Source organism: Platalea leucorodia (genome assembly GCF_965183815.1).
Source record: "Platalea leucorodia genome assembly, chromosome: 3".
Classification (NCBI taxonomy): Eukaryota; Metazoa; Chordata; class Aves; order Pelecaniformes; family Threskiornithidae; genus Platalea; species Platalea leucorodia.
In genome coordinates this window covers 73,893,285-74,037,463 of record NC_138825.1, presented here as the reverse complement: position 1 = coordinate 74,037,463, position 144,179 = coordinate 73,893,285, and the positions used below count along the sequence as shown (strand labels likewise).

Below are 144,179 nucleotides of genomic sequence, written 5' to 3'. Positions count from 1 at the left end.
AGGTTTGTGTCATTGTACATTTTTGTGTATCATTTCCCCCTTTACTTATTACCCCTTTTACATTTAATTGGCTTTCCTTGACTGGATAACCTTAATGAATCAGATGCTCTAACCTTCCATGTACCCTTACAGTACCCCTCAGCTCCTCATCCCCAGAGTGACTTGTGAGTTCTGGGACAGGAAAGACTGCAGCAGAGAGGAGCAGAGCCACCCACCCCAGGTCTCCTCTTTTTCTTAGGTTGGACACAGCTCTGATCAGGATACAGCCTCCTCTCACAGCTTTGGTATTTCACCCTTGAGATCGGTAATGACCACTGCACCAAAAGACATGGGGCATGTTCCCTTAGGCATGCTCACCAACTTTCCTGCTCCCTCTTCCCTTGTGATCATTCTGCATGCAATTAGAAACCTGGATGCTTGAAACCACATGGCAAGGCTAAGCATACACCACTGAAATCTGGCAAGAAGTTCTCTGTCCTGGTTTCAGCCGGGATAGAGCTGATTTTTTCTTCCTAGTAGCTGGTATAGTGCTGTGTTTTGGATTTAGGATGAGAATAATGTTGATAACACACTGATGTTTTAGTTGTTGCTGAGCAGAGCTTACACCAGTCAAGGACATTTCAGCTTCTCATGCTCTGCCAGGTGCACAATAATCTGTGAGGGAGCACAGCCAGGGGGGCTGACCCAGACTGGCCAAAGGGCTATTCCATACCATATGACATCATGCTCAGTGTATAAGCTGGGGGAAGAAGAAGGAAGGGAGGGATGTTTGGAGTGATGGCGTTTGTCTTCCCAAGTAACCGTTACACGTGATGGAGCCCTGCTTTCCTGAGGATGGCTGGACACCTGCCTGCCCATGGGAAGTAGTGAATGAATTCCTTGCTTTGCTTTGCTTGTGCGCACGGCTTTTTCTTTATGTATTAAACTGTCTTTATCTCAACCCATGAGTTTTCTCACTTTTACTCTTCCGATTCTCTCCCCCATCCCACCAGAGGGGGAGTGAGCAAGCGGCTGTGTGGTTGCATAGTTGCTGGCTGGGGTTAAACCACGACATTCTCACAGTGGGGTCTGGCCAGCAAAAGGATTTTGAGTTCATCAGCGAAGAAGCCATTAGGGTCACTAGTTAACAACATCATTATTGTTATAAGTAAAATAAAACTATCACCATTTTTTATTTTTCATTTACATTTTTGAATAATGATACTAGATTTAAAAATTGGCTGTCATGCAACAGAGCCTAAGAAGATTAGCATAGTTATCTAGAGAGGCTTACAGATGCTGTTTTGTTTCAGCTCTTCAGCAATGATAAATGTTAACTATTTACAAGTGGTAGCACTCACTCTTCTTGTGTAGTACAGTTTCATTAATAAAGGCTAGTATTTCAGATTCAGACTTGTCAGAAATTCTGAAGACAAAGCTCAGCTCTGTCACAGACATTAATGTTGCATTGGGCAACCCTTTGAGATGGCTTTTAATAAAATCTTTAGGTGACACTACAGACTTTTAGGATTCCTCCCAATTGCCAATTTTCAAGGTTAAAGGAACTTCATTTTAATGTTAAAGGGCTTTGACAAAGGCTTAATTTTTACTCACTGCTTCAATTTAAATCAACAGCATTCATTCATCTCTCTTTACAGATGTTTCTGTTAATATTTTATGACACTTAGCAGAAGAAGGATGTAGATTCTGGTTTTTATTTTTTGTAAGCTTAGTTATATTCCTCTGTCACTTACTACATTTCAATACTGACTTTGTAAGCACTTTAAAAAAAAGTCTGACTTGGCCATCATCTTTCTTTTCTGTCTTCTTTTGCTGAACTGCTGTGTTTGTTTGCTTTTTCTGAAACAAAACACATGCTTCAAGCTGTTGCCACAAAAGACAGAGGAAGTACAAAACCTATTCCACTTTGTTAGCACTGTAAGTCAAAACCATTTTAACCTGCTGTTCAGCTTCCAAGCTATGTTATTAAGTCTAAAATGTTATATGATGTATTGTATATTATCGTATGCTGTTTTGATTTTTTTTTATAATTTCTTGCTTCTCTAACTAAATAACAGCTGAGAAAGATCAGGAAGCTTCCAGATTGACTTGAGTTCTCAGGTCATTGTCACAAAGGCTTCAAAGTTTGTCCTGGTTTCAGCTGGGATAGAGTTGATTTTTTCTTCCTAGTAGCTGGTATAGTGTTGTGTTTTAGATTTAGGATGAGAATAATGTTGATAACACACTGATGTTTTAGTTGTTGCTAAGTAGTGCTTACACTAGTCAAGGACTTTTCAGCTTCCCATGTTCTGCCTGGTGCACAAGAATCTGGGAGGGGGCACAGCCAGGACAGCTGACCCAGACTGACCAAAGGGCTATTGCATACCATATGACGTCACGCTGAGTACATAAACTGGGCGGAGTTGGCCGGGGGGCAGCAATTGCTGCTCAGGGATGGGCTGGGCATCAGTCGGCAGGTGTTGAGCAATTATATCATGTATCACTTGCTTTGTATATTATTATTGTATATTACTATTATTGCTATTATTACTATTATTACTATTGTTACTATTATTACTATTATTATTATTAGTACTACTACTACTATTCTATTTCATTTTACTTCAATTATTAAACTGTTCTTATCTCAACCCATGAGTTTTTCTGACTTTCACCCTTCCAATTCTCTCCCCCATCCCACTGGGGTGAGGGGAGTGAGCGAGCGGCTGTGTGGTGCTTAGTTGCCGGCTGGGGTTAAACCACAACAAAGTTACTGTGGATAACTGGAACTGTAAATCTTGGCTGTTCTTGCAGAATGTTTGTAATCTTTCAATTTAACCTTTCAAAGTCATGGTAGGATTATGTTTTAAGCATCCTTCTAAACTCTCGTCAAGATGTTTTATAGTTTCATTGGGGAACCCAGTGTTATGTCAACAAGCACCACCTATTCGTTATCATGGTGTTAGCATTGCTAAGTCTAAAAATCACAAAAACTTTAAAAAGTTCAACATTCTCTAGATTTGTTAGGTTAAGTTAGAATAGAGGAGAAAAACTGTTCTGTTTCTTTTTGTTAGGGATTGCCAAATCCAGTAGCCTGACAGAGGTGAGGTTGCCACAGCTCCATGTCCCCAGGCCCAGCCACTGGTGAGGCTAAGTATGTATTCCCAAGAGGCACTGATACACACATGCACACAATACATAAATACACACAGAAACGGACAGCCTCACACAAAAACAGGACCATTCAGTGCTCACACAAACACAAACATCACTAATGGCTTCATCCTGTTCCTCTCTCTGGTCAAAACCAGTAAAAACCCATTAGTGGAAAGTATATACATTGCCTCATGCACCGACATATATATGCAAACAGGTTTCTCCAGTAGCTAGCCCACACTCGCAACTTTACCAGTAGCTGACCACCAGGCCTCATGGTCTCTCTGGTATCCAGCTTGGGCCTCCTGGTCCCTCCAGTAGCCGTTGCACAGTCACTCTGTTTTCTACAGTATCTGGCCCAGACGTATGGCTGCTCCAATATTTGGCTCCCAAATGTCTTACCCTACTCCCCGGCTAGCCCTGTGTGATGTTTGTCAGAAATTACACACTTGCCCAGGCATCCCCATAATGTTCACACACCCCAGTCTCACCGGGTGCTGCACCCTGGGTGTCCAGGTCCCTGTGACCTGAGTCCACCCAGCACTCACAGGTCCCTGTGACCTGATCCCACTACAGTGACTGCACTCAGACCCGCCCCCCCACACACACATGCACACACATGCACGCAGAGTCCCTCATCCAGGAAAACAGGTAGAAATGGAGTTTAATGAGAAGTCAGGACCAACTGCAGGCACCAGGTGCAGGTCATGGCCAGTCAAGTGTACTGATCTGTCGACTGTTTACATCCAACCAACCCGTGTTATGTCCTGTTGCCTCTGTTTTCCCACATTTCTTCCTCTTCAGTCAACCCTGATCCCTCCCTTTCCTTGCCTTTTGTTCCTGCTTAAACATACTATAAGTTTTGTGCAATCCCCAAATGCTCTTTCCCCCTTAATGAGCCCATACCCCTGCAGCAGTGACCCCCCAATCCATAGGTAATCTCAGGACAGCCTCTCCCAGGGACTCACAGTGGTGAGTGTCACTCCAGACCCATGGGGCTGATGTCCTCCTGGGATGCCCTGGGGGGCCAGGGCAGGGGCTTGTGTCTCTGACTGGGTTATTGGGGTTCCCCTGTTTGGCACTGTGCTGCTCTGCTTCTTCATGTCTGGAGAGACTGGAAGAAGGCAAGCGTCACTCCTGTCTTCAAGAAGAGCAAGAAGGAAAATCTAGGAAACTATAGGCTGCTCAGCCTCACCTCAGTCCCTGGGAACATGATGGAGCAAATAATTCTGGAAACTAGGACACATGAAGGATAAGAAGGTGATCAGGAGTAGTCAACATGGATTTATGAATGGGAAAGCTTGCGTAACCTGCTTGATGGCCTTCTACAATGAGTTGAAGAGCTTGGTGGATTAAGGGAGAGCAGTGGATGTTGTTTACCTCTATTTTAGTAAGGCTTTCAACACTATATCCCATGACATCCTCATAGACAAACTAATGAAATACATCTAGATAGTAGGCAGTGTGGTGGATTGAAAACTGGCTGAACAGCTGGGCCCAGAAGGCGGTGATCAGAGGCAAAAAGTCCAGTCTCTAGTGGTGTACAAGGATCAGTACTGGGTGTAGTATTATTTAAACTCTTCATTAATGATTTGGATTATGGGACAGAGCACACTCACAGAAAGTTTGCAGGTGATACAAAACTGGGAGGAGTGGCTGATATGCCAGAGGGTTGTGCTGGCATTCAGAGGGACCTCCGCAGGCTGGAAAAATGGGCAGACAGGAACCTCATGAAGTTCAACAAAGGGAAATGCAAAGTGCTCACCTGAGAAGCAATAATCCCAGGCACCAGTACATATTTAGGGATGACCAGATGGAAAGCAAGTCTACAGAGAAGGACCTTGGCATCCTGGTGGACACCAAGTCTACCATGAGCCAGCAATGCAGCCTCATATGAAAGAAGGCCAAAATCATCCTGAGCTGTGTTAGGAAGAGTTTTGCCAGCAGGTCAAGGGGAGGTGAAACTTCACTTCTGCTGAGCATTGGTGAGGCCACACCTGGAGTGCTGGGTCCGGTTCTGGACTTGCCCATGCAAGAGAGACATGGACATACTAGAGTGAGTGTAGCAAAAGGCCACAAAGATGGTTAAGTGGCTGGAACATCTCTTGTAGAAGGAGAGGCTGAAAGAGCTGGGACTGTTCAACCTGGAGACATGGAGATTCACAGGGGATCTTATCAATCTGTATTGATTGATGGGAGGGAATGAAGAAGAGTAGCCAGACACTCAGTAGTGTCTGCTGACAGCACAAGAGGCAATGGGCACAAATTAAAAAAACAAATACTTCACCTACACACAATAAAACTTTACTGTGAGGACAGGCAAACACTGGAATCAGTTGCTTAGAGAGGTTATGGAGTCTCTCTCCATGGAGATATTCAAAACCCACCTGGACATGGCCACAGACAACCCTTTCTAGCTGACCCATCTTGAGCAGGTGTCGCAGATGGAGTGAGATCGCACTTGTAAGAGCAATATGTTTATTGATAACAAAGTTTGATAGTAAATGTGGCAGCGGTTTAACGAGATTCAATGGCAAGATACACTTGATTATTTACTGCATAGGGGACAGAGTCAGACAAGACTGTCAGGGAGACCCTCCCGTTGAGTCACGAGGTTCAGAAAGGACCCCCTTACTTTCTAAACTCCTTCTCAAAGAGGAGTCTAGGTGTGGCTGGATCCAATCCTAGTCCCAGACTTGGTCAACGGTTTATATATGCACAATCAATCCTTTATATCACTTAGCTAAGATTTCAGTTTAGCATGCTGTTAGTCACTTACCGAGGATCTGTTGCGGCAAGGAATCTCTCAACCTCGAGCAGTAACCTTGAGAGGCATCCCTACTCAGGGGGAGATCCTCGTGTGAAGCCTACTGCTGTGCAGGAGAGCTCAAAGGGCTCTTGGGCTGCTCACTATTTATAGGGGTAAGATGATTAACTCATAGTCATATTTACATACTGACGGCGTATGTTAGTTTCTTCCAAATTTAGCTTGAGTTGGACACTGACCAGCACTGTGGTTAGATAGACACATTGCCATAAATTAGCCCTTGGCTATTGTGTTGTTGTCTGTCTCCCCAGAATCCACTTTGAGCTGGATGCATCCATCACAACTGCCATTGGTGATTATCGCTTGAGCAGGGTTATGGGAAAAGGTCAAGTGTAGGGAGGGCAGGGGGCAGGAGGGTACAGGGGTAATACACCGCCACAGCAGAGGGTTGAACTAGATCTCAAGAAGTACCTTTCAACCTAAATAATTATGTGGTTCTGTGAGCTGAGTCTTTATTCACAAAATCTAACACTTTTAAATAAAAATGTCCAGCTTCTTAATGCAAAAAATTGCTACAGACTTCAGAATTCCATTTTCATAATCCAGGGAACATATTAGTAATTTTAAATATTGTGGTACTTACACAATGCACACTCATTCCTTTCACAGTACTGCTGAGATGTACAAATCAGCGTGTTTTAGACTTTCAGTCAGTACATATTTCTCTTGGTGCCTACATTCTCTGTGTGGATTTGGATTTGTATGTATGTACAACTTTTAGGAAAACAATACATGGTTGAAGTGGAGCAAAAAATAAGAAAAGGTGACAGATTACTTTTGAGAATTGTAACTTTATTTGACATCCATCCAGAACCACCAAAGCAGGAAAGAAAAAGCAAGCAGGGACACAAAGGACTGAAGACGGGGAAATGCTTACTTAACTGCATCATCCCAGCAACATCCCAAGAATACTCCAAGCTGCCACTATTGAGGCCCCTCTGCTTCTTACTTTCCTCACAAAGGTAATCATTTCCTGTGGCCCATACTAGTAATAGTTTAATATTAATTTTCAATGCATTTACTCATCTTCTCTGAACACTCTGTCCTCTTTTTCCCACATATTATTCACCCACTTCTTTTGCAGGAATCACACTCCTTGCTACCAGAGCAGAGTTATGCAGAGGAAGCATCCTCCTCTTCTACTCCTCTTCATGGGATGGCTGTCTCAGTCAAAGTCTAGCTTTCAGTAATCTGAAAATCCTACCAGGTTTGTTCTTAAATTGTGTTGGAACAATTGCAAGCTATCAAGATAGACCAATCTTAAAAGATATTATTCCGTCACTTGGCTATTATCACACCCTTTACTGAAATGCAAGAACTGGCCTTACACTTAGTGTAAACTTAGCATATATACTGCTGAGTGCATTGCAATACGAAGTAAACAAGTTAACCTAAAGCTGCCCCTGATAGTGAAGTAGTTCATGCAAAATATTGATAAAAAATCTGGAACTATTGCAACTTTCATTATATCATTAACTAATTTCAACTGATTTGTAAGGAAACTTTTTTCTTTTGTAATCAGTCTGATTCAGTACAAGGTCTGCACCATATTCTGCTTGGTGGAATCATGATAAATGCATGACCACAATACATTAGTAGAAATGATTCAGCCTAATGGATGTATAATCCATGAACCAAATATCTTTGAGTTATCATGATCTTGGAAAAGTTAGATATTAATGGTACCAAGGGAGCTATTATGATCTAGTTTGCTAAAAAGAGCATTCAGATTAATCAGATTCAGGGCCATTCTACTGGAAAGAGTGACTTATACTTGAGCTAATATGATACTCAAACTCCCTTCACATAAAGTTAATTTGGAATATTGTGGAGGTGTATTAAAGGAGACTTTAGGTATATAAGCATGGTGAGGACGTTTACATACTTTGTATTTTTTAGTTAAAATGACTTGTGACAGGAGGATGAAATCTGAGTATGAGCCATTTATAATTTAATTCAATTACTATTTTGACTTTTATTTTATTCTTTTTCTTACTGCTTTAAACCATGGTTTGGGAAGTACTTAACATTTTGTCAGTGAGGCAACATTTTACAAATACCACTATAGATTAAAAATTCATATAATGCATTTAATAACTGATTTGCAAACAGTCTAAGACATGCTTTGTATAAAACCCCTTGCATTACATCAACTGTGCAAGAGGCTGATTTCTGGAAAAGGGCAATAAAACCCTGCAATTATAATCAGGTTATGAATGATGTTCTCACTTAATTACAAATCCTGATTAGAGTCTTCTATGCTCTTTAATATTAAGATTAAATAACGAGCTCCATAAAAGCTATCCAGTTTGCCTGACCTTTATATAACACTGGGTCAGATATCTCTGTATTGTAAGTGTGCCTTTTATGAGTCTGTTAGCTCAATCTATGTGTCAACTGTATTTGAATTCCATTAATATATCTGCTGCCAGAGCACAGTCTAATAAAACAAGAGATGGGCAGAGACTGGCAAAAAAGGCTATTTTCTCAGTCTTATGACCTAGAAAAGTATCCTAAGGGAAGGCCACTAAGTAAATTAGGGAATTTTCAGACATATGCTTAGGACATCTAGTAAGAGTCAGAGATGCTTGAACTTAACACCAAGTAAGGAGGTAATGCAGAGAAGTATAATTATTCATCTATAACAATCCTCTTTATAACTAAAGCCTATTTTTAATCTTCTTAAACTCATTGGTTTAATTTTAAGATTCATAAATTTATACATTTTATGAAACCAAAAAAGTTAATACTATAATCTGTCTACAGGAAAAAAAAAAATCATTGAGCATTTTATGAGCATTCATAGAATAATATAAGAAAAAAAAAAAAGCATTGGAACAAGGCATATACTCTAGTTGTGTTGTTTTTCATGACCATTTAAATGATAAATCTTAGCTTGCAAAAATAAATTGCCAGGTCACAGGCAGCTAAGTACTGGCAACAAAGTTTAAAACAAGCTCACATGACATCTGCCTGAGAAGTGGTAGTATTTCATAACACAGAAATATTAATAACACTGAATATCAGGCATAATTCTGCAGGAAATGTAGTGCTTTTAGGTCCAAAATAAACTGCAATATTCCAACCTAAATCTCAAATTGTTCTTTTCAAATGCTGCTACCGGATTTTCTGGTGATTGGCATTAAGATTGTTCTTGTTCATTTTCTTAACGTTCTCTGGTCTTGACTTCTCTCTTCATTGGAAAGAAGCAGTGATTAAGAAGTCTATTTGGGAAGCCTGGCCAGCAAAGAGGAAGGGCAACACAAGTCACTGAGATGCATTTTCCATTAAGTATCATTCAAATATGTTCAAAACTGCAACAGTTCTTTTTTGCATGTTTGTTTTCAGCAGAAATTAAAACATTCGGTTTAAATGTGTTCAGTGTTTTCAACAAAAAATTAGAACTATGCTTTATTCCCGAGAGCTAGAATTTAAACAAAAAAAAAAAAAAAAGGAAATAAGCTCATTTGGTGAAGAGCAATAAGCCAGCCATAGCATTAAAAACTTGATGTTAAAAGAATAGGATTCTCAAGGTCCTATTGCAGAAAGTGAGATAAACCAAGTAATTCTCTTATGGTACCAAGCAGTAGACAGAAAACAGCCCAAAACACAAACTACCAAATAAGGACTTGTAAAAAACAACATTTATGATAGCAAGACTGGTAGTAGAAAACATAAAACTGTTTTTCCCATTGATTTAATATTCATTCAAAACCACTAAAATATGAAAAATTTAAGTGTTTTCACCATGACAACCTGTGCCAGACCTTTACTTAGGCATAGAATATTCACTGTAACTAAATGTTTTATTTCAAAACATATTTGTGATTGTAAAAGTTTGCAGTGGCTATTGCAATTTTAGCCTGTAGTTCTCAAGATTTATTGTCAGATTTTATATCTTAACAGAGATGTGTGCTGGAAATCTGATCCTGCTATAAAATTCAGAAAAAAAATTATTGTATAAACAGACCTCATCCCTGTCTGAACAGTAATGCTATTAATGAGGTAATTTCTGACATCTTTACTCACATTTGAGTCAGTCCTATTTCAAATTAATCTCTGCCATATTCCCTCAGTAATAATTTTGATTCATTAAAGAATTGTGATTTTGTCCTGCATAATATTATACCTGGGCATATATAATCTGACTTCTTCTGTTGACCCTAGTGAGGTTCCTTTCAGGTCTTTAAATATGTTTATCCCACTGAAACCTACAGAAATAATCACATCGATAAAGTATCTCACTCTGGACATCCATGTCAAGCTTCAGAATCAATTCAGAGGGGATTCTGGGACTGGGTGCCATTTTGAAGAATCACCTGTTCTAAACATTAAATTTGAGCTGGGACAAACCTGTGTCCTGGTTTCAGCTGGGATAGAGTTAATTTTCTTCTTAGTAGCTGGTAGAGTGCTGTGTTTTGCATTTAGTATAAGAATAATATTCATAACGCACTGATGTTTTAGTTGTTGCTAAGTAGGGCTTACACCAGTCAAGGACTTTTCAGCTTCCCATGCTCTGCCATGCGCACAAGAAGCTGGGAGGGAGCAGAGCCAGGATAGCTGACCCAGACTGGCCAAAGGGCTATTCCATACCATATGACATCATGCTCAGCATATAAAGCTGGGGGAAGAAGAGGGAAGAGGGGGATGTTGGGTGTGATGTCATTTGTCTTCCCAAGTAACCGTTACGCGTGATGCAGCCCTGCTTTCCTAGGGATGGCTGGACATCTGCCTGCCGAGGGGAAGTAGTGAATGAATTCCTTGCTTTGCTTTGCTTGCATGTGTGGCTTTTTCTTTATGTATTAAACTGTTTTTATCTCAACCCATGAGTTTTCTCACTTTTACTCTTCCAATTCTCTCCTCCATCCCACCAGAGAGGGAGTGAGCGAGCATCTGTGTGGTACTTAGTTGATGACTGGGGTTAAACCATGACAATCTGCCTCTGGAGCTTGTTTTCTTCCTCCACAAACTGTAGTCCGAAAAAACAGACTAGTTAGTTACCTATTTTCTAAACACCTACCATTAGGTGAGATGACTCCTACTTCTGAATGATGAACTGCTTCTCTCCAACCCCTTTTCTCTTAGGCCAGGTAATGTCTCCTCCATTGAAACTGCTGACTGAAGTGACTCTCATTTAACACTCTCCCAATACCCTTCCCACCTTATTCTCCCTAGGAAACTGTGTGCTAACTCCAGACCCATATTCAAGGGCTCCAACTTCTAAGTCCTTCTGTGAGACTAGGTTGTAAGCTAGTTCTCTTACGATCATTTTTTGAAAACCTGCAATATAATCACTTTTGAAAACTTGCAAAATCCTGTTTTGTAATTGTGTTCTTAAACTTTATAGCAAGTTTTAAGACTTTTTTTGACACTCTACCTGCCTCAGAATAGCTTAGCCAGGCTTGGAGATATTCAGCAGTTTAAGAAAATCTGCAGGTGAATTTAGTGCTATCATGATCCTATTTACAATTTCCAGCTGCAGGGCTGCTAGTGTCACCTGTGCAACTTATAGGATAGAGCGGTGACAAAGATGCCACTATACACAAGAGGTCTACTAATATCACAAAGACCCTTTCTGGCTCTCAGCACTGCTCTAATTCTATATAGAATTAGTCTTGCATCCATGCAGCCTGTGATCAAGACAGCAGAAAAGGAAAGTAAAGCCACATTGTAACTTACCTGGCTCTAGTGTATCTGTGCAGATGAAACCCATTTACCAGATATAAACCTGAAGGAAAAAGGTACTGCAAAGAAATAATTTATTTGGGATATTACTTCCTCATTTTTGGCACCCATTGCTTATGGAGTTTTCTCCTCTGTTCTATACAATTTACCTGTCACAGAGTCAGCATGCATACAATGTTGAATTACTTTGCATGTATACATTAGTTCCCATCCTCCTCTTACTGCTCACGTGTAGACTACATGGCACATCCTAAGTAGGTCAGTCCAGTAACTCAGAGGTAAGAACCTCTTCTCAAAAAGGAGGGGAAGTAGGGAGAGAGACCCCTGTATTCAGGTGGCACAGTCTTCAAGCCATCTCTGTTCTTCTGACAAGATGATGATGAATAGGACGTCCTGTGGATCACAGTATTATCATAACATCTTACTAGATGACTGAAAGTACAAAGAGATCCTTGAAACTCCAAAGGGGTCAATATTGTTTATGAGTGAATTGATGAAGTAGGTGCCTTACTGTGACAAAAACATGGGGTGAGCTTTGAGCACAAACTGAATAAGATATCTAGATAATCTGGGAAAAGATAAATGCTATGATGTTGAAACTCTTATATGTTTTCAAGATTGCAAATAAGATGCAACAGTCTTTATAATTAGCAATCACAGTGGCACCAGAATCAAGTACAAAAACAGAAGAATGACTATTTGTTTTAAAACAACCTTGCTTAATCATCCTGTGATCGCTCAAAGAATGATGAGACCTTTTAGAAAATCATTAGCAGTGCTGTCTTGGCCAGCACCTTAATTAGACTTTCTATGAACTTGGGAATTTTGGTAAAGGTGACATTTGCATCAAAGGATTTTCCCTTTTGTTTTTCAATGTATGATCATTTAAGAGAATACAGATCATTTATGCTGGCATTAAGAGCTTTTCATTCTTCTCGAGGTTCCAGGTATCATTCATGCAAATTAATTCATACAGCCATTAAAAAGCCTATTAATCTCTTTAATATCCGAGAGCCTAGTAACTTAATCATTTTTACCTTTTGCTGTGTTATAAGAACTTGCCAGTTTTCTTGCTACTAACCTACCAATTTTATGATTGCATTGAGGTAAAGCCAGTTCTTCCAGTGAGAAAGGCAACAGTGACACAGATAAATTAAATAATTTCCTTCTTAAGTTACTGATCTTTCATTTGAGGTCTACTTAAGTCACAACACTCTTTTTTCCTTCTTGCTGTAAATGATATATCTGTCATTGCACTTCTGATGTAGGATCTTCATATAAAATAGCAGCCTTATATGAAAGTTTACTTTTAAAACGAAATTCCAGGCATTAGAATAGAATGGAAACATATTTCCTTTTCCATATGTTTTGATAGAAATACAATGTTATTTTGATGAGAATTACCAGGATGAAAAGGAAAAAAATATCTTTTAGACATAGATCACATTCGGAAAGAAAAGCCAGTCACAGAAAGCATCAAAAAGAAAATTTTCAAAGAAAGATGTTTGTCATTGTAGATTTCTTCTCTGCCTTGTCTTTGTCTAACATTTTAATAATGCACCACTCCATGTATGTGAAAAGCACAGCTCTGTTGCATAGAAGAGGTTATTAGTGTCTCTCTAAACAAGGCCTCGCTTATTTAAGTGCTTAAATACAGATTTAGGAACTTTTCTTTGGGCATAGTGTTTTAAAAATGTTGGTTCAAATAAAATATTGTTCTGTCATGGTACGTGACTGGTTACATTCTCTGTGATATTATGAAGGCATTCTGATCATGAGTTCATAACACTGTTGAAGTTTTGTTTAGTACAGAGGAAAGCATTACCTGAAATAAATAAAGAAAGATATAATGGGTTATACATATATTAACTAGTGATATACTGCTTCAATACAGCGTAATATGAGCTTGAAGTAACTGCCTTTATTGTCACAGGAAGACTCATTTAAAACACCATACCCTGCCCCTTTCTTAGTAGGTTTTGATAGATGAAGATTGCTTCTCAACAATGTCTATATAAAAGGTATAGAAAATAAATTTAATACGATAAACCTCCTGCCAGTGACCTATATGCAGCATGCATTTTCTGTCCTTAGGGCTGCTTAACAAGGCTATCGAACCCCTACGATTTCCAGGAGGAGGTTGGTTCAATATATCCAGACATACCAGTTTAACACAGAAATGATGAGTGATTCATAGCACTGCAGGACATCCCACTCAAATCAAATATCAGGAAGGCAACTGAATGTATCATTGGCGTAGGAAGGATAAAGCCACAATTGTTAACAAGGTTCACCCTGAAGTCATGAAGTTATAGTATCTAAAACAGACTAAGAATGAATATTTGCTTTTTTATACTCCCTTTGCCAATATGGTATTCCCGCATGAATGGAGTGATGGCATTTTATGCACAGTTACACTAGCATCATTAATAGTACAAGGCAGACAACAGTGGAGCATCAGCCTGCAAAAATAGCGGCCCAGATAATTTCACATAGATTTTTTTTTTTCTTTTATTTTTGCGGGGGGGGGGGGAGGAGGGATAGGGGTGTCTTGCATAGTCCCATTATTGTCATGTTTTAATGTTTATCCTCAAAACCTTCCTCTTTGCTCCTATTCTCTACCTACCCTGCCCCCTCTCAAGACAGATAAACACATATCCTCAATCATTTGGCAGCTTGAAGAATGGAGATACAGAGGCATAGCAATTTGCCAAGGGTCAAACAGGATACCTGTGGTGGAGCAAAGAATCATATCCAGGTCTCCTTGGAGCCAGATTAATGAGATAAACATTGGACTAGACACCCTCTCTACACATTAACCATTTTCTATAGAGAAGTTTCGAGCAACTTATTTTCAGTGCCAGAATCATTCTAGCATAAAAATACAAAATCATTCAGTACCATCAGTGTCCTAGGATGCCTAGTAATAATACAAATAAGTATAAGACTAAATGGGTACATATACATATTTATATAGCTATACATATATATACACACACATGTATGCACAGAGAAGAAAATAAAGAAGTGTTTTTCCAAAGAAAGCACTGATAAATAGAGAACTAATGCTTTTAAGACATTAAGCCAAAAAAGGTACATGCAAAATAAGATTTAGCCCCATAACATCAGGCCAGGAAATATTAACAAATTTCATGTATGTTGATTTAAATCTATATGTAACTTGAATTAAAAAGAATGCTTGGGTTTTGGTTTGTTTTTTTAATAACCAGTGAATTCATTTATTCATGTGAGCAAAATCTCTCTCAATCCAGTAGCACAAAAAAAAATAAAAATAAAATTTTGGATTCTGAGCTCCAGAGTATATCAAGCTTTTTAATGGCCAATTGCTTTCTCACCTTCCAACAACTATAAAAAGTTTTATGGCATATTTGATGTAACTGAATGTGGCAGAGACAAACATTTTGATTTAGAGCAATTCCAGTGCTGTTAGCCTGTTCAGCATAACAAAAGAGATTGTACAAAGACAAAAAAAAAGCATTAAAAAAAGCAATAAATCAGAAAAGAAAATAAAGGTAAAATCCTATATGTAGTAAAGGTCTCCCATGAAATGTTGCCTAAGCCACAAAGCAAGTGTCATGTCTGATTAAATAAATGGGCAATGGTTTTTAAGGTTTCTTTTCCAAATGATCCTAAGATTGCAGTGAGACCATTCCCTAACTAAGTCCTCTAGGTTTCTTTAATCATAGCCTAAAAATCTGACTCAGAGTCCCTTGAAACTGATAAAAAGAAGATAACTGATTTCTTTGGGCTATAAATCTAGGTCAGGATCTTAATACTGACAGTGATTCCATTCCACTGTTGGTCACTGTTTATTATTGGTAATTTCCACATATGTTTACACCCTGGTCGAATTTTTCATAACTCATTGAAATATCTGTGCCATGACAGATATAATTCTGAAGAAATTAGAGGTGAATGTTAACTTTTTCGTTGTCGCCATGGTGTTAACATTAAGCCCTTAAGATACACAGGAAACAAAAGGAAAGCCAAACTTTCTCATCAGCTTTTTTTCCCTGGAACAATTCAAGAGAGAAAAATGTCACTGCAGTTAATAGTGTAAAGTCTCTGAGTGGCCTGAAGCAAAAGCACCTGTCAAAATTGCAATCAGAAAAAGAAAGGGTCACCAGAAGGACAAATGCTGTATATAGTTGTATATCAGTTCTGTGAAAATCAAGTTGAAATATACTGTATTTTCACTATTATACAAATAAATCCAGGGATTATTTTTTTAAATATGGAAATAAAGAGTATCACTATGGATATGAAGTCAGTGGGACTTGAATTGAAAATCATTGCACAGTAGGCAAGCTACATTACTGAATGCCCAGTTACAGTATTGAATTTGTGATTAAACATAAGTTAAACTGAAGAAAAAATGCTTGTGGAATTTTAAGCTCCCATGGCAAGGAATTGCATTGTTTTCCTACATTTTAATGCCAGCCTACCTAATGGATTTACTCTCCCCTATTGTGAAATTAGAAAGACCAAGAAGGGAAGGTGCTTTCAGCAATAAGAGAAAAATGCAGAACAAAAAGCTTCTTCTTCTCCACAAAAAATTCAAAATTCCACCTTGATTGCTTGTGAATAAAGGATTTTACTCAATGGAAAATGTTGGTTTATCATAGCACTGGAAGGAAACTATGTCTTTTTATTTTACTTCCCTCAGTCAGGCCTCATCACATACAAACACAAACAGCACCAACAGCCTCATCCTATTCCACTCTCTGACTGATCATGATCAGTGGGAGATACATATATTTTGAGAGAGAGATGTACAATGTGGATTCTTGCTGTAGCTGGGCTCGAACACTCAGCCTGCCCAGTAGCTGCCGCTGGATCCCAGTCATCCTGGTGTATATCATACCTGGACATCAGGGCCCAGGCTCTCCTGGGACAGCCCTGGGAGAAGACCCAACAGGGCATCCTTCTGAGTCCTTAATTTCTCCAAGGTGAAGGGACCAGGAGACAAGGAGACCTGCTCTGTGACAAACAGGCTCACCTGAGGCACAGATCCCAGCTCTTCCTCAGACTCTCTACCTCTGTCAGCTGACGAAGAACTGAAAAATGGAAACAATTGTGTCACATAAGTACTTCTACTACTTTCTTTTTCTCTTCCGGGAAATTTTTGAGACATATTAGGTTGAAGTAGTTGGTCAATCAGAAGCCAACTGCTGTGACAATATGTTTGAAAGACTCTCAAGATCTGACTGGGTAAGGACTAATGTGAAGTTTCTTCTTTGCTTCTGTTGTTCATAGACAGAGCCATTGGGAAACTGAGAAAGTTTTCACAAGTATTTAATCCAAACATTAATCTACCTTCGAAGTATTTGAATACTGACTTCAGTTATTGATCTAAAATAAATTTCTTTTATGGGAAACACTATTTCATGTAAAATAAATTTGTAACTGAATCAATTCAATTCAAGATAAACAAAATAATAACCATAAAATAAAAAGTTAGAAAATTGTGTGGCAGCAAGGATTTACACATAAAAGAAAACTCTGCAGAGAATTTTTTCAGTAAAGACTAAATCTGCTTTGCTATGGGAGGCCATTTAACCCAGGGCCCCAAGCACGCTGAGAGGCTGCTCTGTGGCTGTGAGGTCTGGCTGCTGGGAAGGAAACAGAGGGGAGAGATCCACCAGCAGCCCTCCTGGGTTCCCCATCTCTCAGGTGCTGCATTTCAGCGCCAGCCCTGGCCCTTGGTCCTTGCCTGAGGTGCACTGCAGACATCCTGGTGCCTGACATCGGACCCTTGATCTGGACCCTGACCTACTAACGCAACTTTCCAGCTTGATGTGAGACCATCCTTGGCACCATGGGCTTGTCTGGTGATCTGGACCATTGGGTGGCCCCAGTCAGCGTCTGCGGACCTGCACTGCTCCCCCAGCTCAGGTACTTACCTCCCTTGACTGTTCCTGCATCAGTGAGGCCACTCTCCTGCTGGCCTTGCTATCCCACCCTTGCTATAGCACTGAGCCTCGTGCTCATGATACAAAACCAAATTAGTTGTCATGAAAATTAAAACGATGGTCTCAGAATTTTCTCTTTCTTAGAGTTTATGTGCAACCTTAATGATAACAGCATTTTTATGTAATAATATCTGATTACATTATATTCACAACCTGCAATTGCTCCTTTTCATGACATTCTTTCTTTGCCTAGCTACTGTATTATTTTTCTCCCCTATAAAAAGAGATAAAATAATTTCATTGTTGCATCATGCAAAGTCTCTGCATAGCATACTTTGTCTGAGACACTCTCGTTACTAGAAAGTCTTAGAAGCTTTCTTTTCCTAATTAATCTTTATTTCTTGTCAAACTTCCTTCTTGCATAGACGGTGCATAGAATAAATTTATATGCACAAAAGTTGCCAAGCTGAAATAGCTGACTGTTGTCATAGTTCAGTGCTTTAATCTGAAATTCCATCTGAGAACCTATTACTAGATTATTCAACAGAAGTTATAAGGAGGTGCAAGGATTGAAGCATATGCTCAATTTTGGCCTCTAGGAATACCTAGTTGGAAGTCAATGGGACTGTTCTCAGTCTGCATATTTAAAAATATGTTGAAATTTTGTATCAGAATCTAATTCATAATACGTATATTTAAATTTAAGCACACAGATAGATCTTGTCATGATTATTTGGGTGGTAGTACATAGCTGGCTATCAAAATGGATGGAGTAGATCAAGCTGTATAAAATAAAAATTGTTTCCACTGAAATTTTTTCCATCTGTATATTTCAATCATAATATGACAGGTTATTTGTATTGCAAGCACTTTATGATATTAAAATTAATATATTTAGTTTCACAATTCATTTATCCTCAGTTACACAATGATAAACTTCACCGCTATCCAGATTAACAAATCAGCACTAATAAAAACAGAGATCCTAATCCAGTTCATTTTCCTCAAACACAACATGCCCAGAAAGTTAACACATACGATTTAAGAAGAAAGTACTTTCTAAAAGGGTAACAGGCATAGGTTACATGACATCACTACTAAATACTCTGTAAATGATAGATGTGCTAATACTATAAAACAGTAGTTGCAAAGATTAGGTTTCCATAGAAATACTCTGAATATGCAGCCCCTAGAGAAGAAATTAGAATAACTTAATGATGAAATTCACACATAGCAGTGGTGGGGTCCAAGTGTAAGAGGGAACATCAACCTCTTCTAACCAAATGTACCAGACACTTTTGGCCATAGTTGTTACCTCCAGCGCCAGGAAGCCTGTGATCTAATAATGCCCAACTGTTGCATTGTGTCACATTTGGCAAACACATCGTCTAGTTACAGGTGCCAATTTTGATTGTTTTGTCCAGTCTCTGGAATCAGAGCAAGATTAACTCTAGTTTCTCTGTATTTCAGAGAAATTAAATACTTCAGTGTAAAATAATATTCTCACACTCTCCCAAGAAGACAAAGAGATTGGCACGCTCAGTGACAACCCCAAATCTCCTTGTTAAAGAACTATATATGTATTTAAAGTTCTATATGCAGCTGGCAGAATCCACAATTAACAATAGACTGAAATAAATGAATGCAAGCAGTTTATCAACACCCCAAAGAGAAGGCCAATGATTGCTATGGGAACAATGGGTTTTCTGTTCCATAAGTAGATCTAAAACCTAAGAGGACAGAGTCCAAACACGATAAAGATTGCACAAACCATCACAGTCTGGCAGTCCTCTATCGATATCTGAGATCAGACTACATGTCATATTTGAATCTGATACCAGAGGGGGAGTTCAGAAGGGAGGCTCCTACCTCCCTGTAGCGAGGCAATGACAAACATACCCAGGGCTATTGCCAGTGCATTCCCACTTCTCTCCTGCCAATAGGGGCAGAGAAAATCTTTATCAGTTACAGCACACAGGCAGTTCTTGTGCTATTGCCAGACACCTTCTCTCAGAGTTATGGGTCAAGAAGGCAGTTCAATCCCTTTCAGTCCAGTGAGGTGAGAGCCCTGGTCCTCAGCACTTCTTTTAAAGTTGAATGTCCCAGGCCAGGTGCACAAGGACCAGATCCCCAGGTGGCAGGTCCCCTGATGCCCATGAATCTAACTGCACTTCTTAATCTAACTGACCCCTTTTCTCCCTTGCCACTGTGAACAGTGGCTGATTGAAATTGACCACAAGCAATCACTTCAGAGCAAAGTAACAATCTACCCAAAAGTGTGTAGCATCCACAGAGAATCAAGTAAAATATAGGCTATTCATATATTTTCCTTCTCCGAAAGCCCACTGTTTCCTTGCATGTTCCATAATTCCCATCCAGCCCACTTACATCCAACTTTTGGCTGAGAGAAGCAGAGTGCATTGCTGTTTTTTCCGAACACTCATCTCCAGGTGTTCCTGTTAGTTATTCCATTGCTGTCTTCCCTTCTATTGGGAACTTTCTGAAGCAACGTTTAGTCTTTTCACATCTGTATTTTCAGCCTTGGCTAAGTAGATATGTAACTCTGTCCTGCACCTGGAAAACAGCATTTTCCAGGTTAACTGTCAAGCTGCTATAATCTGTCTCCAAATTGTGTACCTCGGTTTCCTATCTCACTATAATTTCATTTTGTGTTTGCTCTCCTTTTGATAGTGTCCTCTGAATTCAATGCCAGCAGGAAGGATGGTATTAAATATGCAAATTAAATTGCTCTTAATAATAATTTTTTTAAAAATCCTGATTTTACGATTATCGTCTACGTGTTTATATCTAGAGTGTTTCCCTCTTTGTGTAAGGCTGTGTTTTAATTATGTAAGTCTTCCTTAAGCAGGCATCTATTATGGAAGACAATGGTGCGTTAAAACTAAAACAAATTGGATTGCCCCTTCTCTGTTCTCAGGGACTGCTTTATGTCTAGCAGCTCACGTTAACAAATATGATCCCAATTAGGACCACGATATTCTTCAGTGGCTGAATCAGTCTTATCTTACAGATTTTTCTTGAATTAATCCTTGTTTTATGGTTTTCAGTTTCTGCTTCAGAACTCAAGGGAATCTTTTTCCTTTGGCATTTTTTTTCCCACCAGAGCCCAGTAAGTTATCATCAATGCACTTGCCTCTTGATTCGAACTTCTCCATTCAACTGTTGTCATTACTGAATTTCATGTAGCCTCTAGTCCATGTTGGGCTACCACATTTCTAATGGCAAAGAGGACACAAGTAGGGGCAAGAACTGCCTGTTCTCGATGTCCCTAATCTGAAACGGAGAGCTCCAGATTCCCATTTCTGCTTCCTCAGATCTCCTGTTTTGCCCAGTCAGAGCAGTCGCTCCTGGCCTACCATAAAACTCCCACTCAGCTCACCCAGTGAACTATAACTCTTTTCACAAGCTCCCCAGATTCATCACATCTCCAGTGTATTAGTAAGCCCCTTATTCATACCTTTACTTTAAAACCTTCTAAGCACCCTAAAGCTTAGGACTCCTAACAATATTAAAATGGGGGGTGGGGGCGCTAATTTTATATTTTATTAAAAAATTATATACAAAACCCCATATACATATGTTGAACTTCCTCCTTCTTCCTATTGTGACTTAGTTCAGGTTTGGCTCCCCAGCAATTCACTTCTAACCTCCTGCTCACCACATTCCCCAGGATCCTGGCATTTGATGCCAAGATCCTAGTGACAGCTGAAGCCGAGCCCACACTCTTCCATGGCCCTTGTTGCAGAAAATGAATGTTTCTGGCAGGAATATCAAGTAGACTCTTCTTACGAGGAACCCACACAGCAAGGACTACAGGAGTTGAAAGAGATGGTATGTCAAAAAAAACCCCACAAACTGATATGTAATAATTTTAAACTCATGCAAATTTGGAAAATCTTAAAGGTCTCCAGATGCAACTGTACCTCATCTTACATTAAAAACTCAGATAATTATGCACTTTAAAACATATTTCTTTGAAAATGGTCTGTATTTTTTTAACAAAACCTTAGGTTTAGGTGCTGGGTTTTTTGAGGTATTTTGTGCCAGTACTACAAGACACATGTATGAGCAATACTACTGGATACATCTATGCAGCTATAAATTCCTCTGAGATCTTTGTCAATAACAACTAACCCAGTTAGCTCTCTAAATTTTTTCCACACCATAAAATAAACCTCTTCCCTTCCTCCTCTGGCATTTTGATTATAAAACTCAATTTCTGTTTAACAGACTCTATTAAGTCAGGAAGATTAGTTCAAAAAGCTACCCTTAAAAAGAAAAATACAAACACAACTATTTTGTCCAAACCCATAGGGTTTTTAAGCAATTATACCCAGAGTGGATTAGTGACTTGTAAATATAGTGACTCAGCTGCCTTTCCTATTTCTCCACCACTCTGCATTATTGTCACACTCCACTGTGACAGGGTCTCATCACGCACATTGGGTTTAGTAAGTGAATCTTGTCAAGTGAGTTTCAGTCATGCCTAAGGCTCAGAGGCTTGTTGCAGTCAGCATTCCTTTCAACTGCTCGGTCAGCAGAAACTGGAAGAAAAGCTCTCAATTCATGTTTTGAATCTGGGGCACTGATTACCTTGAAACACCAACTTGATGCTCAAATGTTGCACACTCAAAAAAGGAAATGTTAGTTTTGCTAGTTTGGCTTTTACCTTACACATATCACTTTTGCCTCTTCTCAGAGGCACTTGAAAGGAAGAGAACTATGAACAATGAATATGTCACTCCTTGAATGGTTGCAGTAAGAAAACAAAAACAGTAGTACCTCTTTCACTGTGCTAAATTTACTTGCACTTCAACTTCAAAATAGAACTGTTTAATGAAGTGTTTGACTAAACATTTCAATAGAGGGATTATGCATTTGTTTTAAAGTGAATGTACAGCTAGTAGTGATTTTCGCAAATAAATACATGCAGGAACTGATTGAAGAGTTTGAAAAATATTTTAAAAATAGTTAAATGTATATTATACGTCATGGACCAGATTCTCTAATTGGAGTTGTATCCTTTATACCATTTGGTAGCCAGAAGTCCCTTTCGGACCAGGTCCTTCATTTCTGGAACAACAGCAGCTGCATTGCACATGCTGAGGCAAGGGAGGAGTCTCAGAACATGGAGAATTTATTCCTTTCCTTTCTGCCTGCTCCTCAGTGGTTTACGTGCCTCAAAGCAAGCAGCAGCAGAACCTGATCCTAAATAAAAATAGTTTCCTCAAACCTTCATTTCCATTTCTGTGTGTAGACCTAGACACTGAACAGGGTCTGTCTCCAGGTATTTACTCTTTTGTTTCTTGTGCTTTTACGTAAACAAATTCATTTGCATAAAAATTGGAACTTTTCCTTCTTTATAATTCGATATCTTCCTACTACATGTTTCTTGCTGAAATGTTCCTCTTCAAATATGGCAAGTGTATGATGACACAAACAGAAGACTGCCTTATTGAGAGGTAAACAAGGATCATTGATAGAAAAAATATTTGGCAATAAAGATTGTGTTGCATTTTCTACTGCTCTAACCAATGTTTGCACTCCTCTTTACTGAATTAGGACCAAACTTCAAGAGGCAACACTAACACAGGGAGAAATGTAGGAGGCAGTTAAATTCAGAAATTCTTTTTAAAGCTTCCAAGTAAGATCTTTGTAAGACAATTTTAATTCTAACTGAATAATGCAGAGCAGTTGCAGAAAGTAAATTATAAATTAATAATCACAAGTCTTCACAGAGAAAACCTGATTCTCTCTGAGTTTCATGCAGAAAGTAAATTATAAATTAGTAATCACAAGTCTTCACAGAGAAAACCTGATTCTCTCTGAGTTTCGTGTGAACAGAAATAGCAACATGACCTACTTTGCTAGTCAAAACAGTCTGAATAACAAATACTCCCAGTGAACTCTTCCCTGATGACATAAACTCAATGTATGATTTTATTGCCAGTCAGGATCCGAAAAATTAATAATGATTTGCCTTTCTTTAAAGCACACAAACACAACACATGCACACTCTTACATACACACACATATATGGACTTGGCAGTGATAGGTTAACGGTTGGACTCGATGATCTTAAGGGTCTTTTTTCCAACCTTGACGATTCTATGATTCTATGATATATACAGTTTTTATATATATACATGAATGTGTGCATACGAATAAATATGAATATCTTACTGAATTAGAATTTAGTAATGGAAAAGCCTAGACTTCTTCACCGTAGCTACTGCTTCTCTGTTTTATGAAAACCGATGTGAGACGGACCGACAGAGAGTGGGAGAAGGCATTCAAGTACAAGATCATTTAATTCACTCCGTACAGACAGTTCCAGCGTGTTAGGGCAGTTTGGGCTGATTCAGCTGAAACTATGGCCAGTGTCCAAATGATCTGGCATCAACTTGATTCCATCACATATACCTACACATGCTGTCTCTTCTCCTTGGAAATCAAACTATTCACGGGTGCCTTTTTCCTTTGCTGTCTCCTCTGTTGACCCCAGAGTCACATAGCCCTTCAAGGACTTAACAGGCAGCTTTCCCCGCTTCATTCTCTACTTCTGTTAGGTTTGGCCCAGGAAATCCCTGCCCACTCCCTTTCAGTGACCAAGCCATGTTTTCCTGGCCCTTCGTTGCACCTTCAAACTGAAGGCTATAAAGGGGTAGAATTCCCTGAAGCGGTAGAAATTAATTCAGGTAGCATTTTTGAAAGAGCAACACTAAAAGTCTGGCAAATATTTTCCTGGAAAACATTCTTAGGCATGCAGGAAAATAAACCTCTGGCAAATAGTTAAAACTATTTCACTGACACATAAAATTATATTAAGCTCTGGTAGTTACACTTATGATTACGTAAGGAAATAAAATACTTTTTTCAATAAGCAGTCAAGGTTTGCTCTTTTCCAGGAGGTGCATACATTTGAATTTGAACACACTGAGAAATCAATTAGTGACTACAAGACTTTTTATTCTAGGAAATGCATATTATTATATTAATGACTTGAAATTAATATTCAGATATTTAGGATTGCTTCCTCTCATTTCTCAATACATGGATTGAATAAAATGTGGGAAAACTAGGATACAGGTGCTAACATATTTGCCTATTACAGTCACTGTCGTATCTATATCACAGTCTTTTCAATGTGAGCCCAGACTCAACTCCACACAAGATTATTTATAGCTGTAATGAAAGTGTAACTGGTCTTTCATAACACTGTGCACAGAATCATTTGTAGACATTGTGGTATAGCTGAAATGAGAAACATACAATACTTTCTGTCTGTTGGAAATAGCACCAACATATGAATATATTGTCATTCACTGACATTTAAGCCTCATGCCTTAGTGACCAAGATAAATAGCCAGCACCATGTTAATCTTCAAAAAGAACTTGTTCTCCATGTCATGAAAATTTTTTTCTTTCAAGTGATGGAGTTTACCCTGTAAATTAAATCTCTAAAGTAATGGAAGAAATAACCCATGATACTGGTGGGGGAAATTAAATTAGAGTCACTAATAGCAGGTCAGCACAGTCTGAGCAGAGGTAATAGAAGTGACCACATGAATGATAAGCAGGCCTTCACTAGGCTGTGACATCTACCTCCCAGAGATGGTGACAAACATTCATCTGTGTGGCAAGCAATTCACAATTCAGGCACTAGCATGTTTATAGCGCAGCCTGACACTGGTGGACCCAAAGCATGCCAGTCTTTCTCAGCAGGATGGTCTAATTCCCTAATGAAGACCATTAAGACAAGTAAAAATCTTTGACCCCTGTCTCCCTGCTAAATCACTCTGCCTCTGTTCCAGATAACCTTATTTATTTATTTATTTATTTATTTATTTATAAGCATGGAAGATATTTTCTGAACTAGTACAATCTCCATTCCTCCCAACATTCCTAAGCTACTGTAATTCTACCCTAGAGCAGTAAAATACAAGGGAAAAAAAGGTAGGAAAATATAAAGAACAGGTTCTGTTTTGGAATTGTAAAAGATCCAGTGTATGCTTTGTCTAAAAACTTTAACATCACTCAATAGCCGTTGGCAAAATACAAGGGTAAGATGTTATGGTAAAATGGACTCTTGCATGTCATACAAAGCACCTCTGAAATTCAGGGCCTGATTTATTTCCTAATACCGGAGCACGATCTCTGATCTTTTGATGAAAACCTAATAATGTAATAAATAACATATGTCCAAAGAAAATACAGGTTTCCATAAAACACAGGGCTAAAGGGTAAGGTCATATTCTACCACCTCTTTTCTCCGCATTACAACAACTTATTAACACACACCACCATCATTACTAAATATTTTCAGCAGGAATTAAAAATACAGACAGTAGAAGTAAGGGCAGTAGGATGACAAATATGAAAGTGCTTGACAAAGTAAGTGTATAAATAAATAAATAAATAAACCTTACAGCATATAAGCCTCTTTTCAGATAATAAAAGAGGCTGAAAGAAACGCTTGTTTACATTATCCACAGGATATATGTGATCTTAACCTTTTAGTCATTACGTTAAAACAAACAGCATATTAAAATGGAAATTTCCCCAGAGTTACTGATTTGCAGAGTGAAATAATGAACTTCATATCCCTCGTTTACTCACACTACTTGTTTCCATTTAAATGGTGATTAGGCTTACTCAGTACTAATGATCATTTGGCAGTATTATTACATGGCTTAAAAATCCAGAGGTACAACTACAAGGATAAAATGCTACTAAAAATGCCAGTCAACATTTTCTGGTGTTGCAGTAGACACTAGCACTCTGAGTTTGACATTTCCAAATAGCATCCTGGCACAAAAGCACCCCTTGTGCCAAGGCTCAGACAGTCTTCAGAGGCAGAGCGTCGGTCTCTCCGTCCCTGCAACACCTTTTCTCGCTGCTGAAAACTTCCTCCTGTGGACACACCGCATCTCCCTGCATGCACTGAGGGCTGTCCAAAATCAATTATAACCTGGCATCAGGGCCAGACTCCACTGATGACAACAGGCATCCTGAAGAAATGGCTAGCTGAAGATACACAAACAAAATGAAAATAAGGCATACCATGGAGTACAGGTGATACACAAAGAAAATGCATTAATTCGTTAATTAATTAAAGCCTTCTCAAAGCCTAAATTTTACATTTTCTATAGGCTGGATTTCAGAGCTTGCTAACATACAGATTCTCTTAATTTAATTTTTAAAAGTTTTAAGTCAGTTCTAGAAGCCATAAACATCATAGTAGTATATATCCTTTTCTCAAATAAATATTCTGACAAAAGTATTGGACTTGTCTTCCAAGAAGGCTAAAGAAAAGATGTATCACGGATCTTCACAGTTCCTCAGAACTAGCTCATCTGAACTACAAAACTCGTTGAAATGAAGGCCCATTGTGCTTCCAGAGCAAAAATAAAGACTATCTTAATATCTGTTTGAAAAAGAAAGTCAAGTGGGGCAACTTTCCAAACTTCTACTCACCTACTGCTACAACTAAGAAGAATTTCAGGGATGACCAATGGCAGACTGAGGAGCCACAGAGCCAGTTTCTTCTGGAAAATTCTGGATGTCAGAACTGAAGCAGCGTCAGTATAAGGGGAAAAAATGAGGACCACAAACCTTCTCAAAACTTTTAGGATTGAATTTTCCAAAGGCAATTTTAACCTAACTCCATTCTGATGGAAATCAAGTCATCTGAAAAAAAACAAACAAACAAACAAAAAAAAAAACAAAATTGAGGCATCACTAAACACTTTGCAAAACATATCCTTATTGTGGAATTTGCACTGCTTCCTGAGCCTTTTAATGAATTTTAAGGCACTTTTAGATGGTCACTACTGCCAATAAACTTACTACTTACTCATCCTTTACACAGGGGCAGGTAAAGAGCCCAGAGGTCAATACACAGTACTGCCAGACTCCATTCATAGTCACAACAAAAAAGAGCCCAACATGTTTGGGCCCTGAGGGCAGCCCCAGGCCTGCCCATGGCCCAGGACCCCATGTCAGCCCCAGGGCCGTCAGCCCCTGCCCCAGCAACACCATGGCAGGGCCGGTCTTCAGCTCCCCACAGCCCTGCCTGGCCCAGCCATGAACCTGGGAAATGACTCCTTAAAGTTGCATCCATTTTACAGTACTCCAGCTCATGGTCCTTGCCTGACAAGAGCCTGCGTGACAGCAGCCCATCAGCAGAACTGACACATGTCAGAAGACTTTGGGTAATGCACCATGGGAGTCCATCAGAAACAGACATGTTGGCAGTCACAGACCAGAAAAAGGGATGAGTACTAGCTTGATTACACCTACTACCTGTCTCAACATGAATTATACTTACCTAGAAGGACAGGCTATGTACTCAGACTCCCACACACTTAGCTGGGCTTTTTACTAAACAGAAATAATCTCAGGAGACAAATATTTAGTCTCATTTATATTTACTTTCCAGTGGTAGTTTAATACAAAGTAAAGGCAAGGAGATAAATAAAAGAAGTGCTCTTCTGAGCTCCTGATTCACTTGGGGTATGGAGCCAAAGCAGACTTGGTTCTAGTCCATAGTCAAGTGGAGATTTGCATGAAAGCCCTGTGGCTGAGCAGAGAAAAGTGTGCCATAAGGATCATGTCCCTCTTTCTTGGGTGAGAAGTGTTTGGTGTACAAATGCCAAAATACCCCAAAATCCCATGTCCTGTTCATTTTTGGAAAATAAAAATTTTCATCACAAATTGACCTTCTGGGAGATGGAAAGAAAAAATATAATATATAAATTAAAACCAGTTGAAAATATCTTTCTCATGCCTCCTTTTTCACCTATATCCAAACTTAAAGCTAAAAACTGAGTAACAAGGGAAAAGAGTCTTACATCCCTTATGTCATGTCTAGTTACTTGAGTGTATTTACACTTATACTGGCTTGAGATCAGACTAATTTTCAGTGAGACTTAGCTAATGATTTCATTTAAAAGTCAACAACATTCAGTTCCCTATTCTTACAATTTTGAGCCAGCAGCATGCAAAATGTGAGTTTTAAGGAATTATTAAGGATTTATTTCATTAAGGTGTAAATGATGCAATAAGGGACAGGGGAAAAAAGCAAAATGAGTTGGCGATGGGAGTACAAAGTCCTAAAAGAGAACCCCCATACTTAAGTGGTGTGGTATATACAAAGATGGTACCCATGCTTTAGGCCTTAAGATTTTACAGACAGCTTTAGCTGATCTAACTGTGAGTTGTGGAGCAAAGAAATGGTGTGGCTCATTTGTCCATCTTCAGGCGCGGGTTCCCACTCCTCCTTTTGGGCTGCCTCTGGACAGTGTACCTTTGGGATACATTCAGCAAATTCTCTGGTCTAATTTAAAAGGATTTTTTGGTGGTTGTTTTCAGACCAGCAAGGAATCTGACTCACACCATGACAAGCACCATGAAAATAAAACTGAAACATGAAAACATGTGGCCAGGATCACGAGGCAGGATTCTCCTTTTCATATGGACATAGACTTAGATCAGTATGTGTCAGATCATGAGAGTGCACCCTGAGTGGTGTGCCCTTCATACAGCTCTGATGGATTTCTAAAATTTCCTCAAGACAGAGGAGAAGTTAATAATGTTGTTAATGGCTTACACTAGCCTACAGTCAGGCCTATAGCCATATGCATGATTGTGTTTAGGTATATATGTATATATTTCTGTAGGTCTTCATGATATGGCACACGTTTGTCTTTGTAGGTTTATAAATATGTGCCTATACATATATAGAGAGATCAGGTACAAGATAGACATAGACATTACACACTCTTGAAATCCTTCTCTCCTGCACTAACAGCAGACTATTTCCAATATTACTTTGATTTGCAACACTTTTCTCACCTCTGAAGACAATTAAGGAGGAAAAAGTTGCACATTAAGTGAACCCATTATGGATTCATTTGCTAGTTTTTATTAGCACAGAGGATGATGAATTAATTTGGTATTCAAGTAACGCTCATTTCTGCCTCCAATAAGAGTTCCCTCATAACGCACCATTAGTTAAATGTACCATCACAATAAAAATCTAACAAAAAAAAAAAGCCTTTATGTTACTTTAGATAATGAGCCCTCAGAGAAGCTGAATTAGCACTATAAATTAAGAAATGTTGCATTATGGTACGAATATATTCTTTAGGTAGTGTCGGTTCACAAGAGCAACAGCCAAGCTCAATCGTTCTGTCTCCCAATTTAACTGTATAAAAAAGAGGAAATAAAAAAAGAAAAAAGAAAACCCTTTTCTAGGGCCCACATATACTCCCCCACGTACCCCAGAGGGATAAAATGAAAATCATAGATTCTAGCTTCAGTACTAAAAGAATAAATGCCAGCCACCTACCCATGTGTCATTATCAAATTTCATTAGTACACACCTACTTGTGTGCCAAAGCCTTTTATAGAAATATTATGTAAGATAACATTAAAGAACACTTGTAATCTAGCCAGAAGTGAGTTCTCTTTTCAGTATAACCAACTGGACATCTCTCCTTCAGCTTTCTTCCTAACTATCTGACAATCTGTATACAAATCACCCTCTTACCCTTTTAACTGGCATCTTCCTGTGAAGCAGCTTTAATTCAGAGAGATTAGTTTTACTACATAAACCTCCTCTAGTATATTGGAAACGTGAACTACAGTTTTTACTGTTTGTGCCAGTGGCTTACACAAAATGCTGTAGAAATTCAGATATGTTTATCTTACTCATTAGTCAAACTCTACAATATTGTGAAGCATTTTTTTCTTGTTCTTCTTGGGACTTCACTGCTTTTCCTAAAATTTAAGCCACCAGCACTGAAATTTTTGCCCAAATTTCAGACAGCATCAGTCTACAGGTTAGGCAAATAGGAGCAGTGAATACTTGTCCTGACCCACAGTGACTTTGATAGATTTTTTTCAACAACAAAAAAAATCAAGTTTAGCAAAGAGATTCAATGAGCCTATGAATTTTTAATTTGATGCACACCTGCTCTCCCACAGGATTGTAAAAATACAATCCAGTAACTAACACTGCCAGCACTAAGCACAGAACAAGACCCAGTCTGTATACACAGGCTACGTCTATGCTCGTGAATTGAAAACACAAGTATGAGTTCCATCCTGTAGTTTTCCATACTGTTAAATGATTAGTGCAGTTTTGGCCTGAGTCAATCAGTACTTTCCTTAGCAATGCCCAGGGTATTTCTAGAGTTGATCAGACTGGGAACCATTGCCAATAAATGTGTCCACTGTGGAAAGGGATAGGAGAGTTTAGCTGTGTGAATGCAAACTCTGCCATGGCAGGCAGCCTCAAGGCCAGACACCAATCTCTGGCTCATTTGATTTGTTTTCTGACTGTAAATGTAACTACAGAATTGCACCAGTAGTATACACCTCCTAGTATATAGAATTGTTCAGGAATTTTCAGTGAAATAATTTATCTTTTCTTTAGAAAGCACTGGTTCATTAAAACTGAGACCTTTTGCAAGAATGATCACATCAGTTTCAGCAAAGATAGAATACCTAATCAAAATTAGAGACAAGAATGACATTAGCAACCAAAAAGGTCAACAGCTGATAGAATATTTACTTAGCATGTGAGATAATGAAGTTTAAGTCCCTGTTTTGAATCAGCTAGAACAAAGACTTGCGTTCTCCTCATTCAGCCTGCACAACTGTTTTGAACTAATAGCTACTCTGAGATGAAGCACAGTTATTTTTTCATTCTCTGTTTTTTACCTGGTAAAGTTTAAGTTTCAATACATGGGGAAGGGACTATTTAATGATTTCCCAAAAAGTTCTAACCATAAATTATATCTCCATCTTTACCCATTCTCTTCTTTGACATCCACCAAACACCAACTCAACCATCGGTATGTTCTTTTATAAATACTTAGGGGTTAAGCACATAATTTTGATCTTTTATTTGATCCTGCAGTAGGATCTAGCTGTAGTTCATAATCAGAGGCAATTGACAAGAATGGCATATTAAAAAAGGAAATGTAAGCTATATCCAGTTTCTTAAGGACATCAGTCAATGCATTTTAACTGAGAAAAGATGCACAAAAAAAGAGTATGACTCTGATCATAGGAGTTACACAAGGACTGTACAGGATGTTATTGGTAAAAATCTGTGAGGTATGAACATGGATACTCTGCTCAAAAAAGACACAGTTTCAGTTGTCTTGGGAGCTAGGGAACAGGATGACTTCAGCAGTTCAGGCATAGCCAATATTATGTCACTGAGCAAATACAAAAACAGATAGCACAATTGAAATGATGCACATGATTCAGTGATGTTTTACAATGATTTGTACTACAATGTAGCTAACTTTCTCAAATTTATGATATAGCCAACAGTGCTGAAAAAGGTAAAATGCACAAGACAGGTTGTATTGCAAAGTGTTATTATTAAAGTGTTAGCTTGCTTATTGTGTTCTGTTAGACTCTCTGCTTATTACCAGAATTTATAGTCACCTAATTTTCCCTTGGTTAGATATAGGCTTTTATATTTATGCTGGCTCAGTTGAATTACATTGGCAGCAGAGATCCATGCTATAGCCTTACCCCAACAAACAAATGTCTTCAAACTCATTCTGAACTGATGACATCTGCCGATAATCACAATATCTCTTAGTCATACGGGTGCAATTGCCTCATCCTTCTGGTGTACAGCAGATTTAAGCAGTTTCTTCAAAGCAGATCATAGTTTCACAACACCTCAACCCCCTCCAGTTTTCCTTGACAAAGTGTCAGAAGGTTCCTGCTCCACTTGCTAGTATATGAGACCATGAGATACGAATGAAGGCCGTCCTCTTTACTACTTTGCATGTGCATGTGTCTTTCTTCTCTGTGCAGTTTTTTCCTTTCTTATTTTTTTTCTTCTTTTTACTTTTTTCTTTTTCTGGCACAAAAGAAGAAGCTTACATCTGTTCTTTTCGTTCTCGTGGCTTCATGCGCTCAACAAAAAAAAGAAAAAGATTGAATTTAATGCTTCTTCACTAGAAGATTTAGTGTGCTTTTCAGCCTGTCACTGAACTGATGAAAGGTAGCACAACTACACACTTTTCCCAACACAGCTCAGATATAGGTTTGTTCACTGGAGTTCAAGTCTCCTGCCAACAACTCACTGCAGTTTCAAATTATTCTCCTTCCATATTCAATCTCTGTGAGTGGATCAGCCCGTGGCCCTTCTTCCAGACTGTAAATTTGCCAGTTTTAAAGATTTAATAGCGGGGTTGAGGCAGTGACAGCTCTATTTGTGGTATACTTCCCTTCCCACAGTTGATAGAGGTCTGGTGCTCAGCCGTAAAGTTCAGCTCTCCAACACCTTATCAATCAGCTTCTCCGTGTGATCCACTTCAGGAAAGATTTAAATGAGGTAGTGCGGATTCTTCATAGTGAATATAATAATTGGAGTGAAGGACAAGCTTCACATTGTTCCTCTAATACATCAGTTCTTTCAATGGATTGTTTGGCTTTGATATTAATTCACAAATGGTACAAAAGGTGGAATATGTGGAAAGGGAAAGAAAATTTCTTAAAGAAAATAGAACAAGTTCTTTCTTTGAGACTCCTAATGGCTTCTCCCAGACTTAAAAATGTCCCGTTCATGCCATGAGGCAAACACCATTCGCTGTCAGTTTCCCTTCAAACCAGCTCATCACGGTCCCCACTGTGAAATTCAAAAACATCGGGCTTCTCTCCCAGTCTTGGATTATGACTGCTATTCCAAAGAATACAGGTGGGAAGGGACAGGGCAAGACTACAGACTTGCTGAGAAGTGGATTTCTTTCTCAAGAGCAAAAGAAGTTATCTGGCTTAACCATTTATCGTATAGATTTCCTTTCTGTCTGTATTGGTGCATGTTTAATGTAACTTACTACGCAGGGCTGCCTGGCATCTGTTCTGAAACAACTTGTTGAATAAATTAATCTAGAGTCAGAGTGGTAAAAAAGAGGACATTCAGTCTCCAAAAACGGAGGCAAGGGACAGGGCAAGCACAAGCAGCAAATCTCTCCTCTCCCTTCATGATAAAAGAGAAGACTGTACTGAACTGTTTGGAAAAGGGAGCAAGATCGCCTTCCATAGTAGCTACTTTCAGCCCTATCAACTACTGAGCAGTTACTACTGCAAAAGAATACATGACCATCTATCGTAATAAAGGGTATGACAAACCTGTCAGTGTTAGGAAACAACACTCATAAACCAAGCTGTAGCCAGAAGAAACACACAGAATTTCAGTCAAAATCTATTGCTTTACTGACTGTTGTGTCTTTCACAATCCTTATTAATCAAAAGTCACTCCAGTTTTAAGGGTAGTAAAACAATCCATTTTGCAGATAAAATTACTGAGAGGAAGCAAAAAGTCAGAGAAGAAAACTAGAAAATAAAGCAAACCAGAGAATAAACCAAAAGATTCTTACATAACACACTAAACTCAGAGCTATTTTACCTTCGCCTCTTACCCATTTCACATTCTTGCTTAACCTACTCTGTTACAGTTACAACCTTTGGTCAAGTCCCTGTACACTGTCATGTACTTTTCTCCAAATCAGTCAAGAGGTAAAAACTTTTTTTTTTTTCTTTATTAGATACAGTTGCTTTAATACCATTAATCAAACAACACCTTTTGGAAAAGTCTAAATTTCTGTTCTTGTGAATAAGTGTCCACTTTGGAAACAGAAAGGGCCACAAAGTCAGGTCCCAACTACTTTGAAAGTGTAAAAGTTAAAATAATAGAAAAGCCATAAAAGTTAAAGCCAGGTACAGGTACAAGAGTAAGGGTGTAAGTTCAAATGACTAATCTAGAGGATCTAGATGGAGAAATGAAACAGAGAGTTTGAGGGCAGCTAAGTTATGTATTGGTCGTTTGTCTGAATAGCCACAATAATTTAAGACTTCACAGATTCAGCCTCTGTTTCAAAACAGGTCACTCATTTCCTAGGCATTTAAACCAAATACTGCACTCCAGCATTAGGGTTTCTCCAGTTTCCAGGGAGAAACATAGAACTGATCTTGAACAATTAACTTCAGAATATGAAAGACTAAAGATCCCAGACACAGTGAGACCCCAAGAGAAATCCTTGGTACATCTTGTTCAGTAGATTGGGCATGTCGATGAATCCTTTTTGCTGGAAATATCAGCCCAACAAATCTCGTAAGTTTGAGCTCATCAGTGGTTATTTTATGTGTATGTATGTTTTCAGTTTTTCTTATACAAAAAAAAGACAGGTATCTTGTGTCTTGTGCACATGTCTGTGTAGACATTCCCAGCACTGTGGGGCTGTGGTGCAGAAAGACCCATTAGTAATGTTAGTTGCATCTTTCTTGTTGCCCTGCTCCTCAAGAAGAATTAATACTTCTCCATTCCATTCTCGTTGTTCTCTCAGTCACAAGTCTAACCCACGCATCTGAAACTTCAAGTCTGGAACTTTTTTATATATGTGAGAGAAAAATGTGTAAGTTATTGTGAGAATGATAGAACAGTAAAGTTTTTTGTATATAGTTGTATTGGGTTTGTGGGGCAAGGTTTTGGTAGCCAGGGGGGCTGCAGGGGTGGCTTCTGTGGGAAGCTGCTAGAAACTTCCCCTATGTCCGATAAAGCCAATGCCAGCCAGCTCCAAGACGGACCCGCTGCTGGCCAAGAATAGAGCAGCCAGAATAGAGGAGTGAGAATATGTGAGAGAAACAACTCTGCAGACACCAAGGTCAGTGAAGAAGGAGGGGAGGAAGTGCTCCAAGAGTTGGAGCAGAGATTGCCCTGCAGCCTGTGATGAAGACCACGGTGAGGCAAGCTCTCCCCCTGCAGCCCATGGAGGTCCACAGTGGAGCAGATATCCACCTGCAGCCCATGGAGGACCCCATGCTGGAGCAGGTGAATGCACCCAAAGGAGGCTGTGACCCCATAGAGAGAAGCCCAGGCTGGAGCAGGTTTTTCTGGCAGGACCTGTGACCCCGTGGAGGGCTCACACTGAAGCAGTCAATTCCTGAAGGACTAGACCCTGTGGAAAGGACCCACACTGGAGCAGTTAGTGAAGAACTGCAGCCCGTGGGAGGGACCAACATTGAAGAAGTTCATGGAGAACTGTCTCCCATGGATGCGATCCCACGCTGGAGCAGGGGAAGAGTGTGAGGAGGAAGGAGAGGCAGAGACAACGTGTGATGAACTGACTGCAAACCCCATTCCCCGTCCCCCTGCACCACTTGTGGGGAGGAAATAGTGAATTCAGGAGTGAAGTTGAGCCAGGAAAGAAGGAAGAAGTAGGAGGGAGGTGTTTTAAGATTTGTTTTTATTTCTCATTATCCTACTCTGACTTTTGATTGGCAATAAATTAAATTAAGTTCCTCAAGTTGAATCTGGTTTTGCCTGTGACAGTAATTGGTGAGTGACCTCCCTGTCCTGATCTTGGCCCACAAGCCTTTTGTTGTATTTTCTCCCCCACTGTCCCATTGAGGAGGAGGAGTGATAGAACAGTTTGGTGGGCACCTGGCATCCAGCCAAGGTCAACCCACCACAACAGTAAGAAACATACAGTGAAGTTTTATATAATACTTAGTGCCAATTCACTAATTTCAACAGTAAAATTGGTTATGCTTGTATCTGCTTTTTTTTCTGTGGGGTTTAGTATTCTTCCTGCTTCCTATCACCACCATTCCCTACCTGCTCCTGGCAGAAGAGAGATTTCTAAACAGAAAGCACAGCTTATTTGCAAATTCATGCTTGGAGCTGAGAGAAACACTGCCCAAACCACAACAGATGTTTTGCTTTTCCTTTTAACACCACCCCAAGTGAGATCTCACATCAACAATTCAGGCAAAAGGAAAGCAAACTGTGAGCTCTGCCTGGTGCTGATGCTGAGAAGCAGCCCTTTTGAATAGAGGGTCACTAAAAATGAGCAATGAACCAGTTTTCTCCTCATTGTCATGCACTTTGTGTTAATGATCTGTTAAGTCCTACATCAACTCAGAGAAACTAGTTGTATTAATAATCAATCATTGGAAGTCCCTCATCTCTGTTTGTAGTTCTCCTTGAATGCACCCTGACACCATCACCTTGTTTTCCTGCCTCCATGAATCAATTCTGGCAACAGTCCTCAGATCTCACCCAAGTGACACAGCTGCTTGAGGTGCTGAACAGAATGGAAAAGAAATGTTTAGAAGAAAGAGGCAAATTGAGAATGACCAAGCTGAAAGATCTGGGTTTTATTAAAAGGAATGAAAAGTCAAAATAAAACAGAGTTGTTCTAGCTGCTTTCCAAACAGAAGAATTCTGCACAAGAGACTTCCTGGTAAGACCACAGAGGAGAAACAAGTTTCTGGAAGAAAAATGCATTCCATGAAGCTCAAAGCATCTTTTCATCTTTTCTTTACTTGAACTCAGCAGCAATAGTTCTTCCTAGCTACTTATTTATATTTCTCTTTCACAGTGACCCTCATTTCTTCTCTTTTATTGTCATACTTTGCTCTGTTTTGAATCAATCACGTTTTGGATGTGTTGATGTTGGAAAATCTTTTTTCAGGTATTTCTCTTCCCTTCAATTTCTCTAGCTAGCTTTGTTATAGAATAGAAACACACAATAAAAAGCTCCCTTGAGCACAGGTCTTTGACTTGGTTTTCAGAGATACTAAAAACTCACACTTTACCATCTCTGAATATCATGCCATTTATTACATTTCAGGTCCTGGCACAGTTCCACAAGATGCTCATTCTCCCTGTTTCTCTCCATCGCAACACATCTATTCCTCTGGGTTTGTTTTTTGGGTTTTTTGTTTATTTGTTTTGGGTTTCTTTCCCTCATTCCTTGCTATTTACTCTGTTTACGTATACCCTATCAATTTAACTTAGCCTTTTATTTTTATGTTTTAACTGAAGAAATATTCATATGTTTTTATCATTCTTTCAACTTCTTTCACCATAGTCCTTTCTATTCCCTTTAGGCTGAACACAGCCACTTTTGATCTGCTATCATTCATCCACATTAGGATGAAGTCACCTGTTGCAAGTATGATGCACTCTGGAGCATGTGCTACAGCTCCAAATCTGCACTGCACTGTGGAGGGTATGACTTTGCTGCTCATGCTACGAAGTCTTAGTGGTTAGTTAAAAGCTTGTACTTTTAGTTCAGGAGGCCATTCTGTAGACCCAAGTGAAAAACAGCACCATACTCCAGAGCAGCCAATGGTCTCTTGCCCAAGGCGTGAATTCAACAATGTTATCGACCTGAGTTGCAAAGCAAGAGTCTCACTATAGCATGCATTGCTCAGTACTCTTCCAAAGAGGTTTATATCTTCTTATTGTATCTCTTACTTTTTCCAGAAAATTCCTGTAACTTTTTGAATTCATGTTCCGTTCTGAACCTGAGGAACTTTTCCAGGAAAATACCTACAAATGGATAAGTCTAATGCAAAAGTATATAAATCACCATAACTGGCATATTCTTAGAGCTCTGGTTCAGTCCCATGCCATCAGCCAAGAAGGCATCTATCACACACACACCTTCACAAGTCCTATAAACAGTAGCAGGCAAAACAATCTCAACTCAGAGAATTTTTACTTAATTTAATTTTATTCCCAATAAATACAAACTTGTAATCACTGATTCCAGTATTAAGAAAAAGAATACATTAAAAAAAAAAAAAAAAAACACTTAGGGAAACACCTTCTCAAGGCTTAATTTAAGCCAATCACCTTCCTAGTCTCAATGGCCATTGTTTTTGCCACACTTTACAGTCATTTCCTCCCAATTGCTTCAATGAGGTGACAGGCAGCACATGAGGTTGGGGCGGAGTGTAATGGTTTCTTTCTGCTGCTCTTCGTTTCCTAGTAGCTTTCCTCTGCTCCTCCATGCTCCTTAGTGGGTTTCCTCCACTCCTCTGACCTTCTTAGTATCACTCCATGAACAGTCCCTTGGGGGTGTACCTGCCCCGGTTTAGGTCCAGCAGCAGTCCACCAGCAGGCCCTAGCCCTTTCAGGCTGGAGTGCCTCCTTCCAAGAGCGCACCCCTGGCCACACGTGTCCTCAGTGGTACCCCCTCTCTATGTGTGTCCAAATGTGTCTCTTCACATTTCTCCCACTACATCTCTTCACATATCTCCTCATATGCCTCTTCCCCTTGTGGCTCCTGCCCCTTCTTAAGTATGCTTGAGCAGATGCCCCATGTGCTCTCCTGGTTGGCTGAGCTTCTGGCACATGGTGGTTTGGGAATGTGATTGTTTTATTTCTAAAATAGATAATATCATAGACATGTTTCACATCCCTTTTCTAGAATTTGCTAAGGTAAAAAATGCAGAAAGTTTCCAGTGATATTAAGATTATCCTATGGGTTAGCCATCAGAGTTTGCTCAAAGAACAATGCAGAACATATCCTTTTGTTTCCAAATTACAGGCCATAACATTAATTTCAGGGATGCCTTAGATCCCTGCCTACCTATGAAGTCTACAGTTAGATCCCTCTTATGAATCAGCCTTTTCTGTGAGGATAACATATTTTGGTGTAAATAAATGTTTCCTTAGTTTTGTGCACACTTAAGTTTTCCTTATTTAAACTTATCACATGCAAAAAAATTATAGCAAAAAAACCCCTGAAATAAATGTCCTAATTAAAATCAAATAAAATATGCAAGGAAACAAATTAGGCAAAGATGAACTTTCTGTTCCAAACTCTGTCTCTAATAATTACTGTCAGCTGTTTCCATAAGGACTTCTCAGAATGAAGCCCAAATCACATCGCGTGGCATTGGCTCTTACAGCGGCAAGTCTGCTATCCATCACTATAGCACCCAGAGTTGTAAACTCAGGAATGGGCATCAGCTTGTCAAATTCTCACAAAATATGTCCAGCATCTCACATCAATCACAGACTTTGAAGGACAAATGCAACAACAACTGCCTGGTCCAAGTAGTTGAGATGCAGGGGCAATAAAATTAGTTCAAAGTTTCCTATTTTTTACCTTCTCAACTAGGAGAGATTTGCATGTTTGCAAGATACGCTCTCTGTATCTTGTATTGACTTTCAGAAGTAAAGATCAAAGGGGTTTCCATATTCAAATATCCTTTGCTCTTTTGCTAATAATGTCTTAAAGGGAAAGGAGAGAGGAGGCAAATCAGCTCTTTCTCCTAATCTCTCTGAGTAACTAGATGGAAATCCATACTGAGAAAACCAGTGTACAATTGCTGTTTTACATGAGTAAAAACACTATCAATCTGTCATCCTTTATCGTACTTGGATGATCATCAAGCCAAGCAGGCAAACTGTTAATGTTTACAATATCTGATATTCCCCAACAATATACACAGACTAATAGGAGGAAAACAAGTCTAATCCTGCCCTACTGCCAATGGGGATTAATTTCATTCAAATAAACATGTTTATGAAAATAAAGAAAAATTCCTTCTGCAAACATCTGGTTAAATTTGACTTTTTTTTTAATTCATCCAAAAAGACCAATTAGACTGGGTGCAGTAATTGTTCTTCTCCTGCTGATGCTTTACTAATTGCTAATGTTGGTGTATGTAAATAGCAATTAAATCTGTTCCGATTTACTCTTTTTCACTGGTGTTTAGATTTTAAGCGGAAAAATGGCTTTTTAAATTTATATAGACAGTGTGTGTCCTTTGTGATTTTCACAGCCTGTTCCAGTTAACAACAAATGAAGATAAATACTGAGCAAAATCTGTTTGGTGCTTCTATAGAACAAACAGCGCTATTTATGAGTGTAACCAAATACCTGGTATTTTATTCTCATTTATTTATTTATTTATTTATTGGCCATTAAATTCTAATCTTCTAGCCCATTTGGTCACTTGCTTGTGATTTCCTATGTGTCAACCGCAGAATAATGACAATGACATGGTAAGTGTTATCTCACCATTTTACCTCGGTGTTAATTGCCAGTGATTTGTTGGTGAAGGGTGACAGTAATGACAAAGGGGGTGACAAACAAGAATGTAATTCAAGTGGAGCTAAAAAAAGTATGAAAATACTTCCTTGGGTTTTATGTGTTTTACTTGACCCAAGTAAGCATCATTCCTTTAAATCATTATTTCAGATTGTTTTCTTCTGACATTCAAAGGAAAATTTAGCAAGCTGGTTTGGTACTACAGATGTAACAGTGGGTAGACTAAACCAGAGGTGAAATGAAAGGAATAAAGAGTAGGAAAAAAAAACGTGATTACATTAAGTACACAGAGATTAGATACAAGATTACAAATAAAAACTGTATATGTGACACGTTTAGACTTAACCATGACTAAATAGTGAAAGCTGGAAGGAAGCTGAAAATGAAGTTTCCTCTGTGGTGATTGTTTTATTAGGTTTAAAGCAGTGAAGCTCCATCACAGAGTCTTTTGTTCAGCAGTCCCATGAGTGCACCTCATTCCTGACCTGTGGGGTTCAGCCTACAGCAGAGTGTGCTGGGAGCCACGCAGACATCGCAGATTCAGCCAGCTCTGAGATAACCTGCTGCTGAGGGCAAAGCTGGGAATTGGTGGGCAGCAGCAGAGTGCAGCGATGAAATCAAAGGAGCTTGTTTCATTCTGGATCCCTCACAGCTATCTGACTGAAGTCTTTTCTTTTTTTTGGTGTCTTAGGTCAGGGTCTTTTTCAACCTCTGGTCATTCATCGGGGTTGCAACTGTGCAAGCTGGGTCTGTGCATTAGAGCTGTGTTCACTGCACCTGTTTAAACGAGAACTGAAGATGGAGACAGCAAAAAGATGCATTAACTTTTGCTCACAGAAAGAAGAGCAGAACTCTCTGGTTTCTGTCAGGGACTAAGATGAAAAAGTCTCAAACATTTAACAACTACACAGCTGATTATATGGTTGTGACTGGTTCCTGGTAAGCAGAGCATTTGCTCCAACTCTTAGTTTCAGTGCACTTCTAAGGCAGCCCTCTTGATTTGTCTTTTCCTAACATAATAATAAATCCAGAATAACCCCACTGAAGTCCTCATTTTCAGATTGGTTACCCCTGTAAAATATGCCTAGTGGAAGTGGAGGTCTTCCATAGGTCCTTACAGCTACTGGTACTAGGCTTGCTTTTTTTTGTTATCTTCAATGAATCATTTAGAAGGATTTAGAGGATACCTTTCAGAGCAGAACCTGAGATCCCTTCTTCATGGGTTGGATGCCAAAATAAAAAAGCTGTTAACATCCAAACCAGGATCCCCAGATATAATAATACTTCTATAGTACCACTAGTTATGTAGCAATTCCGAGCCTAGGTCAAAATGAATGCTGGCTTCTGTGGTGGGAGTCTGTAAGGCTCTCCCTCAGAGGCTGGGCTATGTTATACTGCAGCTTTTCCCGGTATTTGCTCAAACGCTAGATTAGCAGCACAAAAGATTCAGCGTCTTGAGACTGTTCCCATTTACAGTCGGGTCCAAACTACATAGTACTCAGTACTTGAATAAGGAAACCCTAGTTAAAATAAACATCCCACACCACTTTTCATGTCATATAAGCAGAGACAAAGTTGTAGCAATAGTAAAGCACATGGGATGTCCGAACTGGACAAAGGGGGAGCCTTCAGAAGACTTCTGTCTTTACTGTCCTAAAACTGGCTTCAGCTTGGAGTGAGACTGCTCACCAGTGGAAATGAGGGGTAAGAGCATGGTCCAAACTGATATACTGCTCCAGGATGTGAAAATACCTTACAGAAAAGCCTAGACAAATCTCCAAATCAACATCTGTATTTTCTTCTTGTCAGGCTTTTCATGTCTCTTCAAGCTAGCAACGTGTCTCTTTATTAGATTTCTTCTGGTTTTTAAATAAGTAAAGAAAAATCATTTAGCCAGTCCTAAAACAAGGACTTCAATGCTTCCTCAAAATCATATTCATAAAGGTATAAATACTGTTATGTATATTTATTATATTGCAGTCTTCTTTCTGCCTATATTTGCATGTCTTGCTCTCTCCAACTGGGCTTCTGTTTGCAGGACATGAGGGATATAATACAAATCCTCAGGATTATTTTTCCTTATTCTTTGTGCCTTGCACCATCACAAACATTTCTGTGCTGACTAAAGCTATATATTTTCTGCCACTGTGTAACTGCTTCTTCTCCTCACATAATTTCATATCTTTCTTAGTATAATGCTTTATTGAGCTGTACAGTGTATTTTCAGGATAACCCTGTGTCTTAATAGACTTGATTCTCTTTGCTAGAACCTTATTTTATATTTCACCTTGACAAATGCAACAGAGGGCATTCTGCAGACATCACAGCCCAGAATTGTCTTGGTTCAAATGTGATGCGTAGTACATAGTAAAACATGCAATAACAAATAAATGCATTGGTAATTTAGACGACCAGCATCGGTGACAATGGAGACTATATGTCACTTGTTAACCTTGATCCTTTGTTTATGAATTTAATCCCAATCAGTACAAAAGGTTCCATTTATTTCTCAGTCATCCCTCCAGCAAGCCATGCTGCCCATGTCTACTAGGTAATAACTTGCAGAAGCTGTGTTTGAAATAAAACTTTAAATAAGGGAAATCAACATCACATCTCTGTTTTCTTCCTTCCATTTTCACCATCTTCTTTACTCACTGATGAGGAAGGTTAATATTAAACATGTTAATGGTTGTCAAATCAGTCATGGTTTTCACTGAGTTATGCTAGAAAGAAGCAACACACTTTGTAAGAAATCAGAGAAGGGCTGAATGAGATAATGTAAAATCACTTATACAGGCACTCTGGAGATGGAACCCCGTTTAATATTTAATGTAGTCATTAACTTGAGAGTGGAAGGAAGGGGGTAATGGATGGCCTATTGCTTTTACCTACAGGACAAGTTTCTGAAGCGAACTGTCTCCCCTGGGGCAAGTATCACACATGCTAAAAATCTATAAAGAGGGTCACAGATGAAAAGAGTTTGAGCAGCTTCAAAATTCCCATGAGAGCATCGTGAAAACTGCAGGCAGACCAGGTGGTGAAACTTGCCATACTACGCACAGCCGTGGGCCATTGCCATCCAAATGCTCAATTAGTTTATTATGGCAACAGACACATCATGCTGGTCAAATAACCAACACATCTGCAGAAACTACAGAAAATAATCAATTATTGAAGAAAACTATCTACAAGTAACATTACTCTCATCCTTTCTTGTTCTTCTCTTTCTTTTTTTTTTTTTTCATTCTGCCTAGATGCCCAGCTGTTAGAGATTACCCCTGAGAGCCAGAAATCCATGAACTAAATTTAACTATGAGAATCATAAGGATGAGCGGGGGGAGGGTGTTTGTTTTGGTTGGTTCATTGTTTTGGGGCTTTTTATTAGGTTCTTTTTAAGAAAAAGACTCAAAAACACATTCAACATTTAGAGGTGACCTTCTAAATACTGTAAATATTTTCCGTGTGCCAACAGCACAGCATACAGTATGTTTTTATGCAGTGTAGCCAAGTTACATGGTAACTATTGCAATAACAGTCAGGGCACATGCCCCACTGTCACAAGGACATTGTGCACAGGTATGAATTTCCCCCAATGGGTTATAGTGCAATGGTTTCCTCACCAGCACCAGTTAGCATGGCACCCATCCTCCCAGTCATATGGACCGCCCAACCCTTTTGCCCAATAAGGACTGGTCAGCATCCAGCCTTGAATTGCATTTCCCTGCCTCCATGATGATTAGAGAAGCTATCAGGTCCTCCCACCTCCCTTGAAGTGCCTCTTTCTAAGCACACTGATGAAACAAGGAACTGCTGTCATGCTGGACCATGTGTTTTCGCAGGTACAAAAAGCCACCATTGTTCTCTTACAAAGAGAGTGTGGAGCCTGACACTCTCCCATACATGAAAGATCTTCCTCAGCAAAGGGGATATGGTGAATGTTGTTCTTCACTGCTGCCCTGACTGATAGTCATGCAGTCGTATATCTGTAGGTCAGTATAGACAAAGCATACATCTAACCTAGAGGAGAGTGGAAAGATAGAAATTTCTCAGCAACAGGGATAACAAATCTTTAAAAAATACAGAAATACAGGTCTTTTTTTTTTTTTTTTTTTCCTGATTCCTACCTTATAATATAGAACTGTACAGGACATACATTGAGCTACAAGGTAAATATCATGTGATTATCAAAACCAGAGAAATTACGAAGTGCTAGCATTTTATTAACTTTTGCTACAGTAACTTATATTACACTAAACTCTATGTAATAGAGCCAGTTCCTTCCCTGAGGAACTTACTGCTATAGGGAACAAACACACAAAAGTCAAGATCATCCTTGGTCACATCTTATTCACTATTTTTCGATGACTGGATTAGTTTACTAAATACGTAAAAAACCAACAGTAATTAATACTACAAGAGAAAGAGTATTTTTATTAATAATGGTCTCTTCCTAAAGGAATTTCTCTTCCACAGAATCAAAGACCAAGGTCCTGTGTTTTGAAATTTCATTTTTTAAAAAGTCTAGTTTATTTTTTTATTATTATTTTATTTCCAGAAATGAGCAGAATGTTACTGCATCATTAAGCTTTCAGGATAAGCAGTAAATCAATTTCTGATATGCCTGAGAATCTATACAAAGGAAAATGCTAAGGTTGGATCTCCCCATGCTGTCACATCTGAAATCTAGCCTGTAGGCCACTCTGAGATGTTCCTATGACTTTGCTTCACAAAGACTCTGGTACAGTTGGTCATCCACAATTCACATTGGATTCTATGTGAAGAAAGAAGAAAAATCGCAGCAGTAGGAGCACAGTGATGTAGGATCATAAAAAAAGCACCTTTGTCTTGTTATGAAAAGGGTTGCATCATCTTATCCTTAGTGTTGCACCATTATTTATCACGTGTAGCATCATTGCTGCAACACTTTCCGGGTAAATAAAAAGGCAAGATACTTACTACAGGGAAATTACAATCTAAATTAGACCCTTCACAATCAGCTGTGAAGTTCAGAGACAGAAAGAAGCACAAGACAAGCAATATTGCTCTCCAGGGACAGTACATTATTAATTATGAGTAAATCAGTACTGCATGCTTACTTTTAGCTCAATTAATTTATGATTATTAATATAACAACAATATCATGGATACTGTAGCAAGTTAGGTGACAGAGCACAAATACATATAGTCAAGGCAAAACAGCTGAAAGTAAGCACCTGCTTTTAGTTCTTGATTTTGTTTAGCAAATATCCTAGTACCGATGAAATTCTGTTTTTGCTGGTATGGTGACTCAGATGAGTTGTTATCCTGTGCCTGTGACTGTGAGTATTGTTTTCATGGCTGAGCCTTTGTGAAGGCACTGACTGTATACTGAAGTGCCCACCCATTCAAGGGTACAATGCTCAGAGACAATTTAAGGCAGGGGTCCACAGGGCCTACCCTGCTTGAGCTGGCAGATTGGACAAAACAGTCTCCAGAGGCCCCTTCCAACCTCAACCATTCTGTGATTCTGTCTAGAGCTCTAGCTTTAACACAGGGTGCCTCAGACAGTTTGGTCATGCGCTTGTGCATGAGTGGAGAGTCTTTTGGAAGACAGGGCTACTGGATTGATTAGCATAGAGAGTATGCTTCTGGTGGCTCTGTCTCCATTGGACCCAAATCTCTGCTGCAGGGAGAGCTGATGAGTTCACAGCCAATTCTCATCCATCTCACTCTTTGAGGACAGAGATCTAAGTGAGTTCATCACACAGCTGCTTTGCTCTCCTGATGTTATGCTGGGAAGTCACCTATTAGAGCTGAAGATTGTGTCTTTCTAATAATTGACATTTTTCTCTCTGATCTTTCAGCTTTTGTGGTTGCCAGACTACACTGTTTACTGTATTGGGTAATAAGAACAGCATGTTGAGCCACAGCAATAGAAAAACTATAAGTCATTTGATAACGCTAAGAGATTATGGTTGAACTCAGACATTTTTATAATGGTTTAGTGAATCTAAGGTGGAAAATAGTTATATTTCTGTACCTGTAATTTTTGGCCGCATATGAAAAATGCTAAAAGAGGCAGAGTTCAGAGCCAGAGGGAAAGTGGCCTTTACCATGAAAGATTTTTGTAAAGTGATAATTAAAAATATATTTAATCACTAAAACAGGCTGATGAATCACAACATTAACAAAATCTTCTAGTAAGGTCAACTGCGTTAGCCGTACTTACAGTAAGCAATGGGAACATTAAGATGAAATACTAAACTCTTAGTAGCTGGGGGAGGGGTAAGGAGGATATTTTAAAGCACAACGACCAAAACAGACTGCTTTATATGTCTTTTTTTTGAAGTTGCACTTCAAATTGATAGTGGCTTCTAATGCTGATAAAGCAGCAGAACTTTATAGTTTACACTGCTCTCACTGCATTTCTCAATTCATGGTGAGCTTTGGTGTGTGTGAACATACAGTATAGTGCCAGGAAGCTTTTATGGTTTTGGGATAGAGACAATAACATAGGTGTTTAAAACAAAACAGTGATACAGGACAGTTAATTTTACATTTCATTTTAAAACTAAAAGGAGATGATAGACAGACAGATAGGTAGATATTTGTAGTTTCTTCTAAGAACCCTGGATGCTCTGCAATGCCGTGGGCCCTGATAAGACGCACCCACAAGTGCTGAGGCAGCTGTCTGATGTCACTGCAACACCACTCTTGAAAATCTTTGATCAATCATGGCAATTGGGAGAGGTGCCTGAGGACTGGAAGAAAGCAAATGTCACTCCTATATTCAAGAAGGGCAAGAATGAGGACCCAGGGAAGTACAGGCTGGTCAGCCTCTCCTCTAGTTGGAGGCCAATAACAAGCCATGCACTCCAGGTGTCAATACTGGGTTCAGTACCATTCAACATCTTTATTCATGATCTGGATGATGGTCCAGAGTGTACCTTCAACAAGTTTGATGATGATACAAAACTGGGAGGAGTGGCTGATATGCCAGAGTGTAGTGCTGCCACCCAGAAGGACCTCAACAGTCTGAAGAAATGGGCTGACAGGAACTTCTTGCAGTTCAACAAGGAGAAGTGCAAAGTCCTGCACCTGGGGACAAATAGCCCCAGGCACCAGTATATGCTGGGCATTACCCTGCTGGAAAGCAGTTTGGCAGTAAAGGACCTGGGGATCCCAGCAGACACCAAGCTGACCATGAGCCAGCAAAGCGTCCTTTCTGCAAAAAGAGATAAGGGTGTCCTGGTTTGCATTACATAAAGTATTACCAGCAGGTCGAGGGAGGTGATCCTTCCCCTCTATTCAGTGCTGGTGAGGCCACACCTGGAGTGCTGGGTGCAGTTCTGGGCTCCCCAGTACAAGAGAGATATGGAGATACTGGAAAGAGTCCAGCAAAGGGCCACAAAGGTGATGAAAGGACTGGAGCATCTCACATATGAGGAAAGGCTGAAAGCGGTAGGACTGTTCAGCCTGGAGAAGAGGAGGCTCAGAGAGAACCTTATCAATGTGTATAAATACCTGAAAAGAGGGTGCAAAGAGGATGGAACCAGGCTTTTTTCAGTGGTGCCCAGTGACAGGACCAGAGGCAATGGGCCCAAACTGAAACAAAGGAGGTTCCGTCTGAACATCAGGATACACTTTTTTTATTATGAGGGTGACTGAGCATTGGCACAGGTTGCCCATAGAGGTTGCGGCCCTGCTTGGAGATATTCAAAAACTGTCTGGACATAGCCCTGGGCAACCAGCTCTAAGTGACCATACTTGAGCAGGGGGATTGGACCAGACAACCTCCAGCAATGCTATATAGTGTTGTCTTGCAGGTTGAGAGGTGGAAAATATTCCTCCGGTTCAACTCTTTTAGGAGACAGGCCTGTAAGTCAATGCAGGCTACTTCAGAAAGTATCTCCATAGAAGCTTGCTGGCTCATGAGAGGGACTGGCAGCCTGTAAGGGGCCACCATGAGGGAAGGAAGCCTGGCTGCTATATGACATGTGGATGGGGATGGCGGCTTACCTGTAGATGATGGCTGACTCTAATGTAGGTGGACTTAGGGATTGGTGGTCTGGGGTGTCCTTTCTGATCATCCTGGACAGACTAGCAAACTGTTTATAACTGATAGAGAGTCCAGGGAACTGTAGATCTCCAGTAAGTGAAAGGCCTACTGATACACAGAGGTTTCACTTTGCTATTTACTTGCTTCCCAAGTGGAAGTTTCTGCCGTTGAGTAGCCTTCTTTCAGCTTTGCTCCCAGATCCAAAGGTAATCCTGCTGATCTTCCAGTGCAGCCCTATACATGCAAGGTGTGCCTATGTTAAGAAAAGAAAAAAAAAAAAACAACCAAAAAGCAAAACATATAAAAACCCCAAAACTGCATCCATAGCAATAATTACATGGAAGAAAAGCTTTGTGTTCTCCAGTACCAGATTCTTTTGCACAGTTGAGGCACGGCTACAAGTTCCCTCTTAATCATTGTACTGTGGGAGGTGGGGACAGTGACATCAGGCTAAGGTTATCTATTAGTATCCTGACCCCTAGATTTATCTCATTCAACTTTAGATAACTTTACATTACAAGCCAAACCTAAGTTAGGTGTCCAGGCTGCCTCAGTAATCAGTGTTCAGGGAAATAACCCCTTCCTCTGGGTTATTAATCTCTGGCAGCTAACTTTGAATAGTCACTTAAGTTTTAGGTGCTAAAAGCTAAAGATGATGAAAGCCCTCAATGCTCTGTTCAAAATTTTCTGACAAAAGCCTTATTAGCTGAAACATAGGTCTGGAGAATTGTACTACTCTAATATTATACAGAGTACTCTGGAGCATTGGATTGGTGTACCAAAACTAGAATAAAAGCTGCAGACAAATAAAAGGACAAGGGATCCTTCAAACCCACCTCAATTTGAACTGAACTATTAAGTTTCATTCCTTCTGGGGCCCGATCTGAATTGTCCCAGTTCTTCCATTTACACCAGCCTCTGCTGGGATTTTATCACTCATTGACAGTGCTGTATCTGCTGAGACATATAGTTTAAGGATACCACAAATTATGTAGTAATCTTCCTTACATCCTTGCAGAACAGTGATGTTGTAGCAGCCTCAAAGAACCAATTCTAATGTAAATCTCCAGATAAATGTTCCTCAACAGTGTAAAATATGGAATGCAGCCCACATGCAAAAGTATTACGGAAAACGACAGAGCTATAGTGTGTGTCAAAAAAGCACACTTTGGACATTAGAAATTCTGCTATTTCAGCAATGTTTTTGTCATTACACAAAAAGGGGTTAATCTGGTTATTAAGAGCTTGAAAAAAAATCCATTCTTCTTAATATAATCTTTTGTTAGAGAAGTTAATTAAGGTAAAGAAATGCAAACCAGCAATTATATTCTTCCCTTCTTAAATAGTATAACAAAATAACTGCTGAACTTATATAAATCAAATTATTTTCAGCAGACACACATGCACACAAAGACTAAAGTTAAGCCCAGTCTGACAAATTCTACATCATGTTGAAGTATAATGAAAATAAGTAGGAAGGAGGTTGCAAGCACACCACTAATGCTTTTCAGAATGGATATGCAGACCATGCTATATAGCAAATCAGTCTAACATGTTAGAACGGTAGGATAATTAACTACAAATTAATGGCCAGTAAAGATTTAGGCACACAATAAGCCAACTTCTCAGCTATGCAAACTGGCACAAATGTAGGACCTGGTCTGCTCTATGCCTCATAAATCATTGCAATTATAGACAGCAACACTAGAAAGCAACATCCAAAGGTTGTTTCATTTACCCCCTGCCCAAAGGTGGGATCAGCTGTACCGATGTCATTCCTCACAAAAGCTTGTCCAGTCTGTTTTCAAAAACATCCAGGAATGTGAACTCCTGAACCTCTCAGCAGCCTGCTTCTATTCTTAACATGAGATTTTTTTTTTTCTCAATGTGTAATCTAAGTCTTCCCTGCTGTAATGAAACCCTCCTTTTCCTGCAAATATGAGTCAAGGAAGAGATTATTGGCTTCCATGTCATGGCCATCATTTACATATCCTTCTGTCTTTTCCTCTCTTGACTAAACCATCCCAGATATTCCTGTCTTTCTGAATCAGCCATCTATTCTTTTTGATCTGTCCTTCAATCTCTCTCACTAAATTCTTAATCACAGAGAAGAATTACTACAATTACAGAATACACAGAAACTTCTGCATAGCTAAGTCTGAGCTCTATGAAGGTATAGGCCTTTGATTTGCTAGATCAAGCTCTTTGACTCCACAGGTTCTCATACATTTTGATCAGAAATAAGTGGATAAATAAAATTGAGCATCTGGACTTTGGCATCTTCTGATAGCAAATATCATTGTATATGATCCTGCTGTGTTTGAAGATTGAAATTCATCCAAGAATGCCAACTCGATCTCACTGTGAGTGGGAGTTAAAACACAGGAATGTTCATAAAAGGACATCATTCTATTTTTGCCTCAAATAGGACAGAAGTGCTATTATGTTCATACTATATTCTGATCTGCTTTGATACTCTGGTTCTTGTGAAGGGGTTAGTTTCCTTATTATAGACTTTGAAATTCTTTTAGATAACACGTCATTGCCTGCTGACCCTGATGATGAATTTCACCAGGTGAATTTCATCTTGGAAAAACAGACATTTGCATTCTGACCCTTGCTATGCAATAGGAATGTATAATTTCTCATAGTCTCAGTCTGTCATAGTGTAAGAGCAAGGAAATTAACAGAACTTGTTAATTACACCTGTTCAATAGTACAGTGCTAAACCATTGCCTTTGCAGTATCATTGTAGTATCACCTCAATCGCTCCTTTCCTTCAAAAACTGAATGTATTAATTGATCAGCTGAATTCTCAGGTTACTCGACAACTAATTTTTCTCTATGTTTGTTTTTGGTTTTGATTTTGCTGCACTTCCAGCTGATGAAGTAATTCCTTCCTGCTTTAAACAAAGTGATCAAGAGGACTACTCTGTACACATCATTCATTAATCTCAGAAATATACCTTGATAGTGAATTCCTGCTTTGATAACCAGGACACTGGGGAGTTTTTTGGGGGGAAGAGATTGAATGGTGTAGCAATGGCTCCCCTGAAATCTCTTCTTCACAAATGCCATTTCTTGGCAAAGTTTGTTAGGCCTGATCCTTTTGTTATAACTTCTTGCTCACCTCAGTTATCACACAGCTGTGCGTGTCTCAAGATAGCTTTAATAACTCCCATCAATCTCCCTGTATTGACTCAAGAAACTTACAATATCATCCTAACCTCCAGCAATTAAAGCTGGGGTGAATACTTCAAAAGCAACATCTTTCTCCTGGTCGTTCATCTAGCTCTGACTGTGTTGATATTTCAAGAGAGCACAGCAGAGTGCCATGCTCACGGCAATATTAGCTCAGACCCTGAAAATAGTGAACATGTACTCAGGGTCAGTGCTGTGCTTATTCAATTCACTGTTCAGAGTGAGCCTGTGCAGTACCAGCGCTGTATGGAGAATCATTAAGAGACGTAGATATGTTCTGGTTTATTTCTCTTTAGCCAGAGGAGTATCCCCCAGCTCCAGATTCTGTTCATGTACCACTATGCATCTAAACTGTCTTTTTGCAATTCCCAGGTTCTGATAGAACAGGGTCCCAACACAATCCTTCCTATGTTCATGCCCTGATTCGCTTGGGAAAGAAAACTGGGAGGGGTTCCAACTGGGAAAGAAAGTGCCCAGGTTAGAAATCAACCACTACATGCTTATAGGTTTTCCAGGCTGAACAGCGAAGTACTAGGACTGAGGGAGAAATTCTCTAACAAGCATAATTTATTCCTGTGTTCTTTTGGATATTTGCACTTTCCATGAGATTCTTAATTAAGAATGTCCCTCTCTGCAAACACGTCAGCACTATCTGTATATGCCAGTGCATTCTTTTGCTATCTGTGCTTGAAACACTCTTTGTATATTCATTTTATCAAAAATAGCTTTTGCAGCCACACACACACACACACACACACAAAACAAAAAGGAAAGGAAAGGAAAGGAAAGGAAAGGAAAGGAAAGGAAAGGAAAGGAAAGGAAAGGAAAGGAAAGGAAAGGAAAGGAAAGGAAAGGAAAGGAAAGGAAAGGAAAGGAAAGGAAAGGAAAGGAAAGGAAAGGAAAGGAAAGGAAAGGAAAGGAAAGGAAAGGAAAGGAAAGGAAAGGAAAGGAAAGGAAAGGAAAGGAAAGGGAAAAGAAAAGAAAAGGAAAAGAAAAGAAAAGAAAAGGAAAAGAAAAGGAAAAGAAAAGAAAAGGAAAAGAAAAGAAAAGAAAAGAAAAGAAAAGAAAAGAAAAGAAAAGAAAAGAAAAGAAAAGAAAAGAAAAGAAAAGAAAAGAAAAGAAAAGAAAAGAAAAGAAAAGAAAAGAAAAGAAAAGAAAAGAAAAGAAAAGAAAAGAAAAGAGAAAAGAAAAGAAAAGAAAAAAGAAAAGAAAAGAAAGAAAAAGAAGATTCCTATTGATTAGGCTCATAGGCTTCTGCATTTCTCACCTTTTTTTTCTGCTTTTTCCCTTCTTTTCGCAGCTTTTGAGACAGAAGGAACTGCAGCAATAGGGTCATAGGCCCATAGCTTTATTTAAGCTTTAATGTTTTGTTGCAAATATATGTTCTTTACTTAAAGATTACAAATGAGAGAGAGCCATTATCTTCCTAATTCATTCAAAAGGGCTTTGAACCTTCCATTGCTGAATGTTTTAGATTATCCACTGTAGGTGAGGGCAGCAGGACTGGAATGAATTTATCTTACTGGTTAGAGTAGAATCTGACCCTATGATAAAATTTGGCTAATGGGGCAATAGAAATAAAAAGAACCAGTTCACTTTCTCTGAAGCATCTTACACCTGCAAAGACGTTGCAGGTATTTCAGAAGTCATTTTTAAGATGCAGTGATATTTAACTTGTCAGATCAAGATTCAAGTTAAAAACTGAAACCTCCTCAGAAGGATCACACAATTCCAAAAATTATAAGTAAAAAAAAGTATGTTAAGACAACTTGTTACTATTTCTACCAGCTCCGAAATATTCTCTGCAAAGCATTGCTGGCTGCAGAGAATCTACTGTCTAAACCAGTTGCTTGAATTTCCACCAGTTTGGGGATTGGAGGGGAAGGAGAAAGGGAGAGTAGAAGTTTTATTCTACAGCTCAACAAGGGGCATTTTTGTGTAATTATATTCCAAAGTTTTTTTGGTCATTTCATGGCAAATACAGAATGCTATTATGGATTCACTACAGTATAAACTTGAAAGGGAAAGTTACACCCAACTTTGTGAAAAAGTGAGAACTGACCCAGGCAAACGCAGCAGTGCTTAACCACTTGTACTGATTGTGTAAGCCAACAGCTTATCAATAAGCACAAGGGGAGTAGAGGTAAGGGTTAAAGATCTGTTTCAGTCCCAGCTGGTTTGCTTCTGCATTTGCCATTCAGGTTGCTGCAAGCATCTGAAGAAGCCCAAGGGCCAGAGAAGGAGTGGAGAAAAGTTTCTTAACTTCTCCAGGACATTCTTAGTATTACAGACTCATAGAGGAACAATCCCAGTTTTTGTCTCCTCCCTTGACAACCCTGAGTTTACCCAGCATCATTACATCTTCTTTAAATTCTCCCCATGAAGACCTCATGAAGAAGGCATTTCAAAGCTTCAAAATGTATACCTAAGAGAAGCCTATACTTTGACGACATAGGCTCAGATCCACCTTCCTTGAAACTGCGTCTCAACAAGGTGAGAGTAATGGAGGAACCAGGGAAGGGCTGGGATCTTGCAAGGCAAGATCTTCTGGCCCAATAGCTTAAGAATTCAGTCACCTTCCCCAGTGTACGTATCTCTGCCAAAGAAACGTACCGAAACATTAGACTCCGTCTGATACTCCTCAGGTTTGAGAGGCTTGTGTTTGCTGTGTGAGTGTGTGGAGATTCATTGATGGCCACTGGTGACGAAGCACTTTGACACCTCTGTCCCTGGACACATTTCAGAGAAGCCAGCATGTGTTATCTGTTTTTCACTGCAGATCTTCCGCAGGAAGAAACTAATATTTGTGAACTTGCTGGCTCCATCGTGTGTCCTCCAGACAACACTGCAAGGGGGAAAACACTCCTCGGATTTTTCATGTTTCTAAGCTTCGAAATGAAAACACGTCTGTTTTAAAACAAACATTTTGAGCTACAAAAGACTGTGCAATGCCTCTGATGACTACACCTGCACTGCCTGGCTGTGAATGAAAAGGCACACCTGTTCTTTATGATAAGAAAATCAACCAGAATAAACAGACTATCTTTTGGTTTATGTTGTCGAAGCTGAACTAGAATTTTTTTAACTCGCCAGTATGTTAGAATACTGATGATTGTAGTTAACAGATTGAAAAGTGGCTGCTAGATTCAGCGTCGAGCCTGACTCCAGTTCTTTTTCAGTAGCTTGCTATGGTTTTGTGCAAGTCACGTAATTTTCTGCCTCGATTTACATGCGGTTAGCACTTTGTTACAGGAGAATAGAGTTTGAAGGTATATTTGTGCAGGTTGTGATAGAGATTTGGAAGCTTTGGAAGAAAATCACTATGTATGTGCCTTGTCACCATGCTCCCCAATAAAACACCTGAATAATGTCGATAATAAATAGACCGTATTATTAAAATATCAGGTACTTAATTAAACATTAATTAATTAATATTTCTTGCAGATTCTTATGCAAGAGAAGTAGAATCACTGATTCTTTTTGTGAGACATCCTTCAACACCATGTACTTTGATGAAAGTACAGGAGGCAATTATGGTACTTGGGAAATATTGTTCAGAAGGTATATTAGCTGCCATTTCTGCTTGGCGTAACATGGTTAACATAGCATCCTACAGGCAGCACATTTCATAGTTAATATGCAGATGCAATTAATTAAGCGTGGGATTCATCTGAAGAAATGCAGACGTCAACAAATGTAGATGTATACATCCAGGTTAGTCCCCCCAGGCTCCTTTGTAGTCATAGGAAAGAAAGCATCTTTAGGGAGCGATCCATCCTATTCTGAGACAACCAACCAAACTATATCACACAAAGTACAGTCTAAAACTTCCTTTCCATTTCTCTCCAATAACTACAAAAGGAGTTGCAATGACTAGTCAAAGTGCAGACATTGCTACATCAAAATTTGGAGTATATTCACATAGGAACTTGATTCACAGTCCTACCAGAAAAGTATTAGGTGATCTTTAATAGTTCACTCACTCTGTTGTGCTCCCTTTTCTTCATTTGTGCTAAGAAGATTATGAGATTTATTCATTATGAAGACCTTTGCAGTACTCAAGTGAGGGGAAATATTTCATCTCAAGTAATAATGTTATTAGTATTATTGCAGATGACTTACCAAGGGGAGTACCATTTTCATTTCTTGTCTGAAAATGTCTGGTTTGGTTTCAGCCAGGGAGATACCAAAGACAAAATGCTCACTGCATTCACTTCTAATCAGATTAACTTTCCTCACTGAACATTTCCAGTCCAATTGTACCAAATAAACTTCCTCTGGAAATATTAAAAATCATTACCTGCATAATGCGGTATTAATCATCAAAATTACTTAATTTGTTTGTGCATCATTCTGTTTCTGCATCAGGTAAGTATTGTTTTTTTCATAGTATGTCTCCTTTCAGCATAACACAGGCATAACAAGTAAAAGGCTGGATCTGAAGGCAATCTATAAATGCTAATGGTGATGTTCCATCATTTTTATCCCCTTCCAACAAAAACTCTTAATTATATATTCACTGAGTAACACAATGAAGTACAGCAAGAATGGGAGAAGGGGGAGGTAGAGCCTCTTACCTGGCCCTGAGCCAGGCCTACAGGTATCCTGTGATCTGAGTGTGGAAATCAAAGCATGAACTTTAGAATATGTAGTAACTGGAGCCCTAACTTGAATGTCAGTAATTAGTTTGTCATTGCTTGACATAAGTACAAGAGAATACTTAAATAGGTATAATAGAATTTTACTTTATAGAGATTTTATATAACTGTTAGAATCCATTACAATCCCAGTAACCTATATTCCTGCTTCTGACAATACAGTTTCTATGCCTGGGTCACAGTAAAGAGCAGTACTCATTTCAGATGGTATAAGCTACACCCAAAATCTAGAAGTGGCTGTATCTGAGAGGTGGGAGACTCCAGAATGTTCTCTGTTTTGGCAACAGGACTGTCTCAGAAGACAAAGTATCCAAACATTGCACTAAAGAGCAACAGTGTCATTCTTAAGTCAACACAAAGGTTTGGTTGCTAATAAATTGCACATCACAGTCAGTTATCACTCCCAGAATTAAAGAGAAGATTGGATGGTTTTCATCAAATCAACATGTCTGTGGGAGGAGCATCGGGGGGGAAAAAAACATTGCAATGGCTTGAGGAGATGGATTAGTGTGCAAGGAATCACACTGAGCTGAGCACTGATCCAGATGGAAGCTACATTAAATGGAAACGTCCAGACTGCAGTGGATAGGAAATTTCCAATTTTGTTTTTTTAATTGGAAAATATCTACTTCGGAAAACAAAACTCCTGACAGAAATAAACCACTTTTAATTTAGTTCTTGATAGGACAGGTTTTTTTCATGATGTCACTCTGGTCAAAACCAGAGGGAGGGAAGGAGGAGGAGAACACAAATTAGCAGATAGTCACCAGTGAACTAAGGCACTCCTCTTAAATATGGAAGACTCAAGTCTCCCATTCTGCCCTTTTTGAAGAAAACTGAATCTTCTTCAACTCAGTTAGATGACCTGATCACCTGAGTTTTAGTTACTTCTTGGACTGAAGGGAGGGTTGCTGTGAAAAACAGGGAAAGTCTCAACAATCTGTAGGAAAAGCATTTCTGACTCGGGTTTCACCAAGCAACAAAAATCCTACCATGATAAGACAGCAGGATCAAGTCTTCACTGAGTCCACTGTGCACAGACACTTTCATGAATAAGACAAAACCTCTGATCTTTCACACGTCAGAACTGACACACTCACTTATTTGGGCTAAAAAATATTAATCCTGATAGATCCTGGGACATGAAGACATTGCATTGCAGTGGGGAACGTGTATGGGTGTCCCTTTCAGAATCAGATCATCCCATCAGTATTATTTTCTGTCATAGATTGTTTAGTCCTAGGGTAATTTCCAACCTTTCTCCAGAGGTAAGGAACAGTTAAAGAACTGCAGTCTTTTTGCATCATACAGGATCCCCAGCCTCACAAGTTCTCAACTTTTACATGGACGCTTTCACCTTCTCACCTTGTAATTAAAATAATTTGGATGGATATTAAATAATTAAATTGTATTGCATCTTGACAAAAAATTGTGTTTAAGCCTCTTAATGCAGTTTGATTGTTAACAGACCTCACTGTGATTTATTTCTCGCCTTTGGTAACTGAGTGGAATTCTTCCTTTTTGCACAGAATTAAAAATATATATTGAGCAATTAGTGAAACTTTTTAAGAAAACAACCTGTCTGAGAAGGTAACAGATGAAAACCATCCTTCCTTCTTTGTGTGTCATAATGGGCAAATCTTTTTTGGGGTATATCAGGCTGACTTCATTAGAGTAAACAGTGAGTCTGTCCCACGTTTCTTTGTTTCCACAGTTACCTTTTTAAATGTGTTTCGAAGAGTGGCTAAATAATAGGGACACTTATGCAAATCTGTGGTTTATTATTATTATTATTATTGCTGAATAGATTTTATCTGCGCTCACACTAGAAATAAAATTAGAACTCCCCCATCAAGGGAAAAGTACAGAAGAATGAAGCAGGAAAACAACCACATTTTATCTAGGCATGCAAACACTAAACTGCACTCGATTTTCACAATATGCTCCTCTGAGAGCCCTTCATCATGTCTGTGCTTACATACACTGGTTTCCATTAGATGTTTCTGGAGATCCCTGACACTTAACATCCATACATAAAAGGCCATTAAAGCATTAAGAGCAATAAGGGGCTAACCAGGCAGCTGCAGAACACAAATATCACAGCTTGTGTATCGCAGAAATGAAATGGGGAGCATGGTCTAAGTATATGCATTGGGAGCTCAGGATCTGTTTTTCTGCCTCTTAAGAATTTTGTGACTTTTAAATAGTAAGTCCAGCTCAAATTAGTTCACCTGGTAATGAGAGCTGTGCAGCGACTATAGAACAATCTGCAGGAGTTCAAGTTTCTTCCATAAAAAGCAGCTCTGTGCCTCATTGTCAAAGATGTATTAAGGGATCAGCCAGTCCCCAAAGAAGGCAATAACATTTTTCCTACAGCTTTTAAGGTAATTTGGACAGTTTTCAATATATAGACCATAGAAAGATTGCCGCTGACTTCAGCCTGGACAGGCTGGTCCTTTGGAAAGGGAATGGGGGAGACAAGTCTTTTCATCTCTGGCCTCTTTACCACCTTGTTTTGCATACCTTGTCCTTGGTAAGAAAACTTGAACTGGCAAAACTATGCACATACTGTGTGTTCAGCCAGAATCTGAACTCCATGCTTTGGCCTGCCGGATTGCAACCATAGTTAGGCATGCAGCCCAGCTGGGAAAGGGTGGCTCAACTGCCCAGCTGTGGTTTGGAGCTGACAGGAGAGTTCATCTCCACTCTGGGCTCTGAGGTCAACTGATTAGCAATAGCTGGCCAGATCTGAGCTCCTTTATACTGATCCAAAAGGGACCAAGAGAGGAGAAAGCCTAGGATAGGTTTGAAACAAGTAAGTGAGAAGTTATCTAACATTTAAACCCAGGGTTTAAGTCTGGAGGTGACATGCAATGCAAATGCAGCTATAATGTTGTGTGTCATAAGATTTTGGGTTGTTTAGTGCTAGTCCAGCTGTAGTGGGTTTTGATGACTTTGGAACAAATAGTGTTTAGATATAGGCAAATAAAGGTTTATTGATGGAGTAATTAGAATTACTACAGCTGTAGAAAAATAAACAAAGCACAGAAGCCCTTTCTCAAGCCATTACAAGGTCTCTAAATCCAAATTCTATCCTTTCCCAGTATATTAGCTGGTATAATAAAAAGCATTGTCTACATCCACAGATTTTATACCACTTTGCATATGCACTTTGATCTATATCTGATAACAAAACCCTAAAACAAACTGTAAGTGCATCTTTATATCTTTGTATAACTACTTGAAAAAGTTCCCACAGTACGTCAAAGCCAAACAGTTAAAGAGGTACCAAATTCACTACTTTGGGTGCATTGTTGCCAAAATACTCACAGAGGCTGGAAAAAATAATTTTAGTTTCCAACATGATACATTGATAGTATGACTACAAACAACTTATAAACAGTGAATTCTCCTTCCAAACTAGATGACTAACTAAAGATGTGATTAAGTCCAAGAGATATCTTAGCTCGTTCATAAGTATTCCTGGCTGAAAAGTAAGGAGCAAAATATAAATACATGTTCAGCAACATATTTTCTAAATGCGTGCCCATTCTAGTTAATTGCTTGATTTTGTTTTGTTTGTTTATTTTTTTAAATAGAAAACAAATTATGGTAAAAAGTCAATACATTTCACACTTTCTGTCAAAAATCATATCTTTCCTTTTTTATGTTGCACAATACTTCATTTCAACATTGATTTCAATATTTTTCTTTTACAGTCTTTAAAAGTTGACAAATAAGATATATCTTGTTTTGCAATAAGTGAAATACTACACTCAGTTTCTTTTTTGTTTTACTTAAATGAAAGTTTCAACAGGTTTTCACTGCAAGTTCATGTGGAACTTATCTGTTATTGTTGCTGCATTTTCATGTTAACTATCCAGTTTTGCTGAGCAATTTCTAAATCTTTAATTGTAGTTCTAATGGCACTACTTTTAAAAAATAGAATTAAATAGAATGCCACCTTAAGTTCCATAAACCCAGAGATCATTCATGCATCTGAAGTAATACATTTGGTGGTTCAGGGGTTGTATAAGTTAGAGAAAATTCATTTGACCACAATATCAAACAGTGTCGGGATTCCAGTAATATAAAAATGTGATTTTTAGGTGTCTAAACATTCTCTCCACTGTTCTAGTTTCTTTAGGGGAGTCGGAAAATCTCTTAGAGACTAGCTGTGTGAATCAAGTTGTTTAATGGAAAATGGCATTCTCTTTCTATAGAGATTTCAAGATTTTCCAGTTGGCCTATAATTAAAATGAAAAGCAGAAGTTCTCTCTTTGTTCAGAGCGGATTCCAATATTGTTAGCATAAAAATAAGTGAAAGGTGTTTCTATTTCTAGTGAAAGAAAGCATTTTAACATCTGAAGAGAATTTAGACTCAATATTTCACTGTATCATTAACAAATCATATTGACATTTTAAGACAAAATATTTTTATTTGGATGCACATTTTTAAAATTCTTCTGATTAGATTAATAAAAAATTGGAAAAATATAAGAACTGACATTTTCTGGTGTCTTTTTTCATAGTAACATATATTTCAAATTTTTGTTTGTGTGTGTGTGTGTGTCAAGAAATTTTGAATATCTCTGTTACCTAACTAATAGGTACAAACAACATCTTACATCATCTTTTTACACTGAACAAGGACAAATATTGCTTTGCATAGATAGTCTTTTCAGTGGCCATAGCTTTTCTACCTTAACCATTTGGAGCAGAAGGATGTTTAGAATTCCTCTTTACCCTAATATATCTGTTAAAAATTGCACAGATCACTTCTTCAGATTATACAGAAAATGTCTTCAAAGCTTAACACAGGGTAATTAAAATATTTAAAATCCTATAGGTGTTACAGGCTTGCCAGCCCAATAGCTGCAACTGAAGGAAGGAAGAAGTTAGTTGAGAGATTCTCAACTTGAGAAGCTTAATAAACTCTTCAGGTTTATCTATCTACAACCTTCTCAGCAAACTTCTGCCTACCAGAGAGGAGAAAATGTCTTTTATGCTTATTCAAGGGCACCATGAAGGACAGAATACTGCACAGCCAGCTGAGGAATTCCAACAACCTTAAAGATACACGAAATGAGCAGCAATCATTTTCCTCAGCATGTTTCTTCTCTGTATGCTAGGCACTTCGCTTTGAATGCAAAAGAGCTTAGAGGTGCGACTTCTGGATAGAAACCGTGCGATTAGAAGAGCTTTCAATTAAGCACTTCTTCTGCCTCCAATATGTGGCCTTTCCTTTATTTTTATTTTTAAGGGCCACTCTATTCTATGAAATGAAAATTAGTTACAGTGCAAGTGATTTTTCAGGAAGATACCTTTTTTCACAAAAAGGTAACTCATACATAATCTTACAAAAAAATTAGATACAAAAGGAGTTAACTTGCATGTGTTTGTCTGGTCTAAATGACTACATAAAATTACATATTTAAACCATATTCTAAATTATCGGTGAAAAAAGAAAAATAATAGGCAGTAAAATGAGAGTTTGAAATTAAAGATTGAGTTAAAAAGAAGAAATAATTAAAGGTTTATAGAAAATTTAAAAAGAAAAATTGCTTTTCCAGTGCTATGTATGTATCTATTGAACCTATTGAACAGTAAAAGCAATCATTACAGAACATGAAATTTCTTTAACACATAGAAAACATTATGAAAATTGTTATTCTTTCAGCCATTTGTTTGTAGGTTACAGAGTAAAAAAAAAAACAACTAAACACCCCCCCCAAAAAAAAACACAAAAAATCAAAACAAAACCCTGCAAACAAACCAAGAAACTCCACCTTTGGCTAAAATAACCAAAACCAGGAATTAAATTGTTTTTTTTCTTTTAATACTATATGGATGGATAATTTGCTCAGAACCGAAGTAACTGCATAGCTATCGTAGTCTGACCTCTCATCCCCAGTGGTCTGCATGTAGAGATTTGTCTCTGTGAACAGAGTTAAAAGATTTTTTTCTCCGTTTTTCTACCCAGAACTGCAGTAGAAGTTCTGTACATAGACCAGTTTCAGTATATTTTAAGCACAAAGGTACCATGCTCTGGGCAACTCTCCCAGTATTTTCTTCAATGTTAGGGGTTTTTTTCTCAGTGTAGTTAGAAAGCCATAGAAACTGAATGGTGTTTTCCAAATACTTTGCAACATGCATGTTTGCCCCAGATATCACCCCTCAGTTGTGATTCTTGGCACATGATATCCCTTTTCATTGTACCATATAACACGATTTATGTCTATACTTTCTTTTCTCCTGAATTCTCTTGAGAGCTTTATGTTTTTCCTGGGCTACAAAAAATGAAGAAAGTTATTAATATTAAACCTGCTGCAGATGAAGAAACACTACTTTATAGCCATTAATGAATGTTGTTTAAAGAATTTCACGTTTAGGTAGCAGCACATCTCCATTCATCTTACACATTGTGTTGCAATGACCCGTTTCGTTCAGAACCTTACAGTAAGTCTCAGGCACAGAAGGACATTGGGCTCAAGGAAAGACAAGATAGTCTCTGGCTGTAATTTAAACTGTGGCAGCTGGAACCCCCTTACATGCTAAATTAAAGCACTTTACAGTGATGCATCAAGCAGATCCAAGGGCAGAATATGGCCCTGAGGAAGCAACAGTTTTGAGAGATGGATGATGCCATCTGCAATTGTTTCCTTGTCTTAAAGACAGAGAGACACTGTTTTCCCTTTACTCTCCACAATTTGCCAGCACTTTGTGTTTTTATGAAAGCTATCATCATTAGATACATCAAACTCCATTCATTCCAAGCACCCCTGGATAACTTCCTTATTTCCCCAGCCTCCAGTCTGACTTGCCGGAGAAGGTCTGCCAGCCCAGCCTGTTCAATAGCCATCTCCGGGAGTCATAACGCAGCAGCTCCAGATGGAAGACAGGGCAAACATCTCCCTCCAGAGTTATCACCAATTCAGTGCCCATCAATCAACCAGCAGCTGGGAGTGAAGAATCATTTGCTGCTTTGCCTGCCTTGCTCACGTCAAAGGCTCAGCACATTAGAGCTGCGCTTTCTTTCGCATCCAGTCCTTGGGGAAGGAAAAGCCTGAAGCCTCTCACAGATTTCCCACACGGCTACTCAGCCCGCCACCTCCAAGCATCACGCCAGACTTAGTGCACGAAGGGGATTTTGTCTTAGCATTTTGACTTGGCATTTTTAATTCAGAGAACGAAGGTTTCTGGCTTGTCAAGCCAAGCATGTGGTTTACAGGTGAGGTCTAGTCAATCTCGCCTCCATCCAAAAGACAGAGGAGTGTTACATGTATTATTCTAATGGCACAGGAGCAAGTGATTGGCAAGCCAAAGGCACGTCTGGGTTAACATGCGGGAAGCAAGCACACTGAATAAATGTGATTGCTCAAGCCCGTTCTGCAGTTGGTAGAAGTAGTAGGAGTTGGCTGGTGAACTGTGATAATGGTAAGAATCTAGTTTCTGCTCTGTAGTAGCAGACGTGGCAGGAGGTGGCTGTTCCTTGAGCCAAGACAAAAATGGAGAGTGAACAGTTGGAGCACTCTGGCAGCAGAGTTTTGGCACGAAGCTGCACAGCAAATGCTACTTCGTGCCAGCGTGACCTGCTGAGTGGTGCTCTCAGCCGTCACCTGCATGTGTGGATGGCTGCAGAAGCCGATACCTTGGAGGACATGAGAGAAACAAAACTGAGTGGAAAACAAATACACAGCCTGAATAGTATCTTCTAATCTGTTACAAATACAAGCAGTAAACACCAGAGAATACTCCTCTGTTCAGAATTACGTGGGTTGGCAGATATAGCCCTTGGTTTCCTTTGAATTAATAACCCTCTGCCCCCGATCAAGGATGTTTGCTTTTACGGGAGATCATGGGCCTGCCTAAGTGGGAATGGGGACCTGGTCTGCAGGGGAATGCCTGACTGCTGTTCTCAGGAAGGACATTCAGTGCCCCAGATTTGGCCCTCCATACTGTGAGCAGGCCTGGGAGTCGGAAGTCTCCTTTTTGGGGACTTTTTTAAAGCATTAACCCAGGCATTTCTGCCATGCATTCTATAACAACAGAGAGCTGAAACAGATCTACATCACACAAGGTATTTCCATTTTAGGGCCCTCTATTTGATGAAAACTCAATCAAAGACATAGTTCTGATTCTTACCTTTGGCTAACTATGCAATGGTGTTATTTTCCTGTGCTGCCTGGGCAAAGTAGGCAGGATCACTTTGCATCATTTCAAATGTATTTATCTGTTAAAGATTTGGCTCAAATATTATTGACATTGTATATCTGGGGAAAAATGAACAGTTAGCAGATAAAAAGCAAATCATACACTGAAGGACAGAGAGGAGCGAAAAAAATCAACCCAAGAGGGAAAAGCCAGTAAAGAAAGAAATTCAGCTGGGAAATAAAATAGTACTATACACAAATTATATATAGAAAGAAAAAGAGAAGAAGGAAATCTACTTCTGTAGGCTAGCCTTTTGTGAGCATCACTTTTATCTCTAGCTTCTATATAGGTAGCAGACCTTGCTTTTGCAGAAAACTGTGCATTAGGAAAAGAAAATTTGAATCACCTATGGGGAAAAAGAGAAAGGCCATAGGGCTAAATCACAGGAGTCAAAGATTTGAAACATTGAACTAAAGGTAAAAAGCCAAAAAAATACAGTGACAAATTCATAAATTCTACATAGCTGTTTCATTCAACATAAGACATTGTTCACTGTCTCTAGTCCTGGGAGATGTTTTATTCACCTAGAAACCTATCTTCAGTCTGTCCGAAATAGTATTTTAGTTCTAAGATACAGGGATGTCGTTAAATAGAGGGCATCTGACATTGCCGTAGGGCTTCCCAATTGAAAAAATGCTCTATCAGATGAGGGAATTTGGCATCATTGTATTGTTACTATCTACTGAAGTTAAATAAAAAATTATACCTTCTTTGCACCTTTTGTACTTTGGAGTCTCCAGGGAAATCAGGCAAATCACAACGGAGTTAAGATTCCAAACTGTCAATCGGAAGCAAAAGGGGTTTTCAACATTTTAAGTAGGGCAAATGGATCACTCCCCAATTTTAACTGAAGGAGTGGAATAGCAAAGAAACCCAGCTGGACTCTGACTCTGACCCGTTTTCTGATTTCCCACAGCAGCACTGAACAAATCTTTTGTAACCTATTCACAAGACTCTTGTGACTCAAGGGATTTTGATATCCCTTCCTCCAGCCCCATCTCCCTTTTTCCCAAACTCATAATCACTGGAAGCCCGCATGCAACTCAGTGATAAAGCAGGCTTGTTTGTAGTTTAAAAAAATGTGTCTGTTTCCTTAGAACAGTGTTCTGCTCATTCTTAAGCTTTCTTCTCCCAACCCACCCGTCACAATTCAAAAATGTCATGTTAATGTTTTATAGGCAGACTCCTCCTGGCTTCTTCTTAGAAACAGCAGCATCCTTGAATAATTTATACCAGTGTGTTTCTGCTCTACTTTTTTCCTGGGCTTCAGTAAGCTTCCATGAAGGAGAGGGAGGATGAATCAAATAAGCAAATGCTAACAAATATCTGCCTCTGCATCCAGCATTTGTCCTCACCTGTCCCCCCCGTCTGGAAAGATGGGAAAGGAAATTCTTCTCTCAGAAATGTTAAAGGTTGAATTCAAGTTCAAGATTAACAGGGCTTTCCAATAACAGCTACAAGGATCACAGCAGGTAAAATCAGGTTGAGCAAACACCTGCTTGTCAATATTGTGCTTAGCATTGTAACTGAAAGACGTTTTAGTGAAATATGGAGTAAAGAGGGAGTTTGACCATTCAGGGGTCTCCACCCAGTGTTTTATGTTGCTTCCCAAGCTGTTCTGTAACTTAAACCCCTTACGCCTTTGCAGAAGAAAATTTAAAAACAAAACAAAGAAAAACAAAAACACACACATACAAAAACCACTACCACCCCCCCCACAAAAAAAAAAAAAAAAAAAAAAAAAAAAAGACCTGCAAAGGCTGCAGGACTGCTGGAGTGTCCCTTCTTTAAGCTGACACAGAGTAATAGAAACAGGCAGGGGAGGCCCAGGGGTGGGGGGTCAGGCTGGAAACCCCCTGGCAGCAGCCACTGACGGGGCAACTGCACCCTCCTCCAGCTACCAGCCCTCCCTAGAAAGCAAATGCCTCCCTCAGCCGAGAGGGAGAGATGGCTGACTTTTGAGGGCATCCCAGGCCTATCACCCAGCGGTGTATCGCCGCTGGCCTGCCGCCTGATGCAAAGCTGGCGTTAAGGGCGTCCTCCCGGCCAGGGCTGGTGCTTGCCCCTGCCTGTTCCCTTAACCCCCGGTGTGCGACCCTCGGTGTAAAGGCTTCAGTTCGCAGTAACTGTCCTGCTTCTGCCGGGCGTTTCTGCAAGGCTGCCGTCTGCCTGTGCAAAGGGCAAGCCATCTGATCTTGGCATTTTGGGTTTATGACCAGCTACTTTGAAGGAATGAGCTTCTCAGTCACATCTTCTAAATATAGGTATGAAACCTTGCCCTGTATTAATTTGTAGCTTCCTATTTGTTACAGTAGAAACCAAGTGGTTAATGTAAGCCATTAGGTGCCTAGAGATGTGGGTCTGCCCCCCAGCTCTGCCCTGTGCCAAAGAGCCTGGTGGTTCAAAACGGGGAGACAGAGGTGGCTGTTTCTAATGCCACAGAGGGCACACCACTGTGCTCGCTACAGAGACTGGTGTACCTAAGCCTTGCTGACCTCATTCACCATGTAAGCTTTGAAAAAAGCCTTTTGTAAAGTTTATACCAGTACTGCTACCTCCTATGCCACCCAGGGAAAGGTAGTCAAACAGACAAAGGAATGTGTGTCTGTCTTTGAAAATGAGCTTGGTGGGTTTCTTTGAATTATTTTTTTCTAGCTGAGATCAACAAATGACATCTAAATCCTACTGGACTCGCATGGTGTCACAAAGAGACCCAACCTTTTGGCCTCATTGTCTTGGAAACATCTGGAGGAGGAGTCCAAGTATTTAGCTGTCATACATTCTTGACTGCAGTGCTGGTTTTTAACCAGAACACATTACCCCCATAGGCACTCTCCTTCTTTGCCTGTCTTTTTATCTCACCTTCATCCACTTAAGGCAGACAAATAATTTTCAGTGTTTTACACTGCAAGTCAAAAGTAAATCTGCAGTTTGTACAGGCCATTCCTAATCTATTAGCTGAAGTCATTTACAGCGCATCCACAGGAACACAGGGTAAAAGCATTCAGCTGAACATCTGTAATGTACTGAGCTCTGAGTTACCTATGATGGGTAAGAAACAATGGCATTTTAAAAGCTAGTCCAAAGTGCTGCTCAGGAGACTATTTATTAAACTTTCATCTCTCTCTTTTGAAACTAAAGTACTGAACTTGGATGACTAGGTGATTTAGCCTTCTCCTTATCAATTTCTCAAAAGTACAGAGAATATATCTTCATTGCAGTTGTTGAAACTAATGTTAGCCTACCTGATATATTTTTACCAGCTAGTGCAGGGTTTCTAACAGTCAGGCCAAAACATCACAAAACTGCAGAGACTAACTCCATGATACATTTCTCTGGCTTTCTCTATGAGGCTGGTAATAGATTCTAGTTTCCTACAACAATTTGGTAGTGGCACCTGAGTTTTCTTGTAATGTAAAGCTTGCTCTGTTATATGGACGCAGATTGAAGTCACACCTTTGCCTGAAGCATGGAAATACCATAAAGAAAATTGCAGTTTCCTAATTTCAAAAAGCCTGATTGAAGTACCGGAAGGTTTCTTAACGGCCTTCATAGCCACAGAAATGGATTCATTTTGAGAGTGTGCAACTGTAAATTTTAACTTTAGAAGGACAGAAGTTTAATTTTACTCATAAAATACAGAAGATAATAAAGTAAGGGGTCAGATGTTTTTAGCCCTAAGAAACAGCACCATTATGATTTAGATATCAGTCATAAGTTAACTCCAAATCAATATTTGACACTTGCACTATATTTAAATTATATTGCTGTAAAGTACATTAAGAATTCACTGTTGAGAATACAGTTATTCCACAGATCAGGCTAAAGAAGGGCCAATGTAATAAAGAATTTATAACTTTAAGTATGTTTCCTGCAATAAAGTTCCAAAATCCACCCTAAATAAATCTTGTGTAATATCTCATTATAACTCATAATTTAGTTATATGAAGAATTAAATAAATAAATTATGGTTATTCTCTAGTACTCTGGAAGTTTTATTTCTGCCCTTAAGAATCATTTCACATGATAATTGATTGCTGTGGCCACATCTCTTATCTCAAGGGTGAATAAGGAAAACTTCACAAAATTGTTTTAGAGCTTTAGGACCTGTAGGAGGATGCGATATGCACTTAGACCTCCAGAAACCACAAGTGTAGTGAAATCTCTTATCACTGTATGAGGCAGAGATTAGCAAATACACTTCCTTTATTAGCGTGACAATTGATTAGAGGAAAATTATAGCTACATTTCATGCTCCTGAAGTGGAGCGGGTAAGTGTTTTCAGGAGTCAGATGTGCAGTAATACAACCATGTACCACTGTGGTGCCAGGATGGCGAGAGCTGTCACCCTGAAGCTGTTTCATCCTACCACTGACTCTACATAGCAATCATCTGTGGCGTTACAGGGCTATACAGGGCTAACGCTACAAGCATGATGGGAAATTAGTTTGGCATAGGAGTTCTTCCAACTTTTGGCTAATTCAGTCAATTTGACACTAAAAGTTACCCTTGCCAAGCTAAATTAAAATTGGCTAGAATGTTCTAAACATTAGTAATGGCTTTAGTTAGGACTAGTTTTTCCTATGAGGCCAAAAAAACCTTAATAAACCTCAAAGTGGAAAGCATAAAATGAAATGTCCATACAGACCTAAGGATGTAAATGGATAACTGATCCAAAAAACAATTAATTTTTTTCTCTGAATTCTCTGCTTCCTTCCTTATCTCTTTGATTTATACTCTCCTAAGAAATTCTGTTAACTTACCCAAGTCCTTCATCTACCTCTGCTAATACAGGGAGTCAATGGCACTGGTAATGGGCCTTCTGCTGCCGCAACCCAAAGTCTTGTAAAATCTCTCAAAGATCATGGGAAAGGAGCTAAGCAGGGTATAAATGCTTGCTGAAACAGAGGCTTTCCCTGCAGGATTTCCACAGCAGGAATATTGTCTTGGTTGTGTGTGAGTTCCCATGCGCACCAGTGGCATTTCAGAAACCAGAAGTCTCATCCACATCAAAAGTCAGAACGATCCAATGAGGAACTGCTGATTTCACATGGCCATAGGCAGACGACAGCAGCTACCCCAGGTGGACAGCCTGAAGCTGGCTGGGGTATTCGTATACATATCCACAGCATACAACCAAATACTTAAAGGTTGTCACCAGTGTTTGCTTTACAGGATTGTAAGCAAAGGCAGAGGTTTTCTTAAAGGCAACCGACAGTCATGAAATTTCATCTCAGTTTTGGTCTCTAATGTGTGTTTGCTTTTTGAGGCAGCCAGACCTTCATGTAGTCACAGCACAGGTAGGAAAAGCGTGTCCCAGCCTGCCCTCCGACCCACCCACTGTTCTAGATTTATACTTTCCTAACTCCTTAGACTATTTTAGTGCCCTGCATCACTGATTTTTCCTCCACTAAAAGTCAGGTCCATTTTCTATTTCTAGTCTCACAGGAAAATGCCAGGTCGATATTAAGACCCTGATGTCAGGTATTTAGGGAACCATCACAATCTCTTGCACCCTACCATCAATGAATTTCTCTTCCCACTACCCCTTCCTACAGAAACAGGCTTAAGTTTCTCTTTCAGGGAAGGCTGTTGTGAAGTTTGTGATGTAGCAGCTCTCATACCTCATTTCTTCCAAATTCCAGTCCCTTATTAACCTCACTATAGTAATATTATTCATTCATCGTTAAGGGGTCCCAAAGATTTGTATTGAGTCATTTCTCATTAACTCTGAAGGCAGTCTGTCAGCTGCGATAGGAGTCTATCTTATTATCCTAATTCAATGCATGTGTGTGCAGCAGGGCAACAGTTAAATGAATCAAAGAAGACCCATGGGTTTCTAAGTTGTTACTGCATGTCTCTCTTTCCATAACCAATTTGGTATCTGGCAGGGATGAGAGTATGGATGAAAGCCAGCTTGCTAAGGGGACAGGCAATGCTGACGGTGGAACAACTGGAAGAGGAGAGACAGTTATCATCAAAGTGTTGTGACAAGAGTGCGGCTCCAGGTGACATTGCTGACTTTGGAGAACTGGTGCCTATATTTAGAAGATGAGGTAAAAGGAAGAGTGAAATAAACATTTTATTATTTATACCTATCCAGATACAAAAAAAATTTTTTTTTCTTTATCATAAGAAAATTTTATCATCGTTCTTAAGTTTTTCACTAAGATGAAACCAAGTGCAAGACATGGACCTACATCTCACATCAGTTCAAAAGCCAGAACTACTGAACCAGTCAGGTTTTTGTAAGAAAAATGTATAAAGGAAATGTGCCTACACTACAGAACCTATAATCATGTAAGCCGACATGACGTTGTTCGGATAATTACAGTCCAAAGCTAGTGTAGCTAAGAGCCCATGGTACATTGCTGCAGTGTATCATGGTGGTGTTGGCTCCTTAACAGATGCTGTATTTGGTCCATAGCTAATAGCACCTGTGAAATTCTTGAAACTTTTGATTTTGGTGCAAGGTAATCCAGAGCTGAAGAGTTCTAGAAGAACATGCAAGTTCAGTTTTTATTCTTCTGGCTTCTGAGAGAGATGTGGAACTGAGATGCCGGGGGCAGCATAAAGTCGACAGGTATTTATTTGAAAGAAGCTTCCTCATAGGAAAAAAAAAAAAGCTGAATGTATTGTGTTCTACTTTTGGTCATTTTAAATATTTGGCAGAGTAATGGAGCACTTTGGAATATGAACAGGTTTTGCTGTTTGCAAATGTAAATAAACTAATAATAGTATAAAAATATCTCAGTAAATTTTAAAAAATGTTAGGAATAGGGGGAAAAAAAGTGAGAGAAAAAACAATGCTGAAAACCACACTTGACCAACAACAAAAACTTTAACCTGTTTAGATGTTATTCTAAGCAGAGAGATACAACTATACAGCTAGCTCCACAGAGAGATGGGGGAAAAAAAAATGTTTTGATATTGCTGTATATATGTATATATATTTGAATTCTATAGTATATTAAAAAACAGAAGTCCAATCAGTATACTCAGATATTTATATTAAAGTAATTAGAGAAAAGAATGCAGTGCAATATGTTTTTCTTTTCTTTAATAATGTAAATAGCACAACCAACTTATCCAAAGAGTGATTTTTACAAATTCAGCAGCAACTTTCCATTTGCTCTGAAGTGTTTTTTCATTGTATTTTCTGAAGACATGAACATTTGTAAAAGTACGATAAACACTTCCTACATTTTTTTCTTCTTTTTTTTTAAGGGTAGGTTTGGGAATAATCTTCAAGGCTTAACTATTTTTTTACGTTAGAAAAAGAACAGAAAACCTCTTATCTTAGAGTGTAACTAAAAAGTGTTTCTACTCTGTGGGAGTTCTGATCCTTCTATAATAATATTGGTAAAGACATGGGGAGAGGGAGAAGAAATATAGAAGTTGTTGTATACCTGTCTTCTCATTTATCTGCTGAATTTATTTTGTTGAAAATATGGGATGGGAACCAAGGTACAATTTCTACCATGTTTTTCAATTCTAGTGATATTTAGATCCAGGAATTGGCTAAAATTCATTTCTAGGATACTGAATTCTTCAAGTGTTCATTTTAATTTTTTCTATACTGAAATAAGGAAGGACTGAATTCTTCAGCACAATGTAGCTGTGAAGATTAAAATGCCAAAGTACTTTTCAGTGACTTCCCCCAGCTTGCTTATACATGTCATTTCTCATATTGATTTTTTTCTTTTGTATTAGTCCTGAGAAGCCTGAGACTGAAAAAATAAATTCCATGGACCTCTTCATAGTAAGTGTGGATAGAATGAAGTCTTTTTCATAGACCTCAGTTCAGTATTTTGTTCGAGCATATGCAGAGTTCTTCTGGGCAAACTTTTCCAGCAGGTGACTGAGGCAGGGGTCTGTCACACACTGGAGAACACATCTGGCCCAGATGTTGATGGAACAGAATGGAAGCCACACAGCTTTCCATAAAAATATACCACACGTCTGTATCTGAGCACAGTGGTACAACTATTATGTGCAGCATTTTTACCCACTCCAAGATCCATACACTACAAATAGCTGACCAGTGAGCCCGTGGGAGCACTGAGTGGACAGGATACTACAGCACTTTTTAAAGGAGTGAAACAGAAGCATGTAGGAAAGCATAAGGAGCAGTCTCTTGAAGGAGTTGCGTGCTCCATTTCTGTGCACTGGCAGTTTGTTGAGTCTGAACTACGATAAAATAATGGACTTTGCTGGTTCAGTTCCTTGCATGCTGTAAGTTACAAATCCACGCAAAGAAAATTACTGCTTCTAGTCAAGTCATTCAGAGAGCAAGTATGAGATAAAATGGACAAAAAAAAAGAAAGCAGGAGAAGTGATAGAAGGTTCCCTATTGTCCTATCACATATTTAGTATCCCTACGTATGTTCTTGAATGCAGATCAGGTGAGCAAAGGTTCCCCAATAGGAGTCAAAAATAAGCACTAGGGACTCCCTAATACTTACAGTTTAAAATAATCGCATTGCTCCATAACTTCCTGAAGAATGAAGAGTTGAAGAAAAATGGAGGTTCTTTCTTTGTGGTTGGACATTTTTAAGTTATCTTTTGTAAGACCACATAAAATGATTTCGTTCTCAAAGAATAACTGAATTACATAAATAAAACATTACATAAAAGACGTCTCAGTACAATTTATCTGAAGTGAATTTCACAAGGACCTGGCTATTGTAGAAAATTCAACTTATCTCTTCCTGATCCTTTTATTCTATCTAAACATAGAAATTTATGTCAGTTCAAAAAAATCTATTACTGTTTCTCATAACTGAATCCATTATTTTCCCTCCATGATCCATCAGGCAAAAACAAGTGCAATAGATAGCTCTAGCAGAACCTTGAACATAAAAGGCCTCAAGAATAGAGTGAGATAAGTTAAACTCATCTTGCTGTGCACTATAACTGGAAATGATAACCTTGATGTTTAATTTAAATCAAGTCATAGCAAAGACTTCTGACTATAATTGTTATCTGTCATATAAATAAAATTATTATAAAATGGAATTGGACTTGGAAAGGTACAGCTTTGCCTGTTGCATTGCCTGTAAGCAAATTGAACTCTGTGAAGGTTTATCACCCTTTGCTGCCTTCTTCCTCCAGTCTTTCTTGGTAATGGATCCATTTCACCGCAAAAATATGGAGAGAAAGAACTGAGAACAAATGATTAATTTTCCACATTACTCTATTTCCAGAGCTTTGCTGATTCCATTGCATTGCTGATTTTTCTCTCCTTTGTTCCCCTGCCAGCCCAGGGAAAAAGAGACCCAAATTTACTGGCAGCATTTCACAGTATAACTCCAGTTTAGGAACAGGCAAAATAAGGAAGTGCAAGTGCATGGATTTAAGCCAGAAAGAGGAACCATTGGATCTCATGGCAGCATCTGTGGCTTCCAAGCTTGGCCTCAGCTGGATTGTTGATAGTGGCAAAGGGGCTCTACCAGGCACCAGACTGCAACTCAGTGCAAGAGAAAGATTAATGTCCTGGCCCCATTGCCTACCTGCCTTCCTGACTTTCCTTGCTTTCCACTTCTGCTAAGAAAAGAGGGTGCACTGGTCGCAGGACACACACCAGTGGGGTGGAGATGGTGTTCAGGCGTGGAAGACAAAGGCTGACTGCACCTCTTCACCTACAATACATCGCCTTGGGGAGGCCAAATATGCACATGCTGCCTCAAAGATGAAGACAAATAAACTAACTTATTTGATGCAGTGCCTAAAATGAGACACACAAAAATGAATCTACCTCCTGCTTTCAGCCAGTGCTGCTGCTTGTCTCCCACCCTGGGCCAGCACATACTAGAGGCAGCTGGCAGATCCAGACTCCATTAACTAGCTGCGGCTCTGCAAGCATGCAAAGAGAAAGCACAAGAGATAAAACGGCAGGATGCAGCAGCAGCAGGGGACCATGCCTGTCGGCAGCAGCCCGGCATCCCAGGCCACATCACCGGGAGGCCATCACATGCAGGTGCCCACTCCTCACGCAGCTCAGCAGGGTGCAGCTCACTTGCAGCTGCTGCTCCTTTCAGCTCAAGGTGGTTCATGAGGCCACACTTGGTAGAGGGAGTTTGAAACAGCTAATTTCGGTTTACAACATGTGGGTTATTACACACCCCCTCAGCACAGAGTCTCGTCTCTCCCAGATACCTTTACAGCAGCAAGCAGAAAGAAGCCCATCAGGGTTGCTTCAGAGGAGAAATGCAGTTTTGGTGCACTGATTCACCCTCTCAAGGAGCCTCTCTCTCTCCTTTGACTATAGGAGAAATTAAGGAGACAAGGCATCCAAGTCAGCTGGACAAACAGACCTTCTATTCCCTTGTCATGGATGAGTGGTTAAGCCGCTCAAAAAAAAAATCACCTTCAAAGATATTTGCAAATAGTGATTTTAATAGAAATCTATAAAGGTGTGATTTTACAGAGTTCGATGGCAAGGTTCACTCTATTACTTATTAAATGAATGGAATGTGTATATATATAAAGACAAAGAAAGAGGAAATCGAGCCTGAAGAAAATATACGGAGGAAAAGGGGAGCCCTCCCGTTGAGTCACAAGGTTCAGAAAGGACCTCCTTGCTTTCCAAACTCCTTCTCAGAGAGGAGCCTAGGTGCGGCTGGATCCAATCCTAGTCCCAGACTTGGTCAACAGTTTATGTCTAAGGATTATATGTTTAGCAGCAGTTTAAGGTTTGATTGCAGCAAGGAGAGAATCACAAAAATTTAGCAATAACTGATCATTATTTAATCTAGCATCTACAAAGTGATTAAATGAGGTTTACTACAATATTTATATCACACACACACAATAGGCCTAAGTACTCATTATATACACAGTTAAAGGTACCAATAAACATTCCCCCAGGTTTAGCAAAATACTCACTTCAAATGACTGTCTCAACGGGTGAGGGTCGAACCTCAAGGAGCAAGGATCACCGAAGATCAGGCGAGGGTCGAACCTTGAGGAGCAAGGAGCGCCAGAGATCAGCTTGAGTTCACAGCTCTGAGAGGCATCCCACTCAGAGGGAGATTCTGGTGCAGCTCGTTGCAAGCCAGGAGAACTCAAAGGGTCTCAACTTGGCATCGCTGTTTATAGGGTCATGAGATGATTGACTTTAGGCATCAGTAAATTTCCCTTCTACTTTCACAGCCCGCATAGAAGATTACTAAAGTTACAGATCCTCCTGAGTTACAGCCTAGATAAGGTGGGCCCCAAGGCTGTCAGGAGGCAACGAGTACAGACAAAAAATATAATTCCAAGGTTGTCAGAACTGCCTCCCTTGTACAGACAGTGCTGTTCCCACCTCAGCCATGTAAGAGTTTTGATACAGTCAAGGGATGCTTAACCGCCAAACTCATTAGACAAAGGCCAAGTTTTGGTGGGAGTTACTGAGATTGTAAAGCAGCTTTGCTTCCCATGCTCTGCCAGGTCCACCAGAAGAAAAGGCGGCATGAGGAATGCACCACCACATCCCTATACGCTGGTTTAGGATGATATTTATTGTACAGGTGTGCTTTCTTCAGAATTACTGGTGCCACTTCAATGGAGTCCTACAAGATCCTGCTGACTTCCACTCGAGGGCAGAGGCCAGCACAGAGCAGCTTGGAACAGTTGGTACAGTTTGGAATTCTGAAAACTTTGCTATTTCCCTGCTGTCAATGTTTTTTTCCCGTCAACTCATCTTTGGAAAAAAAAAAAAAAAGACATAGACGCCCATGAGCTGCACACGTCTGTGCTTTTTAAGATTGTATTATTTCTTTTATCAACACTTTTTTTGAGTTGGGCAAACTCAGCTTTTATTTGCAACATTCTTAATGTTTTCAGTCTGAAAAATTCCCTTAGAAATAGTGCTTGAACATGAAGGTTGCAAGTTTGACACAGAGATCTTTCCAAATAACAGCATTCTTATTGTATAGACCTACTCTGTGGGATTTGCTAACTGCATACTTTTAACAGCGTAAAACACAGCTCCTAGCCAGATGAGAGACACGTGGATTGATGGAGGTTTTATGATAACCATAAATAACATCTTGTTGGGGCCATGAGCCAGTAGCTAGCATGAGTCTCAAAACAAACAGGGATGGTATTACAGCACGAGACTTTGCTTGGGAGTCTCCCAGTTCCTTCCACGCCAATTCTTATCAGGATGAGTTTGGCAAAGCCATTTAACCTCTTCTTCTTTCAGAGTGGATGATTACTTTCCAAAATTGCATGGATGCTCTGACAGCTAATTAATTATCACTGTATTGTGCTTTACAAATGTAATTAGTATAAAGAGGGTTAGTAGTGAGAAACACTGAACAGAAAATGAAGGTGAACAGAGACAGAATCCCAGAAAGACTCTAAGTGTAGTAAGACAGAAAGAGAAAAACACTAAATAAGGAAAGGAGTTTTGAAGAGCGAGTACATAAGAGACGTGTATGAAAGAAAAATAAAGTGTGCTGCCTTCCAAAACTAGAGGAGGGGAAAAGGAAATTAAAAATTAGAAGCAAGGCACTGAGATGAATGGGTTTGAAGTATAAAGAGAAGAAAATGAGAAAGATGTAATAAAAGCCACCCCGTCTTTAAAGTAATGAATCTTTTCATTTATTTATACCCTTTTTTGATATTAGAGGAAAATGGTAGCACACTTATACTGAGCTCACGCTATGTTAACACGGTACAGCTCTTAATTCCTGGATTATGTTGTTAAATAATTAACTGATGAATCATAAGTAAATAATTGAAACTTGGTTCTCTAAGCCTCACAACTGAGAACATAAAACTGTCATAGTGATATCAGATTTTAGCAGAACCGATATTGTAGTTAATTAGAAAAACTGGAAAAAAATTCTAAAATCTGTAGCTGTAAAGACTGCTAGCAGAAGCACCTGGGCTCCATTTCCCCATGGAACAAACCAAAATGAATCATCTATTATTTAAATCTCCTATATTAAAGATACATCTGGAGAAGGTAGAAGCATGGATTGCTAGTTCCTCTGCAAAATACCTAAACCTGCCCCAGGCCTTGTCCTGTTGGAGAGGGTCTGTGATTTGGGCAGCAGGATAGAAGAAGAGTCACCCTAAAAGGCTAATGCAGTCGATTTCATGTTAAAATATGTTTTCCTCCAATATTCCTAAAATGAAGAACTATAAAACAAATCCTTACACTTCAATGGACAATAACTCATTGGTTCTGTGGCACTATTTAACAAAATTAAGAACAAACAGCTTCAAAAATCTAATAATAATTGTGTTTATTCTTGTAGAAGAGGAACAGTAGACAAACTAAAAAAGATCTCTCCTTGCATCCGCAAAACAAAATAATTCTTTTTCTCCCATGAACATCTGTTTTATTTTCCAATATAGCAAAAGCACATGTACTTCAAGTCTAAGCAAGACAATTAATCTGGATTCTGCCATCATCACAGTCATGAGATTTTTTTTTTTTTTTTTTTTTTTTTTTTACAGTGAGAAGACTCTGGAAGCACAGATCCTGCTGTGCAGAGCCATCGCATTCCTTCATGAGAACAACCTGGTAGGAATCAAAAATCTAAGGAGCAGCAAATCATTATTCCAATAAAGAAATTACAAAATGCTACAATGGTTATTGAACAACACTCATTTCATTTGTTCATTCTTGCAATCTGCTATTTAAAAAATAAATAGAAGACTTTTTATTTTTTAGAAGCCCCCACTCTTCCAGCGTCCTGATGCTTAGTCTTGCAAAACACTTGCCAGCAGCAAAACTTTTAGGTGTCTTTGAGTATCAGCGCGGGCATGAAAACGTACCGCAAGGCCTCAGCATCCCCTAACAGCCTCGACGTCTGAGGTTAGGCTGATTTCACAGCCCCTGTTGGCTGGCGTCTGTCCCTCAGCCCCCGCCTGGGGGGTCATTTCACCACCGCCTAGCTGTAGGAAGAGGAGTCGGTCTTGAAGTAGCACTCTAGCTCCTCGCAGAGGGCCTCGAAGGTGGGCCGCCCGCCCGCCTCCGCGTTCCAGCACCGCAGCATCAGCTGGTAGAGCGGCGCCGGGCAGTTCTGCGGCTGAGGAAGTCTGTACCCCTTGTCCAGCATCTGGATCACCTGGTGGCCCGGCATACCTGCAAGCCGAGAGGAGCTCGTCAGACTACTTGGGGTCTGCTCAGTGACACCGCAGGTCCCCGTCTCTTACTGAGACGAGGCAAGGGGATGCTCCCCTGTGAGGTACACTGTGAGGGCAGAGCTGGCCTCAGCAGGCCCCCGTCGATGGCAACAGGCCACAGGAGTCACTGCAGGACCCCAAACCAGCAGTTAAAAACCACCTCCAGCTTCTCCCAGCCCCCTCACCCTGACTGCGCCACCTGCGAGGCATAGCGAATGGGTTCGTCTGGGTGTGAGGCTTTACCACGGCCACCCAGGTTTGCCAAAATTTTTCTGACATCTATTTCACTTAAATTGTTCCTAAATCCCTCCAGTCTCAGTGACTCCAAAATCTCCCAAGAAAATCTGTCCTGCTGCTCAATTTTCCTCACATTTAGGAAGCTTTTCCTAATGTCAACCCTAAGTTTCCTCTGGCGCAGCTATGCGATGGCAGCCGGCCTGCTCTGTCACTGTGAGTCATGAAGAAGAAACCACTCCCCCACCTTTGCTATACATTTACATATTAAGACTATTGTCCCATTCCATTTCAATTTTCTACTCTTTAAATTAAATCTTTAATTGCGTAATCTTTACTTCTTTTCCCTAGATCTCTGAATGGTGTTTCCTCTGTACATTGCCCACTGCCACCATGGATCGATACCTCTTCTCCTAACTGATTACTGAGGACAAACTCTTGAAAGTAATACCAAGTAAGCAAATGGCCATGGCAAAAGGACATTTTCTACTGTAAAGTTACAGGTAAACTATGCCTTTGCAAAGGGATAATGCTGAACATATTTCCAGACAATACCAAGAATCACAGTGTTACACATCATTTATACTTCAACAGTTTGTTTATGTGTGTGTGTGCATATGCAGACACCTGTAGTTTATATGAGAAAGAGTTGAGGATTTCTGGCTTTGGTTTTCTTTTTTTTTTTTTTTTTTCTTAGAATGGTTTCACAGGAGGTGAGGGTGGGAATCAAAAAGCAAAATTGATTTTTCCTTTTCACAGGAAATACCAGTTTGGGACCCTGTGAAATGTAGTTTATGGCGAATGCGCCACCCCTCAGGCCTGTACAGATGCAGCATAACTTTTTTTTTGCTTTAGTCCTTCCCTTGTGTTCTCCTCACCAGCACAAAATGAGTCACAGTCAATCATCTCACTGATATCTTGTGTTATTGGAGCCACAGTTCCTTGAGCATTTCTCACAGTGCTAGGAGTAATAGCTGCTCTCATACCATTAAATCTACTTTTGAGGTTGGTGACGTTCTATTCCTAATTCTTGTGATCCTTCTCTTTATGAAGACTTTCCACTGTAATAGTCAAATATGAGGGAAGGGAGTAAAAACACCGATTCATTTTTCAGACACCTTCTTCCTGAAGTGCCTGTGCAGCACTTCACACATAATAATCTGTTCTTCCATGAGATATCCTCAAAAAAAATAAATTTAATAAAAAAAAAACAAAAACCAAGGGCGGGATGGGGGACAGAAAAACCTTCCCTTTTTCCACATTCCAAGAACTGGCATCTTTGATCTGATGCTGGAGGGAAATAGCCAGTTGGCTTAGGTGCCTGTGCAATGCAGGTTGACTTCAGTGAGAGGAAGCTTGAATGGCTGCTAAACACAGCCTTTGGAAACCTTTCAGGGAGCCTGGGGAAGCCAGAAAGTCTGACCCAATAAATGGACCTCATCTGAACAGCCTTCTTTCTGTATTTACAGTTTTAACCTTTTAACATGCCCGTAGTACAGGCATTCAACTTTTTTTGTGCGTCATTCTTAAAGCAAGGAAACGTTAGACATCATTCTTTAGGTAAAAGCACTTACCAGCATAAGGCATCTTCCCGTAGGTCATTATTTCAAACAGAAGTATTCCAAATGACCAGACATCTGACTTAACGCTGAATTTGTTGTAGCGGATTGCCTCCGGGGCTGTCCATTTCACTGGGAGTTTTGTTTCAGGCCTAGCTTCATATACGTTTTCATTTTCTACCTGTCATGGGTAAAACGAAGCAAGCCTGATTTCAGATCTGCTTCAGCAAAGCACTTAAGCACTTGGCTAAGCTAAGCATGTGCTCAATCTTGTCTTCTTTTAGCCAAGCACTTGCCTTTCATGGTGTTAAAGCATGCACTTTCTGAAGTCTATTGTTGAATTGGGCCTCACATTTGAGAAATGCTACCGTTCATCGGAGGCTTTTCTAAAGCATTTATCATTTCAAGCAAGCACGCAGCGTTGGAGTGGCTCATGATTAATTATGACCTGCTACTGTGAATTCTGGACCTGGCACGCAAGATTTCAAAAGTCTGTCAGGAGTGGCAGTGTAAGCATCCTGCTGACACTAGAGACTAAATTGCTCCACGTCTGGTCTTCAATAAACAGAGAAGGGAAGAGCAAGAGCTAATGAATTTCGGAATCTTTCTTCTATGATTTATTGTGGTGTTGAAGGGCCATTGACTTTGATAACAATCACTTAAGCAGGTTTCGGGGACCAAAGAACAAACTCCAAGTGATTCAAATTAACATATGAGCTTACAGTGGGTCCAATTAATTCATGTAAAGTGAAGATGAAAAATAGAAAAATTATTTACTTGCAAATTTGTAGAATCATGTCCTTGAAGGTCTGTAGCACGGACACCTAAACTTTGTGAACATTTATTGTCTCTTTAATTCCTAAACTTAATTTAGTGTACATCAGTCACATCCAAGCCTTAGTCAGGTTTTTCACATGCAAATCCAGGCAAATGTGTACAAAATTTTGTTTGCTTGATTGTTTTTAATACAGAACGTACATTTCTCAGCTGTAATGCCCTATGGTTTTGAAAAGACTGGTTGTTAGTGTTTTGTATCTACATACTGATACAGTTGGCATCTTGCCCATAATACTCATCTCTAGAAACAAGAAATTATTTCATTATGCTAATTAACATATACAGGAATATAGATTTCATTTCTCACACCTACTCCTTTGGGATCTTTGCATGTGACCATGTTAGTGCTTTGGCTTAGGAGACAGAATATTCCTAAGAAAGTCTGCCAAGATGACTCTATGACAGAGTATTTTAGTAAAGTTCAGCTTCAACAAGAAATGTCAACAGCTATAAATTATTACCCTCTCTAGTGAGGACAGAGGAGAAATATCCATTGTAAGCATTGTTCATTTAAAAATATATATTTTTCATGTTAAAAAATGTGCAGTCTGAACTTATGCATAAGTAGAAGCACCAAAATTAAGCAGAAAAGCACTTTCAAAGTCCCTTGATGCCACTGTCAAGCCATTATTCTATACTTCAGTCTGTAATAAATCCAACTCTGTTATGAACTTCAATTTCTGCTGCTTGAATGGAAAAAAAAACAAACGAGAAGCAGAGGGCTTTTTTCTCTGTTTTTCCTTCTCAGTGCAAGAACATAAATCAATAAAAACAATAATAAGACCTCAGAAATTATGGATTACATATTGAAATCCATAAAATATGGCAAATCAAATCTTTCTAACTCTGACCAAATCATTTTCAGAGGTAGGAAATCTCATTTCTAAACCACAGCTCTTTCCTAGGGTGGTCTTGGTCAGCATTACTTGGCATTCCATGTCCTTAAGGGCTAGAGAAAAAAAACAGTGCAATGGCAAAGAACTTGAAACTGCATCAGATTTAAAGCTCTGACAGCTCTCTTTACGAACTCCGCTGTTAGTTGTGGAGAGGAATAAGGTCCTTTTATGATTACTACCTGCACTCGCAAGCATCATGGAGGCAGTGGGGAAGTGAACAAGGAGAGAACAGCTGTCAACGCATTTTTATATGCGTTCCCTTACAGGCTCAGGAGTATAATTTTGCCATCATTCCTGTGATCTCTCTCCATGTGACAGACACTAGTGTTGTGGATAAAGGTTGTGCAGCAAAGGGTATTGCTTGCCAGGCTCCTTCCTTGGTGGCTGAGTGGGAAGCAGACACCAGGATGCCATCTTCAGACTGACACAAAGGCACAGGACAGCTTCTAACCTTGCATGGGATAATGTAGGTAGAGGATACACCATAGGGGTCCTTTTCTCCCTTGTGCCTGAACCCAGCAATTCAGAGGCTACAGTTCGTCCTTTAGTTGACCTCTTCTGCCTTGTTCCCCAGAGTTAAAGTAGAGCCAACTCACCCTCTCACAACCCACCTTAAAAACTCTTGCAAGTCCAAAGTCTGCCACTTTGTAAACACTGTGTTCACCAACAAGAACATTCCTGGCTGCCAGATCCCGATGGATATAGTTCTGAGATTCAAGGTAAGCCATCCCGGAAGCCACCTGAGCAGCCATGTCTACTTGCTGTGTCAGGAAGATCTGGGAGCCTGCATCTTCTGTTTAAAAAGAAGATGACAAGGATAACATAATATATACAGTATTCAGATATAAATAACATAACAGCTGACTGGTTCAAACAGCCAACACAAATCAACAAAACCATGCAATATAATAAAGTAACAGCCTGACCAAATGACAGAGGTTAGTGAATGACACTACTTAAAGTCATGCAGCTAGTTTCACAATAACTGAGTAACAATGCCTGTCCCATCTTCTCTGAAAGAGTAGATACTAAATGCAGCAGTTGATCTAGGCCTGGAAGGAGCTTCTGACACAGTTCAAAGAAAAAGGCATTTATCTACGGATAGTAATGCAGATGTTTGCCTTTATGACAAGTGCATAACCCGTTCCAAACTGTGAGCAAGAGTTAATGTCAGTACTCACTGGGTGTAGCCAAAGCTGGCTAAAGATGGAAAAGCACAAAATTATGCTGGTTCCCTGTTCTCCAATGATTCTTGCTAGGAAATATACCATCTGCTGTCAAGCGTAACTCTCATTTTCACTTTCCAGTCCACTTGACTGCTTCATGCTGTTATCTCTGTTGCTGCTACTCAACAGTAGGACTCCTTGAGCTGCTTTCAAGCTGCCTGCTTTTCTTGTAGAACTTTCTGAAGCAATGTGCATGCCATTCCCACCACTGTAAGATTAGCAAGTCCCAGAAACAGAGATTTGGCAATCAAAGATCTGCTGTTCAAACAAAGTGGTAGAACTTTGAGCAGAACAACTTCCCTCCACAAATGAAGGAAAGAAGGAAAGAGTCTTAGGCCATGAAAAAATGCAGCCAAAAATAGTAAGACAGGTACTCAAAAAAAAAGTCATCGGGGTATAACACATTGGAATTCAAATTCAGGACCTTTGTGGCATTTTGGGGACAGCTGACCTTCCTCATAGCAAAGAATTTATACCCCAAGTTAATCTAGGTAAGCCAAATCAGTGTTATAGTCAAGCATCACTGTCACCCAAACCCAAGCGCTGCAGCACTGAAGCGTGACTGCCTACCTCTGTAGCCTCTAATACTCAAAACAGGTTCAACTTTCTGTGTCAGAATATTAACAATATCAAAAAGCTGAGTGTTTGCTGCTATGTTTATTAGTAGTTCTCCTTTCTCATGGAGGATCGTGACTTTTCCTTACTGTGTTAAAGAAAAAAAACATTTGTAGCTGGCAGTTTTCTGTTGCTTATTTTGAATTGATTCGTAGTGAAAGTGTGTCTTAGAATTGTTTTGCATAGCCTGCTCAGTTCTGGCATTTTATCTGACCTAACCTGGCAATCACTCCTTATGAAGAGTGTGAAATTCCATTGTTTACTAATCTATTCTGCAATCTCCAGACCTTGAATTTCCTGCTCATCTGGATGTTCTGAGATGAATAGGTAAAAGAAATGAATTTTAAATTATTAAATTTGCCCTGTGTGTGTATTGTCCTACTTCCTTTTTGAGGCTAAACTCATTGTCATTATAATCCAGCACTAAGATTATTTACTTCTATTTTTGACTCAGAAGGTCTTTTCCTCTTTTACACATATGTTTAATAGCTGCCTTGACCTTTAAAAGAGAGGGGGAGAAAAATCAGGCTATGTGAAAATCTATGGCTTAACCATTAAGAAAATCCATCATCAGGCCATAGGATAATATAACACACTGAAGTTTTGCAGTTCTGATAACTGGAAGACATCAACATTTATTATTCAGCTTGCTGGACAAAGACATAAGTCTGCAAATGTTGTATTTAATCAGAAAAAAACTTGTACAAGCACCTTGCATGACTACCTGGGTTTTGGAAACTTGCTTATGTGACTCAGTTTGAAATCCCTCTCTCCATGTTCCTTTTCACACTACTCCTTCATCTGCACAGGCTGTGAACTACCTCCTGGTGAAAGCAGTCAAGGATGCAGACAGACTCGAGCACAGGTTTGTCATTGCTCTGCCGATGCTCCAGGCTGGCCTGACACAAGCTTGCTCCAAGAGGCAGAACACAGCAATGTCACAGCAAAAAAGGATGACTCATAAGCCTCGTGTTTAATGAGCTGCTTCAGTGCAAAACAGGAGTTAGAGCTGCTAAACCCTCCCTGTCTCATTCCCTGCAGGACACACAGGTGCACTGTGTTAAAGGAGAAGGAAGAGATCCACCTCTGATGGTGGAGTTGCAGCTGGAAGACTATTTCTTCCATTGGGGCCTGTTTGGGATCCCAGACCAGGCTGACCTACTGCCTTTAGCATGTGGGCTGAGGGAGGGGAAGAGGCCACCATTGCCCTAGCTGCTGCAAGATTTCTTGGAGGGTTTCTCTGTGTGAGCTAGTTCTACACTGCTGCTGTTCTGGAGCTAAAGACAAGAAAGCTGTAAGGAGGAGCCTCAGCTGATCAGGAGCTGCAAACTGTGCACAAAGATGAAGCACAAGTCTCTTTGGGATCTGAAGTGCAAATCGTGTATGGTTGTCTCATAAAGGTTTCTGACTGTACCTCCAAAATCCCAGGTTGGGCCAGTCAAAGCATGCAAGTTCAAGCACAGCACTGTATTAGTACAACTACAGAGGTTTCCAGACCAGAGCCAGCTCCTATCTGGCTGGTTGACAGCAGGTCAGAAGAGTTTCCAGCTGTATTCATATGGGTATACATGTGCTCTAGTTTGTTTTAAAGTGTTTTAAAGAAGGAAAAACCACAACAAAAAAACAAAGTGAATATAACTTCCACACTCAAACCCAGGCACTACTGGTGAATTTATAAAACCTTCCCATGGCTCATTCTTTATCCTATAAGGAAAATGCAGCACCTCCATGTCCTTTTTTACTAGTATTTTCTGACAAAACTAGTGCCCTTATATGAAAAATTTATTAGAGAAAATATTAAAGAAGGCTTAGGGTCTGCACCCTGTTCTAAGCAATCTATCACAATATCTCATATAGGAAAAACAGCAAAATATTCTCATTGACAGACGCATGACAATAAATAAATAAATAAGCAAGCAGCACTTTCCCCAGTTGAGAGCATTGCCTCCGTAATAATTCACCGAACCTCAAGACTGCGTACCTGCCAGAACAAGCCCCAGGTCTATCAGAATTGATAAAAACACTCATACATTTATGACAATTTCATTCACATCCAATGACAAAGAAAAGTTTTCAGTTGCATTTTTCTCATACTGGTGGCAGCTCAATAACTCTGCACAGCAGTGTTCATCAAGAAGTATCCCAAAGTACATTCACAGGGTGCACAGGGAATTCACGTGTCCATCATTATTAAGTAGCCGTCATTATGGTGGAATGTGATAGTCACTATGCATAAAATATTAGGGATTTTTCAAGCTGGAAAAACATACCATGCATTTCTAGGAGGGGAAATTTAACCAAAGAATGATCTCTGGACTTTCCCTCTGTTCCAGTTTGCCACATTTACCCACAGTGCACACAGACAGAAGCAGCCTTTTGGAAATGTTTTCCTGGTTCCTGCAGTGCCTGAGTCTCAGGAATGCTTATCAGGAGCTGTGCACTGACCGCCAGCCGATACAGATCACTTCCAGTCACAAAGCTCTACACAAGCTTCAAATCTCTTTCCTTATTACACTGACGGCAATGACTTTGCTATGACCAATACCTATCAAAGCACCTGGATCTCTGCTTCCACCTCTTAGTTCTGTTTATCCCCCGGTGTATAGGCCATCAGACAAGGAGAGATACCACTAGGCAGGGTTTTGACTGGCCATTTTCACGGTTATCTTGACAGCTGCCTGGAAACCAACTGACTTTCCACAGTCTCTCTGATGCAGGGCTACAGGAATGAGCGCTTAGGCAAAGATCAGGCTTCATACATGCGCTGCCTACAGCAAGGGCAGCTGCTGTGCATATGCTAGCAACTGATCCATACATGGGCTGCAGCACTGATGTGCCCTGGACATGTTGTTCTCCATGCACAAACAGGCCAATTTTCACCTCTGCAATAGCTGTGACTCATCCTGGCTTTCTCAGAGCTATTTCTCCAGTGAAATAAATGTTTTCATGCACAGCAATCATTTCCTGATGTGCCAGGCTCTTTCAATCAGATAAGCAACAATCTGCACACAAGGGCACCAAAGATGATAATTTAAAGGAAATTTGTGCCTTGCTGCCTCTGGCCACTAAATGCCTACAAAACTTTAGATGATCTGGCCCAAGCTTCTTGCAGTCCCTCTCTGCGCAATTCCTGGTGGGGCTGTCCCTCTACCAGTGATTTCTTTAGCTGTAATTGTCCCTGGACTGAGCCTCACTTGAAAAATGGCTCCACAGAGAAGATGGGGGAAGGCACGTGTCGTGGTAAATACTGTCTGTGGTATTTCACAGGGCTTTCCCTTAAGGGCTGGAGACAGAGAAGAAATTCAGCAAATCACAGTGAACATTTTGTCTTCAAGAGATCATTACAGCTTTAGAGACATCTGCTAAACTGAAAATGGGTAACAACACTAGAATCAAGCATTTCTCAATAGCAGGGTTGAACTTAAAGTGCAATCATTATGCTAGTCTGTTCCAGGCTGTACAACTTTATTTTTAATTATTATTTGCCTTCAAAAGAGCACTTTGAAGTGCTGCTGAGATAAAAGCCCTGATGCGATAGGCAAGGGACAAATTCACAGTGAAAGGCGATCCCTGCCTAGTAATAGATTTCAAAGCTGTTAAGTACATTTTGCGGAAGTGCCTCTATTTCATGTCAAATATGATGACCTATCCTTCCGTATGCTTATATTTTTATTCTGTCGGTGTATGTTCCCATCTACTCATAGAACTGGGTGGAAAAATGTGGGTCATTATAAGGCAAGAATCAAAGTGTGAATGTGATTCTCTCCTACTTCTCAAATACTTTGACATGTCAAAAATTCATAAACCTCTTTCTTTCCTCTTTTCTCATCCTCACGCACGACAAATAATGTAGCTTTTATATTAAACCAGTGTTGTACTTCTATCTTTTATGTTAGTGTATGTATGTACTAAACTGACAGCTGTGGCACCCCTTGAAATGAGTTTATAGTCATTTGCTTACTTTGCAGGTATTCTAGAAGACTTCCATATCTCATCAGCTCAGTAATAATATAAACTGGGTCCTCCATAGTACAGACAGCATAAAGCTGTATAAGCTTTGGATGTCTCAAGTTCTTCATTATTTGTGCTTCCCTCAGAAAGTCCTTTGGATCCATTGAACCTGAAACAACAGCATATAACAAAACATAAGCTGAGGTTATTAAAGGCCTTCCTGCCAGCCTGGCAGTCTTAAGGGAATAACTGAAATTGTTTTCTGTCTTTCAAAATACATTAGCATCCCAAATCTTCACAGTTCCCACAGAAAACAGACAGTGCAGCTGAAATAAACAGTTAATGAGTGAAACATGCCAGTTGCGCAGGGACAGAGAACATATGTGTTCCAGCCACCAGAAATATACAGGCTAAAATTAACCTCCCCCAGGCCTCCCCCAGGCAGAAAAAAGTGAGGCTAGAATGTTAACTGATACAATTTAAGCAAACAATTATGTTACAACTTGTTAACGAAATGGCCAGAAACTGAGGTAAGAGTGCCTAGGTAATGAACATCATAAAATTTCTGACAGAAAAGTAGTGCTGCAGTAAGAATTCGTTGCACTATTTTTTCTGCTTCAGCAATCAAAGCCTGAAAGCCCTGAAATCACTTTAGCATACAAGGAGCAGATGTGTGCATTTTATATACATAAATACAAATAACTATTTATAATATTCACTTAATATACAAATATATATATATATACACAAATATTCTCATAGTGATCTGGAACAACCTTATTAGAAATACTAGTGTATGCACAGATGTAACTAATTTTACACTCCCTTAGATGCAGAAGGATCTTAACAGCTAACGATTCCAACTTGTTAAGTGTTACATAAGGTCATAATGTCTCTAGTTCTATTCATATACACAGTGAGTCAACGCATAAACTATGCCAAAGAAACAATACAGAAATTGCACAGGCCACTAAAGTGAGTGGCAAATTTAGGATTAGAGCTCATACACCCTAAATAGGGGACTGATTAGAAAAAAAAATGCACAAATAAGGAAGGAAAGCTTTCTCTATGGATGATCCAGTAGTGATCAAATATTCTCAGATGTTTGACGAAGATGGTAAATAACATCTATTTCATAATACTTGTACAAACACATGTGAAATTATCCAATTCCTCAAATGTTTCCTTCCTCACAAATCAAAATAGTTTCATTAAGAAAAGATTACAGTGAAGGCTTGGGGAAAAAAAAATCTACCCAGGTCTAGTCTGCTCCAAGCCATGTTTAAAAACAGACTCTTTTCTTAGTGTAAGCAGACTGAGTCATTTGAGAAGCCAAGGCTGCAAGAGTCAGAGTCTTTATTTTATGTTTTTTAACACTAGGTAACCAACAAGGTTCATTTGAGAGTTTGGCTTTGTTCCAAACATGGATATTTAAATGAAGTGAAATGCTGGGAGGATGCTAAATGGATCAGACATAAAACTCCACTAGAAAGTCTGTTCTACAGAACGAACCAGCAAATCAGCCTTCACCCAACACCTGCCTTGAATGCTGCCTCCTGAAAAATGCTCCAACCTGTCTCCCAAAACACAGCAATTATGTACGTCAGTGCAAGGGAATGACTCAGAAATTCTTCTGACATAGACTTTATAAAAAAAACAGCCACTTGATGTTGCAACTTGTGAGAGCAAAGATTATTGCAAGGGACAGGTGCTCCTTTCCCCAGTGTCCTCATACTTTCCTTGGCAATCCCACAGAATCCAATTTGACAATTTTTTATAGGATGCCTTTAGGAGTGATGGTGAAAGGCAATGGATGTCCATGCCATCAATAAATGGATAGCAGCCAATAATACATCTCCTCAACAGGTACAGGCTATACCCATTTCCTTTTGTCACTGTCAGAGGAAAGTGGGGCCCTGCATGAAAAGTAAATGACTCATACTTGGTCTGGATAAAGCAGAAATTATGACAGTCAGGTGGAAAAAACCAAATATCTGTAATGCTAACGCTATATTCTTTTCCTGTTTAGAGCAGGACAATCTTTACAGCTTTATTTGAACTTTCCACCAATCCTAGATTTAAAAAAAAAAAAAAAAGCCTAGGGTTGTCTTCAAAGGGTTTGGATTCACTTTGGTACTGATTTAATACTGTGGTCCATTTGCTTATTCTTTTCAAGATATATGCATTTGTCATGGAAATCATCCTGAAGTCTACAGAAAAGCTGCATGGTATGAGGTATTCTGCCTCCAAAGGTAAACGCATAAGCATGACTAGTGATTTAGCATCGGTGCCAAAGTTTGACATGTTGATCCTAAAAAGGATAAAGTATTTGCTGAGTTGGGGTCTACCAAATCACCTGCCCTCTATGGATCATTATACAGGATTTCTTCACACCATGGAAAATGACAGTCTGATTTGTTCCCATCATCAAAGTTTGCCTACAAGGAATCTCTCAGTTTAATCATGCTATAAACTTCTTCCAACAAACTGAAACCAAGCAACATGTTTTTCACATATGACGACTTCCAATAAATTGATCCAGAGGGAAGTATTCTACTAGCTGAATAGCAGCAAATCCTTCTTTAGGCTCTAAAAGTACTTAATAATAATAACTGTAACAGACCAGTAACACAGATCAATAAGTATTTCCTGCATATTTTAAAGAGCATATGTAACCTTCAGTTTTACTTAGTTTCTATCTTTAAATAGCACAAGTAGCAGATAATGACCAAAACCCCCCAGAGCCCTGTAGCTCTTATACTGTTGTTAATAAGTGGATTGGATGCTAACTAAAGAGATTAAAAAGTGCCTTCATGTTTTGTTTAAGATTAGGTTTTAGCAACTAGATAAGCAAAGTAAAAACTGCCTCTAAAAACAAGCTAAGATGCTTTTTACAAATTAGTTAGATAAAGCCTGTCACAATAGCGGCAAAGAAGTTACAATACATTTCTTTGAGGAAGTTTATATAAATGAAATACATAAAATATATGCCACATGGAGTTTCAAATAACTGGGCTTTTTAGTTTGTAGTTGAATTACATGAGTTTTAATGAAATATACATTTTCAGCTGTAAGTGGTAAACATAGTGAGAAGAGCAGATTACTGTAAGTAGAAACCACTTGATCAAAAACCAACTAGTTAACAGAAGCCTTTACTGAAACACCAAGTATCCCTTGTGTAAGACACCATTTGTGAGTAGCTTGATCAGCACCTGAAGAAAATACAGTTTTGATCATTTGTTTTTTGAATGAAAAATGTTTTTGTAAATGTCAAAGGCCTTCTTAAGAACAAAATGTTGGATATGTTTCTTTGATGTGTTCTGTGATGTGCTGCTTTGTCAGAAATCACATCTAATTTAAGCCTACTTAAAGCAGGTGTATCAGTTCTGATTACTTTTTTTCTGAAAATATTTTGTTCTAGAATTAAGGAAGCTTCACATCATAAGATAAACACTGATAATTTGGAAATGAGTTAGAAAGAAAGGTCAGTTATTTTTACATAGTTTCTACTGGCCTCAATGTAAGTGGCCCTTAAATATTTGATAAGCCCCTCCAGAGACTCTTTGTTTGCAACTTTCAATAAACCTTCCCAAATGACTTCAAAGTAACCTTGTACTTTAGAGCAATCTTATCTTCTGAATAAGTTTATACAAAATGAACTAATGTAAAGAGTACATTGAGCATATACCGTGATCTTCTGAAAAAGTTCATGCGTAATAAAGAAATAACATTAAAAAGTACAAGTCCTTGGTAACACAAGAGACTGAGTGTAAACTATTCACATTCACAGGAGAATGAGATAGGTAACTGATTATCCTTAAGCAGCTTTCTCATCATACAGAAGTGAACTTAAAAGTTAGTGTAAGGCTATGTACTGAACTAAATGGAATAAAAGAATAACTTTGTTCAGGAAAATTGGGAGACTTTCCTGACTGCAAAGCTTTTTACACTGCATATGCACTAAAGAGATGACATATTGGAGAACTGAAAATATTATTAAAACCTTCACTGACAGCACCAACCCAGAGAGTATTTTGAGAAAGCCTCCTAAAAAAAAAAAAAATCATGCTTGGGCAGCTTCCATGCAAAGAGAGAAGCTCGGGAGATGCTTTACAATATGATAATGACAAATGCATCTGTCAACTTGAACAGGCATAAGGAACTTTCTCAGATACGATTAATTGGTGATGATAGATGTCTGCTTTGCGTGCTGACAGTTGGAGAAGCAAGCTAGCCCAGACAATAGGTTCTAGAGAATCCATCACACTCAGCATAGGACAAAGTGCAAATCCCTGCTGCAATGATTTCCACTTAAATAGAAAAAATAACGTCTCAGAGAGGAAATAAAAACAGAAATGTGAAATTACATGTTCAGGGACCTACAGCAAGACAGTGCTGTGCAGAGCCAAGAACAGAAATAGCAACTGCTGGCTTCTAGACCATTTTCCTATCTGCTGATCCCTACACCTCTTTGATGACTGTGGGCCAACAACTCAAAAGTCAGAGATGTTCCTCAAGGCAAAGATGTTCCTGTGTTTTGTTTTCTCATTCACACATCCATCACTATGTTTTGGCTGGTAAAATGTCACAGATGTCTCCAAAGTAGAGTGAAACACCAGGGCACAAATAAGAGAATTATCTGAATGAAGGCATCACATTACCACTGCTTTTTGTTTATAGTCACAGTGATCAACAGATTGTTTCAACAAAATCTATAGTTTTGCAACTTCTAGCCTAGGAGCCATACATTTTAATCACTGTGGCCTAGAAATACTAATGTGCATCCAACTTTTAAACCCAGCTGGAGTGTCTTCAATGCACTGCTGAAACATTAAGCAACTCGCTGCCAGAAGCTTGAAGAAGCCTGCCATTGGTTCACATAACACAGTTCTTTGGCACAGGATGGATGGTTCATGTTTATGCACCTGCATATTCCCTGTGGCAAATTTGGTCTTCATAATGCAGTGGACACAGTAACAAACCCACACTGCTCAATTTTTTCACCTGATGCCTAAAGTAATTGTGTACTCAGCCATGCCCCTATAAAGTTAGGAACTTATTTTTCCTTTGATATTAGGGTTACTGCATAAGATAAAGGGTTTTATACATATCTGAAAATGCATGCATGGGATTCTCCTCTGAAGAAGTATTATTTTTAATGTAAACACTAACTTGGGACAGCATATAGGAGAGTATTAAAACAAGACTGCATAATCAGAGGGCAAATAGAGAAGGAAATCCATCATGGACATCCTGGGGAGCACCAAACAGACAAAGTAGGGAAGTGGGAACTCTTCAGCTTCTCTGCAGCACAAAAGAAAAAAGAACCTCCTGCTCCACTGACATTTTTCATCTGGACCAGGTCCTGCTTTGGAGGTGGAAGGGAACACAGTATGAACAATTGGATAGAAGATCAAGGAAGAGGGAAACTCAAATATTTGGACATTTATGATTACTACAGAGGGGATGTAGCAGCAACCGTGGCTGATAGGCTGCCTTACCAGGGCTGGGGTCTCCTCTTCCTGTGCCATTCTCCCCTGGATGTTTGCAGGAGAAACAATAAGAGGGGGAACTAAAATTGCCAGAAATAATGAGGGGAGAAGGGGAAGAGGGGAAGGGGAGACAAGGGAAAAGGGAAACAAAGAAGAGTAGGAGATGGAAGAACATGACCACCATCTGTATCCACCACAACTGAGAGTAATGTCCCAGGGAGACAAAATGCTACAGTGCAACCTCTGAATATAACACCAGGAAGTGGTGAGATGACACAGAAAGCTGGTACTAATTAAAAGATCAAGATTTATGATTTTTAGCGTAATGACATCCTGTCTCACTCACAAATGAGGTTTAAGATAACAAAAAGTTCTAAATATTGTTGTATTAATGAAAGATATTAAAGATAATACTTGGTATTACTTTAACCAAAAGACTCTAGTTTAATTATGAGTCTTGTGACTCTTCCTGCAAGGTTTATAGAAATTTTATATAAATATAAAGATCACAGACTAATCATTCTGACATTTTGAAGGTCTCCATAATCTACCACCGACTCTGAAAAAAAGTCTCTGAAGAGTCAGGGGAAAAAAGGGTTCTGGATCAACAGATTTCATCTTCTGATGTTTTCGATAGTGAAGTGTTGAATATTGTGTTTAGAGATGGACAACAAACTGCTAGCAGAAACAAGAATTCATTGAAAAAGTGGTTCATTGAATCTGAAAACATCTCTGGTTGAGTTCTTTTTCCTGCAAAATCTCACAGTCTATAAGGGCTGTGTGTGTGGAGCCCTGTTGTCCATAGCCAGTGAACTGCAAACCCCAAACTCTGAAGCTGGTTAAACTAGATACTCCATAATCATAAAGGCAGGGGGTGAAATGACACCCCATCAGGTTCATCAGCAGATGAACATTTCCCGTAGTCTCCTTAGGAACCCCAATCCCTCTGCAGTTCTTGGTCGGCGGCCTCCCAGGCTGACCAGTTTAAGGTCTCAGAGGCTCCACCAACTCAACGTTTTCCTCAGTTTTGTTACTGTTGTAAATTCTGTGGAATTACAGAACACTGCTGGTAGCTGGATTCATCTCCTCCAACTGTAGGCAATTATTCAGGCACCTAGATCTGAGTTAGTTGTCCAGGCTTTACCATCAAGGGAAAGAAACATGCTTTAATAGTATGTTATTCTCTCATCGTAATGTACCTTTCTAATCTATAGTATGATTTATCTGACATGTAAGTGCTTATTTCTTCCCACTAATTATTGAAAAAGACTGATACATCTAAGATGTTAGATGCCTAAAAATAGGAAAAATGTAGCTAGTATGCTACGCATCAATGTTTCTGAAAGAAACATTTGTGAAATTTCAACTTTCATGTGCAATATCTGGAAAAATTGGCTCTTGCTCCAACTTGGAATGGAAACAGATTTCTGAATACCCTAATTACTCACAAGTCAGGAATCACACATTTGCATTAAGTGAGAACTGGCACTGGGAAAAGTCCATCACTGCCATCTCACTAGAATTCTGAGAGTTTAATTTTTCCTACAGGTTGGAAGGTCATCTAACCTAAACACAATCATTTTAAGACTTCTAGCAGCAATAGCTAGAAGTTGGTGTAAGTCCAGAAAAACTATTTAAGAAATGAGGAGAGTACCATATAACAAGAAACTATATTTAGCCTTTCTAAAGACAATTGAAAATTGGTTTAACTCGCTCTGTATGTACCTCCAGAAAGGAAAGAAAAAATAATGCATACAAGCAGGATTTTATTTTATTAAAAGAAGACATAACAAGAGTTAAAGAGAAGACATCAGGTAAATCCAGATGAGAAATTAGGCCCACATTCTTACAGGCATAGTGATATACCATTGATACAAACTGTCAAAGATGATAGCTTCTCTTTGTGCCTCCAGCTCAGGACTAGAAGACTTCTAGTTATTATCTGGTCAAGAACAACCTGTGTTTTGATTAAATATAAATACTCTATCTCAGCAGAGAGGTGAAATGTAATGGCATATAACAGCAAAGTATTCAGACTATGCATGATCTAGGACAGATGTACACTGCAAAATAATGCTTAACAGAAAAACTCAAACTACCAGAAATCCCTTCTGGACTTCAGGCATATAAATCTACGTACTGATTGCATTATGCTCCTCTGCATCGTTTACTGGGTGATTACCTTGCTTGATTAACCGGCTCCTGCTTGGGGCATGGTTCCATGTCACAATTTCTCTGTTTAACAGAATTTTAAGTTTTAACAGAACCCTCTCTATCTCTATTCCCTACATTGGCCAGATCACTTACACTTTAGCAGACCCCTCTGCTCTTCTGATGACTTTCTTTTCCAGTGGGTCTACACTGTAAAGTAGCTTAGCAAAAAGGCTTTTCTTTAAAATAAGCCCCAGCCTCCTGCAGTGTAAACACAACTGATTTAGTTTTTTGAGCCCAGCAACAGGAGAGGATCATTTTGCAGCGTGTCACATTTGAAGCCTGAAATATTGCCTATGTGAATACTGGAAGCTTCAATCATCAACATATAACATGATGTATTTCTTGATTATTCATGAACTACTATGTTTTCCATTCACTTATCATCTTTATATTATGATGAATGAAATTACTAGACCTAGCCTTTGCTATAATTTTATTAGTACCAAGCTAAGCATTTATTACTCAGATTAGCGTGAGGGTATTGGGGTTTTTCTTTAATTATTGAAATGTTATTCCTCATGAGTAATGATGAGAACAAGATATGGAAAACCAGTGTGCTAACTGATTACAGTAAGGCATTCCAAGTGGTGAAAAACATTGTGCAGAAGAGGATAATTCCCTAGAGAAGTATTCTACAAGGTTAAATGCTTCCATTTGAGACTGTTTGAACTGTTTTTGTAGAACGAGATAGTTCACAAAGTACAGTGGTAAGAAAGAGATTCAGTATTACCTATATAATTTATCAAGATGTCTTTGAGAATCAAAGTCTTCATTCTGAGCATCACTAAGTGCAATGCACGACTTCTCTATCACAGTATTAGATCACAAACTCTCCACTATCCAAGCATCGCATCCAGGTGGGGCTTGTGTCTGCCTTAACTCAATATAACCCACTGTGAAATCAATGAGACTACTACTGTTGACCTTAACAGGAGACAGACTACAGTGAAAAAAACAGAGAAGGAAAAAGTATTGATTAATCAAGCCCTTTTTCCCAGCCAAACTATGATACTACAAAAAGTATCACAGTTGAAGGGGCTTCTTCCTCTGTACTGTGCTAGTCTGTACGTAATAAAAAGTTTGCAGTGAATATTATGTTAATTCCACTGTAAAATTTAATTTTTAGCTAACAAACCTATTGAAGTAGTTCATGTGATCATTTTTTATTGTTTTACAGTCTTCTATAAGTGCACTCTTAGGACAGCCTATTATTATAGAAACCAAAAAAAAACCAACTTATTTTCCTGCTCATGTTGCTCTAGAAGTACTGTGTTCTCTGTGTGCTTTATCAGCAAGACATTAAAAGGATAATGAATTGAACAACAGTCAAAGAAGGACCTCCACAGATCAGTTTGTCCTTAAACATGTTAAAATCTGTTTCAGATGTAAAATTAGCTAACTCCTCTTCCTTTTCTTCAGGTGGAGCAATAGTAGCAGTCATTCAGCTGATCAGCATCAAAAAGGAAAAAAAAGAAAAGAAAAATAAGAAGGTAAATTGCACCTGGAACTTGCCACTAGTGTTTCATGTATTTCTGGGTAGTCTTGTCAGTTCTAACTGAATCCATTACTAAAAGAGAAGTTTGTTTCACGGAGAACTGGTAATGTGTACTGTCCCCATTACACAGAAGGAAAAGCTGAATTAGAGTTTTGAAGTGAGTTATTAAGAGAAGGAGATGAAATATGATTAAGATAGCTTCCCATTTTTGCATATGCAATACGAGATAAATGTCAGCTGCACTTTTCCACTAAAGAAAATAAGTAGAAATGCACGCACTGCAATTTGTTCAAAATCTAATTATTTTGTTTGATGAGAAACAAATCTTTTCCTAGAGTGCTAATTACCACATATTTTCTTAAAGAGGAAAGAAAAGACAATTTCTAAAAGAAAATTTAATGCCACAAAAATTTAAGATAGCTTAGTCTTGTTCTTCATTTCATCTTCATTAGTTTCCTTCTTTAAATATTGTTTAAGTAATTTCACACTTTAGGAAGAACCCTTCAGTCTTCTGCAATAAAACTTGTCCAGATACTGCATTAAATCACTAAAGGAAAATAAACAGAGGTGGAAATATTAGGTTCTTGTTGTATGGAGAAGAAAGGCAACCATCATACTGGACTGATTAAACAGAGGCCTAGCACTTCAGAAGCATGAAGCAAATCCCCCTCATTACACATCTAGACTTGTTCTTCCTTTTGGCATCATACTTGGATAAAATATGGTTACCAACTCAAAACAGCCCAGTAAAGATCTTCTGAAAACAATGGGACATCTAAAACATCTGAGCTACATGAAGAATCTGGTTGAGCTGTTTAACCTAAAGAAGAGAAGACCAAAGAGGAACTTGATAATAGTTTTCTAGTATGTACAACACGGCTGTAAAGTGAAAGAAAATAATAGGTACTCTTTAGTCATGGTGTATAAGACAAGAGGTAATGGGCTTGTACTGCAGAATGAAAGATTCAGGCCAGACACAAGGAGAAAAAGACTGGTTTCAGACTTGTGGTTTCAGAAGTCAATAAAAATAGGCATAGGGATCCCTGTCACAAAAGGTATAGGCTTAGTGGATACTGTCTTAGGAAAGAGAAATGGACAAAGAGATTTCAAGATGGTTTCTGTGTTTACTGGGTCACTAGGGAGATGCATCAGTTCACTGAAAAAAGTATGCTGTCTTTCACATGAATTATAGAAGGCCTTTAGTCTGAGCAGTTTTTCTAATTTCAGTTAAGCAGAGAAAAAAAGGTGCTTATTTGCTTTCAATTTGCAAGTCCCAAAACACAAAAAATATCCTGATGCAAGATAGCCCTAAAGCACATGCTTAAATTCCTCCCTGTTCAGGAGACCATTCAAGCAGGGCTCAAGCATATTTAGTTGTTCTTCTGAATCAAAGATCTGAATCTGTTCTGCTTCCTGAAACATGATCACTAATGCCTAACACAAGCTTTTTCAATTAACAGCAACTCATTATATTGTTATCTCTCTTTAAAAAAAACATGTATGTCATCCAGGCTACCTTCCTTATCTATGTGGTTCTTGCCATCTGCTGGCAGATATTTTATGTTGTCAATTTAAAATGCACAAATTACTTGAAGTTGATGAAAAATAATTAAGAAAAATGTTAAAAGCTGTATTAGTAACAAGCCTATATTATATGCAAATATTGGGTATTAATGTTGTGTATCAAAAACTTTGAGAAATTTTATTCAATCAATATTAAGATTAAAGCACTTCTTAAATACGAACTTAACATAGTACGTATTCTATATTACCAAAAGAATCATTATAATATAGCATCTAATCACTAGGAGAAATTCTACAGATGACAAACCAGTAGTAAATCGATTACTTCACCTACAGATGAAATGTAGTCATTCAGTTCCATACAAGCAATATTGCACAAAAGAGATGGCCTTGCTGGGGTTGCCTTTTTATGTAATACAGATTTGAATAAGAATGAGTTCAGCTCACAGGGAAACAGAAAACTGTATAAAATCATAAGTCAAAATACCAAAGAATATCTGGACCTTGAGCTTTACTAACCTTCATGTTTAAGTGCATGGATTTTAAGAATGGTTGCATAGATGGATAGGCTCTATTTTCAGTAGCATTTAAAAAATAAAGGAGCACCCTTGCTAACACTCCACATTATTAGCATTTAAGAGTAAATCACATACCTGGTTTTAATGTTTTGATTGCCACGGGGGTGGTATTATTCCACAGTCCTTCCCATACCTCACCAAACTGACCAGATCCTAATTTTTTCAACAATTTCAGAGATTGTCGGTCTATCTCCCACTGATCGACAGTTTTATATGACAAATCAAAAGTAGTAGGAGTTTGTACCTGGTAAAAGAAAATAAATAATACAGTAATTGTGACTCCTAATATTTTTTCAACAGCATATACAAGTCATTGTTAACTATGTCATGTAAAGTCACAACTGATATAAATAATGCTTGCTTAGAGTACACACACGTGATAAAGTAAGCTGAGAACATAAAATACAGCCCACATCCTGGGTACTTTTTGTTAGAAATAAGAAATACTCTAAAGAAAATATCCTGCCATTAAAAGTAAAAATTAGAAATCATGCCTCTAGCACGCTTTTTGAACAGTGACATATTGCTTGCCCGAACCTTGTGGCTTTGTCTCAGTAATTACTTATGGACAGCTAGAGTTATGAAGTTGGAGATTTCATCTCCATATACATTTATAAAAAGGTATTCATAAATCATGATTTGGCATATTTTCTCCTCCAGCCACATGATGATTTGTTCAAAACAGCATGGTATTTTATTATTAACATGTCAGCTTCAAGACTGAAGCTGCAGTGCTACCCAGAACTTCCCGAAAATAAGCAGATCATCAACATTTTGAAACGGTAGAAGCAGACATGGGGTTAACACCTTCTGACTGATACCTGATCAGTTAGCTTACAAAAAATATGTTGCACAATGTAGCATCCACTCTTACCTTTAGGCATGGCTTTCCGAGCACCACGCAGAGGCCATCACTTTTCTTACTGTAATAGTCAACAAATTCATTCAGAGTTTTGAAAGTTTTCCTTCTGCTTAGGAAAAAGCCTCCTTCATCCAGCTTTCTGATCCTGTAGTGCTTCACAGATACGCCATCAAAAACTAAGAAGATTTAAAAATATTAAGTTTCCAGGAATTACAGCAATGGTACAATATAGCTTACGGCCAAACCATTATAATTTTCCTAAATGTATTTATGAGGACCTTAAAATAAATTATTTTAGTTTCAAAGATGACAACTATACAAAACCTCTTTCAAACCAAAGCCCACTGTTTAGCTAGATAGCTTAACATATCTAGTCTACTGGTCTTTAACCATTCAGGTTCGGAGATTCTTGCTTGCACCATAAGAACTGACACAAAAATACATAAAGACATCTTCTGTGAGGCAGCTCATATTTTCCATCTTTTAAGACACCAAAACCAGCCAGAAGCACCTAACTGACAGTAATCATTTAATCAGTTTTTAATACTTCATTTACCAGTGCTAACTTTCCACATAGCAGCTGCTGGGGGTGGCAAGCATTTTAGAGCAAACATACGCCCTCCATACGGCCACGATTCTCTGGAAAGCACTCACATCTTCCATGGGTTTTATTGAGTTTTGTACATGTAAAACTCAGGCCAATAATGTTCTGGTTTAAGTAGCTGACGACTCCCTTTCTATTGAAATGTGTTTTATTCTCATCTATTCTTTCCTAATCAACAAGACCTTTCTCTCCTCGCCTCCTGCAGGTTATTTACCTACATGTCATGACACGCAAAGTGTCCTTCCTTGTGACTGTCAGAAAGAAGGCTGGGCCACTGCATGCCGGGGCTAGACCCAGACCAGCAGCAGGCCTAAGGTGGTCAAAGAAATGCACTGTCACTCACCTAGTGTGTTATCTAAGGAATATTACGCTTGTAACTGCCATTTCTGATGGCTCTGTCATATCTGGTTTAGAGAAGTGGTCTCCAAAGCAGAGTGCGTACAACCCAGGGAGTGCTCTAGACAATCCACTGGGGTGTGGGAAAAAAGTATTTTTTGTACCATTAATAAATAGAATAAAATAAATATTTTAAAAATACTGTTTATTTTACCTTTATCTCATCCTTTTTTAATTTCTTTTTTTTGTGTATGTTCTCTAATGTACATAATTTATCAGTACAGTAGTACATGTATATAATTTAGAAATAAATAAATAAATACATGAACATATATCAGCCTGAATGCTCAGAAGTCATTTTACTGGTAGGGCTGCACAATCAAAAAAGTTTGGAGACAACTGGCTTATAGATCTCCCTTACAAAGGAATATCAGCAGTAGCAACGGCAGGCTGAATGTCAGCAGAGAGGGCAGTTCTGAAGAGCTGGAAAGGGATGTAGTCTCTCATGTGGGGTGTCATTTAGCCTGAAACTCCATGACTGAGACATCGCTGTCCATTTCCAATGGGCAATGGAAAGCCTATGTTACATACTGAAGGGTAACTGATTTAGCTCCTATCAGAGGGGTACCCCACCCTGCATTTAATGAAACAACACTCCATGATGAGTGAGGAGAGAGCTCTCAAGGGGAGGGGGATGCTCCAGTTGCCATCCTGGTCCTCATCACCCAACGTTACACCTTTCCAGCAGGCCAGGTGTCTCCTTCCACACCCATCAATTTGGGTGATTACCATTACTGTCCCCTTCTCAGGGCCCTCACACAAGATGAAAGTCTGAAAAGCAAAAGGGAGGCATAGGGGAAAGGCCTTCTGCTGGTTACCTCCAGTAACCTTTTAGTAACCAAAATTCCAGCAAACATTTTGAATTTAGTCATGTTGACTAGCGGCTACTCTTAGTTAAATAATTTAATGGAAATATTTTTCAGTCCTAGAAACAGCCTCGGTCTGTTATATTGGAAAATCTAGTTATCTAAAAAATTGTCATTGCTCTCCCCTGGAGATATTATAGCTGATATTATAGCTGATATTATAGCTGATAAATTGTAATTGATAAATTGAAATCGTAACACTGCATGAATTTTGGCAACCACTTTGGTTATACTAACAGAATACACAGGTACATATTGTATGTAGAAAAAATTTCAGAAAATTATGGGTTGCACGCAATTAACAAATCTGATATAAAGTATAATTTCTCTCACTATTAAGTGGTTAAGTTAAAACGAAAAATCTCTCCTTCCTTAACTACTGTCATGTATGAGCAAATGTTTTTCAACTGTACTGTGCGATTGTCACCCCAGGCCACCAGAGGGCATAGAGGAGCTGTTGAAAATACTAGGAGATTTTATATCTGCCACAGGTAATATTTTGAGAGAGTTGATTTACCAACTTACAATTCTGCATGAGGACCAGAAATAAGAATATTTGTAAATATAACTCCATAGGGTAAAGATAATTACATCGCACTTTTCAAGTGCCATTTCTTTTTAATTTAACACCTCACAATTAATATTTTTTACTTGTAAAATGCATGTATATTTTTGTGATGCATCATTTGAAAATGGGGCTGAAGCAAAATGAAGGAAGGAGTAATTCAGTAACAACAGACTGGAAATGTGATGACTTTTCTAAAGCTCACAGTAAAGTGCATCAAGCCAAATGAATTGATATTTTTGATGAATAAAAGGCCAACAGGATGACTGTGTTAATCCAGTCTCAGTTGTATATCACAACTGATAGTAGTTTGACTACCTCCTTTATTTATTAGCAACATTATAATTATTACTTGTGAAGCAGCTAATGTTAATGCAAGAGTTGGTTTGAAGGATGTGCTATAATTTCTTAAATGAGCCTTGTATGAAGCCTTATGATTGGCAGCATGCAGGTCAGGCAGTGATGCGTGTGGAGACTCTGGAGAAAATTTCTGCACTGACACCATCTTTGCCTGCGATAAGCAGCTGAGATTAGTGCAGTATTTGACAGGGGGCTGTTTACTTGTATCCCAGGGCTGAGTCTGGCTGCACAAGTCCTGCACTGCACACTCGCGGAGCTGCAGCATGGTGCAGCTCCTCTGCCCGACACAACACGGAGCACGTGTCATTCAGGGAAGAGCTAGCCATAACCCCCTCAGTGCTTCCAGTCATCCTTACATCTACACCAGACTGTTGAACAGGACAGGATCGCAACTTCAGCTTCACACAGTTTGACAGCAGCTAGGTTTGAAGACTGCAGTGGTTTTCTCCTCAACTTGCCCTTCCCAAAAGAATCACCACTCACCATTAGATTTCTTCATGGGTTTGGTGTAACAGAAGCATTCTCCTCTCCCTGCTTCCCACCTTCATAAGGTTGGGCCATGCAGAAGTAGATTTTGCCACCCCAAGGATGAGAATAAAATAATTTACTACTCCTTTCCCAGGGCAGCAAAATTTGTGGTGGCATCAGCAGAATCAACATCTTCACCAAATGAATCATGGAGACACTAAGGCACCATTACTGCCAGTGTCCCAACATCTCTCCTATCAGCAGTCCTCCCCCAGCACTGACAGTGCAGCGCTGCTGGCAGGAGCTGTGCTCGGTCTCCACGCCCGGGGCGGATGTGGGAGGAGGGTGGCTCATGAGATCACCCTCACCAGCACAGAACGGGTGCAGGGGCTGCTCCAAAATTGTTCTGCTACGGCCACCATTTTGCCACTCCGACCAGTCTGCTGCCTTAAACTATTACCTGTTTTTTCCTATGCTGAAAGCCAATCTGGCCTAGAGGAAACCACACAATCTTTTTTAGGAGCAGGGAAAAAAATGGAAGAAAACACAAACCATTTACATTGTCATTTAATGCAATCAGTCTTTCAGACACCATTATTCAGTGAGGGGGGAAGTAGAGAGCCTCCTGCTATCACTGGCAATGACACTCAATTAAGCTGAGCACATCTAAATTATGGCTTTTAATTAAAAAGAGGCAATGTCTAAGATGGCACCAACATGTTTAAAATTTAATACATTTCACACCAGATGCTGGAGTCATCAACATAAAAATCTGTCGACAACATGTGCATTTTTAAAATGGGAAAACCTATTTTTAAAATGTCAAACACTTTAAAATGATAGCAACACATCTCAGTGGCCTATCTGGTTTGATGTGTTTTCCATTTAACCATTCAGAGTTGAGAAAAACCTTTCCGAATATGACTTTTAGCTTTTAATTTAAATAGTCATTTATCATCTAAATCTTACAAATTGTGAGTTTTCTCATCAAGGCAAGTTAGAAGTGAAAAGTGTCATTTTAATGAAAGGTAGGGTTTATTTCTTTTTCTTTTTGTTCCAGAGGAGATCCTTTTCTCTCCCTCATTAACATTAAGTCTCTTATATATTGCCCATATGAGCATGAAATCAAGCATGAAAGTCATAAAATCAGTTTATGGGTGCTTGGGTAAAAATATCTTCTCCTTTTCTCCTTCTTTTCCTTTTTAGCTTTGTTATAATTAAATGTTAGGCTGGACAGAGAGTTACAATATTTTCTTAAAGACCTTAATTCTGAAAGCCAGGTTGTCACTCTTCTAGTCATTATCATCTATCCTGGAGTGAACCTAGATTCGCCGGGGGAAGGGATAAAACCAGGCTTGCTAGGGATGAGCCTAGGGGTGGCATGCCTGTGTTGCAGATGAGATCTATAGCCCAACTGAAGTGCATTTACACCAATGCACGCAGCATGGGCAATAAACAGGAGGAGCTGGAAGCCATTGTGCAGCAGGAAAACTATGACATAGTTGCCATCACGGAAACATAGTGGGATAACTGTCATGACTGGAGTGCTACAATGGATGGATATAAGCTCTTCAGAAGGGATAGGCAAGGAAGGAGAGATGGTGGGCTAGCTCTATATGTTAGAGAGTGTTTTGATTGTATAGAGCTTAATGATGGTAATGATAAGGTCGAGTGCTTATGGGTAAAGATCAGGGGAATGCCAACAAGGCAGATATCCTGGTCGGAGTCTGTTATAGACCACTCAACCAAGATGAAGAAACAGATGAAGTATTCTACAGGTGGCTGGCTGAAGTCTCACGATCTCTAGTCCTTGTTCTTGTAAGGGGCTTCAACTTACCAGATATCTGCTGGAAATACAACACAGCAGAGAGGAAACAGTCTAGAAGGTTCCTGGAGTGCATAGAAGATAACTTCCTGATGCAGCTGGTAAGCAAGCCAACCGGGGAGGTGCCCCGCTGGACCTGCTGTTTAGGAACAGAGAGGGCCTGGTGGTCGGAGGCTGTCTTGGGCACAGTGACCATGAAATTATGATAGAGTTTTCGATTCTTGAAGAAGTAAGGAGGGGGGCCAGTAAAACCACTACCTTGGACTCTAGAAGGGCAGACTTTGGCCTGTTTAGGAGCCTGGTTGACAGAGTCCCTTAGGAGGCAGTCCTGAAGGGCAAAGGAGTCCAGGAAGGCTAGACATTTTTCAAGAAGGAAGTCTTAAAGGTGCAGGAGCAGACTGTCCCCATATGTCAAAAGACAAGCAGGCAGGGAAGAAGACCGGCCTGGCTGAACAAGGAGCTTTTGCTGGGACTCAGGAAAAAAAGAGAGTTTACTGTCTTAGGAAGAAGGGGCAGGCAACTCAGGAAGACTACAAGGTTATCATTAGGTTATGCAGAGAGAAAATTAGAAAGGCAAAAGCCCAGCTAGAACTTAAACTGGCCACTGCAGTTAACAAAAAATGGTTTTACAAATATATCAGCAACAAAAGGAGGGCCAAGGAGAATCTCCATCCTTTATTGGATGCAGAGGGAAACATCGCCACTAAGGATGAGGAGAAGGCTGAGGTACTTAACGCCTTCTTTGCCTCACTCTTAAATAGTCAGACTAGTTATCCTCCAGGTATTCAGCCCCCTGAGCTGGGAGGCGGAGATGGAAGCAGAATAAAGCCCCAATAACCCAAGAGGTAACAGTCAGCAACCTGCTACTCCACCTGGATGCCCACAAGTCTATAGGGCCAGATGGGATCCACCCGAGGATACTGAGGGAGCTGGTGGAGGAGCTGGCCAAGCCACTTTCCATCATTTACCAGCAGTCCTGCTTAACTGAGGAGGTCCCAGCTGACTGGAAGTTAGCTAATGTAACACCCATCTACAAGAAGGGTCAGAAGGAGGATCCAGGGAACTACAGGCCTGTCAGCCTGACCTCGATGCCAGGGAAGGTCATGGAGCAGATCATCCTGAGTGCCATCATGCGGCACGTGCGGGACAATCAGGGGATCAGGCCCAGCCAGCATGGGTTCATGAAGGGCAGGTCCTGCTTGACTAACCTGATCTCCTTCAATGACACGGTGACCCGCTTAGTGGATGAGGGGAAGGCTGTGGATGGTGTCTACCTGGACTTTAGTAAGGCCTTTGACACTGTCTCCCACAGCATTCTCCTGGAGAAGCTGGCTGCTCACGGCTTGGATAAGTGCACGCTGCGCTGGCTTAAAAACTGGCTGGACGGCCGAGCCCAGAGAGTGGTGGTGAATGGAGTCAAATCCAGTTGGCGACCGGTCACGAGTGGTGTTCCCCAGGGCTCAGTACTGGGGCCGGTCCTGTTCAATATCTTCATTGATGATCTGGATGAGGGGATTGAGTGCACCCTCAGTAAGTTTGCAGATGACACCAAGTTGGGTGGAAGTGTCGATCTGCCTGAAGGTAGGAAGGCTCTGCAGAGGAGTCTGGACAGGCTGGATCGATGGGCTGAGGCCAACTGTATGAGATGCAACAAGGCTCAGTGCCGGGTCCTGCACTTAGGTCACAACAACCCCAGGCACCGCTACAGGCTTGGGGAGGAGTGGCTGGAGAGTTCCTTGGCAGAAAAGGACCTGGGGGTGCTGCTTGACAGCCGGCTGAACGTGAGCCAGCAGTGTGCCCAGGTGGCCAAGAAGGCCAATGGCATCCTGGCTTGTATCAGGACTAGCGTGGCCAGCAGGACCAGGGAGGTGATCGTGCCCCTGTATTCGGCACTGGTGAGGCCACACCTTGAGTACTGTGTTCAGTGTTCACCTCACTACAAGAAGGACATTGAGGTGCTGGAGTGTGTCCAAAGAAGGGCAACGAAGCTGGTGAAGGGTCTGGAGAACAAGTCTTATGAGGAGCGGCTGAGGGAGCTGGGGTTGTTTAGTTTGGAGAAGAGGAGGCTGAGGGGAGACCTTCTTGCTCTCTACAGCTACCTGAAAGGAGGCTGTAGTGAGGTGGGGCTCAGTCTCTTCTCCCAAGTAACAAGTGACAGGACAAGACGAAATGGCCTCAAGTTGCTCCAGGGGAGGTTTAGATTAGATATTAGGAAAAATGTCTTCACGGAGAGAGTGGTTGGGCATTGGAACAGACTGCCCAGGGAAGTGGTGCAATCACAGTCCCTGGAAGTGTTCAAAACACGTGTGGATGTGGTGCTTAGGGACATGGTTTAGAGGTGGACCTGGCAGTTAGGTTAACAGTTGGACTCGATGATCTCAGAGGTCTTTTTCCAACCTTAACGATTCTATGATTCTACGTTCTATGAAACCAAAACAGCAATAGCAGGTAGAGCAAACCCAACCAGTTCTACAGAGGATGGGAGTTTGGGGGTCTATCTTTCTGTGCTGAAAAAATTGGAAACAGACATTAGGGATATATTTCAAAATATCAGGTTGTGACTTTTCCCCTGTCAGTGTATCACCTACCATGGAGACAGAAGCCACCCAAGACCTCTTAAAAGAAATACTTCTGAATCACTATTCCTCAAGAAAGCACTGCTTTTCTGCCTCAGCTTTGAGTGTCTTATAACTCCTTCTGATGGAACAAAGAGGAGAGAGTCAGAAAAACTGCCTTCTCCATAGCAGCTGGTGGACTAAACAACCTTCCTTCCAATTAATTCTCCCCACAGTGCAGTCCACTTCATCATTTGCTTTAGAATGCACTAGCTCTCCCAAAAGTAGACATAAGTAATGAGATTATGGACATACAATGTCTGGACCATTATGTATACTAACAGGTTGGAAGCAAAAAAACTTGCACAACACAAACAGACACCATTCAGTCAAGCCTATTCAGTAAGCAGCAAATAATATTTAGCTCTTCAGGATGAAGTAGCATATTGAGGTTAAATTACGTTTAAGTCTGGGAAGCTGCTAAAAGATTTAGCAGCAGTGGTAAATCATGTCATTAATACTCACTGTCTACAGACTGCTTGAGTTTATTCTCTTTCTTTGCCTAAAAGAGCACAAATGCTTAGTAAATCTGAGATGACACACATACACATGCATATATTCTTAGAGGACAACCCATGTTTGTGCGTGAAGGAGGGCTGCCTCCTGTAGCTGGAGCCTTGCCTTCACGTATATTACGTTCTTCAGTGCCACTTTTCCCTTCCTTCATCAAACAAACCAGCATGGAAGAAATCCACACTGGTGGTTTCATATCTTGCTGTTATCACCTATCATCAAATCTCCTGTTCCTAAAGAAGCTTGTACAGAAACCCGAAAAATCTCTACCGCAAGCTTTTATAATTGAATCAAATATACTAAATCAGATAGAATATAGCTTCTATCCATGATTTGTAAGGAAAAAATTAAACAGCAGCATGAAAGGATGTTCTCATCCTACTACAAATGCTGGCCTAATATTTATTTTCATTCTCTTGGATTTTTCTCTGCGGTACTTCATAGTTTAAATAAAGTACTGCTGCCTTCCTGTTAGAGAAGTAGTCAGGATGCAGGGTGAAGAATTAAGATTTTGAATCTGTCCTACAAGGCTACAGTTGGAGAATAACAAAAAGAAATTGCATTTCCAGCCCTAGGTGCACAAGCACAAGATTTTTCATTGATTTTTAGTAAGGTGTCCTGTATTCAAGTGCCAGCATTACGCAGATAATACAGGCCTATCTATCCTTCCCTGCATAACACCACGCTGTTATCGGTCTAGCCCAGTCCTTGGATGAAATCAGTTCACTGATGAAGAACACTTGAAGGTAGCTGAAACCATGTAAGCCAGGGATAAGTTGGCATATAGAGGGAAAGCATTTTGAAAGGTTTGCAGCTGTAATACAGTATTTGGATAAAAGGGTGCACACAGAGGTGTCAGTTCAGTCACAGTTTGGGAGCAGTCTGATTCATTGCTGGTGTTAGTTTTCTTATCAGAGCTTCTTGGCAAGAACAAACTTCCTTGAGGGAAAACTGAAGATTATGGAACGAACTCTCCCAGAACTGTAAGTATCGTATTTATTTCATAAACTTCCCCGTATTTCACTCCACAGGCAACATATACTTCTTTGTCTTGGCAATTAAAAGCAACCCTCCCATTACCACAAGACATTGCAGGTATATACCCTTCCCTTATGATTCAAAAAGAGAAACCAAGATTGTGTCGAAAGTTCATTAACCTGCTTAATGTGTTTCTCTGTAATGCTCAGAAGATGACTGATGCATAAACATCCAGGCAGAAGAGACGTCAATATGAAAGAATTTGGTTATGCACAAGATGCCTCTCATTTTTCTGATGTAATTCTGCACGTGACAACTTACGGTTTATTCACAAACATCAAGAGTCTTCACTGGCATGTGGAACTATATAGGCAGAGCACATTAGGAAGTTTGGGTGTATAGCCCTGTCATGTCAGGGACAACATTATACTCTTGACTCACACTTGTATGACAAGTTTGATAGAAAACGTTCACGGAAAACAATCAATGAACAATTATGTTTACTATCTAATATGGCAAATACCTATGACATGAAAAAGATGACATGTACATATAAGTGAGTAAGTAAAATTATTATCAAATAAGGACACTTTCAGATTCAAATAAAGGACTTTAAATACATTTCAAAACCCATCATCATCATAAATCTAACGTTTTATTGATGTTTACAACTAACTTTTCAATGAAATATGACTGATTCTGAAGTAGAGCTTCAAAGATCTTCCTATCACTTTGCCCCTGCCTGAAAACAAATAAGTATAAACCTAAGGGTGTGCTCTAGCAGAAATCTCATTTTCTTAAACTGCAGATAACTGCCAACATGGTTTAATTTTTATTTTGTGTACTAATCAGAACAGTAGTGTACAACTGTAATGTATTTTTTGGCATTTTAATCATGAAAATAGTTTCTATTTTAAGGCAGCTGGCGCACTAGAAGTACTAAGCATAAGAAAGTTAATTTCTGTTCTGAGCATATTAATAAGCAAAGCCTACAAAATAAATGTTAGTAAAAACCCAAATGACTCTTGCCAAGTTTTCTTTATATATCTCCTGGGAAAGAAATATTATCATGAACTTAATTTCATTTTCATGCCCACAGTTTATCGTTTTCAAAAATAAAAAAGTCCATATCACCTGAGAAATTTTTAAAACATTGTTTAAGATGAAAAACTAGAATATACCTGAAAGTGAGTATTCGCCTTTTAGACTTTCACTTTCTCGAATTAGGAAGGCTCCTGCCTGGTTTCCAGGGTATGACAGTTGTCTCTCGGCATCTGCTCGTTTGATTGGGCCAAAAAACCATCTGAACAAATAAAAAACATTCATTTTACCAGTCAGTGAAACATACCAGGAAGACAATTTAGCTTTTATAAACATGCTGCATATTTACTAAAAGATAATCTGTGCTATGCTAATTAAATTCCAATAGCATGGGGGAAAAAAGCCAACAAGAACTACACAACAAATTTATTGCTAGAAAATATTGCTTACACATTTGAGTAAAATCTGGATTTTGCTGCTGATGGAAAGTCCCACTGATTTCAAGAGAATGAGAATTCAGAAGTGACAGACTGGCCTTGTCCCAGGGAAAATTCGCGAAGAAATTTGCAAGGCTGCTGTGGCAGAAATTGATGCCAAGTCCATTGATGCCTCTTGAACTACACAGAGGTGCAGGTATGTGCTAACATCCCGACATCTTAAAAGTCAAAGATCCCCGAAACTGCAGAAGGGTTCTCAGGTTCCAAGAGGTAAGCCACCCTGCAGCCTTCCCCGTTCCACTGCCACGTCAGTATCTCAAATGAGTTACTGGAAATTTTTCAGCTCTTCTGCTGTTAGACGAAACCAGTATGTCCCTCAAGTCACAACAAATATTTCAACATCCCTGTTCTGTAACAATCGACTCCTATCTACATCTTTTAAAACATATTTTTCCTCTCTTGCTAAACCCTGTAGTTTACAAGGACTTGTTCAAGAAATAGTTTTAGTTTGCTCCTCTGAGGGTATTATTTAGCTCTTTTTCTGCTTTGTGCTGAGTGTAAATTAAATGGAAATAAGACTGAGATGAGTCAGCATTTTCAACTGGGGCAGCATTCAGCTTCCATCCAACAAACACAAAAAGCTCTTTCCAAGATTAGCTCCACCCCTTATTTGAAGCAAATGGTAACAAATAGTTATCAGAAATATGCCGCATACTTATAGGGGAACGCCTTTTAAATTAATCATACCTAAACCTATTATGCAAGCTTTTAAGATAAATCAATGTATCGTACCACAAATAAGTTGCCTATTCAGCTAACTACTTGATTTGTCAATTATTAGTGAAAAGTACAGAAGGAGTCATCAACAAACTACTTCAGTATCTGTAAGGCTTGTAATCACCAGGAGGAATGGAGGAAATAAATGAGAATATTGGGTGACACCTTGGCTGAGCAAGCATAAGGAATGAAAAATAGTTTTGTATGAATAAAGATGAAACAAAAAGAGGAAAATACAGATGGTGCTAACCTATGCTGAATATGCTCTGTTAACAAAAGAAATGAAATCCAGATATTCCAGACTGCATTCCTGTCCTCGGACTTGAAGATTATTTGGATAAAATAGGCCTTGATACATATTTGGCAAGGAAAGGGATCTCATTAGAAAGCTGGAATGTGTTAGTAATAATTTTAATTAGCTAAAGATGTCAATTCAACTAATTAATTAATTCATTAATTAGACTGTAGAAAATTAAGCAATCAATAAATGTTCAAATCCTTGATTGAGGTTCTCATCAAAGGAATAAGAGGACAGAGTATAAGTTCAAGTCTATTCAAGTCCCAAAGAAAATTTGTCTACCCTAAAAACTGAATTAGAGCCTTTCTGAAATTTCTAAATACAACTGCTCTGAGAATAACATCTGATAAGTAATAAACTATATGATCTGAAAAGAAATTGAACTGATATTTTTCTCTTGAATTATAAGATATCACTTAGTAATGCCCAAAGTGACCGACTCTCATAAGAGTATATAAGAAAAAGTGTTTAATTGGGTAGCATCCTCTCAAAAGGATTTCATTTTGTACCAAAGCCCAAAGAGCTTCCAATTAGCAAGGCTGAATTTTATGTTCTGGATAGTCAAAAGCATAGTCTTTACATGATCCAGTATTTGTACATACACTGCTAGCAGCTCATATTGCTAAAGCTGAAAACATGAGCAGTAATACAATGTATGCAATGAGAGGAAATTGTTGGTTTATTTGGGAAATACAATCTAAAGCAGCATTACACTTGTGTATGTAAGATCATGTCTACAATACAAAATACAATTTTGGAAAAAAAACCAACATAAGTGCATATTGTACTTAGGCATATGTATCTGTTCCTTTGACTTCAAAATATTTCAAATGATATATTGATTTTTCTTAGGTTGGAAAAACTTCATTTAAATCAGTAGGAATCTACCATTAAAGATTATATGGGAGATACGTAATATGTAAGTTCTGACTCCAGATAAAGTCAGCAGTTAAAAAGACCCTGACTTGCAAAATAAGATAATTAGAGCAGCAGTATTTGAGAAGGTAAGTGTAACAGAAGGAATTATTATGGAGAGTGAAAAGTGGACACATATTGTATATTACCTCATTTGTCTGACTTTATATGATCTGATCAAAATGTTTCAGAAAAATATAATGAAAATTACTTTTAATAGCATTTGAATATGGGACTTTTAGTTCAAAGACACTGGGTTTGCAATAATAATCATACAGTACCAAAAGCAATACCGGTTTCGAAAAAATAACCCCTTAACCTCAAAGCAAATAATGTAATTTGTTATTCACTTTTTTTAACAAAAGCACATCTGAATTTAAAGTACTATTTCCATTATAAACGGAAGTTTAAATTCTTTTTATAAAGCGTGAAGGGCTTATTCCAATCTCTAGTGATTGAACTTACGCTTCAAAAGGCTTAATATTTTACTTCATCCAAAAGTTTGTATTTTAGATGAAAAAGTACTCTAAAGAGTAATAATGAATCAAAGTAATTGCTCACCATAAGATATTGTTTTGTGGGATAGGAAGGTCAGACCAAAACAATACCCAATCCTTAGTAAATATTTGGGTTTTATAGCTCAAAGTTAGATGGAGATTTTGAAACAGAGCACTTGGAAAAACAGGACTAAAACATCAAGCATCATTCATTGCACAAGTTACTTAACTAGCACTTTCTCTGACTTCAGTGTGCTATATTGGCACTAGGCAGTTCAGGAGAAGGTTGAATCAGCAATTCATGCACAGTTTCACTCTGAACTTCAGCTCTCAGCCAGACCACTTTGGGTCACGGTTATCAATGCAGGATCAGCAGATTACCAGGTATGACACAAATGAGTGCATTCAGACTTGGGCATAACTTTCCATTTCTAGCAGGACCTGTCTGGTAGGCACAGCAGTAGTGCTCTTCTGTCAGTGAGAACAAGGAATATGCTTTCTTGGCCAGCACTGCATCCAACACCCCACTCTTTCTCCCTTTTCAGTGTAGGATGCCTGATCTGCTTTTTGAGGATTGTTTCTAGCAGCTTCCTCAAAATCCCTTGTTTCCACCATCGTTCACAGCTCTCAGTAACCCCTTCATGAAAAATTCTAGGCTACTTCCAGGTCACCTCTGGCCACCATATATAGGAGGACTTTGGGGACAGAAAAGATGACCTTCATGTGGGTCCATAACAAACATAGTCCTTACTTGGCACAGATGTTGCCCAATAGTAGAGTACAGTGAGGTTTGTTGTGGTCATTCAGAGCATAGTGATCCCCTCTCTATTGGTCATCAATTCTGTTGGCAGGTTTTTGACCACAGGATCAACAGCTGAGGGACACATGTATCATAGCAGACTTTGTCATGGGATGTTCCCTGACTGTGACAGTATCATTGCTGAGACCCGTACTCCTATCCTATGATCCTTTTCTTCCAGCAAAGGAAAGGATGTATCTTCATCAAGGTGAATGCTGGTGGTTATTCTTGAATGGCAAATTTTTCTAAGAAACAGAGATCATGTCACCTATGCTCACCCCTGTCTCCCCATTCAGTCCTGCTTGAATCAAAATGGAGTCATGAGTTCAACAGAAGTTGATGGCCTTACTTGGCTCCATCACTGCCTTTGCTCAGAAGCCCTCTGTCCTCCAGGTTGCAGTGCACTGCTGATGTCTGTCTAAATGTCAAAGCCCCATTTAGCTGGCTCTGGTTTGTGTCTCCCTGTGCTTTGCTACATAAAAATCCACTAAAATAAAAATAGTTACTTCTACTTCTGCACTTTTTTCTTTATAGCAGGAACTTTTAATCTGGTGGAAGACAGGAAGAGTAACATGGGCCAAAGGTATTGCATGCCACATAGCCGTTGACAATATCACTAAAGCAAAGAAAGATAGGGAGGCAAAGTTCTGCAATGCTATACCACTGGCAAAGCTTCCAGTGCCTGGCAACATGCCCAGAAGAAGATAAAACCTCAGTGGAAAAACAAAAAAAACACAAATATCCCCATCCGACAAAGAGTATGCAAAATGAGGTTTCTTCCCTTCCATTCTGTTTCCTCCCATTAATGTAATCTCCCCTTCTGATCATATCACTGTCATCAGTGCAATGCACTCATTCAAGGCAGAGACTGAAGATTTAACAGAGGATCTCAGCTAATCTGGGAACTACAGGATCTTTTTCTCTCCTGAAATTAACTTTATCCAACACCCAGAGTTAAACCCAAACAAAAGGGTTCCCAGCCATGGTCGAGATGAAAAAGCTCATAGGGGAAACATTTTTTTGTCAGCCTACCATTCCTTGGGCAGCCCTGTTTACAGCCCTCCGCTCCCCTCTTACACTGGAGCTTTATGCTTGGTCTCTAAGTCCCAAACACACTAACTCCTAGCTCTAGTGCAAGGTGTATGGTGAGCCTTAGTCAAAGCTGCCTATTCATGGGCCAGACAAAATACTTCTCAGGAGACATGTCTTTCTGTAGACTTAGCTTTTCTTGGGCAGACTTTATTCAAACTGGAGCTCTAGGGTTTGTCACCTTCTTAATCCTAAAACTAATCCAAGCCCTAATATTAACTGTAAACCTAGTTTGAGCCTTAGCCAAAGACCCCCCAGCCATAGGCCACGTGAAAAACTTCTCAAAGGACAAGTCTTTCTGCAGCTTTGATCTTCCTTGGGCAGTCCCTCAGCAGCCATAGTAACACTGGAGCTCTAGGCTTCATCTTTCTCATAATCCTAACCCTAGGCATGGGCTGACCTCTGCCAAAAATCCTCAGTCATGCCAAATGAACAAGCAACAAGGCATGGGCTAAGTCCCATGGAGGGGGATCCCTTGGCTTGGGCCAGACACAAAAGTCCTAACAGGACAAATCTCTCTGCAGCCTCAATGTTTCTTACGTGGCCACTGTGCCATCCCCCTCCAGCAGCAGCTCTAGTATTTGCCTTTCTCCTGACCCAACATCTTGCTTTTGCATTGGAGGAACCACAGCCAAAGACCCCCAAACATGGTCCAGGTGAAAAATCTGTTACTGGAGAAATTTTTTGGCAGCATATCTTTTCCATGGGCAGCCCCTTTGAAGCCCTGCTCCAACAGAAACTCTAAACTCACAATTAAGGACACTGTGCATCCCCCTTTGAGGTGTGGAACAGATCTTCATCACCAAGCCAAACACCAGCTCTGAATTAACAGCTACAATCTTTGGCCTTCTTGGAAATTTCAGCAGATCCCTCACTGCTCTTTTGTTATCCACACTGAAGACCAGCACAGAAAATGATGTGGAAGTTTTGACTACATCATCCATTTCCATTAGGGCTCACCAGAGCCCAGCTTCCCATTTTTATCCTGTCTTTACTTAGATTTAATACATACAGAAGAAAAGTCAGAATTAGCTCCACAACGTCATATCTGAAGTGACTGAATTTGCTTTAATAACTAGCTGTAGATGGGATGAGGGGAAATTATTTCAGTTTCTCATTCAAGTTGCAGGACACTGGAGGTAAGATAAGGCTAAAGGCAGAGGTCCGTGACATATTCTAAATTTTGTGAATGCCCAACTAAAAGGGAAAATCCTGAGGGCTGTAAGGTATAGCCACATATAAAAACCATGATTATTAAAATAGGAATGAGGGAGGAGGAAAGGGGAGAAAAATTGCTGAGGAGGACTACAGGGCAAGATCATTCAAAGAGTGTGGAGGCATAACAGAAGAAATAGCAGGAAATCAGTCACATGAAATTTATTTTCAAAAACACTGAAAATGTTAAAATGGACATCATGATCCTATCTTGGATCAGTACTTTGTGGCATGAGGGCATCTCACCTCTCATTTTTCGTAAGTGCTTGCAACTGGGATTTACCCTCTGATGTTAAGGTAAATCTCATGAGACTGCTAAATCTCAGCAGCTGAGAGAGTTTGCTGCAATTCCTGTGGTTCCCAACCAGAACTCTCCATTACGGAAGAAATGATGATGATGATGGACAGGTTAGCTGGCCCTCCAGTAGATTAACTGTATTGTGTTAACTGTGTCTGTCGTGCTAAGCTATGAGGAGAATAAAAGATTTGCTAGACTAAGGAGAGCAAAGAATTACTGCAATTAGAGCAAAAGGCTTGGGTGAGGAAAAAGAAAAATAGATATTGTATATATTGAAACCAAATATATCTCAGTTTCTTCTGGAATGCAGAAAGCTTGTGCAATAGCTAAAACAAATAAAGAAAAGCTTCAACAGTATATAAATTTTACATTTTAAATGCCTTAAAATCTACAGCCATAGAAAGCTGTAGCTGCAAAGTCAAGAACCCCAAAACCAGAAGATGGCAATATTAATATCACTTTCACGGCGTGCACTCAGCCATTTTCAGGAAAATCCAGTATGATACCATCTTTAATTACATGGCCACATCTACTGCTTCCTACAGTGTTAATACAAATGCTGCATGCTGAATAGTTACCCTCTGTTTTGTTTTGTCATTGTGTAGATAGAGTTTATTTACCGTACATTGTTTAGTCTCTACTCTCAACACAAGTTATAAAATTACATGAATGGCTAATTTCCTAGCAGCCCCTATTTTAGTGTTCATGACTATAATATCCAAATGCTTTACAAATATTCATTAATTTCTTTTTGTGGCACTTCTGCTTGTAAAATATTTTTTACAGTGGAAGAACATCATAGAACAGGACTAAGGCAATAAGACATTATTATAAGCATTTTCTACTAATTTTGGATGTCCAATTTAGCCTTGTACAGTACGTAGTAGTTTATTCAGAGAGCAATAGCTGCTAACTTCTATGTCACAGAAGACAAGGAAAGATGCTAAAGAGAGAGAACGAGAGAGGGAGATATCCTCCAGGGTCTTATTCAACTACTTTCATCATATGACCATCCTGTGATCACTGCCCTTACTCAGCACATGGAAACCTGAACAGGCTTGCATGCGCCACTCTTCGCTGCCGTCATCCATGCAGGACAAAGAGGGCTGCTGAGCCAGCTTTTAATCCATGCCAGGTTTGCAGTCTGCTGCGGGTAAACATTAGTGTAGAAGCAGGGACAGAAGTTTACCAAGGGTGCCACTAGCACGTCCTCTCTGTGCTGAGAGGAAGGCTCCAAGCACTTGCTGGGTTTTCCCAAAATATCAAAAATACAGAATGCAGCTGACAAATTCTAATGAATATGTTTGGTTACCACGTATAAAGTGCAATTTTATTTTCAAAGTCTTGGTTAGTTTGAAGCAGTTTTCTTAGACAGCAAAAAAGCACACACTTTTAATATAGCAATCTCCCCTACCAAATATCAAGCCTTTCCTCCAAAGTACATGCACAAAGGATTTCTTGTATTTTTCTGAGCCACGTTTTTTGCTTTCAGGGAGAGAAAAAGGCAGCCTGGTATCAACCCTGGAAAAGTCATATCCGATCACGTAAAGCCTGGAAAAATTACAAGCAACTAAACAAGCTCTTCTGATAGAAAATATTAGGCTGCCTTAATTATAAGACTAATGAAGTAATATCATTTCTCCAAGAGCTGACATATCAAGAAATTAGGAAATATCACTGCAAAGATGAAAGCCTTCCAGATATAACATAGTTAAGAAACAGATGTGCTTTACAAATGATGAATTGAGTATGTGAAGGAGAGCGTGGGAGATGAGCACTGACTTCTTCAATTTTCCCTTTATAGTCTACAGTGTGCGCGATGGCGGCATGGAAAAAAAAACAAAAAAAAAAAAACAAAAAACAAAACAAAACCAAACCAACAGAAAAATCTGTAGTCAGGCTAAACCATGAAGATGAAAACTTGCAAAAGATTCCTTTCATGAGAGTTTTCAAAAACACAAGCCTTCCCAGATATGGCACAAGAATCTACATAGTGAAAGGTCCAGGATTACTCGAGGGATTGCAGACTTTCACTGTGTAGAGGCTGGAAAACCTAAGACTGGGTTTCAGGTCCTTTGGAAACAGAGCCCTTCCTCCTTACTTCCTTCTACAGGCTAGTCTGGGGTTGTTTTTAATGCTGTCTATCTCTCATTGTCATCTATTATCACATACTGCAGCATGCATAGGACAAGGATAAAATTTGAGAGGAAGGAATTTAAAGCTACTGATAAAGGAATGCATAGGACACTGCAGGAGGGAGGGAGAAAACAGGACAGTAAAAATTCAAAACAGAGAGGACCATAGAATAGTATCAAGCAAATAGAGGAGAGAAGGGAGAAAGTCAGAGCTAACAGTCAATGAAGAAGAGAAAATAAAGACAAGACAAAACTGAGGACTGTGTTTATTGCCCAGGGGCTATAACCTGCTGCTGCCTGAGCTGCTGCACTTGCTCAGCAAATGCTGGTTTCCAGCTTATCCTGCTCCTGCAGGGCATGTCTTTGGCAGAAACATGTCTTTGGGGAAACAATTTCACAGAATATCTCTTGAACCAGTTTCACAGACTAACTCTCACTGTAAGGATTGCTCTCTACAGATCTTTACCCTTTCCTTTTCTTAGTTCATCACATCACTCATTTTGTACTTGCCAAGAGAATACTTTAACATTTATTTTCATCATATATTTATTGACTAGAGGTCACCGCTAAATGTTCTGGTTTAAACCTTACTCACCAAAGTACCATCAGCAACAAGCAAGTCAGACCAAGTCTTTAAAAAAATGTTTAGGTAACAATAGCCTTCTGTATCTACATAAGTAAATCAGTTAAAATCTTAACATACTGCAGAATGTACCTGATTTGGACAATACTTGGGAAAAAAAAAAAAAAAAAAAACCAACATTTAAAATGTACATGTATAGTGACACAGCTCAGTTCTGATTACTTATTTACCATAATCAGAAACTAGTTTCCTCCAAGTGAAACTAGAAATTCAGGTTTTCAGGGATGGTTATGTAGGGCAGCACACTTAACCTTTCACAACCACAATGAATTTGCTTCATAAGTAAAGATCTGAGTCATGTATATTGCTCAGATCCTTGTTGTTGAATGATTTATCACAAACTAAAATGAAGACTATCCGCATGCATTGTGTGTGGGACCTGGAGCTTCTGAGTCTTTTCACAATGACAGTGGGTGGAATAAGTCTGTTTTTCTTTCCACAGGGGAAAACATAGAACATGTGAATAGTTGGGAAAAACTAAAGGCTCATTTCTAAACTATGTAAACAGCAGAGATCTATCAAAATGACAGAGCAGCATTAGTTTTTGGTATGTATGTATGTAGAAGTCTGCCTGTATGTTTGAAAGTGGCAGTCTGTCTGTAGCAACACACTGTAAGTTTCACTGTATTTTCCATATTTTGAGATTAACAGTGATTTTTCTTTAAATAACCATTACAATGCGAAATATACAGTTTTGGAAAATAACAGATCCCTCTTGGCTTTTGGATAACATTTTGCTAACGTTCTTGTCAACAGATTATAGCTGACTGGTTGGCGGTTTTCCATAAATACTAAATTTATGTTAGACTTGAGAGAGTTTTGTTGGTGAGATGGCAGAATATAAGAGGTGATAACGGAAGAGACACAGAAGCAAAAAAAAGAGAAAGAAAATTATGTTATACTTCTCCATATATTTTCGAAATAAAATATTATAGCTTAACTTGTGAAGGTACTCAATTTGAAAAATTTTCAAATTTAAAGGTTTTTTTATTTCTGTTTTCAAATGGAGTTTCCATCAAAATATAGCATTTTTTCTTTTAATTTTGTTCAGAAAGGATTAAGTTATCTGAAAACAAGATACAACCAAGCAATACCCTTCATTTTGTTTCAAGCCATATTAAATATTTTGATTTGATAAAAACTAAAACGAAAGACTCTCGAGAAACATCACTGCTTCTTTCTTCCAGGAGAAGGGAGCCATTTTTCCTTTCTCTCTTCCCATAAGAACGTGAGCACTAGGACACAAGTTATGCATTCATCCACAAAACAGGAGCTCTTTAGTTAAAACAAGGAAATTTAGATCTATGTCTCTAAAATATCATAGCCACTATGTTGCTGGAATATATAATGTACATAGATGCTTACATACAGTAACTGGAGAATGTACCACTGTTACAACTGAGGTAATCCTTTTGGGACTGGACGTATATGAGCTACCACCAAAATTAGGCAGAATCTTTGCTACCATTTCTTTTTAGCAAGATAAGAAATTGCAGGTTATTGCCAGAAAAAAAGCTTTATACTTCTAGACTCAAGGACCAGATTCGCCACACTTATATTGCGTAGTGCCCTTAAAAAAAAATGGTTTCAATTTTACTACTTGCCGAAAACTTGACTCTAACACTGAACAGTAGCTTACTCCACACAACTTCAATGACTGCATTGTAACCGTAGCAAACATATGAAACACCCATCTACCTTGGCAGACTGACCTTGTGTATACCTGAGACCCAAAAGGAGCCCCAGGTTGCACTAACAAATCACTGGGGGAGCCCGGCTGAAAAAACTGCAGGAGATTATTAGCTTGTGAGAAGAGGGCACAGATGTGTCAAAAAGGACTCTGAACCTCTAAAGTCTGTTTTGGTCTAAGAAATATCTTTGGTTTGTGTTACTCCATTGTTTTTGTTAGAAATAATAAGCTGTGCGCTAAAGAAAGGGCCTGCCAGGGCTTTAAGGACTTTTACAGTAAGTAACTGCGTGGGATTGTTTGGATAAGGTAACGTTCAACAGTGAGTAAGTGTGGTAAAACCCACCACAGAGGTAGGCATTTCCTCTTACAGTCTAGAACAAATTTACTGTCTTGTAAACGTAAACACAAAGATTACTTGGGCATTAGTCTAAAAAATCCATGACACTTTGTGTATAAACTCTAGTAAGTACTTCAGTAGGCCATAACTGTACAGTCATGTGATTCTGTTGTAAGGGATTACGCATAATAATACATTAATTTTTCAGCACTTGATAATAGCAGTTGACTGTGCTGCAAACACAGAAATTAATTTGCTCTGAGTCTGCTTCAGGATGACAAACCATTGCACCTTTGGCTCCTCTTGCACTCTGTAATGACTGCGAAGTGACTATTTCTCCTGTAGGGATACTATTACAAGACCAACTGCACGAGCTCTGTAAATTAGCATAGCTCACCCACTACTAGTTTCACTGCACAATAGGAACAAAAGATAGTAAACCAGCAACCAAATCACAATCTGATAGAGTTAATTTGCGGAAATCTTCATAAATAAATCTCATCCTGTGAGCCGCCACTTCACTATTGCGTAATTAATTTCAACATTTGCTTTCATTCTCCACAATATTAGTCATCTGCATGCTGTATTATTTATTCTGCTCTGAAGTTCTTCTATATGAGAAAATAAACAGTAGATGAAAGTGATACCGTATTACTTTTTCTGTGGTGTTTTAGTTACGTAAGTCCCTCGTAGTTCTCCAATTTAAGAGACTCAAGTCAATCATGAAAGTTTGTTCCCAGTAGTGGTTTTACACCTGGACAAGGACTTCATTGCATTTAAAACTTGTTCTAAACCAACTTGTCTTTGGACTCAATGAAAGGCTACCATTGGCTTTAATGGGCATTGCTTTGAGACACTGGGTGTGAAATATAGGCATACAATCACCTCTTTTTAAAAAAAATTAAAATGTGTTCCGCAGACCCTATTTCTGCTGTATAGAGTCTTCCAAATAGCATTGCATCAATGCTAGTACTACCTGTATGCATTTGTTAACACATACAGGAACAAAAGTACTGATATACTGCCATAATATACTCTAAAAGTAGCAATAACTCCGCTATTCATAACAACTGAGGAACAAAGTTGAAACCTTGAGGTAGCCTTAATGTTAACATGGTACAGAGAACACTAATAACATCAATTGATTTAACATTAAGGGAAACTCAAAAGGACATGAAAATGTTCAATCATACATTCACTTAAACCATTACAGCTTCCAAAAGCACTCAATTGATTTTCTTGAGAAAATCATTCCTGAGAAATTATTTTCTTTTCTCACAGAGAAACTCACCTCAGTACAGAAGTAATATATAAAACCCTTGGAAACAAAAAGCCCCCCTTGCCTGCACAGGACACAAGTGGCAGAACAGATCTCTCCATCCATTTTGTGCAGAGCTCTCTCCTGGACGTTCACTTGGGCACATACCTCCTCAGCCTATTGCCAGCAGTCTGAGCAGACTCGTGCCCTCTCTCAGGTCAATTTTCAGTGGAGAACAACCAAGTCACTCTGTCCCCAGGCAGACTCGGAAAGGAACTGTGCAGTCTGGCACCCCCAGGGGACTCTTAGCCAAGGAACAGAACAGTTCTTTGACACAGGGACAAATTTCTTAACCAAACAGTCTCCCAGTTTTCAGGGTAACCTCTTCAGGGTGACAGATGGGAAGGGCGACACACTAAAGACACCTTTGACTTCCAGAAGTGAAGCTGGAGCGCATCGAACTTCATATCGGGTGTGTATATTATCAGCCCAAGACCCAAACACATGGTTTCTTTTGTAAGAGATCACAACACCGTGTCAGAAAGGTATGTCAGCATCAAGGGGAGTTTCTAGGTGATTTTTCAAAACTCTGTAATAAGAACAAGATTTCATTGTCTCTTTTCTTTCCTTGCAGGTATTCAGAAAACTAATAATTATCTTTCTAAGCTAATCAAGCTGTCATTCTGGAACAGCAAAAAACATCAGGTGACTTTCTATGGACACTGATTCATCCATGTCAGTGGATCAGAATATGTACACACTTCTAAACATTCATAAATCTGTAGGAGTTTGGGAAAAGCATACAATAAAAGGAACAGAAAGCGAAGACTCTGTTTTTTAAAGTAGAGGTAAAGGAGACCACTAAGGGGATTTAGGAGTGGTCGCCTCCTCCAGCCGCTGCGGCCCAGGGACCTCCTGCTCGGCTGCTGGAGCCCAGCCTGGTGACACGGGGTCTCTGCCTACGGTGAGCGATGTGGTTGCCGCTTTCCTCTTTGCAGGTTCAACCAGCAACGAAGCTGAGCACGTGTCTCAGAGACACACAGAGAGGACACTGACATGGGTGGTCACACAGACTGCCACAGACAACAGCACCCGTGTACAGGACTCACACAAAACACAAGCACAGTCCCCTCCTCCTCCTCCTCTTCAGCTGGCAGAGACAGAAGGTCACTAGTGACGGCACACGCACGCACACACACTATCTAGATTCACAAGCACACGCATAGTTGCAGATCCCCCCCTCAAATACCAGCACAGCCCATCTCTCCATCCAACAGCCCTGTCCTGATCCCAGCCCCTCTTACCCACACTCACTTCACGAATGCCAGTCACCCCAGCAGCTGGTTTTGAGACATACCCCAGTGGCTGGTGGCTGAGACCCCCACCCACTCCAGCATCTGGCACTCAGACCCCACTCGCTGCAGCAGCTGACACCACAGGCCAGGGGCACCTACACCCCGGCTCTGACTCCAGTTGCTGGCCCAGCACCCAGTCACACCAGTCCCCCCAGTAGCTGGCGCTTAGTCCGTGCAGCACTCACACACAGGACAGAGGGTAAGGTTACACAGAGAGATAGTCAAGAAAGGCTTTAATGCGAAGACAGGACAGAGTGTGGTGACGAGGTGCAGGGCTCAGCCAGACAACTGTACTGACTGGCCCTGTTTTACATGTGAACAGCACCTTTTATACCCCTTTCTGTCTACCCCCTCTTTGTTCCTTCCTGATCCCTTTTCCCTAAACCTTGTTTCGTCACTTGACATAGCCCCGTCCAACATCCTGAACCCCCAGGTTTGCATCCTTATCAGTTGCAAAGTCGAGTTCGCCTGCCATTTCTTGATAGCTCATCAATTACTGCAACTGACCAGGTTTACTTCTGATTACTGTCTTTGTTAACATTAATCAGTCAGGTTTGGTGTCTCTGTGTGTTTGCCTTCCTTATTGGCAAGTTCCTCAGATAATCCTCCTGAAAAAGAAACATTCCCACACTCCACGTACCCTTATCGGTGAGTGCAACTGAGCAGGCTTGTCCTCATCACCACCTCCCTTCTCATGTGTCGCTCAGGTTTGTCTCCGCAAGTTCTTGTGTATGGCTCCTTTCACCACATACCCTAAGAGGAGGAGAGATTCCTTCCATATACTCTTACAGAGACTTCCACTAACTGAAAAGATCAGTAGTTTCAAAAGGAGCATTGAGGTTTGTGAGTTCTCATAATTTCTGAAATTCATAGTATATATTCATTCCCACATGTGAGTCTCAGATTTATTTTTTTCTCCTCTTTTGCAGTGAGGTTTGAAAAGGTGTGCTGCAAAATCGTTTGTGCTATAAATACAGGAAAATGTTATTAATTAAACTAACAATGTACCTGCTTTAGTGTGAGAAAGCTAAGGGAAAATGTTTACCAACATTTCTGCAGATAAATTTATAGTGTAAAATATTATAGGTTATAGAGTAGTCTGCATAGAAGTAATGAAAATGTCAATTAGTGCAATCCTTTATGGAACCATCACTTATTATTTAATTCACTGCTCTGTTTTTCCAGTTTTAATTAATTAAGATTAGTGTACCAGCATGGAAAAACGGTATACATTTCTATTCAGTTTAAGTGATAAAGGAATGCATTCGTGATCAATATTTTGTTTGATCTTCTGAAAAGCTATTTCCAGATGAATCCTAGGCATGTCTGGTGAATTGAAAACTGCAAAGATATAGAATTCCATTCTAATTTCTTGTAACTCTTATGGGTTTTTTTATGGAGTTGAGGTGCAAACCTGAATGTCAACATTTAAGGAAACTCCAATGAAGAATAAGCTTCTTAAGTAAAGAAGTTTAATCTCTTATTTTTAAAGTTCTAACACAAGAAGGGTCGTCAAATATGTCCTATATAGTACTATTTGAAAATCACTGAAAATTGTTTTTTCCTCTTACATGTAGTAGTAAATATGTAATAATATTTTGTCTTTTTTTAAATATCACCTAATAAATTATATTCTTTATTTGCTATGTATACTTTGCCTGCATAACTTGAAAAAGATCAAAACATTTTATTACAGAAAAATATCTGAATCCTGATTAATCATATTTTCTCTACTAATCTGCTTTAAAATTAACATGCAGGTAAATTTTTTGTTGTCTAACCTAGGCTACTGGAAGGCTGCATCGCTATTATAATGTTTGCATGAGCCATCTCTGCTATAGCCTCATGTTAGAAGATCATGTCTGTAACATAATAACAGGACACAGCCTGGCTTTAGTTCTCCATCTTTGGAGGAAGCAAAATGAATTGATGGGTAAATCTGTGAGGGTAAAGTCACTGAGGTCTGCCGCCCGGGCTGACTCGGGTGCATTAGGGTAGATGGGGCAGACAGGTGTGGCCTATAAAGAAAGGATCGGTCCCTGAATCTCACAGGAACTTGTGCAGCGCTACCATTTCCTTTTGTGCCTATTTATTTTGAGCATGGGTTTTTTGAGTCACTCATGACTTAGCAATCACCAATCCGGAAAAAAAAGCCAAACACTTTTAGGAATACAAAACTTTTTCTGCAGAGATGAGAGGGTTTTTTATGAGTTTTGGGTTTTGTTTTTTTTCCTAATAGCTTGGTCTTTGCCCACAGACAGGAATAAAGAATTGTGCAGTGTCAACACCTACGCTTTTGCTAAACAGACTTGACAATAGGTCCGTAATTAGACATGGCAGTGATGTACCCTCTGACATTGCTTATACAACAGTTCCAGCCTCTGGTGAAGTACAAAGGGAACAGATCAAAGAAAGTGGATGGGCCTGTGCACTTTTCATAAAGTCCTTTCTGAAACAGAATAACAGGGCTAGAGGGGCCATTGGTTTGACCTCGTAGGGTCTCTCTTATGTTTTTATGGCTTAATCTCTTCAGTACAGATATGATCCTACACAAAGAAAGCCCCGAAGTCTTCTATTACCAACAGTGCTTTTTACATGTTACAAAATAATTCTTCACAGAGATACCTGACCTAGTTTGTTTAAAATCAGCCCAGCTTTAGGACGACTTAGCCTGGCTGAACTGTTCGTTACTATTTTTCAGTTCTATACCTGCTCAGAGATCACTCAGCTCTGCACAGCTCTGTACTGTGCTGTGCGGAGAGCCATCAAAGAGAACTATTGAGGAAACAGTAACCACTGTACAATACCTGGTGAATGTTTTTGCCAACAACATTGCTCAAAGCCAACTAATCTAGGCTAGCATGCACAACGCTTATTCCTACTGAGTCTGAAGAAAAAACATCAAACAGGACTATCGAGTTATTCTGACCAGTATATGGTCTTTGTTTTTCTGAAAGGCACTGTAAAGGCCATCTGGGTTTCACAGTGCCGTAAGAAAAGCTAACTAACTAGCTATGTTTGCAGTTTTAAGAATATTGTTTCTGGTCTTCACATCATTCATTTTCAATTCATTTACAACAAGGTAATGGAAACTAGTATATAACGATTATAATGTATAACATACACACTAATTTCAAATAAAGACAAAGTAGGAAGAAATTTCTTCATTTCTCAGAATTTGAATAGGCGGCTGTATATTTAGAAAACGACACTGCCAGAAAATAGGTGACTTAAATTAGACAAGTTTGCATGAACTGCTCATCTACAATGTCATAATTCCTTCTACCTTTCTGAGCAGAGAAATACATTTTCTGGACATGGGTGTGTAAATACTGCTGGCACTTGACAAAATCCGACATTTCACAGTTCTGTAAACCATCTCCTTTTGTGTTCAGTGTATCTTTGCATATTTAAGAAATGAGCAGAAATGAAGACAAAGTTTGAGATGTGCTTGAAGACAGCACTGGAATGCTGAGCCACAACTAAAGAAGTGATTAAATTCCTGGTCTTTTTGTAGTATTCAATCATTTAAATTCATGGCAGTTCCAAACTTTGGGTACTTCAGATGCTATGAACACAAGGTCAAAAAACATCAAAAGCATGATCTTCTGGCTTTGCAATACACACCTTGTCTCACGAGGCTGGTTTGCATGGTCTTAAAAGTATCAGTCATAAATTTTCTCTATGCTGTGTGTATGTACATGTGCATGCACGCACAAAAGCACACACATAAAGTATACCAATTGAAAGAAAAGATGGAATTTCAAATGAGTTTACATACAGCCATTTCAACAATTTATAATAAATACATATTTTGGTGATAAAGAAACCTTTGCTACCAAAAACTGTATAATAGCTTTTGTACTTAACATAACAGGTTCCAAGAACGTGAGGACAACCTACTACTACTTTCTGTAGTCGTGTTAGCAATGAACGGTTTTTACAAGTTCATTTTGGTACAAGGGTTACTGCTGATTATGGTGGTGTCCTTGGGAGTTTGGACTGTAATAGAGAGAGGAATTAGGAGAGCAAAAGAGAGGGAGCGCACAGAAACCACAGTGGATTTACATTCAGTTTTCTGAGGTGTTCAGCAGAATCTAAGCTTTCACTTTAAAAAGAGCCCCTAGACGTTTTGGCTCTAAATACCACTTTGAAAATGACCCACAGGAACCAAAGAAACCCCATAAGCCTGACTTTGCAGAAAGTCTGAAACAGGTCAGCCCAGGGAATGCTTTATTGTTCACGTATAGCAACTCAGATTCAGTCAATGTATGAAACAGTTAAAGCTGAGTCAGATCACAGAAGGTGAAGGAATTATGGAGATTGACAAAAATAACCTACAAGTCACTTCTGCTTTCAAAGGGTTGTTTAAAAAGCTCATTGTGGAATTGACTGGTGAGGTTTCATTGATTAGGTCTGGGGCTCGGTTTCCACCAGCTGGGAAATACCTACATAAGAAATCTCTCAGAAATAAGGAATGTTTCTGAAACTGGTAAAAGTTAAAAGTAATTGCTGTGATCTTCTTTGACCTAATCTACTAGGAATTTGTGTGGATTTACTTCCCTCAGCACAGCAGTCTTGTGTCAATAATGTTGGCATGAACATATGGAATGAAGCTGACTTTCAATAAACAGCCAACAGGTCCATCAGGATGGCAGGCGAGAGCCCCCTCTAAGTACGCTCTACCTTTCCTCTAGGAAAAAAGAACTCATGTCACTCCAACACTGAGGGTTGTTTTTTATTTTTGCTTCATTAAAATTAACTGTACAGCTGGGCTATATTTGTTGTCCATAACAATTTCCACTATGTCGTTTTCTTGTTTAGTTAAAACAACTGGCAGTAATAAAATAAGGGCAGGTGAATGCATTACTATGGTTCCTGTTTATAGTGCAGAATAACAGGCACAGAAAGAGCACAGAGACAGGAAGGTCACACTCCTTGCCAAGGAAATTTGTATCTTTTAATTCAGATTTTGGTGTTAGTTGCATTGCTCTTTCTGATCATCCTTTGCTGGACATGCAAGTTGAATTATGTGACTGTATCTCCAATCACATTTTTTGCATTCCTTCTTCTAAATGTTACGTGTCTAAACCCAGAAAGAAGAGCATTCCGAAGTCACGGGATGCAGCAGATACAACCTCACTCAAACTTCCTTGGAAATGAAAAATCTGTCTGGCTTGTGGTTTTGACTGCTACCTCTGATGCAGAGAGAAGAAAAGCACTAAGTGTTCTTACAGTTGCTAATTTATCATCACCGTAGTCTGCATCTGCTTTTGGTCAGATATGAGGTAAAATAATGTTTTTGTAGTAACAACAGATTTATTTCCTCATGAAGTGAAAGTTCACTGTGTGACTACGGTTTGCTAGATGAATGCTTCCACTCCCCAGCTGCCTTGTGCCACCGAACCCAGGTAGGGCCAGGAGAACACACCTGTCTCCAGAGACATTAGGCACAATCCCTTCATAAACCCTCCACCTGACAGGTTGTTGTTAGTATAAGGAGTACTGCAGGTGCTAGCAAAGATCAGCAATAGAAGATGCTTTACTGGTAAATATAAAAATGAAGGGTCTTGTTTCCTCAGTCTGTCCAAAACAGCCTTCATGGTAGCAGGTGTGCATTTCTTGGACCTATTTAATCTTATGCAGCACGCATTTGGACTGCAATGCTGTAGCAGGCAGAACTCAAGCCATGGATTTACCTTTTTTTCCCCTTCCCCTGTTCACACAGATTGTTACTGATTTCGTCCAAGTCATTCACACTGGCAGGGATCACTCAAGCCAAAGGAAGGAAGAAAGAGAAACCTTTTTTAACAAGATATCATGCACAAATAGGAAGTGTTTGATTTTTGGCGTAAATTAGTTACATTATACAATATAAATATATTAGCAAAATATAATATAAACAAAGTCTCCCTTCAATTTTAGCATACAATTTCTACCAATAAACTTTGGTCTGAGGAAAGCAACACAGTAAAGAAATATCATTTTTTCTCAGTTCTTCTTGAACATTCTGATAGCCAAGGATATACGAAAATTCCCTTTGTTATAAATAGCATTTAATTTTTGTTTTCTCCAGGCTGGAGATATTGCACATCATTTCTGCCCTTTCATCCAGTTATTGATCCACCTTATCAGCACTACCTCAGTCATATCGGACAGAGTCAAAGAGACTCACAGGAAGAAAAACTGTTACCTAAATGAGGACAAAGAAGAAAAGTTTCTCACTTTCCTTTTTACTTTACTTCATTCTCTTTCTTACCAAGGAAAAGTTCAAAAAAGACTTTGTCCCTGAAAAAATTCACAGACACTTCAGCAAGGAGACAAAATAGTCTGCTGCAGCACTTGCTGGGAACAAGCAATTACCTAACATTTTCTTCTGCCAGAATGGACAACACAGATCCAGATGGACCTTCTCATCTCTAACTGTCTCTATAATAAAGACCGTGCCAAAATTTTGATAAAAAAGGCCCAGATATATTTTGTTGTTAATAATCCTGAAGGCTACAGGAAAAACTGAAATGATTAACAAAAGAAATTTGACTGCTCTGCATGCAGCTTTCAAGTAAATATTGGTTAAACTTACATAGTGGCCCTGTCATCTCTAAGTCATTCCATAGCATATAGAATATTTCATGCCTCTCTATCCCTTTATTTAAGTGAATTCATTGAGTATCCATGCACGCATATGAATGCCAATTTTTTTAAGAAGTTTATACACAATCACGCTGAAATCAGCTGCTAAAGAATATGGCCGGTTTGGTTTTCTTCGCAAGCCCCCTAAGAGTCACACCACGAATCAAGTCTGTTTCCCAGAACAGTTTACACAGTTTGTCTTGATCTAATAAGATGGAGATCAGTCCAGAAATAAGCTAAAATTCCCATTGTCTTTGTGGACATACAGAAGCTAGCTGGTGCTAGGGAATGTGCCTTCAACTAGCTCAAAGACTGTTGATCAGCTGTGCCTGGCAAAGCATAAACAACACACTGCAAATATCTGGTATATGTGCATTTTGGCAGGTGAACATGAGATTGTAAGTCTTCCATTCTTTGTCAGTTCTGTGCTGGGACCTTAAAGGACTGGTATAAAGGATGCAAGGATGCAGTAAAAACTTCTCCTATTTCCACAAATGTCTGCATCATGGCCATGAGCAATTGGCCAACACCAAAAGGGAGAGCTAATTAAAACCAAAATGGAAAGATGAAAGAAGTTAAATTTAAAGTTTGGGCAGAGAATATGATTAATGCATTGAATTTTAAATAAAGAGACACTAGAATAATTTTTTTCACCCTCATTCTTTTACTTTAGGGAAAACAAGGGTTAGTTCTTTAAACATCATTACTGTTGCTCTTATTGTTTCACTAGGATAACAGGGGTATGAAATGCAGAGGGTGGGTGAAAGGGAATTCTTGGATGAAGTTGTAGCAAGGAATATTCGAATTGGATACAAGACAAAAAAATCCTCACTATGAGGGTGAAAAGCTCAACTGGAAATGCCCAATTAAGCAAATGGGTCTAACTTTATCTTGGCCACGTTTGAGTTGGGACAACTGCTTCAAATGTCCTTCAGAGGTCCTTTCCAACCTCAGTTAGTCTATCGGTATATGTGTGGGGCCTGACAGCAGAAAGTCTTGTATATGTATGGAGATCATTAAAGCCAACTGACATCGACTGAAATCTAAGAAAAGACAACATGTTTAGCCAGATTAGTTTTGGTACAAGACTAAAAACTCATTTTGGAGGAATGACTTCATCTGAGAGGTGTAAAAGCTCTCCATTTCCTCCTCTCCAGTGTCCTAACAATCTATAAAGAAAAATCATTTGCCAAAACTTAGTCTTTATTAATAAAGGAGGCAAGGTATATAAAAAGAGTAAAATAAATTAAAATCGATTCTCTAACAAAAAAACCCCAGAGGTTATGCAACAATGCACTTTGGCAGACTTAACTTCGTATTTGATGCTGTAGGTATAGAAAGATAAGAGGGACCTTAAGAGCTGAGACTTTGTTACATAACTGAGAAAAATTACTTTCAAAGTATTAACAGCAAGCAGAAATCTTAGATGACTTGTAATAAAACTAGTTCTTGAAAGAGAGCAAAGGCCAAGCTGAGTTGAATTAGAGCCTACCACCATTTCTCTAGTGGTTCAGAAAATGCCTTCCCTGCAGATTAATTTCTGCAATTGGAAGAATTCTTTTGAACATGGCCATTGAAAGGGTTGTCTGCCTGAATACAGAAATAGAAACAGCTGGTCAGACTCCGGAAATTAAGGTCTTCAGGTTAGAGAGGAATCTTACAGTTGCCCTAAGATGCCTCCTGCACAAATCCTACAGCTGATAAAAGACTGGCCTAATCATATCTGAGCCAATTTTCCTAGCCCTTGGCAGCATGGTGGGCAGATCAGATCGGAGACAATGTTTCAGGTCCAAATGAGATTTAACTGAAAAGCTGCAACATCATCCCTCTAAAGTCAACATTAATTCTGAGACTAATAATGAATGCCATTTCTGCTGTCTCTTTCCACACTGATAATTTTTGCCAAAACATACCACCTCTGGAACTGCAGTCAGACCTATTTCAGCAAACGCCGCCTCTGACTGCAACACACATAAGTAACTCTGCATCCCAGGCTGACTCAGACCTTACTCATCCTCACTAGGGAGCCAAGTAGGGAGCCAAGATTTTGTGTGATTTCTGCTCTAGTTCAGAATATCAAATAGGATTGGACACGTTTTGAAGGTGCAGAAAAACATGGGCTGCATAATTAAACTGTGAAAGTTTAACACATTCAATTTGTACTCTGTTGCTATATCCGCTCTTTTGCCCTTTGCAGTACTTACTCCAGTTAAGTTTGTCCTAAGAGTAGAGATTTGTCTCCAAAGAAGAAATAAATAATGTAGAGAAAACGATAAAAAACTTATCTGTTAGAGACTCACCCATCATTTGTAAGGTGTAAAGGTGTAAAGGTAGCTTCCTGAAACTCTGATTAATTGATAACTTTGCAGCCTATTAAGCTGAACGCTGTTTGGGGCAGGGGTCATATCTTTTCACTCTCTGGGAAGCATCTGACACACACTGTTATACAAATAAAAATAACGAACCATCACAGTGGTAACTAACCTGATATTCCCAGATGCTTCTTAAACAGGTAATTAGGGTATATCAGACAGGGACATGATTTAAAACAGAACAAAACCCTCAACACTCTGCCTTTTGTAATTGATTTTCTTGTGACTACGGTGTCTTTTCCTTGCACAGGCCAACTAGTGTTATCGCCGGTAGGACCACTGGAGGTTGAGCATCACAGGGTACTACTCAGCAGGAGAAAAGGCAGTAACCTCCTGTCCCAAACCCATTTAACCTAACAGAAAAGAGACTGCGGTGTGCGTTACATGGGTTACTCACGGCTCAGCTTCGATGCTCTGGTCAGCAGCTATGTAGTTGGCAGGGATGTAGCCCTGGAGCTTGCGGCCAGGACAGACTGACCCTGTTGGCAGGAGGAGCCTAGCATACCACCAGCCCTCGTGGGACGCATTCAGCACTTCAAGCTTATCCCCGGCTCGGAAGCTCAAGTCCTCCTCAGTGCGAGCCTCGTAGTCGAAGAGTGCCACAAATCTGCAAATATTCACCAGATGCTGGCCAGGCAGTGGAGGTAAAGGTTTCTCTTTTATCTTACTGTCTCCGTCTTTCTGTCCTGCTTGGAAGTCATGCCTTACCACAGCAAGGTTGGTGAAGACTTGGCCAACTTTCTCATCCTGCTCACTGTCTCTCTCCGAGAACAAGCACGGGATGTAGGGCTCCAAACAGGCACAGTGCTTCTGACAAAAGTTTCCCATGCTGTTTCCTTGTGCCTTCCTCTGCTTCTGCTTTTCTTTCACTTTTCCCAGTTGCAATACCCTTAGACCAATTTTTGCACCATCAACATTTTAGCTCTTTGCAGGATTTCTTCTCCTCCTCCTTTGGCACAAAATGAAACAACTCTTGGCACAGCTGGAAGCTCCTCTCCAAGCCCCACCGAGAGCTCATTACAGGTGGCTCCTGGATCGGGAGTGAAACCTGAGCATCCAAGCGCCGGAGCACATGCGAAGGGAATTTCTCACTTCCTCTGCCGAACAGGAAAGCAACACAACAGCTGGGCTGGGCTGGGCTGAGCTCCGGGAACAAGGGAGCGTGGAGCCTCTTCTCCCGCAGCAAAACAACGAAGTCAGAACATCTAAGCAGGGGAGGCGTCTCAACTCTTACTGCTTGGGATGGGTGTTTTCTTATCTCAAACGGGCTCCTGTCATATGATCAGCGGTGCACGTCTGTAAGGGCTGTCTTGATAATGATTAACCAAGCTGACCTGCCTGTTTCCTTAGCAGTCTCCAACGTGGACAGCTTGAATATTTCTTTTTGTTTCCTGGTTTGTGCTGGTTTCGGTTCTCAGTAGGAAGCCTTTGCTCACCCGCGGCTGGCAGACACCCTCACCTAGAGTGCACCTGCGGCTTCTGCTCTCCCTCACACCTGGGTGCTTTCCACTGCTGAGCACCCGCCCCTCAAACCAGTCCTCTGGCTTTTTTTTTTTTTTTTGAGCTGGGTTTGGTACTTCTTACAAGGTAAAATAAATATATGGGGCTTACAGTAATACGGTAACAGATTTTAATTCATTCCTTATTCTGCATTTTAAGGAAACAAAGGCACTAGCCAAAAAATTGCTATAGGTAGTCAGCTAATTATACCAATCACATATAAAAATAATGTCTGTCTTCCAGTCACCAAGTAAGCCAATGAAACTAAGTTGACCAGTATGTTCCCGTTTCTAAAGTACCTATAACCTGGCATACAGACTGAGCACAGGTGTCTGGATACTGCTGTGGCAAAGCAGCCTGGAGAGGCGTCTGCCACATCCCAGCAGTGCAGCCCAAGCTTTGTAACAGCTGGAAATCACCACAGCTTGGGGGACGTGTAATGCTTGGAGCGGGAGCAGGAAGCACAGGAGATAGATAGCCTGTCTGCATCATGCGGTGGCATTTCAGTAAGAGGCAAACTCTTGCGGATAATCAAAGCCTTACAGTCAATCAAAAACCACACATGGACTTACAGCTTCCTGGTGATAAAAAAAACTGCCTCCCTTTTTTTTTTTTTTCTTTTTTTTTTTTTTGTGTGTGTGTCAGGAATAACTGCTTTTTTCCTTAACCATTCACACATGTGTCTCAGCTCCATTTGGAGTTGCTGACTTCTGCTTCTTTACTTTACTAGAAAAAAACCCAACTAAATAACTTAGAATCCAAAGCCACTTGTTTTTACCAGGTCTCTCAGTCAGTTCTTTGAATGAGAAGACCAGTGGCACAGGCAGAAGCCTACGGATGGACTAGGGACTGCAGGATGACTGCAAGAAGTCTCCACTGAAAGTTTATCGCTGTCAGATGCATCTCCACTGAAGAGGGATGGAGAACTGCTTTCTCACTCCTCTTCTGCAATGCTGCAAAAGAAACTGAATAAAGAAGAAAGTACAATACACATTAAGTGATCACTAAACCTCATAATCTGTAGTGAACCCTTTGGGTCTGATCAAAAAATGACATGTTGATTTTGCAGATTATGAAAATCCTACTTAGTTTATGAAGCACCACTGGAGATGATTGTTCCCCACAGCAATTATTAATTACTACCCATACCAATAAGAACACAGGTATCCAAGAGATATTTACTTTTCTTAGATCTGATGGACAATATCCAAAGTCAGGAAAGGCCTGTGTTGAAAAAGAAACTATCTTCATTAGTCTTGCTTCAAGAATTAACTATATTTACTGAAACCAGACAATATCAGAAAAGATGTATTAAATAACCTGTTTTTTTCACTTCGCATATTTGATAGTTTTCCTGTAATGTTTTGCAGTTCTGGTAACCTGGGCATTAATCTGGCAAAGATTTGCATACATGCTTACTGCAGAGAATAGTTTCATCATGACAATGGAGCCACTTACGTTGTACAGAATCAATCTCATGCACAGCTCTTTTCAGGATCAAGACCCATCTTTACACTCAAGTACCAAGATACATACACATTAGAAAGCACACTGCATTCACTGATAAATATTTATGACTGTAGCTAGAACAGGGCTTAAGTCTACAAACATTTGTGTGTATGAATATCTTATATCAAATAAACCCAGGTATTAAATTCATCTTCTCTCCCAATTTATGCCCCTGCTTGGCTTTACAAGACCAGAAAGACTTTTGCTGCAAGTGATCAATAACTATAAATCAGATTACTTTTCTCCCAAACAACTCTTCAGGATCAGTTCTATTTATGAAACAAGTAGACTTTAACAAATAGCCATGAAATTCGTTAGCCAGATTTAAAACTCTCCCCAAAAAGAGAGAGGAGCGGGGTTGCTGAGAACTACTGAGCAGATTCCCAAGCCCATGTGGGGCAAGACTGTGGCTGAGCTGTGGTGGCCACACTGTAGCAGTGCCACTGCAAGGGTCTTTTTTCCCATCCTGGTGACTTTATTGAGGATTCTCTGCATTTCTGAAAATAAAGCAGTACTCTTTTATGTTTTAGAGACTGTATAATTTTATCACAGGCAAGAAAAAATGAAAATGTAATAAAAATGTTCTTGCTGGTTTTACTGAAAAAAATAATATCTGATAAATCCCATAATCCTAATTTTCATGCTCACAGTTTGGAACAAATGAGGATAATCATGTATATTCAGGGGCTTTTCAATATAAACTATTGTCCAAGTCCTCTGCACTGGTATTACATATAATTTAACAGGATAATCTTTGCAGCACCTATTTCGGGGCTTAATTTAGTTCTTTTGCCTTGCATCCCACTATATTTTCTGTTCGTAAAAGGAGGCCAAACAGATCTGTATTGCTTACTGGCCTTCTGTATCTTTACTTAATTTGTTTTGGAGACTGAGTGTCAAACCAGAAATTGTCCACATAAATAAGTTACTGGATGTAAAGTGACTGTGAAAGACTTAATCAGATATATTGATGAATTTTATTAGCAAAAATGCTTTGAGAAGGACACAAGAGTCTCACCTCATTCTTACAGCCAGCAATAGCTAGGGAGAAAGATGAATTTATTATGAACAGAATGGCATATTTACAATATGGATGCTGAAATTTAGTATTCTGGTCCCTATATTATTAAAAAAATCATTAATATTGCAAGTGGTTTCCTGAAATATGCAACACCTTAAAACAAAGATGAATCATTTACAATCTGTGTCTGACAGGATCATATAAACTTACATTTTAGAAAAGGAAACAAATCTATTAAATGAAGTAGTAATGTCCCCCTTCAAACTAGGTAATTCCCCATTGGTTTTGAAGTATATTTCCTTGTTCCACAAAGAAAAAAGTCCACATTGATACTATAGGTATGAGGATGACGGATATCTGAAGTTACTTTTTATATTCTATATGTTGCTTACAAAGTCCTGTATAAGGAAGGCTTTTGCAAGGAGCCTTACACCTGCTTAAAGGATTAATTTGAAGTCCTCTAAATCCATTAAATCAAATTCTAATTAACTTAAAGTCAATATTCTTTAGGCTTTGTTTATGCTACAAAACAATCATGTTTAAACATGGTGGTGAAACATATTTCTCTTAGTCCCCTGAATGGGCAGAAAAATAATGTGTTAATATGATATGTTTTAGTAAGCCTAATACAAACCTAATCTGCAACACTGATATTAATTGAAGTGCTCTTGGAATGAGGTACTGCTCTGCATGAATTAAGGTATCCGACTGAGTCGTATTAAATAAGTACAAACAAGATTTGAATCCATAATATTTCAAAAGTCTTGTTTTGATAGAATTTTTGTTTGTGTTCCATGCTTTCAAAAACCATTTTGTATGAGTTTTCATTACAGATATTTCCTATATTTATTGATTTGTATGTGCTCTGTATGGAACTATTGGTATAATTACATAAAACCTTACAGTTTTAGAAAAAACGTACCCTCCTCTACCTCATAAATATGCTGCTCCATATTTCAGAGACAGGGAGTGAACATCACTGAGCATCAGGCTTTGGTACTGATGATACATGATGTTTGAAACAATTCCCTTATGCCATGCAGCAAAGAATTACAGTCAGAACGGTACTCTGCTGGGGAAAAAAGAATATTCCAAGGCAATATCCACCAACAGTTTTGTTAAGAAATATGAGTCAGTTCAAACTGGAAATGGAAAAAGAGAATGTTTTTTCTTAATGATAAGATGAGATCACAACACAAACATTTTTCTCTGCAATTTTTTCAAATTTTGTAAGCAGGAAAAAACTCCATGTGGGAAAACCAGAAATTAAGACACAAAATACAAGAATCGTAATTAAATAATGTATGAAACTGCTGCCTGTAGCATCACTTTCTATATTGTATAATCTTTTTGAAGTCAGTAGTTATACTGCTGCATTAATATATGCTAATTTAAATATTTGACATAATATACCTCGCTTAGAAAAACTTCTTAATGCATTATGATAAAGCAAGTCAAATGTTCCAGCAAAGTAAAATATTCAAATAATATGGTCTTTAAACAAATTAGAAGAAAAGCAAATGCATACTGCTCTGAATCTGTGCCTTGGAAATAATTTAAATGATTAAACATTTTAAAGTTGTGTTATTTTTTTAAGGTAACAAATTGAAATGAAGCACAGTGATTTTTTTATTACAGCTGTCTTTTCAGCTATATTTCCTTCCACTTGCACATTAAAATGGAACACATTACTACCACTTTGTAGCTTTTTTATAATCCTTTTAATCAGCACTTCCATTTTGTTTCTGTAATTTGCAAATTGCCATTCTTTTCAATGAAAATAAATTATGTGCGTAATTTTACTCTTGACAAAATTGTTTACTCTTATTGATTAATCATGTTCCTGGTTTTGTATATTATCTTAAACCATAAATCCAAGAGGACATAGAGTTATATTTGATTCGGCATTTTCCAACCTTAAATCTTTTGCATTTGTAATGAGAAAACTCTGGCTATTTATTTTCATAAGGCTGATCCAGTAATCCATCTCTACTCTAGAAAGCATTAAAAGTACATTTTCAAGTGCTTCAGTGATGAGGGTTGCTTATTTATTAGCTAAATTTGGGCCTAAAACAGGCTACATCTGACAACAAATGAACACAGAGGAATAAGGTTCTGTCAAGGATTGACAGAATAGAGACTTTCTCTATTTGTTCAAACAATCAGATCTCACTCTGCTTCAATTTAATGTGAGTTTAGCCATTATCTGCAATGGGACCAGACCTCAGCCATTATTTTTCATTTTATCGTACATTATTCTAAATGATATACAGCACACACTGTTAAAAATTGTAAGTTAATTTGCTTTCTATGAAGCAGCCTTTCTGAATAAAACCATGCTGCAGCTCTCTAAGGCATGAAAAATACTTCTAATCAAATCTATCTCTGGGTGGGAAAAAATATGGTAAGTGGAAGACAAAGAATTATCAGTGAACATGACTTTGCCATTCTTTTAAGAAAATGCATTTCAAAACTGCCTCTGTTATAGATTGCTTTTAAATTTAGAAAGCGTATCTATTTATGAAGATTTTATGATGGGTCAAGATCATTTCTCACATAACTCTATCAAAGTCTGCATGCTATGCCATGGATGACTTATGAACATGATTTACCATCTTTATCTTCAGAGGTTGGAATTGCGTCAAGAGAAGCAGAGAAGTCCAAAGAGGGATGGGTGGAAAAGAACAGGATATCAAAGTACTGTTCTCATTGTTTCACCTGTGAATGAAAGTGTTTTGGTTTTTTTTTCCAGAAATACAATCAGCACCCTCTCCTGACCTGTTCATGTGGGAAAGGCAGCATCTTACAAGGAGCTAAAACTTACAATTAGAATATATTGATATACCATATAAAGAAACACATCTTTTAAATTACTTCAAACTACTGAAATATTACATGTAAAAACAGTAGGAAAACACTAGCTATTAATCTTAAAATAGAATAGAATAGAATAGAATAGAATAGAATAGAATAGAATAGAATAGAATAGAATAGAATAGAACAGAACAGAACAGAACTATTTCAGTTGGAAGGGACCTACAATGATCACCTAGTCCAACTGCCTGACCGATTCAGGGCTGACCAAGTTAAAGCATGTTATTAAGGGCATTGTCCAAACGCCTCTTGAACACTGACAGGCTTCAGGGCATCGACCACCTCTCTAGGAAGCCTGTTGCAGTGTTTGACCACCCTCTCAGTAAAGAAATGCTTCCTAATGTCCAGTCTAAACTTCCCCTGGCACAGCTTTGAACCATTCCCATGTGTCCTGTCACTGGACACCAGGGAGAAGAGATCAGCACCTCCATCTCCACTCCATTTTACTTTTATTCTTCCTGCTAGATAAACCATATTTATAAAAATATCTCCACATTACTGTAAATTGTGCACACGCTAGGATTTTATACAGCTAAAATCTCTCTGTAGGAAAAGGGCTGGGCCTATAATCAGTTCCTGTGATTATATGAACCCTGTGCACTGTCCATCCACCTTCCAGACTAGGTCTCCATGTCTCCTTGTATATTCTCTAGATAGTTTCCTAGCTCCTGTTTTCTTTCTGCTGTATCTTCTTTCACAGGTGTGCAGTGAGATGCTGTACAAAGAACATGACCCAACATGGAAGATACTGTCTTTGTAAAGCAGAGGAAAGGGGATAGGAAGTGCCCCACAGAAACTCCAGGATGTGCACTTATATCTTTTCCATATGAAAAGGAAAGGATAGGCAGAAAAGGAAGCTATAATCCTGGGGTTTACTTCAAAATGATGCTGGGAAGCAGCAGCCGCAGCATGTGTTAAACTCTGGAAACAATCTTAAAAACCATAGCATAGCCATGGTCAAGGGCACAACTGATTTTGAAACCATTATCTTACCTATTCATCTTCAGAAGCACAGGTATAATCTGAGGGTCAACAAATACCAATACCTAGGTGACTAACTTCTATATTTGATCCAGTATAAAAGGTCTTAAAATCATGTTTTTCTTACTCTGAAGTCAGTGGCAATATCCTCATTGGTTTAACTGAGAGCAGGATTTCATTGTTACCCTTAGTTCAGGTATCATTATTTTTGTATCAGTTTTTAACTTATGTTTAGAATAGTCTTTATGTAAAGGTAAAGATGCAGTATGTGAAGTTATTTCTTTGCTATGCTTCAGCATCAGCCTGACCTGTTTCCTGTGTGTTCAAAATACACAGATGAAACTGATGCATCTTGTCCTGCAAATACGTATACACTTACTCTTCTTCATCTCCTTTTGTTTCTGTATTCTTCTCTCTGTCTCTCCTAGTACCTTTTCTATATAGTTTCCTACCTCCTCTTTTCTTTCTTCTGTATCTGTCTTTCACAGGTACGCAGTGAGATGCTCTACAAAGAACATTACTCAACATGCAAGACGTAGTTTTTATAAACGTAAGGAAAGGGGATAGGAAGTAAGCACCTTTAGTGATACTCACTTTCAGTGAGCACTTGTGATTCAGATTTCTGTTGTTGTAGACAAAATAATTCTCCCTCCTTTTCTGACAAAATTTTCCCCAATTCATATTCCTCTGTCTTTGTTTCCACAGCTTTAAACCTTATTGGAATTCCCCCTCTCCCTGAGAACAGCATGAGGCTCAACACAACAACATAGGTAAATGCGAACATACTGTTTTCCTAAAAATAGAAGAGGTGGTTCTGACCTTCTTCACAGACTTACATAGAAACAGAGTACAGATCTTTAAAAAGTTACATGAGCATGATGGAATCTTCTTGAGGCTTAGTATATACTTAGAGTTTTAGAATATATTCTTCTAGATCATTTCCTTCTTATCAAAATTCAGCATATTTTTTTACCCTTTCATGAGATCATTGCTAGACACCCTCTAGAGGCAGAAGCAGAACAGTAAATATCAAATGCAATTTATATTCAAAATAAGCTCTTATATTTGAGATTTATAAGCATTGCTATTGGCATTTTATTATTGCAGCTCCAAGGAACATCACTCTCAGTGTCCAGTATACTCAGCAATGAACACACACAGAAGAAAATATTTCTTAAATAGAAGATCAAGCACTCCTTAAGAAAGATGACTTACTGTTAAAAGAAGAAAAAAATTGATCTCTCTACTCATCATAGTGACAGGGTAGAATTTGATCTTGAAAATCCTAACATGGTGATGATTGTAATGAATTAGGTAACTTGTATGTTACTCAGAAAGCACAGATTGCTGTGCTACATTACTGTTGGTTCATTATTTCTGTACTTAGCCTAGTAAGGCCAAAACCGGAGCAATGTATCCAGTTTTTGATCCTGTATTTAAGGGAAAAAAAAAAAGATATGGACCAATTTGACAATGAATGAGTGATGAATGAACATCATCCAGATTGAGAATGAAAGATAAGCAGGCTCAAGACTGCTCATCCTTTAAGGAAGGACCTTAAATAACTAAACAAAAAGAGTCTGTGGGAAAATACATAGCAGCAGCCTTCAAATAGATAGAAGGCTGGTGCGCAATGATGTGGTTCTCACGTCTGCAAGGAATAGGACACGACATAAGAAAAAAAAGAAGCATTAGAGCAACAGAGACTTTGTTTTGACATGGAGGGCAGGGAGAAAACTCAGAGTGTTCTGTATGTAAGGACTGTTAAACACTGGAAGAAATTGCCTCAGTGGCTCTTTGGTCCTTTTTAAAAAGAAGTTAGGCAGCTGACTATTAGGGATGTTTGTAGTCGGATTGATCCTGCCCCAGGGCAAGAAGATTACTGTCTTTAGGTCTTTCCTAGTTCTGTTATCTTCAAGTCCATAGTTTTACAGTTGTGGCATTTCCCACTGGTTGTTCGATAGCTCTGTTCTTTTGTGCAGACTATGTATTGAAATACATCAGATTTGTCTTTTATGCAATCATTAGCAAGTGTCAAGCTTGAAATGCAAGCCTATAACCTACTTGAACAACTCAGGAATCCTCAGAATGTCTGAATTAGACATATTCCAATTTTACTCATGAAGAAATTGAAGCCACAAGTGATTAAGTTATCTGCACATGAATACACCATGAATGAATGGGAAATGAGGATTGAGAATTTAGGAGTCCTACTCTGGATTTTATGCCTAAAATTATAAAAATAAAATAATGGTATGTTAAAAAAAAACACAGAAGAAATAAGGCAGTGTCCCATAGATCATAGAAACTGCACAGTTCTCTCGCCATAAAATACATACAGGTCTACTTTGGAAGTATAGCTTCCCAAAAAGTCCGTATTTCCAGTACAATTTCTTTTGACTAAATGCAGCATCCATCCAGCTCAAAAAGAAAACTCTTTCAAAGTACCTTTAGACAACTATTGAGAGTTTTAAAATATATACTCACTAAGGATCCAACAATCAGTCTTGGCTATTAATCACTCTGACAAAATCATTGATTTTCATTTCCTTCTTTCATGTTGCGTGGGAACAGCCTGAGTTAGATTACAAGATCTGAGAGAGGTGATAAGGACAATAAGCAGGCTTTTGAGACATTCTGAGCACCTGGTGGATTACTGTCTGTTTAACCTGTTAATGAACTCTTGGGTTTAGTTTTGGGAATCTTGCCTCTTCAGCAGCATGAGTCTCATTTCTCTACTGGTGAGACAGAGAATGTAACCCACATAGTACTGAGGTGCCAGATGTAAACAGATGTCCCACTCCCAGCAGGATGCTATAAATTGTATGTGTGTGATTCTACTGAAAAAGTTAATGTGTCCATATTTTGTGCCATATAAAAAGGCTACTAAACAACCCAATGAACAGTAAAACTTCTGAAATTGCTAGAATTTAATCAAATCTTAAATCCTGATCATTAGTCAAATATGTTCACTGGGCTTCTCTACCAAGTAACAAGGCACCCTGTGTGTCACAGGGGGATGCCTTGAAGATTACAAAGTATTTTGCTAAACTTTTAAAGGTCTATTAAAGAAACAGTAAGTGCTAGTGACTGTTTTTCAAAGC

At 39.3% G+C, this 144,179-nt stretch overlaps 1 protein-coding gene across 1 annotated transcript; it reads right to left on the bottom strand.

Annotated features, from left to right (window-relative positions):
- Positions 1–78,493: 78,493 nt before the first annotated feature.
- FRK (fyn related Src family tyrosine kinase) lies at positions 78,494–134,018 on the bottom strand (the record flags this gene model as incomplete). The annotated part of the gene is made up of 8 exons (XM_082305474.1): positions 78,494–78,687; positions 80,537–80,702; positions 82,866–83,047; positions 88,057–88,215; positions 99,425–99,593; positions 100,224–100,387; positions 110,583–110,704; positions 133,588–134,018. The coding sequence occupies 8 exons, from the start codon at positions 134,016–134,018 to the stop codon at positions 78,494–78,496; spliced, it is 1,587 nt and encodes a 528-aa protein (XP_082161600.1).
- Positions 134,019–144,179: the final 10,161 nt, after the last annotated feature.